This window comes from Misgurnus anguillicaudatus, chromosome 20, assembly GCF_027580225.2.
Source record: "Misgurnus anguillicaudatus chromosome 20, ASM2758022v2, whole genome shotgun sequence".
NCBI classification, from domain to species: domain Eukaryota; kingdom Metazoa; phylum Chordata; class Actinopteri; order Cypriniformes; family Cobitidae; genus Misgurnus; species Misgurnus anguillicaudatus.
In genome coordinates this window covers 31,013,554-31,157,732 of record NC_073356.2, presented here as the reverse complement: position 1 = coordinate 31,157,732, position 144,179 = coordinate 31,013,554, and the positions used below count along the sequence as shown (strand labels likewise).

Sequence of the window (144,179 nt, the reverse complement as noted above, 5' to 3'; positions counted from 1 at the left end):
ATTTGGTGTTTTTAACAATTAAAGACAAGCCATGTGCAAATTCATTATTCAACAACTTTATCTTTAATTATATGGAGAAAATATTCCGCAGTCTAATTCCCGTTTAAAATCACCTGCGTTTCCAACGTCACAAACATAATATAACCAATCACATCAACACAGTTGAACGCGTGCATCAGTAGTATGTATGCATGTATGTGTGTGTGTATGTATGTGTGTGTGTGTGTGTGTATGTATGTGTGTGTGTATGTATGTGTGTATGTATGTATGTATGTATGTATGTATGTATGTATGTGTATATATAGTCTAAGCTCAGCAGTTATGCGTCTAGACAGTGGTCACCAATCCTGGTCCTTCTGGTGTGTTTGATTAGGGTTGGAGCTAAAATCTGCAGAGACACCGTCCCTTCAGGACCAGGATTGGTGACCACTGGTCTTAGACCATATACATGTAAGTAGATGCTACATACAGATGTTTTAGCTGTGCAACTGAGTAGATTAGCATATTCATAGATCTGCGCATACAATGTGACAATCAAAACTTTTTTTATATTATTATATTATATTATTATTTTTATTATGATGTTCAAAGATGCATTTTAACTGATACAATTCTTGACTAGAATGAGACTTTAAAGGGATACTTCACCGATTTAGCATTCAGCTTTGTATCTGTAGAAACCCGGCAGTATTACTGAATGACCATGTTTCCCTCCCTCATTTCCCCCTGAGAGGAGAGATATCTGCATTTTGGTTCTGCAAAAAAGTCCTCCGATGATGTAATATGACGATTTTTGCATCATCGGAGGACTTTTTGCAGAACCAAAATGCAGATATCTCTCCTCTCAGGGGGAAATGATGGAGGGAAACATGGTCATTCAGTAATACTGCCGGGTTTCTACAGATACAAAGCTGAATGCTAAATCGGTGAAGTATCCCTTTAAAGAAAAGCACATGAGCAAGGTAACAGGGAAATCTATATAAATACCTAGAGACAAGGAAAGCTCATTTTGCAATGATGCCAAAATCTTAAATTTTGTCTCGACCTAATCTTCTACAAGGAGTTTAATGGGTTGACAAATCCTCAGAACTATGACTTCACGCAGGCCATTTAGTTTGGGCATACTACCTTAATTTCATTATTTGCCTAAATTGTTTTGCATGTTAATTGTGGACAGTAGGTGTTAGTGGCAATTAGATATACTGACAACAGATTAAAATTAACAGTGAACATGCCACTTCTCATTGGCATGACTGAGACGTTGTACATACCAAAGTTTGCACGGCTCCCACTCCACCTGCTTCCATTTCTGGCCCTAAAAAACAGTGGGACTTTTTTAGTTTCAAATATTTACTGTGTTTACCAATAAGTTTAAGACCATTACATCAATAACAAAACAAAAAAAAACTATATCATCCCTTTTCAACTGGAACATTATATAACCCGTGTATTGTTTGAGTTGTATTACATTTAACCTTAATAACTCTGGATTTGGCAACCCTCTTCACAGGGTAAAAATTCCTGTCACATTGTGTGGGCATTCAGAATTTCTGAATAATAAATTTTAGAAAATGGAATGGGAGTAATAGTCTGAATTTTTTTTTATATACACTCCTTAAATCAAATCCGTACTTTCCCATAGAGTGCAAGAACCACCATGTACAACCGTTTCCACACTGCAAATAAGTACTGTTCATTAATTCACAACAGACTGTAGTACACTACATACTAGTGCTGCACAATTAATCGCATGTGATTGTAATGCGCATCTCGTCAGTAAATCTCGTCCTTGTTTAGTAGTAAATGGCCATCAGCTGCTTTCAGATGGAGCGCATTCTACACAGAGCTGTAGTTCACTGACAAGAGGGGAAATATTGCATTAATAATCGCACGCGATTCATCCTACTACATAAATATCCCCTCCTGAATTTAAAGGCCATTGCTGATTCATCTAGTTAGATTGTGATCTTTTTCCCCATCAACCAATTCAAATTTAGCTTAAAACTCATTTAACTGTCCGTTGTCAACACACCTTTCCTTTGATCTGGCCGCACTGTAGTCAGAGCTGGAAAGCCTTCTTTCACACCATCTGTTAACAACAGAGAAACATTTCAAATGTAGAAATTATTATGAAAATTAGTCCAGTTTATAATAAAAACTTATTTTCATAAAGGCTGCACACGGTGAGCACTGGACGCAAAAGGTCTTGTACAGTCAGTAAGAAATAACGCCATCACAGTAAAGTAATCACAACAAAAAATAGCCTATTATTCCACAGCATTATTATCTCAAATAGACAGTTTATACTTGCATGGACACTTGCACGTGACTGGGCAACTGGCCAATGAAACATGATCATTAGCAGTTCCAAGTGGGCTCTAAATCTAACGCAACTAAGCCACACAGTCAACAGAAAGTATGCAGTTTTTCTTTATGATATTATGCAATGAAATATTGTGATAAAGGTACAGAGTCAATATATATTGCACCCCTAATTGGAGCCCACCAAAACGATGTCTTAGATATAGGCAAACACAGGCATGATTTAAGTTATGACAACAGCATTTCATGGAATTTGCCAAACACACACAAAACTGTTATTTGATTGATGGTACGTCTCGTCAAAATTCATGAAATGCTGTTTTCATTACTTAAAGTGGTGGCCAAAATGATTAGAACACCTGACAGATTATTAAACCCACTTGGGCTATGAGATAACATTACCGATAAAGTTCTGAGTAAATATATTGACACTATGCCAGAGAGATGTGCTGCTGTATTTGCTGCAAAAGGTGAACATACCAAATAATAAAGTTAAAAGTGGATAAAAACAGTACGACTCACCTCATCTGATATTTGTTGTGCTCAAAGCAACCATTGTTATGAAAACTAATCATGTTTTGGAAACAAAAAAAAAATCAATATTTCAGATCTGTCAGGTGTTCGAATAATTTTGACCACCACTGTATATAAATATCAATTTCTGCAACTCCTATTCCAAATGCTTTGAATGCAGGGATCCCAGGACTCTTAATTTGATTACAGTTTCACATGACACAAAGTAAGAGTATGGTTTCTTTATAAAGCTTAGAATTTATTTTCAATGCACTTCATAAAGCTCCTTTTTTGCTTACCTTTTCCAAGAGAAACTGGGGAGGCTCTTGGGGGTCCATCTGGGTAATGGGTTTCTTTTCCCAGATTGCTGCAGTGGGGTTGCATGGTGTCCTGAGGGTCCTAAAAGGGATACTGGCTGTCAAATTGGGGAGTTTGGTGGTCCAATAAGGGCTGCTGGTGGTACAGTTGGAGCTGCTCTGGTATGAGGCAGGGCCACTGGTACCTGGAGATCAGGTTGGTCCATTTGGATTCAACTCGGGCTGATGAGGTTTTATTGACTTGTTCTGCAACACCTTGTGAGGTCCCGCCTACATTTTCGAAATACAGAATTATTTAGAAAACACTGATCAACCGTTTTAACAATTTTATAGACCAAACACCTAAACAATTATTTTAAGAGAAAAACGACAATAAAAATAATCATAATAAATTGCAGCCACAGTAGTAACAAGAGATGTAGACCTTACAAATGTAAAAAGTGCTTATTGTTCTACCAAACAGTAATAATTTAAAATAGAAATGTGATGGATGTTTGATAGTCTGGATGTTGACCAATTGTGCCACTTGTTCTACTGGTATACTGAAATTGTATAACTACAATATTCATATTTACTATTTACAGTGTCTACCAATTCAATGTGATAGTTAATGTTATAAACAAATGATAAAAAATATGCAATTGTAAAGTTACTCTGATAGGACCAGTGTTATCACCTTTAGGGGTAGTTTCCTGGTCAGAGTTGATACTAGTCCCAAAGTAAAATGCATGTTTGAGCGTTTTAATTAGAAAAACACCTTGTACTGACATATCTGACATACATCAGTGCCAATGTTTGGTCTCTAGATGCAGACACTGGTTCCTTGATTAGTAGTAAATCACCATCACCTGCTTTCAGATGGAGCAACATTTACCACACAAAGCGAAGTACACTGACAAGCTACGCAATATTGCATTTATCATCGTTGACAAATTGCCTGTGACAATGAACTGGATATTGCCTAGCTTTTCAGAGAAACACAGCTTTGTGTAGTAAATGCTGCTCCATCTGAAAACAGGTGATGGTGATTTACTGCTAATCAAAGAACTGACTTCACTGATGAGATGTGCAGGACAATTTCATGCAATTTATCCTGCAGCCCTATTTGCAAGCATTTGTATAATAAAATGTCAACCCTTTAATCCACATTAGAGTTCAAGCTTAGTTCAAGCTTAGTTTAATATCGTCTGTCGTCCTGTGTCTGGACTGGATCATCTGGTGTGTGCATTTAATTTTATTTTAGATTAAACTGACAACCAAGCAGATGGAGTTATTAATGTTATTTTATTGATACTTAAACATGATCAGCTACATAAAGCTAGCTAGCTTTTAACCTCTCCCAACACTGGAGAGCAGTTGTAGCTGCAGTGATAGCTGCCCACTGTTCAGTGTGTATGTGTTTACTACTCACTAAGAGGCTGTTTACACTTGGTATTAACATGTGTTTTCGTTGATCGGATCACAAGTGGACGACGTTAATGCCAGGTGTAAACGGTGTTCAAAACGTTTTGAGCTCGTCCACTTTCGACCACTTTCAACCACATCCAGAGGTGGTCGAAACCACTTTCGATCGGATCGCTTTGGAGTTGTGGAACGCACATGTTGTTGAATGCGTTCGAACAGCCACACGCGACCGCCTTCTCTCCGCCCATTTATCTAATCTGAGGTATTAAGCACAAGTTTTACGTCTTTTGTTGACTTCTGGCATGAACATTCGGTGAACAGCGCTATTTTTAGCCTTTCATTGATAAAACTAAGCGGCTGATCTCCGTAGTTTCGTTTTGAAAGCGTGTGAAAGTTGCGCGATCCTATTTTATCAATTGCGCTGAAAATTCAAACGAAGCTCTTACATCCTCATGTACAAAACACTGTGCAGCATGTTTACTTGCTAAACAAGCAGTGCAGTCCGACATAATATTAGTTTGCATCCATATAAACTCATAATTACTCTCGCTCGGGTTTGAATGACATCAGAGAGACTTGCCCACCGTCTCACAGACCACCCCCTCATAGTATTTAGCACAGAAGCGGTCGAAAGTGGACAAAAGAGACGGATTTAAATACCAGGTGTAAACGTAACGTGTCTCTCTCGTCCACTTGTGATCCGATCGATGAAAACACATGTTAATACCAAGTGTAAACAGCCCCTAAGATGGGTTAAAAGAATAGTTCACACTGTCATCATTTACTCACTCATTATTTTAAACCTATATGAGTATCTTTAGTCCTTTGAATGCTAAAGATGATAATTTGATGAGCAAGGATGGCAAGGATGCAGTTGACAGTACTCAGTGACTTTCATAGTATTTGTTTTAAATACTATGGAAGTCAATGAGCAACATCATCATACATTATCAAAATATCTTTTGTATTCAATAGACAAAGGAAATTCATGCTGGTTTAGAACAATGTCAGAATGAGAAAATAATGACAATGTTACTTATTTGGGTGAACTATCCCTTTAAATTGCATGGGTCACTTTCGAGCATGCATTCAACACGTGGTGTGTGTGTGTGACACATTTGTCAAAAGTCAGTTGTAAACTAAAAACATCAATCACAAGCTGAGTACTACATTAGTTGAAAGAAGGCACCACATATTTACCTGTAATTTTTAATACATAAAAAAATAATCTTACCTTGAATAGATTCTTTAATCTTTCCAAGCATGTAATGGATGTCTCAGTCAAGTGACAACGGGGTGTCAGAACCTCAGACCCCCAAGCATTTGGTTTTCTTCCAGGCCTTGACAAATACAAAACATAACAAACACGCAAAATAACATATATATGTTGTATGTATGTATTTATGTATATAAAACAATAATCGCAATTTCATACCAGCATATCTTCATCATGCACCCAGCTCTCCCGCTTCTGATCACATTTCTTCAGTTCTTTTTTACCCGAAGCTTATGTGGCTGCTCTACCTTGCACGTGTTGCAGGTTTTGCAAGCTACATTAAGTTGTGTATGGCAGACCACACACTTTCTAGTTGTTGACCCCTGGCCTGGCATTTCTAATAAAGATAAGAGTAAACGGGAGAGAGTGAAAGAGACTTTGAGAAGTACAAAGCAGGGCAAGATTATAAAATTAAAAAGCAATACTTACTTGAGGAGAGTGAGTGAGTGAGTTGATTATTGAAGTGGCTCTTAAAAGAGCCGTTGGTTTTCTAAGAAAAAGTATAAACTGTGGGTGAACAGGGAAGGGTGGTGGGTACTGAGAAAAGAAAACAAAAACATGATTAATTCTCTTACAGCAAAGTCTCCTAGGTTTGTCATATTATATATGCAGAACTGTAAACAAAAAGGTAACAGTTATGCTACCTATAAATAAAGCATAAACTGCATAAATGAACAGTTGATCTGATGAGAAATAAATGAAATAATTATCTTGGTACTTGAAGCTTGGTTAGATATGGTTACTGTAGTCAAACTTTTACACACTTTCTTCTGACAGATTTATTAACAACAATTACAGAACATAACACAATCAATTTTAATCCCTTCTAACGATCAATTGACATAGATGTAACTGCACAAACTAGCCTTATTATATAAATAATATTAAATAATTAAATAAATCTATTCTGCTCACCAAGGCTGCATTTATTTGATATAAAAACACTTATAATGTGAAATATTATTGTAATCTGAATGTAATAATGTGAAATATTATTGTAATCTGAATGTAAGTGCTGCTGACGGTGTCAGCAGCGATCGCTCTCTGTGATCGATTGGTTCCGCCTTGTATGTTTAGATGAGCAGATTTACAATGAACACAATTATTTACTTAAATCGGTTATTTTTTCATTTAGAGCTTATTTCACGAACTGCATTCCGCGCGAAATTAATAAAACTACTGGTTTAAAAACGCCAGAACAACTGTTTAGCAACATAATATAATGCAGTCACTGCAGCTTTCTGTGATTAATACATTAACGTTAGCTGATTATCAAACAGTCATCCAATAATGTTTCTGACCTTAGTAACGTAAAAACCACTATAGATAACTCCATAGTCCACACACGCAAATTAAATGTTATGCTGCACCAACTTTAGGATTTCTTAAATGACCGCACCTGAACAAACAATTATGTCCTAAATATGAGCCAATTGGATTCTGACCAAACGCGTGCACTGACTTGTCTGTTGCCTTAGCGGTGATATTATATTGCTAACGTTGCAACAAAGACTTAACATAAACACAGGATTTACTCAATTTTAGTAACATTAATCACCAAATTTCCAAGAAAGCCTTACCCATGGAGCTCCAGAGAACGCAATATCACTGCGTCGCTTCTCTTGTTGAAGTTGTTGGCAATAAGAAATTATCGCCCCCTATTGGTTATCATCCTCATAAATGCGTGTCATTTTCACGCCTAGAGGAGGCAAAGCGTGACATTGACACGCATCCTCTAGTGGACCAGCGTGTCTATTACACGCTTCAGCGTGATACTGGGTTGCATTATTAACATGTTTGGTGGAATAAAATATTTGGAAATAATGGCAGCAGAGAAAATATCTTCTCTTAAAATTTGCATTTTACATTATACAATGATAACAATGATTAACTTTTTACAAGAACATTTTTAAAATAACACTATTTCAAGAAACAAGTCATTTTATGACTGCTAGTCATCCTAGTCATACAGTAGTTCCTGCTGTTTATGTAGTGTCCTAAAACTAGTGAACTAAATATTTCATTTTTGAAAGAACAGTATATCACATACATGTGATGATTTTCTCAGCAACAATGCAATTTAATTAACTGGGTGAGGATGTAGTTTGTCTTACCTCCCTTAACTCAGTGCTTTAAGTGGCCCAAAAGAGGTGCCGGTACTTTTTTTTTTTGCTGACTCGACTCCTCCTATATTGAAGGGGTTTTATATTCAGCAGTCAACAGACGACCTTGTAAAAAATAATAAATCCTTTTATAAGTTTGTGGATTTGCTTGAGCTAGAAATAGCTACTGAACATAAATAAAATGTGCAAAAGGATTTTGAAAAAAAAAAATACCATTAGAAAGCGCTACTGTAGAAAGAGCTATTTTACTTAAATAAATTGTGCAAAAGGAAGATATGTGAGTAAAATTTACAACATGGTTAAATGCTAAAACTAGTTGTTCAGATAGAAAGAAAACAAACTTTAAAATGACACCAATATCATGTCTATGGGTTCAGGAATAACAAAATACTGGCCATTTGAAACTAGAAAGGCTTCACTTTACTTTGTCCCATTGTTTTCCATTTTGCGGGTGGTAAAACTGTGCGCGACGTTCAAATTCATTGAAATTTTGTTTGCTTGTAGATTATCAAAGAAATTAAATGTATATTACAATTTCAATAATGTTTTTTTCTCAGCACTTTTTTTACTCGCCTAAGGAAATCCGAAGTTGCGTCCAGGGGAACCAAACTGACAGCCGCGACAGCGGAGATTGTCACGTACCTACAAAAGGGTATTGGAAAAAGCTTGCGCCTGACCTGCAGTTATCATTCTGGCTTGGTGGGATGTCAGCCAGAGAGTCCTCTGATTCTGACCTTGTTCTTTTACTACTCAGAGTCTAAAACAAGAAGGGCATATTAAGTGTTCATTGTATTTTCATTTTAACCGAGCAAATAGGTTGCGCGTTTCACACGCAAACACACACCTGAGTTATGTGTCAAAAGCAACGCATGTGCTTTTAACTTGTAAAGTCTCTGTAGTCTCTGCTCTCGGTGGGACAAATTAGGAAGCGTACATTGTGAAGGGCGCTTTGAAAAGCGGCAGAGCAGCCAAAGGATTTAAAGGAGCATTTCACCCATAGAAACATTAATCTTTATTGAAAGTGCGTCATATTTGTAGTCGAAATGTAACATTTAAAATTTGGTGCCTATTTGACAAAGAAAATGGGTGTTTGTAGTCTCACCACCTCAACAAAGATATTGCACTTCCTGCTTTCAATGATGCAAAATGATGATTTTTACATCATTGAAAGAAGGAAGTGCAACACTGAAATCTGTATTTCTCCTGTCTCAGTGGCAACTGAGGAAATGATGCACGACCATTCAAAAACATGAATGGGGTTCTAACTATACAAAGCTTAATGAAAATGGGTGAAGTGTCCCTTTAATGAAACTTCTGATTTAAATAGATGTGCAAATGAGTGTTCCGGTACACTAAAAGCACGTTCTGGGCGCACCTGTATATGGTGGTAAAACATTCATGTCCATTTACAGGAGCCAGCCAATAGTGATTGAGTCAAAATAAGATTATAATTATTATATAGAAATTACTTTAGTTTTGTCATGTTTTTATAAGCTAACTCAATCGCGTGGTGCCACCTGGACTTTTGTATGCGGCTGTGCGTGCATAACTAAAATAACTGCATAAAAAAACTACATTGCATATAGATCTGTTTTTGCCACAAAAGATTTACACTGGGGCACGTGCCCCAGTAAAAGGGCTCTAGCGACGCCCCTGCGTTAATTGATCTCTCACTGTCTTCGCTGGTGTTTGGGGCAGATAAATACCTGCATGCAGTCAGTGGTGGTCTCCTTTAAGCCAGCACGCACGAGTATGTTAATTTTTTTTTACTTTTTACACAAAGTTATGCTATCTGGCTATCTCTCTCTACCAGCCTATCTGTCTGTCTATATATCTAGTCTATCTATATCTATGTATTTATCTATAATCTGTGCTATCTGAATACTGTAGTCTACTCATCTTTCTAGTCACTCTCAATGCTCTCAAGGCGGGCTTTGGCAAAATCTCCCCAAGGTGACGTAATGCAATGCATTGTGGGGCAAAGGAGAATCATTGCAAATCGCTGTAAATATTACCTACTTTTTCGTATTATATTCCGTTTTGTGATACCCAACAACATAAAATACAATGGATAACAGTTTAAATGTTTATTACCAACAAGCAAATTGCACAAATTTGTTGAAAAATTAACCCTGCAACCTGGCCTTTAAACACATTCCATTTACAGTTTTTCTCAGTAGCTTTGGTACATTTCTCAGATCAGAATTGAAATTCTCAAAACTACTTGTTCATTTCTCACATCATTGTGTCATTTGTGCACATCAAAAAAGCAGTTTCTCATTTCTTTGAACAAGTTGCAAATGCTTTGGTACATCCATACAAATTATTATGTACAATTCTCTGTTGTTCCCTTTCAGTCGGTCACTACGACGTCACGTCAGGACCGACGAATTGGGAACTCGCTTAGAGAGACCAATCTGCTTCGTATACTACTAAAACGCCAAAGAACTTGGCATTGAGATATTTGCATAATGCTGGCGCCGCCCCGCCAGGTGCCTTTATAAGCAGCAGGTGCAAATAGGGAAACCAGCCCTTCTGCTTCGAAAGCCGGCTTTATCTACTACTGAGAAGCTACTCTCTGCTCTTCTGGGAACGGTTGCTGAAGTTGATTGACAAGCAGTACTAACACAGCGGACGCTCGCAGTATTCCACTGCTCTGCATATTTTTTGTTTTAAGTTTAGTGTGTGCGTTGCCTTTCCCTGTGCATATCATCAGCTGAGCACCTAAAGAGTGATTTCCCTAAAGAGTGATACGTGAGAGCTCTGTGTCTTTTTAATAACAGCCACTCTCTCGTATATTCGGAGATCAGCGTCCTTTTCAGGATTGCTTTTCGTCCGTGCGATCTTGGATGCGAGAGGTATAAGGGTTCCAGTGAAGGTCACGAGCGCTGTCTTCGTGCTTTGGCATCAAGCACTCCGAGGCTGCGTTCGTGGAGAGTTTTTGTTCTCTCTGTGAGAGCATAACCCTCTTGGATTGTGGGGACGACTGACGTTTCTACGGGAATGCTGTCCGCGCCTTTGCAGTGCTGACGCCGCCATGGTACGGCTGTCTAGCGCTCGCAGGACGCTCTTCGCATCACTACGCTGAGTAGGACGGAGGATGCGTCCTCCACCTACCGGCCTCTTATCCTCAGCCGGTTGAGGCTCCGGTGGAGACTGCAGAGTCGTGTTCTACGATTTCTGCCGAATCCATTGGACCTCCTTCTGGTCCCGTTCACTTCTGCAGCATCAGAGGGGTGTCCATTTTTTCCTCCGAGGCAGAGTCGTTCCGGAGATGGCGGCCGTGCCCGCTCGAGTGGCGGAAACGGTAGAGTTGGAGAGGTTAACCCCTCTCCGCCCGAACCGTACCGCCCACGTGATTGGTATTTCGGAGCTGCTCGGGCCTCTCGGTCCTCTTCTCCTGTGCCTTTCTTTCCCGACGGCACGAAGAGCTGACGTGATTTGCGGCCATCTCGGCCATTCAGCGTTCAGCTTCAGCTAGTCACGGCTTAAAAATATCAGAGAGAGAGCGTTGTTCGCATTTTGCTTTTATTTACGTCGACTTATAATAGCCCGTTCTTGGCAGACGTGCGCAAACACAGAGAGTTAATGCTTCGGCATCTCGCTCGTTTTTAGTCATCAGGTCGACTGGGAAAGAGCAACTTTGCCCCGTGCAGAGGATCCTTTTTCTCAGTATGGAATTAGACTCGATCGACTAATTGGCGTGTTTTACAAGAGCGCGCAACTAGTCAGTTCTGACTTGCCTCGGTTTAATTCGAGGGAAGTATGCGGTCTCTCTGAAACAATTTCAGAAGCTCCTGGACATATGACAGCATGCTGCGGCTGTGACACTGCTCAGCTGCGTCATATGAGACCGCTTCAGCGTTGGCTTTATGATCGAGTCTCGAGGAGAGCGTGGCGCTCTGGCACACATTGTGTAAACACTACACCTGCGTGTCATTTTAATTTTCCCCGTAGTAGACCCAGCATTTCTGATAGCAAGATAGGCCTCTGAGGGGTCTCCTGGCATTCTGTAGCATGCGATGCCCTAAGCACGGGATGATCAGCCACGTATGATTGGCTTGCAGTCTCTGTGGTGTGCATAGCACCCCAACTGCCGCGAGCGGTGCGCTGTATATCTGGGACTTGTACGCTCGGTTATGGAGATGCGAGGGAAGGATGTATTAGTCGACACCGATAACATTGCGACTGTTGCGTTATTTACTGTTAAGGCGGTTTTGCACTCTCGTCACCTGTCGCATCTCGCTCGTCATCTCCTCCTTTGGAGTCAGAAGCATCTGAGGTCCCTTCGTGCCATTTACATCCCGGGTTCGCTCAATACAGCATCAGACGCGTTCCCGAGCTGCGCGCCCTGCCGAATGGCGACTCCACCCCCAGACGGTTCAGCTAATTTGGAAGAAGTTCGGTTGTGCGTAGATAGATCTGTTTGCGTCGCCGGACGATACCCACTGTCGCCTATTTTATTCACTAACCGAGGGCAGCCTCGGCGTGGATACGTTGGCACACAGCTGGCCGCGGGGGGTGCGTAAATACGCATTCCTTCCAGTGAGCTTTATTGCGCAGACACTGTGCAAAGTCAGGCAGGACGGGGAGAGCCTTTTATTAATCGTCCGTACTGGACGACCAGGAATTGGTTTTCATAGTTAATGCTCCTCGCGACAGCCCTCCCTGGCGGATTCCCTTGAGGAAGGACTTTTCTTTCTCAAGGAAGGGGCACATTTGGCACTCGCGCCCCGACCTGTGGATCTCCATGTATGGTCGTTGAGCGCGCGCAAGGTTTAGGTGATTTATCGCAAACGGTATCTAACACCATCGACGCGGTTCGAGCACCGTCCACAAGACGGGCTTATGCGCTTAATGAAACCTTTTCGTCACCCGGTGCTCTTCGCAACGCGAGGACCCCAGAGAATGCCCTTTAACATTGTGCTTTTATATCTTTAACATAGGTTAGATGGTAGGCTGTCCCTATGCCATTAAAGTTAATATTGCCGCTATTTCTGCTCATCACTCACTTATCTACGGCAGATCAGTTGGCCAGCATGATTTAGTTATTACATTTTAAGAGGCGCTCGCAGGCTAAACCCCTCGCGCCCTCCCTCTTTCCTCCTGAGACCTGTCCATGGTGCTGAAGCCTTCAGGTCTCCCATTTGAGCCTTTGCAGTCTGCGAGTCTGAAGTTTTTATCAATAAAAACTCTGACCCTGCTAGCATTTGCCTCCATGAAGAGAGTAGGGGATTTACATGCATTCTCTGTTGACGATTTTGTGCTTTTAGTTTGGTCCTGCTGTCTCACTGAAGACCCAGACCAGGCTACGTGCCCAAAGTTCCCACCACTCCCTTCAGAGATAAGGTGGTGAGCTTGCAAGCGCTGCCCCGGGGGACGCAGACCCAACCATGGCTTTGTTGTGCCCCGTACGCGCACTGCGACTCTACGTGGTTCGCACGCAAAGCCTCAGGACCTCAGACCAGCTCTTTGTTTGTTATGGTGGCCAGCAGAAAGGGAAAGCTGTCACTAAGCAGAGGATGTCTCATTGGATAGTTGATACTATCGCCCTGGCTTATAATCTTCAGGGTATTCCTTGCCCCCCTTTAATTTGAGAGCGCACTCCACACGGACTGTTGCCTCATTTTGGGCTATCGCTCGTGGTTCCTCGCTAACAGACATCTGTAGAGCTGCTGGTTGGGCGACACCTAATACGTTCATTAGATTTTCGTATCGAGCCTGTATCCTCTCGTGTTCTTTCCTAACCAGGGAGGGCACGGAGAGCAGACTCGCAAGTCAGCTTGCAGCCTCCGACTGAGGCTCCAAATTGAGTTTCAGTATGGAAGGCCATCAGAGCAAAAATGCGTAATGGTTTGAATTGCTCTTCCTCCGCTGCCTTGGCAGCCTTTGTTGCGGAGCATTGGCTGTCAGCCTTTCACTAGCTGTATTCTTACGAACCTACGTGTTTGGCTTGGGCTCCACATTGTGTCCCAACGGGTTCCTTTGTGAGTATTTTTCCTTGGGGTTAATCCTACCAGCCCACGTTTCCCTTAGCAGAGCACTGCTTTGCTTACACAGCCACGGCTGTCATTTATACCTCAACTACGGTTGACTTTCGCCCACCATTAGCCCTTAACGGGGCGGTGGCTTCTGCAGCGTCCCTATACCGCTCGGATAGGGCGCTTCCCAGTCGCTGGCACTACTGTGGGGTTAAAGGAACATCTAGTGCCCGGCCTTCTGCCTTAAAACCTAATTCTCCTTCTCCTTAAGGGGAACCGGAGGGCTTTAGGCAGACACTGGAAGAGGTCAGCCCTCAGTGGCGTTTTGGTAGGGATTCCCAATTCGTCGGTCACAACGTGACGTCGTAGTGACCGACTGAAAGGGAACGTCTCGGTTACGGATGTAACCCTCGTTCCCTGAAGGAGGGAACGGAGACGTCACGTCCCATCGCCACAGGGCTGCTCCCTGCTGTTTATCGACCGGTCACATTCTCCCGGCTTTCTCAGCGAAAAGAAGCTAATTTCCCTATTTGCACCTGCTGCTTATAAAGGCACCTGGCGGGGCGGCGCCAGCATTATGCAAATATCTCAATGCCAAGTTCTTTGGCGTTTTAGTAGTATACGAAGCAGATTGGTCTCTCTAAGCGAGTTCCCAATTCGTCGGTCACGACGTGATGTCTCCGTTCCCTCCTTCAGGGAACGAGGGTTACATCCGTAACCGAGACGTTTCCTACATTACCGATGGCTTATGTCATGTTGATCAAAATGTATTATAGGTTTCTGTTGAATAGTCTCACCGCTCACAACATTTAGGCATTAGTTCATAGTATAAGTCTTTACATGCAAAATGATTGAACAAGATGTCATACTACAGGGTTTGGTCAAACATATTTCAATACATTTCCATTAGACTTTTTTTCTATCCTGAATTTGCCCTGAATTGGTAAATTGCTCCCAGGTGAATCTTGACTTTCTCTAACAGACAGGAACGTCCCCAGCAAGCAAAAACTGAGATGTTGAAATGACAGTTAACTATAAACCCAATATAGTCTGGCTATGAGTAACCCACTTCTACCCTAAATAATCTTGAATTTGATTACATGCCATCTTTGCCAAAATAACTTGAGATGTATGATATTCCAACATGTAAGCAAAGTCAACAGGTGTTCAAGGTGTTTGCTTTCCTTTCTTTTACATCTTCTAAAAGTATATGCATTGTCTATTTTTGGGCTATGGTTGGATGTCTATTACACTTTCACTGGCAGCCCAAATTTAGCCTTGTTTTAGCCAAACATGCTTGCTTTGTCATGAGGTATAGGAAGACTTCAGTGTAATTCCTACAACACTGCATGTACAGCTTTCCCTAAGGAGATTGTTTTAGGTTCACATTTCTACTTTCGTTTTTTTTTTATTTGTGCTATGCACTGCTGTCTTTTCCTCTCTGTAATCGCAATGACATGATCTGTCAACGAATTACAGTACAAACAGTAAAAGCGTAAATGTAAATTTTGTCCAGTCTCTTGCAATCAAACTTCCACATAACTTAGACTAAGGTGTAACCTACAATTTACAATAACTGTCATCAAAACTTTAGCCATAGTTTCCATCAGACAGAGTAAACTGTTATATTGACAACATGACTAAACAATTTGACTATCTTATGACTTGTCATTCTGATGGCACTGACATGTTCATTGACACAGATATTTACTTTTGAGAGATGAACTAAGGATTTTGAGTAAGAGACTGGCTTACGTGTTCGCATTGTTAGCTTAGGAACATTGTGTTTTAGACATTAATGAAATATTAAATTACATTTAATAATGACGCTATCAAATGACATTTTATGACCAATTAACATAGAAAATAACTTGCATACCCCTCATCAAATGTACAGTTGCGCCCCTGAGTGGAAACAAGGTTATCTGAAGTCGGTTTTTAAAGGGCGAAACACACAATAAATAACATGCTATAGAATCTATTATACAAATTTTTCGGTATTGGGTCACAACCTGGTGGGTTGGGGATCTGTGCCTTCCAGAATACTGGCATTGTTGATATGTTATTTTGAAATTATTGATATTTTGTTAATACTATGCATGATAATGTTGTATATAATTTAGTGCCAGTATCTGATCAAGACTTAACAGGTAGCTGTTTTGCACCCATTGAACAGTGTAGAGCCACAATGGTTCCAAACTCTCCCTGCCTTCCTGTAGTACTTTGGGTGTAATTCAATAAAAAAATTGAAAATGCATTAAAAAAATTAAAGATAAAAATGACTGACAGCATTATTTTTTATTATTATTATTTTTTTATTTTAAATAAATACCACAGTAATATTTTGTTTTACAATTCCTGTGTTTACTATACCCTCCACTCAAAATTTTATACTGTAGTTCTTGATAATATAGATGTGGGGGACGGCTATTTATAGACACTTCTTAACGCTGATTGGTTGGATTACATGACCATGCTCCTTCCGAACTTAGCTAAATAAACTTCATTTGATCTTACAGCTGTTTTATGGGATGTGGAACAGTTTGTGTGTTACCTGGATTTTTGTTCGTCATGTTTTGGAAGGAGAAGAATGTGTTTTTGACATTTTTGTTTGGATTTGTCCTGGGATATTGAAAGAATTTGTGTGTACGTTTTAGAAGTACTTATAGTTTTAAATAAATGATATAATTTGTATTTTATAAATATTTTACATGCAGGAATCAAAGGAAAGATTCATCACTGAGGTTTTTACTGTAAGCTCCACAGCATACTTTGATGAAAAATCCCACCTGAAGCCTTCTGATACGGGTAAAGTATCATTCATTGATAAGTATGCTGTTTTATCTTTATTCTGAAATATTTTCAGTAATGAAAGTTTTTAAATGGTCTGTAGAGATACCAAACCTGAGGGAACTCCTCAAGAGTCTTAACAAAAGCATGGAAAAAAAACTGACCACAGAATATGTCAATGAAGCAAAGGGAGTTTTGTCCTTGATCCAAAGTGTCCAGCTAGGTACAGATGAAAACAAGGTATGAGTTACAATTGCTGGTATAGATATGCAGATGTCTTTACAAAGCTATAGTAGGTTTGGTAATTCACATTCATTGTATTGTTGTGTTTAAACGAGACAAAAGCCAGAGTCCTCGAAGATCTGCAGAGTAGCCTAAAGAAGGAACTGAAGACACTGGATGATCGTCTAAATTCCCTTTGTTGTAATTTGGAGGAATGTCTCTCAAGGGGTGTAGAGAAATCAGAGAAGTTGTGTGTCAAGACCACACATGATATGTTAGCATCTGTAAGTATGACTTAATTGTGGCAGTTGTGCTTTTGTCAAGTGTTCTGCTTTTTAACTGCAGTCATGTTTTTTTTGTTCAGGTTCGTCCAAAAACTAACAAAGGATTCCACAAAATTTATCGAGCTATCTGTGAGAGAGAAGGGTGCTACTGGCCAAGAAAATGGAATGAACCTATAGATTTAAACAAGTTTTTGACCAAACACATGTATGACAACATTAATCAAGAGTTTGATTTGATGTTTCCGTAAGTTTTTCTTGTTCATATCATATGCAGTAGTTAAGAAATTATCAATACTGTTAACCAATGATGGCTCAACAATTTGTCTTAATACCCAAAACATGACTTTTATTTATTGTGACTGTTTGTGAAGTTTCGCAGGTCTAAGTTAAATGTTCTGACTATTAGTGGCATTTTCTTTTAAAAATAATATAATTTTCCTAAATAGTTAACGCTGAGGCAGCATGTAAGTAAATGCATCATAGACATCAGTTACTGTACAATTAAATATTTTTATTAAAAATGTTTTGAAAACATTAAAGAAATTTGGTTGTCTTGTGGAGTAGACAACACAAAAAATCAAATAACAAAGAATAAAAAAAAAAACATATAAAGTTTGAAAACATTGGCTGTATTAGCCCTTGATGCACAAATGCCTTAAAAAAGGAAAATGTTTTAGACTGAACTGTCCTGAATAGACAATGTTATGAGCTTATTTGAAATGTTTTTATTCAGATTCGACTTTTGTTTTATTTTCTTGATTCCAGTGTTGATGATAATGACAAGACAGAGAAATCTGTGCAAGCACAGGTTGACAAGTTTAACGTCAGCCAACGTGTCTTAGTATCGTCAATTGAAATCTTCATCAAAACTCAGGTGAGTTCAGCTGTCCAGTGCAATTTTCTTTGTCTAAAAATCTGAACAATATGTACCTCTTATAAATTTATCTTATTCTTTCCCTGCCAATGATGAGTTTTTAGGGCAAACCATATTCCGCTATTATCCACTAGGTGGCGCTCTTACTCAACTTATAAAACACAAACTTTAGTGAAAATCATAAAAAATGCTGGAGCTGGCTGGCAACTTTTTTCAAAATTGCTGGCAGGGAAAGACCTAATAACTCTTTTATTTGGATTGTTCAAACATGACGACATTGGATCCTCTAAATAGGAAACTAAACTGAGAGCATCACTCGCCAGAGACATCATAAAAAAGAAGAAGAAAATATACTCATCAATCAAAACAACAATTCAGCAGAAAATGGCTCCTGGCTACAAGAGTAAACCACCACATAAACACAAACTGCTTTTATAAATTGTTCATATGCTTGTTTTAAGATCATTATTTTAGTTCTTAACTCTCTTTAATATATTTCTCCCAGTTATATCTTTATTCATTCATTATTGTATTTCTCACATTTTCCAATTAACACATTTTATGTTAGATGTTTAATTCAATTAAAGTGCAAGTAAACCTGGATGATACAAGTAAATTTTTATTGTGTTATTTAGTGTGAATGTCCTGATGTTTATCTGTGTGAAAAGATGAACTAATTTTAAATGTTGCTTACTACAGGAGCTGCAGAAGAGAGAGGAGATGGATGTATGGAGAGGATGGAGGGCATAATAACAGAAACGATTGAGCAGTTAAAATATCATATGTTCAGTGAGGCAAAATCGGAAGCACTTAAGATGTTTAATGACTTGAAGGTATTTTTTTGCACTCATGGATTGGAGTCACAAATACTAGTTGAAGAGTTTGTAGCATATTATTTAAATTAATATTTGTGATCATATAAACTCCTTTAAATGTACTTGTGTATTAACTTCCTAACTATTTTCTACACACAGCTGTATATAATAAAGACCCTTGAATCAGAGCTAATGAAATCAGTGGAGCGTTTCCTTTCCCAAACCAGCAACATCTCCCTGATGGGTACGAGACACTTTTAACATGTTAAATCAAAAAAGTAATGATAAAATATATTTAAATAAATTATCTTATGTAAAGTCAGTACTTTACATAAGATAATTTATTAAAATAGATTTTCTTATAAATTGTTTTTTTTATTATTATAAATCTTTTAAAATCTGATATTTTTTTAGCTAAAATTCATTACGTTCAGCTAACATGCAGTGATATATAACATCAATGAGCATTATATGTAATGTGTTTTTTCTAGATGTCTCCAGAGAGATTGAAGAGCTGGAAAGATTATCACAGCAACTTTCTGACTGAGGTCAAGCAGAAATGCTCAGCTATTTATGGCCATATAGATGGTTTCATCAGCAACAACATAAACAAACGTCTTTCTTAACTTCTGGTAGTCTCTAGAGTAGATTATTTCTGATAACAGGCAAAAAAACCCCCAGTTAATTACATTCAAATCATAGCTAATAGTGTATAACCTACTATAGTACACTGAGCGTTATTGTGTAAAATTAATGTGTCTCATAAAAAAGAATTGAACGTTGTCTTAATTGTTATATTCAATATTTGCCTTTTACACTGTAAAACATTTCAAGCTGGTTAAACGTAGCAACAAAAGTTCATATGCTGCCTTAAAAATGTGATAAATATACTTGAAGATATGCTTTGTTTCAACTCACAAGTAGTTAATAAGACAATGTGTAACTTTACTTTTAACTTTTTGGAAACTTACAAACATGAGTTCAATAGCAAAAACTTTCATGATTATTTGAATTAAATAGAGTAAGTACACATAACTTAATGAGGCTTTCATGTTTTACAGTGTAGCTAGGATATTAACAATGTTTTAAAGTGATAGTTCACCCCAAAAAAAAAAGATTTCTTCAAGATTTCTTTAAAAGGTTTTTGTTTCATTTTTTGCATATTGCTTGCAGGTATTTTTCATTTTCTTGAATTGTATCTTTTGAATAAGACTTGTATTTTGCATAGTTTCATATTTGTTCAAATTTTGTTTTTGGTTGATTAGCTTTCATTACATTTTTTATTATTATTATTATATCGTTGGTGTAGTATGCCATGCGATCTGTAATGACCAGGAGGTTTAAATGGTGTTCCCCAGGAGTTTAATTGACAGGCGACCTGACCCATCCTGTCACTTTCACATCCTAAATTTGTACTTGGATGCATACTGCAGATCTTCTGTCTGCTTTTATCTGAAATGTCATTTCCCCCAGTAATGAATATTTCACGATAATCATTTCTAGTTCGGTCAGTGGGAGTGCTTTGCTGATGTCGGACATAACAAAAGGGGGCGGGTCTTTGCGAAGGGTCAATTGTCTGATGATGAGCCGGTGTGCTTGAATCATCACACATCAAGCAAAGTCTTTTTAATAGATTTTTGATGTTTGAAGCTGTGGGGTGCCGACTTTACATTTAGGCTTCTGTACGGTTCAAATTTGTATGTTATGTTTAGGGGTTTTAAAGTCATTTTGATGTGTTTTTAATAGATTTTAGTAGTAAGCTATTCTAGGGTATTAAGTGTATATGGGCAGGGTGCATTTTAAAAATTAGTAGAAGGCAAATAAGCAAAATGAACTGTCTATTTTTGTGTTGTTTCAGAATGTGTTTTTGTTGTTTGGTGTGAACTTTTTGGTATATTAACCTTTGATTTTGCATATATGCAGATTAGCCTCTTTTTGTGCCTCTAGTTGTAGCAATGTCCAAGAATATTAATAAACTAGTTTCTCCATAAACTGTGTACAATATGATGATTTTACAGTGTTTTACAGTGCATCATGTTCCCACTTTACATTAGGAATGATCCTATTTGCATCCACATATGTCTTTTGGCCAATTTAATTTTACAATGGACTTACTACATTTATAATAAATATGTTAAAGTTCATAATACATTTTTTTGTGTCTAATTTTAAAGATTTTTAACATGTTTTATATAATTTTCAATTTTCAAATGAAGCAAATGACACTAATCAATACAAAACTAATGAGCTAGAAAAATAAAGCTTTAAAATAAAATATGAAACTCAACACAAATATATACTATAAAGAATGTTTAGTTGTTTAAACTCAAACATTATAGATTGCATTATAGATTGCATTATAGCCAATGGTTGGGTTTGTACATATTTGTCGCAACGTTGAATGTATTAAAAAAGACAAATGAAGATAAAAAAACAAAAGCTTTCAAAGCACAACTGCAAAAAATACATGCAAAACATATGCAAACTGTAATATACACAAGTGTCTACTGTACTTTTACTTAAGCAGAAACACAGTGAAAGCACAGGAGGTGAATGTATAAAGTGTTGAGGACAATTTTGTCATCTAAAACACAAATTTGCTCAAGGGCAGACATGACTTGCTGTTTCTTGTCTTGCAATTCTCAAAAGACAAATTTTAATTTACAGAACCATGTATTTATATCACATGTATTTTACACGATTGCACATCAAGTTGATCTACAAACAGAATTGAGTGCAACTTCTTCCAACCTGCTTTACAACAGCTGATCTAATGTCAGAAAATAAACCTCAGAATCCAGAATGCTTGGCAGCTGAATAAAGTTAAGAAAGTTGCAAACTTGATTTAGCGGGAGGAAGGGAATAACAATATTTAAAACACTATTGCCTGATTTAGCTCAAAGGAACTAATAAGTATAATTAACTGGATTAACTATACAAACTGATAAGGTTTTACTGGATTTAGCATAATTAATAATAACAATTAATTAATGCATTCGTCCAGCGAATATACTCATAATTGTACATTAATTTCTAAGAACATTAAATTCTGTGGCCTTTAGAAAATAAACGTCTTACTGCTATACAGTACTATATTCAGCATGCAACTAGAACCAAGCAGATTAAGTGACATTGATTTGCTGAGCATTGTTCACAAAACAATTCAATCGGTTTATTAAACTAACGTTACACTACAAAAAACACACAATACTAACTACACAAAAGTCTTGTCGCTTGTGTACAAACTGACCTGAAGTGCTGCTAAAATATATTTCTAATATAGATTTGTTTTCAAGAAATGGCTCATTTTAATCCCAACAGCTTTTGTAATAATGTTTCAGTGCAAAACAAAACTGTCAAAAAGTATTTTAATATTCACAGCTTGGTAAAGCCCATTGAGTGAATTTTTGAAAAGACATAAGTGTTGTCGCCGTGTCATATGAGCTTCATCTGTGACTAATAATGGATCAATTAGGTCTCAGGTGTGTATAAAAAGAACCCCAGTTCACTAGACCTTCACATTAACTGCAACTAGACCTCTGCAAATATGCCTAAGATTTACCCTGAGATAAAGTTTTGATTATCAAGAGGCTGAAGACCAGATCAACTGCTGATGTGGCAGACTCCTTCAATGTGTCTCAGAGTCAACTACAGAGGATTAATAAAAGATTTGAAGAGACTGGAGACGTTTTTGACAAGCACAGGTCAAGCAGACCCCGCAAGACAACTGTTCGAGGGGACTGTTTGTTGGCTTAAAAATCCAAGGTCAGCCCATTTTCCATTTCAGCAGAGATCCACAAGACCTGGTAACCTGAAGTCCCTGTGTCAATCAGAACAGTTTGTCGGATTTTGTCTCGAAATGGCCTCTATGGTTGAATCAGTGCCCAGAAGCCATCATTTCAGTGCATTAAACATCACTTGGGAGGGGTTTAGCTTTTCATATAAGCTATTTCTAACATTTATTCCAAATGATAAATTAAAAGTCAAGTTAATAGCAGGTGTTTCTACAAAATAGATAAGTGACAATACTTTTGTCAGGGAGTGTACAGTCTTGTTCAAAATAATAGCAGTACAATGTGACTAACCAGAATAATCAAGGTTTTTAGTATATTTTTATTGCTAGGTGGCAAACAAGTTACCAGTAGGTTCAGAAGATTCTCAGAATACAAACAAGACCCAGTATTCACGATATGCACGCTCTTAAGGCTGTGCAATTGGGCAATTAGTTGAAAGGGGTGTGTTAAAAAAATAGCAGTGTCTACCTTTGACTGTACAAACTCAAAACTATTTTGTACAAAAAATTTTTTTCTGGGATTTAGCAATCCTGTGAATCACTAAACTAATATTTAGTTGTATGACCACAGTTTTTTAAAACTGCTTGCCATCTGTGTGGCATGGAGTCAACCAACTTGTGGCACCTCTCAGCTGTTATTCCACTCCATGATTCTTTAACAACATTCCACAATTCATTCACATTTCTTGGTTTTGCTTCAGAAACAGCATTTTTGATATCACCCCACAAGTTCTCAATTGGATTAAGGTCTGGAGATTGGGCTGGCCACTCCATAACATTAATTTTGTTGGTTTGGAACCAAGACTTTGCCCGTTTACTAGTGTGTTTTGGGTCATTGTCTTGTTGAAACAACCATTTCAAGGGCATGTCCTCTTCAGCATAGGGCAACATGACCTCTTCAAGTATTTTAACATATGCAAACTGATCCATGATCCCTGGTATGCGATAAATAGGCCCAACACCATAGTAGGAGAAACATGCCCATATCATGATGCTTGCACCTCCATGCTTCACTGTCTTCACTGTGTACTGTGGCTTGAATTCAGAGTTTGGGGGTCGTCTCACAAACTGCCTGTGGCCCTTGGACCCAAAAAGAACAATTTTACTCTCATCAGTCCACAAAATGTTCCTCCATTTCTCTTTAGGCCAGTTGATGTGTTCTTTGGCAAATTGTAACCTCTTCTGCACATGCCTTTTTTTTAACAGAGGGACTTTGCGGGGGATTCTTGAAAATAGATTAGCTTCACACAGACGTCTTCTAACTGTCACAGTACTTACAGGTAACTCCAGACTGTCTTTGATCATCCTGGAGGTGATCATTGGCTGAGCCTTTGCCATTCTGGTTATTCTTCTATCCATTTTGATGGTTGTCGTCCGTTTCTTTCCACGTCTCTCTGGTGTTGCTCTCCATTTTAAGGCATTGGAGATCATTTTAGCTGAACAGCCTATCATTTTTTGCACCTCTTTATAGGTTTTCCCCCTCTCCAATCAACTTTTTAATCAAAGTACGCTGTTCTTCTGAACAATGTCTTGAATGACCCATTTTCCTCAGCTTTCAAATGCATGTTCAACAAGTGTTGGCTTCATCCTTAAATAGAGGTCACCTGATTCACACCTGTTTCTTCACAAAATTGATGACCTCAGTGTTTGAATGCCACACTGCTATTTTTTTGAACACACCCGTTTCAACTAATTCAACTAATTGCCCAATTGCACAGCCTTTAGAGCGTGCATATCATGAATGCTGGGTCTCATTTGTTTTCTGAGAATCTACTGAACCTACTGTTAACTTGTTTGCCACGTAGAAATAAAAAAATATACTAAGAACCTTGATTATTCTGGTTAGTCACATTGTACTGCTATTATTTTGAACAAGACTGTACAAACAAACAATAAACATAAAACATATATGACAAAGAAAGGAAAATTAAGAGAGAGTAAAAGAAATCTATATCACTATAGACTTTACTTCTACACAAACCATCAGAACCTCTAAGAATCGCCTTAATTAAAAGGGGTAACAATTTGCACAGCAAAATGAATAAGCGATACTTGTGTTGGATTTTGTGATGCACATGTGCGCCTCCAGAGATGAGTGTGCCCGTAAGAGAATGAGGAAGAGTGTTCCGTGGACTTAAAGTTGTCCATTGCGCAACCGAATAACACTCGCTGTGTAGACGTTTGTAGCACGGCAAGAGACGCAATGCTTCGTTCCCGTTATTTCAGGGAACCGGGGTTACGTGAGTAACCTAAGCGTTCCCTTTCAATACAGTTCACTTCGCATTGCGTCAGTTAGCTGATGCTATGGGGGAACGTAATCCCATCACACCGTGCATACACAACGTACTGAAGTGCCTTACCAGAGAGACACTGCATGTGGCCCTATACCCGGCATATTCACAGCTTTAAAGCAAATGTGTAAGCACCATATAAAATGTTGACGCGCATAAGGTGGGGTTTTAAATGCACTGGGGGCACATAACATAGCACAAGACGACGAGATACCGAGCGCGCCGCGGGTGTGCGAGATAAGTAAATTCAGTGTCACGTTGGTGAGCTCGCTGAGCGCACCGTGGTGTACACATAAAACGCATGAGCGTGCATGATTGAGCCGAGAGAACCTGTGCTCGTAGGGCAGGGACGTCTAAGCTGTACAATCTGACAACGTAGACGGCGAAGACCAGCCGGCCGCGTAGCAGATATCAAATATAGATACCCCTGTAGACCAAGTCCATGATAAAGCCAAACTCGCACAGAGTGGGCTCTATATAGGACATAGCTCATAGAGGGGTGTGAGCCAGTACGATGGTTTCAACGATCCATCTAAATAACCACTGTTAGCAACAGACATACGTAGTGAGTGATCTGCAAAGCTCACGAACGGCCGATCTGACTATAATATGCGGCAGAACGGTTCGTAGCGCGGGATTATACAGATACCACAATAGTGTGAACCCAGGTGCGCCCTCGAGCATAGGTAGTATTATAGTGCACAGATCGGTGAGCTTTCCAAGCGCGCCGTAAATGTGTATTGACTATAAATTGCATGGGCACAGGTGAACACTTGAGTACATTGTGAATGCATATAGATGAATCAGAGTGTTATAATGCACAGGCTGGCAAGATTCTCGAGCGCGCCGTCATGTGTTCTGATAATAAGTTGTGCGCACACGGGTGAACCCTTCAGTGCACCGTGAATGCGTATAGATAAATCAGTGCACAGAACGCGCCGTGAATGTGTACAGATATGATTGATGAACGTAACGGTGGGCACCCAACGCACCGTGAACGTACACAGATGAACAACAATGTATGTATGTGTCACAGCCGCATACAGATGAGCTTTTCCGAGCGCATCTTTAGTGTATACCGAAATGTTATAGCGTGCATATGTGAGCTTTTCTAAGCGCAAGGTAGACGCATATAATTAAAAACCATTTCGTGCATACAGGTGAGCTTACGGTCGCACCTTTAATGCAACCTCAGTAGTGCGCGAAGCAGGGATGTCGAAGCTGTAAACTGACAACGTGGACGGGGGGACCAGCCGGCCGTGTCACAAATGTCAAATGAGAAACCTGTAAGACCATGCCCGAGGAGCTAATCCATACATGGAGAAGACTAACCACGAGTGAGCATCATTGTCACGGGAGGTGATAACGTCAACAATCACCATAAATAACCTGAATTGACAGGTGCGCCAGTGAGTGATCTGTGACGCAGATGAACAGCTGATCGTCTGAGGTACGTCAGACGTATCTGTCATACAGGAACTTGGACAGTTCCAGAGCACTGCGCCTCGGGCACCGTCCGCATCTGAGAAATGACAGGCTTATGAATAAAGTGAATGGTGGGTCGTAAGAGCGTGGTTCGCTGTTTTCACCCCCACATAGATAGGTAGGGGGAGATAGCCGCCGTGCATGAGCCTCTGTAGTGAGGAGAAAAGTGTTCCACCCACAATTCGCGGGGGGCTTATACTTTTCGCTGTCACTAGACAGAATAGATCAGACTTTGCATAAGGACGCCTCGCAAAGGGGTCCTAGCAGCTCGTGTCAACGTGTTATAAGGCACGTAATGTAGGTCGTGTCCCACGGATGCAATCTCCGCACGCCCATCGTAACGGGTTAATATGTCTGCATCTTGGTAGTTTAAGCACGAGATGCATATCACTCTGATTGAACATAGCTTATAAAGCGATGCAATGAGTTTATAAAGGAGATGACTCGTCAACTTGTACAGGGGCGAGATCTCAGTCTGGTCCGGTGAATAATGAAACCACCGTAGTTTGCCCGATCGCATTAACATGGTCAAGAGTGCTGCAGTGCTAAAATCATCCCCTTAATGGACCGTATGTACAGTACAAGGTGATTGATATGAGACAAACGGGCATTCCACGTGCCGAAGGCTGATTGCCGTCGTAAAGCGTGTTCAACCCACAGCAGATGCTGGCGATGTCGTAATGATAGCACTTCATGCAGCCGTGTGTAACTTAAGCATAAGCTTCCCGGCCGTCAGCTCGGGGCGGGACCTTTGCTTTGTCAAACTGAAGTGGTCTTATGACCAGAATGCCACGATATTCAGCTTTCTGAGGCTCGTTAGAGGGGTACGTGAGCCCGTCTTAAATGAGATGCCACGCGTCTGACTGTGCGCGCGCTTTGAGCTCGCTTTGCGAGCGTCATAAACGAAACTGTTTGTGGCAGGTAGCAAGCTCACTTGAGGTTGATATTACCCTTAATATCTCCGAGTATTGGAGCGGAGTGGAGGTGTGAGCGTCTTCGTAACTGCTGATATAAATCAGCTATACGGCCGAAAAACGTCATAAACCACTTGGCTGTAAGCCTTTGAGTGGCCAGCCGGAGAGGGCGCAATGCAAAAGTCTGAGGCTGCCATCTCTCTAGAGAGAATAACAGCCGTAAGACCGTGCTCGTTTGCGCCGTCAGCATCGTAGCGGAGAAACTGAGGTGGTCTGAGAGCGAATTTGGCAGAAATGTGTTAGAGACACCGTACAGCCGTGGGGTGTCAATACACAATATATGGCAAAACCGGGTTTTTTTCGGCAAGCGAACAAATTTGTTCTTCCTCTGATTCCGTCTAAACCAGAGAGAAATGACCGGGCAGACGAATAGTGAGCTCTCCCGAAGTGAGATAGACTCAGGCCGGTTAAGCTCTATAATAAGTGTTTTAGGGCTCCAATAGAGGCGTGTCCGCCTTATCGAGCAGACAAATGAGATTGCGCCACTCCAGGGGGGGAGGAGCATGAAGCTCTGTATAGACGAATAGTGAGCTCTACTGGAGTGAAACAGACTTCAGGCCGGTTAAGCTCTTATAATGAGTGTTCTTGGTGCTCCAATGGCGGCGAATCCGCCCTATCGAACAGACGAATGAGATCGCGCCGCTCCAGGAGGGGAGGGGCATGAAGCTCTGTAATCGTTGAACACTAGACAGCTGCATTTAGAGGCAGCGAGCCGTAAGACTGCGTGCTAACTCTAAGAAGCCATTAAGAGACCTCACCACTGCTGGGAAAGGAGCGAGGGACTCCGCGAGCGTGGAGCACGAGTGGCTGTGCTATGACAGGGAACAGGGGCAGACCCGCCCCTGTTTGCTTGTCGTATGCATCTATCTAGTTCTATGGTTCCCCCGCTTGTTCAGCTCAACAAGAGAGGAACGGCAGAGGGGAGCAGCAACACAGACAGAACAGCCATGCGTCGTATGAACAGTATCACCAGATGCACTTGGGGGATTCGTATATGTGCCAGAGATCTCGCCACTGAATGTGAGAGGAGCGAAGAGACTCTGTGAGTGTAAGCATGAACGGTTGCGATGTGACAGAACACAGGTGTTAGTCCATGTGTACTTGTCTATGCATCCATCTAGTCTCATGGCTCGCCGTGTGTTCATCCCGGCGAGAGAGGAACAGCAGGGGGAGCATGAAACATGGATAGGGCAACCAATGCATATAAGCGCGATCCCGGCGTGGGAGGTGCCAGACCGGTGACGCGCTCGGGGGAATTTCATAGCAGAGAGGCTCACTCAAGCCGCTGTGCTGGACGCTATTACAACAGTGCCTGCTCTTTTAGCTTATAGCTTTATATTAAAAATATTGATCTTACCGGGCAGCTGCAGGGGAGACATCGTCAGGCATGTGTCCGCTGCACAGGGCTCGTACCACGGCAAGCGAAGGCTATCTTCAGTTCTCAGCCGGAAAGCGGCAGGGGAAGACGCTAGACCTGGACTCTGCTATCTTCGGTTCTCAGCCGGAAAACGGCAGGGGAAGACGCTAGGTTTTCTTTTGTTCAACACAATTAATCCAATAGAGTTTGGAATCTTTCTGTGAGATCTGTGGTAACTGGTTTGACAAAGAAAGTATATATTTGCAAAAAATATGTGTTAAGATTGTGATGATGAAAATTGAGAAAATCCCAGTTTCATAGTGTGTCTTAGCAAATAAGAATAACTGTATAAATAATCTGTTAAATGTCTGTTTTAGAATACTGATACTTCCACAACTCTTTACAAAATAAATCAGAAAATATTGCAGGCCGATGTATAAAATGAATGGCCAATATCAATGTATTCTAAAGTTCTCCGGTTTGATTAATAACCAGTAAAGAGTGCGGTTGTGTATCATTCAAATTCTCCCTGACTTTGCACAATGTCTGTGCGAGAAGGCTCACTGGGGCAAACACATACTTGCCAATTGTCCCCTCGGTCAGTTGGCAGTAAGCAGTCTCTGGAGATGTAAGCAGGCCTACCTGTGCGCCTCCGAACTGTCTCCAAATCAGCTTGACCATCCGGGGATGGAGTCACCACTCGCATGGGAGTGATGCTTGTGAGAGATCATCGGCTGCGCGATTTAGCGTGCCAGGGATATGAATGCCTCGAAGTAATCTCAGATGCTTCGGACTCCACAGGAGATGGTAGGCGAGTTACGAAACGCAGCGGGAGCATAGACCACCTTGGCAATTTTATACTGCCCTACAAAGGCAAAAGAGCTTAACTCCCTAAAGTGTGAACTGAGAAAAGGGACTCTTTTAGTGACTTTTAGTTCTTTGACAAAATGATTCTTCTATGGCATGACAGTGACCATGTCAACAACCTGGACCACGTGTCCCAAGACAACCGTGCACCTTATCTAACATTGACAACATTTGAATTGGATTCATATGTAGACTTGCACCTGTCTTGCACATCCACAGACCCCCCCCCAAAAAAACCCAACTGTAGGCAAGACATTCAAATATATAAGAGGTATCATAGTCAACCATCCTTTATCTGATTTTGACTATGGATAAAAAAGTTGATTACAATGTGTAGACATGGTCCTGGATTGGCTGTTACAATTTAGACATGATCTACATGCCTGGCAGATTTTTTGTTTGCTAGGAAGTAAAGACCTTCAAACACCAATACCAAAAACTATTTATACATTTCAGATCAAAAGGTGGAGCTGTAACTGTCAATGCTGGGATGGAAAAGCCACGCCTCTGCATACAAAAACTTGGCGTGGCTTGTGAAAACAAGGAACTTGTTAGTTTGGCAGCAGAATCAACAGCAGCATCCTTTCCTGCAGAGATTAAGGTAACTCTTACTTTATCATTGTTCTTACTTGCAGTTAAAAAGTAAGATTAGATAATATAAAACATGTATTTCATTGTATCCATAAAGGTGAAATCCTAAATATCTTTTAATGAAAAGGTAGTAATAACTTTTTACACTGGATTGTTTTAAGATTGATATTCTAACACGGTCTCACACCCATGGCGTCAATGTTTGACGACACTTGACCATGCATCAATATGTTGACGCGGAGGGTATACCTTTCGCGTCATTTTTTGACGAACTGGGGACTTCAATACTATTAGGTACGCGAAATTAAACAGTTGTCGCCTGGCATTGGGGTTAGGGAAAGGTTTGGGTAGGGATGTCATTATGTAAATCTAACCCTAAACCGACGCGAAAATGGTAGAAAATGGTAAGAAAATAGGAAAGAGAATGCAACGGACTTAATAGTATAGAAGTCCCCAGTTCGTCAAAAAATTACGCGAAAGGTATACCCTCCGCGTCAACATATTGACGCATGGTCAAGTGTCGTCATATTCACTAAATGTGATTTTTTTATTAAACTTTTTTAAAAGTGGTCAGCCAAGATATCTTTAAAACCAAGCTGTTTTGAAGCATGAAACAATTACTGTCACAGGAAAAACATTTACATATGCTATTATGATGCTCAAAGATGAGTTTTAAGTGATAAGATTATAGACTAAAGGGGGACTTTAATATGACTATGTGGTACGGATAATTGACTATCAATAGAAAACAAAAATGGTCTTGTATATTTAAACTGGCAAGTGTAAATGTGGGATAGCAACAAAGACGATTTGCAAAGAGAGGTTGGGGAAATAAAAAAGAGTATCAAATGTAATTTGTGCCTACTGCTAGAATATACTTTAAGTAGGAGTGATTCTGTTTTATTATGTATACATGTACAATACGATGGGTTGTTTTTATATAAATGTTGTTGCTGGATTGTTATGTGTGCTGAAGCCAAAGACAAAAAAGGAAGATGGCATGCTCCATTCATACAGGCTTTGTGCTAAGGAAAAGATATTTCTCGGCCAAACAGGGAACAAAAGAGTGCTTGTGGAATAAAGGTTTCATTTCCTCCATCAGGGAACATACCTTACAGTCGTAACCAATGTTCCCTTTCTGTTGTTTACTCGACATTATGTTGGTAATTTGAAACTATAGTACCTGTAAGAAACGCCCTGACCATTGATCCATGTCACGAGGTTTGGGTGGAGCAAGCCTGGGTGTAGACACTTACCCCTACACTGTAAAAAGTAATAGTTGGATTTACTCAAGAGTGTAATTTGGCTTCAGAAGTGTGTGTGTGTGTGTGTGTGTGTGTGTGTGTGTGTGTTGGGCACAAAATGGGGGACAATGTTTTCGACTTTAATCCCATTTCCTGCATTTACATTTGTTTAGGAACTATGGTGTTACACAAACCAATTAAATTTTAACATTTAAAAGTGGCAAACAACAATGCATCTTTCTAGAAATGTACACAGCAAAATCACCAGTGTTAAATCTACACTGCTGGTGTTTATATGGGTACCACCAGATCTGGTGAATAACAGGTTCCCAATTCGTCAGTCACAATGTGACGTCGTTGTGACCGACTGAAAGGGAACCTGTTATTCTTTCTTTCTTCTTTTATGCCATTCCAGCATCTATGGCTATATTCATGTGGGACACACACAAACGCACATGCACGCACACACACACACACACACACACACACACACACGCACGCACGCACGCACGCACACACTTAAACTGCTTGAATTAAATGAATCTGAATTCTGAAACACAGAATGACAGTACATGAAGCTATATTCTGCAGTTGCATGTGAATAATTTTCCTTAATTTTAAATGAACACTGTTAACAACAGTTTAAAAACAGCGGTAGAACTTAATCCAAACTCAAACTGTGAAAATGTGGCCTATTTAGCTAAATATATGTGCAGTGCCAGCACATTTTAATGTAATACACACTATATACACACACACAGAAAATCGGACTGTTGTTTATTTAAGCAAACGTAGCAGGTTTCTTTTAAAACGATGCTTAGCTTTTTGGCTGGAAAGGCGGTTCTTCTTCTCATTAAAAACTTGATAAGCTGCCCTTATGGTCTCTCACTGTCTTTGCTGATGTTTGGGGCAGATAAATATCTGCATGCAATCCGTGCAAGTAGTGGTGCGTGCAGCAGGGTTACGTAAATGTCACATGAGTTGCACCCCCGACAGCTCAAGTAATATTCATCTTTCGACACTAATGTGCGTACTGTGACAACTGTACGTACCTCCTCGTTCAGCGCGCTCATGATGCCAGTGCCCTCGCCAGGTGCGCCCGCTCACAAAATTCCATTGTTATCCAAAATTCTCTTATGGAGTCTTATGAGGGCGCCTACTCTAGCCTGCTTGTTCTTCTAAAATGTTATATAATGTTGAGGAAATACAGAAATGATTTAGAAACGCACAACAGCAGCTACATATAGAAAATACCACCAAAAAGTGCTTTTTAAATACTATCGTTTTGGCGCCCCTATGCACCACATGTAGCGCATGCCCACTTTTGCGGCACTGCCTATCTACTTCGAGAAACTAACAAAACGCCAATGAACTTGGCAGGTATTTGCATAATGCTGGTGCCGCCACACCAGGAGCGCATATAAGCATCAGCTTTATTTGCTTCAAAAGCCGGCAGGATCTTTGCTCACGAGAATTTTTTTAAACACTCCAGGAAGTACACTGCTGCTCGAGTTGGTTGGACTTCAGCACCACAGCGGAAGCATTCACAAATTTTCACCTCTTTATTTTTTCAGTTTTGAATTTGAGTTGAGTGTGTGCGTTGCCTCTCCCCTGCGTGTTTCATCAACTCAGCGCTAGAAGAGTGATTTCCTCTAAAAGAGTTGCACGTTCAAGCTTTGTGTTTTTTAGAAGACAGACACTCGTTCGTGTCACGGTTGGGTGTGTCTTTTTCAAGATGTCATTCCAGCCATGCTCCGTTTCTGAATGTGGTGCGTATATTGCTCCCAAGGATGGCCACAATCGTTGCGTCACGTGTCTGGAACTCCAGCACGTTTCGTGATGGCTCATGCTCCATTTGTGAGGGCATGACCATGGCAGATTTGCGGAGGCGGGTGTCGTTTCTCCGGGAACGGCTCTAGGCTTCCAAACCTGGTACTGCTAAGGGTGCAGTTAGCAAGCTTGCGAAGGGAGACCTCTGTATAACGGTAAATCGGTAAACTGGTTCCTCCAGCGGCTCTCAGCGCCCTGATCTGTGGTCAGGAGACGAGCGGCCCGTGTTCTACGGTATCCTCGGCCTCTGGGTCTGAGAAAAGTGGGCTGTATATCTTGCGCTTGTCCGTTTCAGCAATGAGTTACGGGGCAAAGACGTATTAGTTCGTACAGACAACACTGTGACTGTTGCGTATATCAATCACCAAGGCGGTTTACGCTCTCGTCACCTGTCGCATCTTGCCCGTCATCTCCTCCTTTGGAGTCAAAAGACTTTAAGGTTTCTTTGTGCCATTCACATCCCGGGCTTGCTCAACACAGTGGCAGATGTGCTCTCATGAGCTGAACGTCCCGGCAAATGGCAACTTCATCCCCTGTCGGTTCAGCTGATTTGGAAAAGTTTTGGCAAAGCGAAGTAGATCTGTTGCTTCCCCAGAGACAACCATTGTCGCCTGTTTTATTCATTAGCAGACAATTCACTTGGAGTGGATGCATTGGCACACAGCTGGCCGCAGGGTCTGCGTAAATATGCATTTCCCCTAGTGAGCCTCATCGCACAAACTCTGTGCAAAGTCAGGGAGGACGAGCAGAGCATTCTATTAGTTGCGCCAGATTGAACAACCAGGAGTTGGTTTCCAGAACTCTTTCTCCTCACGACAGCCCTCCCTGGAAGATTCTCCTGAGGAAGGACCTGCATTGAGATTCTAAGTGATTTACCCCAGCGGGTATCTAACACTATTGCTGTAGCTCGAGGGCCATCTACGAGACAGGCTTATGGACCTAAATGGAATCTGTTCGTCATCTGGTGTTCTTCCCAACGTGAAGACCCCTGAGAATACCCGATCGGTGTCGTGTTTTCTTATCTCCAGCACCGTTTGGAGAATAGACTGTCACCATCTACTATAAAAGTCGCTGCGATATCCGCCCACCACTCGTGTGTAAAAGGCAGAACTGTGGGTCAGCACGACCTGGTCATTAGATTTCATAGAGGCGCTCGCAGGGTAAATTCTTTGCGCCCTCCCTCTATTTCTCCTTTGGACCTGTCTGTGGTGCTGAAAGCCTTACAGGACGTTCCCTTCGAGCCTCTGCATACTGTGAGTGTTAGGTTTCATACAATGAAAACTTTAACGCTCCTTGCATTACCTTCCGTTTAGAGGATAGGGGATCTCCATACATTTTTGGTCGACAATTTGTGTCCACAGTTCGGCCTGCTGAATCCAGTGTAATATTGAGACCCAGGCCCGGCTTTGTGCCTAAAGTTCCCTCCACTCCCTTCAGAGATCAGCTTGCAAGTGCTACCTTTGGAGGAGGCAGACCCAGCCATGATTTTGTTGTTCCCTGTTTGTGCACTACGTGTGTATATAGACAGAATGTAAAGCTTTAAAACCTCAGACCAGCTCTTTGCCTGTTACGTTGGCCAGCAGAAAGGGAAAGCTGTCACCAAACAGAGAATGTCCCATTGGATTGTGGATACTATAGCCCTCACCAAAAAGGGCTATAGTATCCACTATATAATAGTATCCAGGGCTATAATACCAAGAGATATTCCTTGCCTATTTAATTTACGTGCTAACTCTACACGTAGTGTGGCATCATCTTGGGCATTGGCTTGTGGTTCCTTGCTAACAGACATTTGTAGAGCTGCAAGCTGGGTGACACCTAATACGTTCACCAGGTTTTGTAGAGTTTGTATCGAGCTGGTATCCTCTCGGGTTCTCTTCTCAAAATGGTGAGAACACCTAGGAGCTTGCAGCCTCTATTTTTTGGCACCACTATGGAAGGCAATTAGCGCAAAAACATCACAAAGATGTTTTTTGGGGCTCCTCCACTGCCTTGATAGCTGATGGTGTGGAGCATCGGCTGTCAGCCTTACCAGATGTATTCCTTGTAATCCTGTGTTGGCTAGGCATCCTCAGTGGGTCCCCATACGTGTGGTTCCTATGTGTGTATAATCCGTGGGCTTAAAATCCTCCACGTTAGCCTGCTCTGCGTACTGTTCAGAGATCTCTATGTGAGCAACCTGTCGGTTGTTTCATATTTTTATGTCATCCAGTTAAACCTCCTTAGGGGATGGCTTCTAGACTAAGTCGTGGGTTTAGGAACAAGTAGTTACCGGCCTTTTGCATTCAGTCTCTATCCGTCTCTCCAGTGGAGTTGGAAGGCTCATGCAGGCACTGGAAGGGTCTAGCTGCAGTGGCGTTTTGGTAGGGATTCACAATTCGTCGGTCACGATGTGACGTCGTAGTGACTGACTGAAAGGGAACGTCTCGGTTACTTATGTAACACTCGTTCCCCGAAGGAAGGGAATGGAGACGTCATGTCCCGTCCCAAAGTTTGCTGTTCAGTTGTTGATACCAGGCAGCCACTGATGCTCGGCTTTCTCAGCAAATAATATAGCTGATTTGGTATTATGCACCTGCTGCTTATATACACACCTGGCAGGGCCGCGCCAGAAGTATGCAAATACCTGCATGCCAAGTTCAGTGGTGTTTTGTTAGCTTCTCAAAGTGGATGGGTCCCCATGGAGCGGTTTCCAATTCATCGGTCACGACTTGATGTCTCCATTCCCTTCCTTCAGGGAACGAGGGTTACATCCGTAAAGGAGACATTTCACACATCAGTAGCTTCAGTAAAACAAAATAACGACAGATCATTGAAACAGTGAATTCGAAAAACAGCTATACTCTTAAATGATTCTTCAGCGGGATTCTAAAATCTCTAAAATGAAACGAAGAGGACAACTATAGCAAATTACAGAATACACTTTGAATGATTTCTTAAAGCTGTTGCGAGGAAAGAAGCTTTAATATACATTGCCGCACAGTTTAGTCTTTGTTGCGTTTCTGTCACATCACAATCAACTTGTTTCTTGGATGCATAAAAATACTTCCTTGGCATATTGTGTTAAGAAACATTGGGGTGTGTAACTGTGAACCGCCGCCAACTTGTGGTGAACAGAGCGAAAGCTTTACAATGGAAAGGAAATGGTATTGTACTTCTCCAGCATCACATTATGCAGCACAGTCCATGGCTGGGGCCTTCAAAAGTTCATGGGCCGTTAGAAGATGCAACATAGGCATCTTTGTTCTGCTTGGTCCTGCTGTGGCAATGACAATGTGCGGTTAAAAAATCCAAACAAACGACTTTGAAAGTCAAGGGGACACAATCAGGATTTTGAAAAGTGGGGGGACATGTCTATCTGTGACTGGAAAAAGCTGCCAACAGAGCGTCACATCAGATTCCTTTCAAAGAGTATCAATATCGCTACTCAGGTGATATTGTTTAACCCTCTGGGGTCTAAGGGTTTTTTAGAACCCTGCACTGACATTTGTGCTTTTTCAGTTGCTTCAAAACATAATTATGGCTAATGTCTCATAACACTGTGTTCACCACAAACTGGGCTACAAAATTATATATTAGCAAAATTCATGTACATGTTTGTATTTTTGAGAGAAAAATGTTTATGCATGGTTTTTGAAAAAGCTAAATTTTTAAGTCACTGATATAAGTCCACAAAACCCATACTAAACATGTTTTCACAATACTTTTCAAAACATGATCTAGTAGTCTAGAGTTTTTTTTTTCAAAATGATGTGGAAAATCTTTCTGCCTCATTCACATAAAACAATATATTGATTTAGAAATTGTAAGAACCTTTTTTGTTTAGAGAGGATGTATGCGAGAAGGATTAATTGACACCTAAGAAAACAAAAGACTTGCATAATGAGCTGCATAATGAGCCTTCAGGCAGGAATGTGAGAGGGAACTTCATTAAAGAATGGGAGGACAAAAGAAATATATACATGTTTGTTTCTGGTTTATTAAGAAGTTAACAATATAATCAAAATAGAAATGAAGGTCAGTGAGACATGTTAAATTTATTTGGAAACAAACCCTATTCAAAAACTTAACTTGTATAATTGAATTCAATTCAATTCAATTCAATTTTATTTATATAGCGCTTTTCACAATAGTTATTGTTTCAAAACAGCTTTACATTAATAGAAGCAGTGAAAAGCACAGAAAAACGACAGATAGCACAACAACATACATAACAAAAACACAACAATCGATATATAAAATATAAAACAATCGAAAATAGTGCAAACTGGAAAAGCACAATATAAAGCCCACTCATAGTGCAAGTAAAATGGATTGAAATGAGGCAAGATGATACCTATGCAGATATCTCTAAACACAATCGATGTTGATAATTGTAAATTTTTGTACATATACATTTAGCAGACAAATTTGTGTCAGACTGTAAAACTGTCCCTGTAGCTTCACATGACTGTCAAAGCCTTTATCTAAGCAATGCTAAGAAACTGATACACAACATAGCTCTACTATGAGCTGTAAATGTCATGTGGCTCATGTAACAATATAACACTAAGTCCAAAAAGTGTGAATATGTCTTTCCACTTCATAGTTTTTTACTGATGAGAGGGATGCAGACCTGTAAGAGAGTTTTAACCAGCTGTTAGCATATATTGTCCACTAAACTACCACACTACATTCTACTATTTTCGTTTGGTTGTTACATTGTGCCAGTATCAAAGATGAATTTCTGTTCCTAGGAACAGACAATAAAGTGAAGTGAAGTAATGAGAATTCACAATGTTTACATGTTTTATGTATATAAAATTGTAACATGTATCAGAGTTATATTAAATTGTCCATCTTACTATAGTTCGTTGGTTAGTTAACTTAGTGACGTATTGAAGGTTTCTTAAAGTGAAACATATAATGGGGCATTGGAAGCTTACTGAAAGTAGAAAAGAGTTTTTCTCAAATAAATCCACATCATTATGTTATTAATCATTGTTTTACATATGCTTTAGTATATGTATGATATAATTTTAGTGCGATTAAAATGAATGCAGATTGTCACTCTTTGACAGTGTTTTTCCCTATATTTCTATTTTAAAAAATGGTGGGTCTTGAGATTACCTGTTGGGTTGAAAAGTTCAATACACAAGCAAGATTTATTACTGTGTTAGTACGGCCCTTCGTCACCAAATATTGAACCATCAGTGCTCTTCAAAAAAAAAAAAATCATATTGACACAATGTAAAAAAGCAACAAAAAACCCACTAATGTTTTAGGTAAATTAACCCTTTGGCCCCAAAATGTGCCCTTGGGACCCCTTAAAATACTTGGGACTCAAAAACAACATAAACATTGCTCACTGTAGATGGTCTTAATACTGATCATCATTCAAACTTTGCCCAACAGTTTTCTGAAGAACTTACAATGCATCCACAGCCAAACTCATTAAAAGTCCTTTCACGTTTGCTTTGATTTATCTCTGTGCCATACGTGAACTTGCACCGTGGTAGTACATTTTCTACTTAAAATCCTGCCATATATCACATAGTTTATTAAACAATAACAAACAACGTAAAATAACATGGTATTTGTCCCAAATTATTGTTACATATTGTCTGTCTTTGTCAGTAAAATACATAGCTTTTCGTGGCATTTCGAGTCAAAACTCCAAAAGGAAAAATGGAAAATACATCAACAAACTTCATAATGCTAATACTATATCAGATTCATTTTAAGCAGTGATTAAAGATAATAGCTGTTGAAATGTAAAGAAGCTTCAAAGTTTCTGTGTAATTATCTTTTCTTGTGAGACAATATGCTTGCGACCTCCTTTAAGCTGAAATGTGTTTCTTTTTTATCAAGGTTTAAGCCTTCGCCTCCACCATGGCTAGCAACGGTATGAAATGTCTTTTATTAAAAATGTTTGTGTAATTCCTTCACAATATTTTTTTGCTAACATCTATTTTGAATTTTCTAACAGCTAAAAGAATGTGCTATTCTGGTGAATCATCTTACAGTACAGAATCACTGCTGACAACAGGCAAGTCAATCCTAAATGTGTCTATGTGTCAAATAAACTGCCACTTATTGTATAAAGGCATACCAAAATCTTTGATACAGTTTAACACATTGAATACCCACACTTGTTAGATGGACACGTGGAAAAAGTTCTTGTGCACAGTGGTGTATCTAGGTTCAAGTGTGTTAAACAGCCCTAAAAGATTTAGAAGCAGTTTCCCGGAAAGGGCTTATCCTAGTCCCAGACTAAAATGCATGTTTGAGCTGCTATTGTAATACCCTCACCAACTGATGAGGGGAGATATTAATGTTAGAAAACACAAACATGGACATGAAGCTACTGCTTCACAACGAGTCTGTGTACACTCCACCTACAGGTCAACACTCCCAAGGAAAAGTAATCAAACACTGTTATCATTGTTCCAGACAGAACAAAGCAAACTAATAATAGCTTTCTACAAAGCAATCAGTATTTTTTTTACATACTTTCTCTTTTGTTGTGCTCCCAGCTATTTTCCATTCATCCATGTCTCATAAAATTAATAATTGGTCTCATCAAATTAATAACCACACATCAATCTCATCACATTACTATTTTTGTAACCACCACACTATAGTTCAAAAATATCTTTATACGTAGGGGAGAGCGGGGTAAGTTGTCACACGGGTAAGTTGTCACACTGTTAATAACTCCAACACTAGAGGCTCTATCTCAAAAATCAAATAGCCACTTTATGTGACTTCTTCTTCTATAGTGAACTTCCTGTTCACATGTGGTCAAGATCACTGTAATCTGAGGTTAGCACAATTTTCTTATTTTTCTGCTTAAAAAGTAAAAAAAAATCACTTAACATTTTATGCAATACAACTTTGTTAGGTGTGAATGTTTAAAATGATTATTTTGCACAAAATAGAGGAGACCGTAAAGTGTCTTTTGATACTTTAGCTAAAGTGATATGATGAGCTAAACTTGAGATTTAGACAACATTAGCACACAAGTAAGTATGGGGCAAGTTGTCTCAATGACTTTGGGGCAAGTCGTCACATCTGACAACTTGCCCCTGTACAAACAAACACATCGAACATGCTCAGAAAACATGATATAGAAAAGAATAAGCCTCAATCTAGCAAAAAGCTGTTTCAAAAGAAAGGGAAGCAGAAATCTGGACCTATGAAAAACAAGGCAGCTAAAAGAAGAAAAATCATGCAAGAGTCATCATCAGATGATGAAGAGTGCTTCTGCCTCGTCTGTGTAGAGCCATTTTCAAAGAGTCGTCCAAAGGAGACCTGGGTAAAATGTGTAAAATGCAACAATTGGGCCCATGCACCTCAGGCCAGGCAATTTATGTGTGTCAGAATTGTGATTCTGGAGATGAGTCCTATTAGTCATACAGGGCATCTGTTTTGTTCAGAGGTTCAACATGTTAAGTTAAGCAAGTTATCTGCAGCGTTCCATTCAGTTATCTGGTTTTATGTGAAAGCCATAGAACATTTGAACCAAAGTTCAAAGTAAAGTGGTCTTGCCACTTAATTGAAATGTGCATTATTTGGATTGAAATAATTGTTTTTCCAGATTCTCCAGGCACGGATGTTTATATTTCCAGTTTGGTTTGAGTTTAAAAATTAAAATCAATATTCACAATTAAGTAGTTGTGTTCTTATTTTTAGATAATCTAGTGTGACAACTTACCCGCCCTAGTGTGACAACTTACCCTCCGATGGGGCAAATTGTCACAAGTGCACAGTCACTATTCAACAGTCTACAACTCTGTAATGAGATAAGATATAAAGATGTTATGAATACAACATATGTGCCCAAGACTTCCTTCTTCCATTTGGTATGAGATTTATACCATTTTGATGTATGGTGCTCAGTAAATGTTAGACAGTGTGAAAAGTGTGACAACATACCCCGCTCTCCCCTACAATATGGGTGAGGTATTTTAAATTTATCAGTGCCATCGTTTTCTCTCAAAATGCACACCAGCAGTAGATTGAAATCTTCTTAAGCTTAAAAAAGAACTTAAAAAAATATTTCATGCTACTTCTGCTGTATATTGAAAATGTTGTAAAGACATTCAAATGGGTTAGAAGAAAAACAAGCTTTATTATAAACCATTAAATCTTGACCTATGTTTACTTTACAGTAATATTGTATTTGTTATTAATTCATTAATGCATTAGCTTACATGAACTAACAATGAACAATACTTCTTCAGCCTTTATTAATATTTGTTCATGTTAATTTTGGCATTAACCATAATCAAGCATAACTGTTAAAGCCATAATATGTACTGTAATAGCCTATTTTAGTAATAAAAATATAAAAACCACTAGCACAGTGTGATATATTTAATGCAGTTGTGTACTTACATTATCCCAAAAGTTCCCAAGGATTTGATAAATTCCTGTTTTAAATAATGGCTTGTCCCTCGTCTCCCTTGTAATTGTCACCTGTATTGACTGTATATATTACCTATATTGACATTAACTAATAACATAAACAAGAATTAATATATGCTGAACACTTTATTGTTTGTTCATGTTAGATAATGCATTTAATAAAAACCTTATTGTAAAGTGTTACCATTAAATAGAGAGCACATGAACAATAGCATGAGAACATTATGGTGTCTTGAATCTTATTTATTTATGTACTAATGCACTTTTTTTGAACACAGATATGACCGTCATGATGAAAACAAAGCAGATAATGAAACATGTCAATGCTAGCATTGAAGCAACAGAGTTCACTGACCAATCTATGGTTACAATAAAATCCTACATCGTGTAAGTACTTGAGTAAGTGAAATATACTTCTTCATATGACTTGCTTTTAGAGAACCATCTAATTATCTCTCTCATTATGCACAGAGAGGCCATTTCAAATATGGATAAGATATGTATTGAAAACAGGAAAAAAACAACTGTTGGGATTTTTGGGAAATCAGGAGAAGGAAAGAGCACTTTAATAAGTGCAATCCTGGATAAAGAGGATCTACTTCCCTCTGGTAGTGCCGGTGCATGTACAGCTGTTCTATCTCAAGTGGAAGCAAATCTGAGTGACTCCAACTACATAGCAGAGATTGAACTCATTTCTCAAGAGGTTTTGTTGTTCAGTATTCTATCAGTGGTGTTCTTGGTTTCTCTTTTAATAAAACTGCTACATAGAAGAAAAGCATCATGTTTTGGTGCTTTGTTTATTTGCAGGAATGGGAGGAAGAACTTCAAGATCTTGTCAGTGTTTTATCAGAAGACAGTGAGTACAGGGATGATGAGATTATGAAAAGTGCTGTAGAAAGTATCACTGCACTGTATGGAGAAGATGCACATATGAAAACATTAGAAGAGCTCAAGGATCATGACATATATGCTAAAATTGATAATCTTTCTCCCAACAATAGTATAACCATCTCAAAATGTAATGTAAGTTTTAGAAAGCTATATGCAAATGTTTTCATTTCTGAATTTACAAAATGTATAAAAAATGTAAACATATTCCACACTTTAATAAAGCCATGTTTAAATCAGTATTGTTTATTCAACAGGCCTCTGAATTTGCCCATGAAATTGAATGCTACATACAACATAGTGAATTACATCCTGGTGGTTGGTACTGGCCGCTTGTGAAAAGTGTGAAAATTAAGATTCCAAACTTTCATGAACTCTTGGAGAACATTGTCCTAATTGATCTTCCTGGTACTGGAGACTGCAACAAGATAAGAGATGACCTCTGGAGATCTGTAAATACCGCAAAAATTTCCTTCAATATTTTTTAACTGTGATTTAAAAGATTGTTTATGTTACTTAGATACAACAGTATGGCTTTGTTGTGTTTATTTCTGTTGTGTTATCTGCATTATAATTAACAAAGATTAATCAAATATGTTGCTCATATAGTTCATGTTAGCTAATGCTCTAAACTAATATCATATTTGCTTTTTTACTTCATGACCCCATGGTATACAATTATGTGTAGGCCTATTATGTCCATTTAACGTGATATGATTTGAATGAAGATTAATTTTACTTGCCAAATTCAATTCATCCAATTTAAGATAACACATTTTATTTGTAATAAAATACGACAACAAAAAGATGTTAGGTGGGAGCTTGAGGAATGAGTGTTTTCATCTGAAATGTTTTTATGTTTAATCTTGTAGAAACTAAGAGATTGCTCTTCTGTGTGGGTTGTAAGTGCCATCAAACGAGCCACTACTGACAAAGGTCCATGGGAGATGTTAAAGCACTGCATTGAAGAGCTGGGACCTGGAGGAGAATGCAAAAGCATAAACTTCATCTGTACCATGAGTGATGACATTAATCCAACAGCCTATTGCAGGTTAGTACTATTAAATCACTACAAATAATAATAGAAAATGAAATGACATGGGACAAAATCTACAAACACAAAATCTACAATATCCTACATAAATTAGAAAAATTAAAATGTTTCAGATTTTTAACCATTTTTCTTTTTTTTAAGATCGGCACGGCTTCCTGACACGGTATAGTATATGTAGAACCATAATATATATATTATATATATATATATATATATATATATATATATATATATATATATATATATATATATATATATATATATATATATATATATATATATATATATATATATATATATTTTTTATATACATTTTAATTCTTGTTTGTAATTTATTTGACATTTGTATTTTTATAATAAAATGCTAACAATAAGGTTGTATTTGTCAAAATTTGTAAATGCATCAGCATGAATGCAACACTCTTAAAATAGCCCATTTGGGTAAATATTGAACAGAACGCATGCTGGGTTAAATGTTGGGTCGTTGTTATGCAACCATTGGGTACTATAACCCAGCAGTTGGGTTAAAACAACCCAGGATTAGGTCAAAACAACCCAGGATTGGGTCAATTTTAACCCAGTGGTGCGCGTTCTGTCCAAAATTTAACCCAAAACTAACCCAGTCATTTTTATGTCATGAATAAACACTATAGTTTTTTTTTTTAGTTTAATTTATTAATCTTTGTTACAGTTTTTCTCAGTTGCTTTGGTACATTTCTCAGATCAGAATTGATATTCTCAAAACTGCTTGTTCAATTCTCACATCGTGTCACTTGTGCACATCAAAAAAGCAGTTTCTCATTTCTTTGAACAAGTTGCAAATGCTTTGGTACATCCATGCAAATGATTATGTACAATTCTCTGCTTTTTTCTACATTATCAATTGGTTATGTCATGTTGATCAAAATGTATTATAATGGGTCTCTGTTGAATAGTCTCACCCCCTACAACATTTAAGCATTAGTTCATAGTATAAGTCTTTACATGCAAAATGATTGAACAAGTTGTAATAATACAGGGTTTGGTCAAAGCATATTTCTGTACATTTCCATTAGACGTTTTTTTATAAATCTGTCCTGAATTGGTAAATTGCTCCCAGATGAATCTTGACTTTCTACAACAGACAGGAATGTCCCCAGCAAGCAAAAACCGAGACGTTGAAATGACGACTAACTATAGACCCAATATAGTCCGGCTATGAGTAACCCACTTCTACCCTAAATAACCTTGAATTTGGTTACATGTCATTTTTGCCACAATAACTTGAAGATTGTATGATATTCCAACATGTAAGCAAAGTCAACAGGTGTTCAAGGTGTTTGCTTTCATTTCTTTTACATGTTCTAAAGGTATATGTATTGTCTATTTTTGGGCTATGGTTAGACGTCTATAGACCCTCACTGGCCGCCCAAATTTAGCCTTGTTTTAGCCAAACATGCTTGCTGGGTCAGGAGGTATAGGAAGACTTCAGTGTAATCCCTACAGCACTGCATGTACAGTTTTCCCTGAAGATATTGTCCTATGTTATAGTTTTTCTCAATTGCTTTGGCTCAATTCTCAAATGAAAATTTTATTTTCCAAAACAATAAGATCAGATCTCTAAACAATTAGCTTATTGTTCACATCAGATTGGAATTTCTTATTGATTTGAGCAAATTGCAAATGCTTTGGCACATGTGTGCAAACAATAAGTACAATCGTCTGCAGTTTGCCCAACAACTAATTGCATTTGGCTTGTTGATCAAAACTGATGAGTTAATTCTCACTTAAACTGTCAAACTCTTCACAACTTCTCAATCATTTGTCATCGTGTACGCCATCACATTCAAAACGATCCATTCACTTATCAAAAACTACTAAACATGCATGTACATTCCATAAATATCTGACATTGATATTGTTTGTAATGTCTGCTTCATTGGAGATTTTTTCCTTGGTGCATGGCAATGGAAAACATAAGATGTGATGTGGATGAAAATCTTTGGCCTGACCAACAAGAGCGACAGGATGTCCAACAAGAGCGACAGGATGTCCAACAAGAATAATTAGTTTTTCATTGAGGTTATTTTGTAGTTATTTTCTATTATATTTTTTTGTAACATAGGAAATATGAAATGAACAGCAATTGGACAAGCAACTAAAACAAAACAACAAAACTAAAACAAACAACTAAACATTTTGACCAGTGTTGCTCACACGATGACAAAAATACTTTATATTTTGGTGCCCTTGGCCAAATTACTGACAAGATAACCAGGTTTTGAAGCAAGAATAAAATGTTTTGGGTGTGTAACTTCATTTTGCAGACATGCAATTAAGTTCTGAAGTTCCAGCAAACAGTTGTGACATTTGCACTCACAGTTTAGAGAATAATAAGACTTTGAGAAAGTTTTTTTGAGAAAAACTGTAACATTTCTATTTAGTTTTTTCTTTGTGCTATGCATTGCTGTCTTTTCTTTTCTGTATGGCAATGAAATGGCCTGTCAACAAATTAAAGAACAAACAGTAAAAGTGTAAATGTAAATTTTGCCCAGTCTCTTGCAATCAAACTCCCGCATAACTTATACTAAGGTGTAACCTACAATTTACAATAACTATCATCAAAACTTTAGCCATAGTTTACATCAGAACATCCCTCCAGAGTAAACTTCTATTGACAACATGACTAAACAATTTCACTGTCTTATCCGCAATGACACAAGGACTTGTCATTCTGATGGCACTGACATGTTCATTGACACAGATACTTACTTTTGAGAGATGAACTAAGGATTTTGAGTAAGAGAGTGGCTTTTGCAGGCTATCCATGATGTTTTGCCATTTGTACAAATTGTTTTGAGAAATGCACTTTGTGAGTATGCTTCGAGAAATATACCAAAGCGACTGAGAAAAACTGTAATGTGAGTTAATGCCAATACAGTTGTTTATGTTAGCTTATTATGCATTAACTAATGTTTACAGTGACTTGACTTAAAAAAAAATGAATGCTGAAATTAACTTTAATTACGATTAATACAATATTTTTTTGATTGATTGTTCCTGCTAATGCATTAACTCATGTCAACAAATATTTTTAAAGTGTTACCAAAGCAGCAATTGTTCAGAACAAAATTAGTAAAAAGTGTAATGAGTCTACTGTAGGTGGTTTATTGTTGTGTCAGTTGTTACCATGTTTGACCACAGCTAGACACAATACCACATTGTTACTTATAGAACCATGATGGTGTATGTTTTGACAAACCCTACATTTTACTAGTTTTTCTTGTTTCATTATAATTCTTGTTTGGCTTAGTTAATCGTTTGTGGATTATCTTTTCAGACTCCGATAGCAGATTGCATACTTGACAGAAATGACCGTACCAAGAAAAAAATGAAAGAAAAGTTAAAAAATTTGAATCCTGGAATCAAAGTAATACTTCTGTTACCATCATCTGATAATATTTCTGTTAACTGTGATCACATTTACCATTTAAATATTATTTTTGAAGAAATTGATGGAGAGATTCAGCATTGATGTATTTACTGTAAGCTCCAAGGCTTTCTTCAAGCAGAGTCCAGTTGTGGAAAAAACTGACACAGGTAAAGCATTATTATACAAGTAGACTGCTAGGGTAAAATACTTCAAAAATACATAATATTTAAATGTTGGAAATGAATTGCAGAAATTCCAAAGCTGCAGGTAGTTCTGTAGAATCATAACAGGAGCATCAACCGAGAACTGGCCAGAGATTATGTCAATGAAGCCATGGGAGTTTTGTACTTGATCCAAAGTTTCCTACCAAGTACAGATGATGCATTGGTATCTGGAGTCTGAATTATTGCACAAAAGAAAGATGCTTACATGTATTTTACTGTGTTTTTAATTTACTGAGGATATTTGTGCTTTTTAGGTTCAGGTAAAAGCCAGATTCCACGATGACCTGAAGAAGAATTTAAATGAGGCACTGAATGAGTTGGATTGTCAGTTTGCTAAGATTCAAAATAATCTGGATCAATGTCTTTCAAAAGGTGTATTGGAGTCAGTGCAACAATCTCTTGAGAATGCAAAGACAGAACTGATTAAACCTGTAAGTGTAATTGATATATCATTTTCGACATTTCAATTTACATTGTCTTTATAGTTTTGTAACTGCAATTTGTATTTTGTGTGTTGTAATTCAAAAGAAAAAAGATAATAGAGGATATCATACAATCCTTAAATTTTTGTGCAAGAATAATGGCCGCTATAAGCCATTATCAAAAAACTGGGAAAAGACCCTAGATCTCAACAAGTGTTTGGCCCGTCACATGAAGAAAAACATAAACGAAGAGTTCCCTATTATATTTTCGTAAGTGTTTTTGTGCTATGGAAATGTTACTAATATGTTTTATCTTACTAAAAAACTTTACATTTAAACATACTGAGTACTCAACCCAACTTTTTCTGTCTTTAGTGAGAATGAAAAAACTGGAAAATCAATCCAAGAACATCTTGATAAATTCAGTATAATCCAAAGAGAAAACCCATACTCCAGATCTTCACTGTTTCATCACATTCAGAACTTCATCAAAACTCAGGTAAATCCATGACATCTGTCCTTATAGTATTATTTCAATTAAATAGATTAAACAGCAAAATACATATAGGCTGCACATAACAAAACTCAAGGTCAAGCAGAATTAATGTTTAAGTTACATACTCAATTTCTCAAAGAAAAATAATCTAAACTTAACCTAGTGTGATAAAAAGTGATATGAGATGTGTTTAGTCTTTGTAAAGCTGCTAACGTAATGCTTATTTAAGTGAAAAGAGATATATTTGAGGAAAGGTACCTTACAGCTGCACAACACACACACTGACTGCAACACGCTAAATGCAATTCAAGTTAAAGGTCATGTTCTTTACCCACCTCAACCCTCTGATAGGAAATCAAACTGAGGGCATCATGCAACAGAAAAATCCTTAGGAAGAAAAAGAAAATGTACAACTTAATTGAAAAAACTATCCAGAAAAAAATGTCTCCTTGCTATGAAAGTAAGTCAGCATCAAAATGAATTAATAAAGGAGTCTTTTCATTCACTTTTAACCAAATAAATGCATAAAAGTAGATTCATTTTATGAAGTTCATTTATGCAAGTAATAATCCGTTTTAAAAATGTAAAAGTTCCTAATGTTCCTTTTGTTTATTCATTTTAATTTAATATGTGAACCTACCTGTAAAAAACAGCTAAGTATTTTTTTAACGATTTACTGTTTATTTTTGCACAAAACAATTCTACCTAATGTAAAGAACATTCTGTAAATAACCTTATTATCTTTAATATTGAGTATGGTAATATCAAAGATGTAAATTAAATTGAAATCATTGAGTGAAATTAAACGTTGATGGTCCTAATCTAATTAGATAATGAGACTATAGCCTGGATTTCATAGACAGGGTCATATATAATTTTTAATACTATAGTAAAGCAGCATAGTATATTAGACCTTTATCTTAGTCTTTGTATTGTTTTCATATTGGTGTTATATTTTTTTAGAAGCGGCAAAAGTAACAGGAAAAGGATCATTCATAAAAATGCAGAAGATTCTTACAGAAACTATTGAGTCATTAAAAGATGAAATGTTCAGTGAGGTTAAAGATGAAGTGCTTGAAGGATTCAGAACCTTGAAGGTATTTAATCTCTCTTAATCTCATATCTTATATTTATATATTTGTGTGTGTTGTATAAAGAGAGCAGTGGCAGCTCGTGACTTCCGAGGTGGCACAAATGCGAAACTCGTCAAACATTGTCAGGTGCGTGCATCATCATATCAAAATATGTGTTCCTTGCGTCAAGTGAACCTATGTGCGTCATGTAAAAGTACGTGCCTGCTACAGACGCTTCATAAGTGTTTATGATAAAAGAGACACTCGCTTTGCTAGATACTTGCTTAATCCAACGTGATCTCATGAGAATACGTGTGTATTTTTACGTTTCAGTGTGGTTTTACGTATAATATCGTCGTTTTGACAGGACTAATATGTAAATTATTTACGTATTTACAGCTTTACAAATGTACAAATTTGTACATAAATTATTCCTATTCATAAATATTAAAATCGCGGGCATTGGCGTTTCTTACTCATATTAATGACATGTTTTCAGTCATATTTTCTGACTTATTTATTTAAGACAGTTTACCCATTTACCTAATAAAATGATTATGATATTGAAAGAATTCACACTATTGAACATTTTAAAACTTTAAAATGAATAACATTTCTGTATTTGTTTAACAATTTTTTAATATTTAGTTTGTTTGCAATGACACACAAAAACACGTTTTCTCCTATGCTGTCTTCTATGCAATACATTGTTATTACTATTAAGCAATAATTACACTAAAATACAACATAAATTCAAAAAAGATGTTACTTTTATTCATGTGCTGTAATCCACATTTTTTTAAATCATACGATTGCGAAGAACAGATCCAAATTCAGCCCTTTATCCAGCGATCTTGATCCGAGTTCTCATCGGCAACCAGCAATAGATTGCGTGTTTGTTATAGACCGTTTTACAACGCATGTGATCAAATAGACTGCGCGCGCATCTTGGCAACAGAAGTGGTGTCGTTCCCCAGTGGTTCTAACGTGTAAGCAACTCAGAAAGTTTATTAAAACGGTTTCCCAGCATCAAAATGTCATGTTGTTGCGTTTGGTTGCACTTATATAATATACTAATGGTAGCTGTGTTGAAAAAGTTGATAAAATTAACTTTTTAAAATAACTTTCTCTGTCTGTGTTTCTTCACTGCTGATTCTTGCCATACTCCTGTTGCCAAAATGTGCACACATACATTGCCACGTCATCATTGTGTACAAACAGTAAAAGGGTCTATAGGCTAAAATAAATTTGAATTCAAATATTGCGCCTCAAGAAGCTTTATGACACATTGCTTTACGGCAGTGATATCAAAAGCTAATTTGCTCTTTGCGTGCCACATGACATATTTGCGTCATTTCCATTGGTGTACGTTTGAAATGTAAACAAATGCGCCATGACAGATGGAAACTGGATCAACGTTCTCTTGGATTAATAACTTTAATGCTGCGTTCACACCAGCCACGGTAGAGACGTCAAGCGCAAGTAATTTCAATGTTAAGTCAATGTGAAGACATGTTGACGCACGTCTGGAGGTCTCAAACGTGTGGTTGAGCATTGCTGCGGTGTGCAGTGTTGTATAAAGTACTAGAAAGCAATACTTGAGTAAAAGTACAAGTATTGTACTAGAAAAAGACTTTGGTAGAAGTGAAAGCTGTCTTTTAAAATATTACTCAAGTAAAAGTCTTAAAGTAATTTTCTGATATTTAATGTACTTAAGTATTTGAAGTAAAAGTAAAAAGTTTTTTTTTAAAGCAAGCTGTTAGAACTTTGATTGTGAACTTTATTGTGGCTTTCTTATAGTAAAGCATATTCAGGGTTCCCATTATCTTTTAATCTCAATCATCAGATGAAAATCTGTCTTTTCCAGGACTTTTCAGGCACAATTCTCTTAAGTTCAAAGAGCAAACAGCATATTTTTAGAGCTGACATCAAATAAAAAAGCAAAAATTTCACTTTTGTATGAACTACAGGTAAAAAAGAAAAATAAATAATAACTTATTTATTTCAAAACATGAGCATATTTTTGAAAAAAGTGGAGTATCCCTTTAAGTTAGCTGCTCTACTAAGAAAAAAATGCCAACTCGTTGTGTGGCAATGAAAGCACTGTGACTTTGATCAACAATGCAAGCGTACATTCACAATGTATAGCATTAGCACAACATTATCCTATAACCACTGAGTTTTGAGTTAATTAACATAAAAGGAAATCTCAAGTTTGACAAAACGTATGATGCTTTTGAAGATGTGAATACAGTCCTTAACACTTTCTTTCTAACCTGCCACTGATTAACTAGCAGTTTTTAAAAAAAATATTTCTCAATCTAACATTAGCCTACCGGAGGGAATATTCGGCCGGCAGTTATGCTATAATGTTACCATAAACAGTTAAGCGTGTTTCATTTGAGAGTTCTGAATTAAATAAATCCATGGGAAAATCAGCGGTGTAACGTTGACGTTGACGTTTATTACCCCTGGGGTCCAAAAACGCGGGGCCGCGTTTTGACGTGTTTTTTCCTTATCATGGCAGAATCAACTTAAAATACTCCATCATTAATAATCATACACTTACGTGTTTGACATCATTTGAAACGATAAAGGGTCTTCTTTAATATGTGTTCATTCACAATAACAACAGATCTTTGTGTTTTTGTCAAATAAAGAAAATAAACAGGGTGTGCATCCAGACATTTCTGTCTCCGCCAGCTGTCTCTCAAAACACGTTACAAAAATCAATTGAAACTCCGCGATTACTCGTCACACGAGCATGATACACACATCCAAAGAAAGCCTGAAATGTCTACTTTTAAACAAGCTAAATGTAATCGAAAACAAATATTGCCAGTTTATGTAATCTGCATTGAAGTAAAGAGAGTACCGTTTTTCCTGGCTGACTTCATTATCTTTAATTTGGTCACACCCACAGCTGTTGACATGGTAATGAAGACACGAGCTGTTCAACCATAACAAGCAAAGCGTAAAGTTTGATCAGATTTAAAGACTTTTTACCGCATGTTTGGATTATAAACTTTATTCACACACGTGAGGAATATCTTCATTTGTGTCTGGACATTGAGGAAGAGAAGCATTTATCTTTAACGTTACCTAAGAAGAACAATGGAGAACGCACTGCTGGATTAGAAGTAAGTAACGTTAACAGTTAATTTATACCATTTATATTTGCTATCAAGTAACTTAATATGCTCATGGCTTGTGCAGTTCAGCCTACATACAGTAACGTTAGGCAACCTTAGCAGACTACACGCTTCGGTTTGAAAAAGTTTCGCATTGTTTACAAACGGACGCGATCTCACGTAATGGCGGATTTCACTGTTGCATGCTGTAACAGTGTTAAACACAGTTATTCACTTTTATACAACAGTTCTTTCTGGTTCTCGAATCTGATTGGCTAAGAGCTATACATTATTGTGCTGATAACGGCACTGTAACCGCTTCACCTTTCGTATTATTCCGCCACCTAGTGAATGGAGGTCCTAAGCAGGCTCATCTCTGAATGGAAAAACACAGACGCGCCGTTTGAATCACTCTCCGTGTGTCTTATTAGTTTACTAGCTCATAAATCAGTCTGATCAGTCAAAGATCAGCACTCTTGGATGTTACGTTAAAGTTAATGGGAGAAATGTCTTGTCACATCGTGTGGACGATTAACACTTGGAAAGAGGAATATAAACACTCGTTTTTTTCTGGAGCTATATCTTTTATCAGAACGCGAAAACACCGTGGAACTGCAGGTAAGCACCGCAGCTTTTAAATGTGGACATTGATCATTTACTTTATCGTGACGTGACTATTAAAACATGTTATGAGATATCGCCACTGGTATATTTATAAGCAGCATGCAAAAAACATCTCTCTGACACTTATAAAAAAACAGTTTTGTATAGTACTGACAAGAACAAAGTTTAATAATAATAATCGAGTGCTCGTATCGCGTTAAGAATAAATGAGAAAGCAATAGTAACGTTACACAAGTATAGTTTTATTAACTTTTACCTCGCGCCAAAACAATAACAACACAAAAGACACTAAATATGAATAAAAAACCAAGTACTAGTTTGATCATGACACCAAATACTGCTGATTTGATCTCATTTTGACGATCATAAACAAACAAGGCCAACATGAGAGCCAGGAAATCCCTTTCAGAGATGTAGCCCAGAGAGGGCGGTGGTCAGCGGGGCGAGTGAACACTGATGTCCGCTCATGCTTTGGTTCTCATTCGTACCGAATCTCACTAAGTAAACGTTTAAACAGGCGCTATCTTTACTAATCGACTGCAGATTTAAATATAATACAGATACATTCTCGACTGAACTAATCTTAAAACTACACTTTGTGACCAAGAAACGGTAATATAAAGAAACGGCTTTTCCGTCCATTGAGTTGTTATGAGCTTCAAAGCAGCCGAAAGTTTTACCTGTCATTCTGGCCGCCCTCAAATCCGTGGCGGAAGAAGTAGTTCTCAAACAAAGAGGCTTTTAAAATAACTCCGTTGTTGTTTTCTAGTTTTCGTTTTTCAAACGTGTGCCATCGAACTGTTGTATAAAAGCAATATCGCTCTCGGAGTCGTGTGATATAGCTCTATATCATCACGGCTGTGATTAGGCCAGAGGCACGATATAGAGCTATATCACACTCCTACTCGAGCGATATTGCTTAAATATCCTTCGTGGAAACTTTCAGTAAGCCTGAACTGCTGTATCTTTTAAGTGTGTGCTGTAATATGATTCCATGTTTACATGCTTATTTACAAACGAGTACGCGTGACCTCTCATAATGGCGGATATCTGTTACATGTTGTACAGTGTTAAGACACAGTTATTCACTTTCGTATCTGTCATGGCAACTTTGAGTAAATGCTGCACTGCGAGATTTGCTGTAAAATGATTCCATATTGTTTACATGCAAGGTAATTCCATACATTGCGCTTTACACGCGATACCGTTTTTATGAGCGCTGCGTTACACAGAGACGCGAGCTCGCGCACATGCGATGTGTTTTTAAAGTTCATACGCGCTTACAGAAACACGTTTAAAACAGAAGCTAGACGATAAGGGGATGGGCATCTATATTAATTGCTGCAGATGTTTATCTGAGATTAAGTTTATGTACAAGTTAGTATATGAATGTAACTTAGTATCAGTGACATTTACCCATCAGTTATATAAGTAGGTATTTCTGTGGACAATTTATGCTAACAGTTGTTTATAACTCTCTTAGAGGTATGCATCTCTCTCATCAGTACAAAACTATGAAGTGGAAAAACACTTTTTGGACATAAAGTTATATGGTAACATGAGCCACACGAAGTTTACAGCTTTGTTGTGTATCAGTTTCTTAGTTTATACAAAGTTTTAGGAATAGGGTATGTTTCCAAATAAACTTAAAATGTCCTACTAACCATCATTTCTATTTTGATTATATTGTTAACTTAATAAACCTCAAACAAACATGTTTGTCCTCACATTCTTCACTGTAGTTCATTCTCACATTCCTGCCTCATTATGCAGCTCATTATGCGAGCCTTTGTTTGCTTGCTGTCAATCAATCCTTCTTGCATACAGCCCGTCTAAACAAAAAGTGTCTTACAATTTCTAAATGAATACATTGTTTTATGTGAATAAGTAGGCATGGTGATTGTCACAACATTTTAAAGAAAAAACTCTAGACTACTAGATTATGTTTAGGAAAGTCTTGGTAAAACATGTTTAGTATGGGTTTTGTGGATTTATATCAGTGACTTAAAAATTTTGCTTTTTTAAAAACCACGCATAAACATTTTTCTCTCAAAAATACAAACATGTACATACATGTAGCTCATATAATATTTTAGCCCAGTTTGTGCTGAACGCAGTGGTATGAGACACTTCCCATTATTATGTTTTAAAGCAACTGAAAAAAGACCAAATGTAAGAGCATGTCAGAACCTCTGAGAGTGTCCCAAAATGGTCGGACCCCAGAGGGTTAAACATGTGCGCCTGGCCATCACATTAGACAGATAATTATCTAATACGGCTTATGATAACTAATGTTTAATCACATTGACATTGTGGCTTTACTTAATAACTATTATTTTAAAGTACCTTGATGTGATTCTTCAGGTTGGACGGGAAGTTTTTAAATGACAAAATGTAAGTGATTTTCGGTAGGCATAAGAGGCACTTTATTCGGTAATCGGGAATCTTTAATTCCAATGTACAAAAACATTTCTTACAAATACGGCCACGGATGTATAACGTTAGCTTTCTCACCGTGTTCATCGTCGGGGTGGTCGATTACGATAACGGGAGGTAGGTCATTGCAGTTACAGTTGTGCTTCCTCATCCTTTGGCAACACTACGCTAAAATAGAGTGTGCGTGAAATAGTGTGCGGAGCGTGCGTAAATCAATCTAGAAGCACTGATTCGCCAAAACCTCCCTTATTGAGTCCAATAGCATCCAGCTGCAGCCCCGCAGACTCACCTCCGGCTAGACACCAGTGGCTGGACACCAGTGGATAGACAGCCTACGTCATTTCCGTTTCGCCGCTAATTTACGTTTTCACCGCTGGATGAACAGCAATTTTACTTCATATTTTCACCTCTGGATAGACAGCTTATTTATTTTATATTTTCAGCTCTGGATAGACAGCATATTTATTTTATATTTTCACCTCTGGATAGACAGCATATTTATTTTATATTTTCATCTCTGGATAGACAGCATATTTATTTTCGGTTTTCACCAGTGGATAGACATTTTTTGTAGGCTTAATTGCACACGTCTTTTCCGTATTGTCATTTTACTTTAATGACTTAAAATATATAATATAAAATCGGTGTGCAAATTGAAATATGATCTTTATAATATCTCTTTACATAAAACAATTCTCAATAATATGCTTAATATTATCACATCAATAATTCATGCAAACTGCATTCACAAGAACCACCTTGAAAATATATATTGTTCAGATCATTTCACTATTTTTTTGTGACTTAAATTCAGCCTAGATCAATGGACTTTGATCGTTTTGTCATTACAACATACTTGTACATGTTAATTGGCCACAGGTGTTTTTTTTTGTAAATGTAACCACTTCTGTTTTTAAGATATACGTAGACTCACATGATCAGACAATTTACCAAACAATCCAGATCAAATTAACACTTCGTGGTTTTGCAATATTTATTGGAAATTACACACAGACAAATCTGACCATCAGAATGAAGATGCAACAGTCCGGCCCGTAAGGTTGTGGGGGAAGTGCCGATTTCAAGAGAAAATAAAACATGAACTGTTCCAAATAAACTATTGTACACTGTGCACACCACACCTCATTCCTGCCCCCTAAAACTGTTTAGCTAGTTTGTGCATTTGAAGACATGACCTATAAATCATCGACCGTTTATTATTTTTTCTTACCGCTGACATGTGCATGGCGCGTCAAATTTGAAAAGTGAATGACGATACGGAAATGACGTCAGCTAGCCAGAAGTGAGTCTGCGGGGCTGCAGCTGGATGCCTCTCATTGAGTGTGCGGAGCGTGCGTAAATCAATCTAGAAGCACTGATTCGCCAAAACCTCCTTTTTTGAGGTCGCACACATTTCTTGATTTTATTTTGTAGTAACGAGTAACGAATATGCTTAGTGGAAATATATCAGAGTAAAAGTATACATTTTATCTAGAAAATGTAGTGGAGTAAAAGTGAAAGTTGACATAAATTTAAATAGCGAAGTAAAGTACAGATACGTGAAATTTCTACTTAAGTACAGTAACGAAGTATTTTTACTTCGTTACATTACAACACTGGCGGTGTGTATGTTTTTTGTTTTTTAAAGTTACGTGTAAATACTACGTATTATCAGTGAGACCAGGCTCTTTAATCTCATGTGTAATCATGTTTTGCTAGACCCAAGCGTCACTTTTATCATGAACACTTTCGACGCCTATACAGCAGGCATGTATTTTGACATGAAACGTGATGCACATACGTTTCCATGATGCACCAACCACATATTTTGACATGACGAGCCACACACATGACACTCCAAACACCTAGTGAAAGAGACTGAAAGAGAGAGATCACTATCTAATAAAAATAGACTACTGAAAAGTAAAGGTGCTTAAAAGGTTCTTTATTAATGCCATAAAATAACCATTTTTGGTTCCTCAAAGAACCTTAGGGAAAGATTATTTGAAAAAAATGTTTGTTTGAACTATGGTTTTGGGAAAACAGCAAGTTGTTGAACTTTGTCAGTAATGAAGAAACTAACGACAGTAGTTGGCTAACGATGCTTTTGGGAAACACACCCCTGGTCAGCTTATCTATAAATAACATCTTTTTTTTTCTTTCTGAAGCTGTACATAAAGGATTACCTGGAATCTGAGCTGAACAAATCAATTGAGCTCTTTCTTCTCACAACCAACACAACTCTTTTAGGTAAGAAGCTTTTCTGAACCATACAAAAAGATATGCAGAAATAGGCAAGGACAATTCTTGGATAGGAGACTTTTCTGGGAAAACTAAGGTGTTAGTAAGGCTAGCAGGTGACGCTCACCCTGTTGTCTGGGAGGGTCCTAATGCATCACCACAGTAATAGGATCCTATAAAGGCATTGTTATTTAGATGAAATAAGGTCTGACTCTTTGTGGTTATTATAAAATTGCAGAGTGTTTCTCATGAAGGGTTATTGGGTAACCACCACAGTGACTTGGTCAAATTTGCCTTCTGGCCTCTGCCAGCCATGGCCTTGTTTCAATTCACATCAAATAAACTGTTACTCTACTACTATAGTGTGTAGGGAATGATCTGGTATGCTATGGCTGATGCTGTAGGCTACCATCCAAGTGGAGACTGCCCAGTGGTAGTTGAGAGAAATCCTCCAAAAAGTGTAGACTGTGACAAAAGTGCTATATAGAGAATTATAAAAAATCCACAATGTATTCAGATATGTTCATGCAGTAATATATAATATGTCCTTTTTAGATGTTTCCAGAGAGATTGAAGTTCTTGAGAAACTTTCATTAGCTGTCTAAATGAGGTCATTGAGAGAAGAACTGCACTCTTTTCAAGGGATGTGGGACAGATTTTTTAAATAATTTTTCTGTTTTGTAATTTTTTAGCTAAACTAAAGCATGCATTCTTAATAGGTAATTTCATATTGTTTCATATGTTTTATGGTCTTGGTTTGTCTTTTTGGTAGCTATTTTTTACATTAAGTTTTTAAGCATGCTGTAAAAATGTAACATTTCAGCATACATTTTGTATGTTACTTTAACTTAACAAATTAAATTAAACAATTTCAGCTTGTTTTTCTAAGTTGTGTCAACTTATCTCAAGTCAAAACGTAAAAAAATAGGTTCAATTGAATTGCATGATTTTTTTTACAGTAATGTACAACCCATTGTTTTAAATTCTGGAAGATGTGTTCTTGTGAAGATCTTTTTACCTCCAAATGACCATATTCCTTATTACTTGGTTAAATTAATAAAATATCCAGTTAGCAGGTAATCTAGTGATGTCATTTTTTGTTACTGTGTAAAGCCGGAGTCAATTTTACATAGAGGCTCATAAAGGCCTATAGGAGTTAAACCATTGAAAGTGTTTATAGAATTTTCTGTTTAGCCTTGCAATAATTTTTTATATTTGGTGTATATTTTATATTTCTGAATGTTAAAGATAATCAATTGTTTGTTTTTGAACTTTCCACAAAAGAAATGTGAAAAAATTTGATGTATGAAAGGTTTTCTGAATAGCCAATTTTATAATTGTCATGTTTGATTAATAAGCAGTGTGAAGTGGGACTGGGTATCATTTGAATTTTGTTTAATTTTTTATATTTAATTATTATTTAATATTAAAGTTTTATCAATAAGATTCCTATTTTGCTTCTTTATTCCATTTTTATGGATTCTCACTTTTGATTTCATTGTGGAAAATATTGAAGCACTTTCCATGGCCCATTGAGACTGATGTGTACATGACTTTAGCAGGGAAGGTCCTGTCAGAATGCAGGTCGTATCTTCACAGATGACATGGAAACAATCACAACAGGTGAATGTATGATAAATAGTACTCAATGTTATGACATTGAGCTCAGTTTTGTCATCTAACATTTGCGTTCAGTTAATTTGGTAAAGTTGATGTTTCTCTGGCCAGTAGGTCAAATTCTGCAATTTCTAATTAAAAATTTAGAGTATCCTATATCTATAAATAATAATACAAATATAGAGTACTGCATTTTCTATTACAGATGAATGCATCTGGAGAGACTCAGACAGTGATTGTAAAAGTCATATGAGGTTATTACTTTTAAGGACTTCAAGCACCAACCAGCGCTACTGGGTGTAATTTCCAGACATAGCGTGTTATTGTTTGTTGAACAAGATTAAACTCTCTGTGGGTTTCTACCGAAAGCACACACTGGATTGACAGCAGAATCATTGTTGACATCTATTTTGGTATATTTATCTTCAGACATATAAGGTAAGTGTAAATAATGCTAAAGATTTTTTTTAGTACATATGAAGTATAATATCACGTGTTAATTTTAGGTAAATTCAAAACAAACATCAAATTGTTTTTTTTATTTTTATAACACTATAGATTTAAATAGAAAATTTATTTTTTTTCTTAGTAGTCTGTTTCATCCAAAGTGGACATTTGGACATTTTTCATTTTAGCTATTTGTTTACACTCTTATAATTAAGAAATCCATGGCACATATACTGTTGGGTTAAAATAGTCTTTTAGTCAATAGTTTATAAAAGAGCCGTTTCTTTCTTACTTTGTTATAAGTCTGCAGAATCTTCTGATTGCAGTACATCTTCTGATTGCAGTACAATTTTAGAGTTTAAATCAAACTTCAAATGTTATTGGACCTGAACTCATGCACTCTTATTTCCCACAGCACTTAAAATTGAAATTCAGGAAATAAGTTCACACATTCATCTCTCTTTAATTGCATACTTATCAAGAACACTAAGTTTTGACTCGCTAAGCTTAAACCGGTTGAGCAAGTATAAAATCATAATACATATAGTTTAGGCTTATAGCAGAATCAATAATGAAAACGGTACACATTCCAGAGCCTTACCGCAAGCATAACTCTTCTGCAAACACAACAAACTGGAGATATGCCCTTATAGTTATAGGACTATATTGGTGTTTTAAAGAAAAGTAAATTTGCTTACAACATGACAAATTAGCGAAACAGGCTAATATCCAGAACAGATAATATGTACACAATGCGCTATATTCTCATCTGAAATTAGGTCATATGTCCCATCTAATTGTTTCCTGAAGTTCTTTGTCCTGTGGAAATTTGATGGCTGAATGAACCAGAATCCTAGTACAAAACAATAAGTTTAAAACACACGCTCTGGACGTCCATCCCTCACAGCCTCGTTTTGGAATCAACATGGCGGAGGACTTAACAAGGCGTATTATGGATCATTATAAAACGGCTAGTTCCAATCATTGATTCTGATTGGTCAATAGGTGTGCTTTATTCACGATAAAACACTGCTATGACCGCTTCACCCAACGGTTCTATTTAATATCACTGCGCCCTTAGCAACACCCTTAGCAACACATAAACATATAATGCGACAAAGTCTGAGAACAGTTTGTTGTTTTTATTTGAGCTTTCATGTTGTTGTTCGCAGTCAGGGACTATTTTTTCTAGTGGAAGGAATGCTTTTATTGATTTAACTTCATGAAAGTTGCACTAATTTTTTTTTACTTTAATATTGTGTGGTAACCGTTTTATAAAAGCTATAAGGTACTCGAGGCAAGTGCTGTATCGTGAATAAGTAACGGCTGAAGGGGTTGCAGGCACTCCGCTTCGCGTCGTGCCTAACAACGCCCTTCAGCCGTTACTTATTCATGATACAGCACAGCCTCTCGTACCTTATTGCTTACATACATACAGATGTATACATTCAGATGTTTATACTTGAGGCTCCCTTGTTTGTTACAATTGATTTTAATTTAGGCCATACTCATCTCCCTGTTTGTTGCCATAGTGATTCTGTGGTTCAGTAGTTTTCACTGAGTGTTTATAGCCCTGCGTGTCTTTAGTTGTCAGTTGTTGTTTATGTGTAACATGTTTGATCATGCCCTGGATTACCTGGTACTCGGTTTTGTCATTTGTGGTTTTCTACTGGTTTTCTTGTGTAATTTACCCTGTAGATTATTAAAATAAACCAATATTGCGTGTGGATCTGTTTCACATCATGCTCCTTTGCTTGCCGTCTGTGCCCCAATCATTACAAAACGACTGACCACAACACATCCAGCAGTTAAACTGATTTGCCTGCATTATGATAATTGCCCCCTTAAGGACAACACCTGAGACTTTTAGGACATTGCTTACCTCACTGATTTTTCCAATTTTTGAATGATTTTCATGCTTTGTTTATAGTCTGTTCCCCGTTCACAGTGGGGGAGGTCAAGGAGGACATTACTCCTAAAAGTTTTTTGGATGGGGTGGCAATAAGTAGGCAATGTCCGAGCTTGGCTGATCATAGACTTCAGCATGCCTGACATTGAGGATCGCGAGCCCAGTGTTTGTGGCAACGTCCATGCGGTCTTGGCCACCACGCCAAAGCCCCCAAGTCCAATGTTTCACCACTGTAATCGGTGCTGCCTGTGTTTGTTTGGGCTTCTCACTGCACTTCTACCTCTTCCAAGGCAGATGCAACAGCTTTTAAAAATGAGTCCACTCCAGAGGCTGCTTCGGTCCATGAGTCTGCTCCAGAGCTTTCCGCTCATGAGTTTCCTGTGCTCCCTGCCACAGCCAAGATGGCTACCTCTGAGTTCCCCGTGCTTGCCTGTCTGGCCCCAATCATTACACTTACTTTAACTCAGAAATTGAATAAGCATATGATAAAGAAATTTACATTCAAGCTTCTTAAACACTCTTTGTCTAGTTTTAACGAAAACACATCAACCTTTTTCCCAAATTTGCAAGAGATCAGTTTCTGACAGTGAGAGAAAAAGACCAAAAGCAAAAATTGGTCGACCCTGTGTAACTATGTAAAAGGTTCATGTTACAATTAACCCCGTGTTTGCATTTGCATTTGCATTTTTTTTCTTTACTTGCAGTAGACAGGTTGTTGCAGTTGTTGTCTTGCAAGATTCAAATGAAGTGATGGTGGCAGCATTAAACTGGTTGACCCTAGACAAGACCCGATGTTTTTGGCCACCATTCAAATCACAAGAGAAATGTACAGAAGCTGTTAAGAACAGAATTGTGCCTTCAACAGCCGGAAAACCATGGGAGATGTTAAACATTCACTTTCGAGGAGAACATGGTATTACTATTGTAACATTACTGTTCCCTTTCAGTCACGTCACGTCGTGACCGACGAATTGGTACTTCGTTCCCTTTCTTCGCGGAATGGGGGTTACATACGTAACCGAGACGTTTAAATCCTACAAGTTCACTCATTGCTGCTGGGTAGTTTACAACCCATGGTTGGGTAAAATATGGACAGAGCCAGTGGTTTGTAAATCAATTGGGTAAAACACCCCCAGCATTTTTTGAGTTTAATGTATAATGTATTAAGAGCAACATTATTAATTCATGCAACAAATTAATCTAAAAGTTAAATCTAAAAGTGCTTTGTTTGGTCAATAAGGGACAAAACCAGTTGTAGTTAAAGGATAATTCCGGTATTTAACACTTTGAGTCTCATTTCTGGTTTGTTTTGGATGAACTACAGTGATGGACACATAAATTTTGACAATGGGTTGTGTCTTGAGTTTTTGACTCGTTTAGAAGCGTCTCTTGACTGCTTCAGAATGGAAGTCAATGGCCATGCACAAACATGTCATTAAAACAACACTTAACGTTCATTTTCAAAACTGTGCTACTCATCGAGTGGTTCGTGGTGTTCGTTGATGATGATTAAAAACAAGTTGTGTAGCGAAATACAGTTTCTGTCGTGTTTTATTTGGCATTTTGTAAAATTCCATTGACTTCTCTTGGAAGACTGTTTGCTCGCTGATATATCACTCCGCCGCCGGGAAACAGAAAAGGGCCTGTTTGTTTACATGAGGTTGTAGTTTTTTCGCTCGGTTTCTCTCAGAAGAATTTTTTCCCATATTTGTAGGGCTGGACCAGAATATTCGAATATTAGTTCCGTGGGTTGACATTCGATTTTCAGTTTTGAGATTCGAAAATATATATAAATATTTTACAGCGTTAATGCAGAGCTTTTGCCAAGCAGGAAGTGCGCTTCACGCTCCCGCTCTATAGGTGGCGCAGACAGACCAACATCCATAGCCAACAGCCACCAAACAGCACCAGTGTGGAAGAGATCGCCTTGAACGTAAAGCGCGCTTCCTGCTTTGGCATTTACGCTAATAGTGTTGTAAATAACGTTCAGTTTCTTGCAAAAACTGATTGATTTGCTTCACAAGATGTCAATATGTCACACGGAGTTATGGGGGATTACTGTTGTATTGGATATATATGCTATAGCTCTTAAAGTGTGCGGATCTGTTGACTTGCATGGCGGAGCACCGGGGTTTCTGCAAAATATCATCTTTATTGTTCTGCTGATGAAAAAAACATATTGGATGGTGTAAGTGTTAAAAATAAACTTGATTTTGAAAGTATGCTACCGTTTTATTACAGTTTGTTGGACTACGTTCATTCATGCTTCAGACTCAAATATAGAGCGGAAGTATATACGCGGTTGTGAGGTATCTGAAAAAATAGTTCCACTATAGCAAATAACACGGATTGAAATCGTATATTGCGCCAATATATTTGTTTTTAATCATCAACGAACACCACAAACCACTCGGTGAGTAGTACAGTTTTGAAAAAGAACGTTAAGTGTTGTTTTAATGACATGTTTGTGCATGACCATTGACTTCCATTCTGAAGCAGCCAAGAGATGCTTCTAAATGAGTCGAAAAGTCAAGACTCGACCCATTGTCAAAATTTCTGTGTCCATCACTGTAGTTCATCCAAAACAAACCAGAAATGAGACTCAAAGTGTTAAATACCGGAATTATCCTTTAACCCCCAAATGTTTATTTTTGACCCACCAATGGGTTGAAACTACCCATATGTTAAATTACAACACAACAAGTTGGATTTGTTCTTTTTTGACCCAACTTTGGGTTGAAAATAATCCAGCATTTTCAATAACTCATGAAAATGGTGACCTATCTTAATTAATACTGAAAAACTTACTGAACATCACAACTCTGAACTGACAAAATAACAATTTGTGGTTATCACTGATTGTTTAACTATATTCATAATTACTCGTCTTAATTTTTTTTTAAAGTCACCTTATCTGCTTTTTTGGCATTGAAATAATAAAATCTTTCTGTTGTTGTAGGCACTTGGGAAGAGGCTCAGAAGGCGAGAGATGCAATTATACAAGCATACCAGTATGTAATAAACATACACATCCAATAAATAATTCCTTTAAAAGATTTCACCTAGGCTATTAAAAAATTTAATATTTTTATGATTAAAAAAAAACAAAAAAACAAATGTCGTTCTATTTGAATGCTTCTTTCCAGCATCACTGGAATCATAAAAAGACCAAAACTTGAAAATCCTCAGGAAATGACCAGAAATATGTTTAATTCACCATTAGTACCATCCATATCCAGAATGCCAGCTGATGGTCAGTCCAGTCATTTTATTGTGAGTAATAAGATAAAAATATCAATTTTTTAAATAATTTCAATTTATTTTACACAGACAATAAAGAGATTCTTCAAATGCTGAAAGAAATCAAGAGCAAAGTTAATGAAAACTCTACCATATTAAAGCAACTATTAAAAAAAGAGAGTCCAGTTTCTGATCCAGCACCCACCAGCACAAGCACGCAACCTAAAATTAAATGCAACCTAAATCTACCTCTTAAAACCCTTGAAGATGTGGAGAGGACTGAACAAGAGCTTCGCAATGCAGCAATGCGCAAAAAATATGTGAGTCCACAATGTATAAAGAAAATTCTTGCAATAGTGTGGCATAATCTTAATACAACCATACAATCACCTATATCACCTTAAATAGGTTTATTACCAGATTATTGTACAGTCTTTGTTATTACCCAACTCCATACCAAATAAATAAATAAATGGTCAAAATATTTGTTTTTTATTATTGAACATTCTGCCATCAATAACACAACTTCATGTTGGTCCAACCCATGACTTAAAACACAATATATGTTTGGTACAGTGTAAGTGATTGATGCTTCAGTTTCATTGTACAGAAAACAATGCCAGCAAAGCTTTCTTGTGTTGTAAATCTTACAGATTTTGGAACAATGTTATATTAAGTAAATGACGACACAATTTGCATTTGGGGTAAACTATGTTTTTTTGAGACTCAGACTTTTTCTTACTCAGACAAAATAGTCCATTAAAATGTAGAAAACAATCCACCTAAACAGTGCATCTGAATAAATATAACTCCTCAATAAAGCTTTGAAATAATAATAAATAATATTTTCTTTTCTTCACAGATTAAATATCTGTCAGGGCTTGGAGGGTTTGGGCCAAAAGATGTGGTTAAGAATATAATGCAGGGCGTCCTAATAGATGATTTGGCTGTAAAGTTCAACTGGCAGGGGAGATGTGATAAAAGACCCCTCTATAGTCTTGCTTTAGCAGATGTAATACAAGGTAAAATCATTGCAGAAACACTATACTTAAAACGTTAGGATTAATTCATATTTTCCTTCACTTTCCATTCAGTCTCTTTAACTGTGACTTGACACTTTCAGATGCTGCTTTCAATCGAAATATAACAAGAGAAAACAGTCAAGCTGAAATAAAGAAGTATTTGGGTAACATAGCTGATCGAATCAATCGAAAGAGACTAAGAGAGGCGGGTGAGTTATAGCTGTTATGTACAATTTATGTAATAAACATTTATGGATTTAAATGCAGATACAATCAATTGTTGTAATTTCTTTTCTTCCATTTGTTTGAAAGGAAAACAAAAAGTTTCATAATATTGTCTCTGTTAAGTCAGTTGTAAACATGCACTCTTAATGGTCATCGTGTACTTAATATACAATTTCTTCTGTAGGTCTTGGAGCTGAAAACCCAAACTAGTTTCAGAATTAAGTGCCTGGAATTCAGTGCCTCCCAGACACATCTGTTAGATGACTTCTTATATAGATTTCAATTGCATTACACATCACATCACTTTCTCATGTCGCATGTCTTTACAGAATGTGTGAATAGTCTCGCATTCAGTCAAACACCCAAAAGAGAAATGCACAGAAAATGTAAATGTTTTGCTTTCATATTTCATGCCCTATAAATCTAGAACATCAAACTGCTTAGGATGTTTTGCTGGTTGTTTTTTAAATATTTTAATAAATTGTGAAAGGGCAAGAATCCATTCATTATAATAGTGCTTTCACTTAAAGGTTCTCTAAGCGAATTCACGCGTTTTAGACCATAATTTTTTTTTGTTACATACAGCAAACATCTCCTCACTATCTGCTTCCTACCTGACCGCTGATCAAACTGTAAAAAAACGCGATCTCTGTAGACAGCTCAGGCTCCACAAACGGCAATAACAACACAGTGGCCAAACCTAGCACCACGAAACATAACAAAGTGTTCCAGCCAAAAGACAAGAAGGATTTGGGGGTGGGGGTTGGGCGCATTCATGAAAGCACAGACGGGAGAGGGAGGGGGAGGCGTTATGCTGCGTTCCAGGCAGGTTTTTAAACCCGTGAGTTACGACTTCAAAACCACGACTCACGACCCTATGCGTTCCAGGCAGCCTGTAACTCTTGTTTTTACAACCTTCTACCGGTGAAAGTGCACTGGAACGGCAGTCAAACCCGTGACTTCCCAGCCATGAACTCGTACTAGATCAATGTACTCCCAGTTCAGAGTCGTGGTTTTGAAGTCGTGAGTTAGGGGTTACAGGTTGCCTGGAACGCAGCATTAGCTACGCTCCGTTTGTTTGAAAACAGTTCAAACATCAACAAGAAGTGACGTCGCACATTATTCGCTTAGAGCGCCTTTAAACAGAAACCAAAGTAAAAGCACAACTTGACATAATGTAAATAGTGTTGTGCTGGTTAACAAGATCAAGCCTCTGTATGCCATGTCACTGAGTTAATATCTAGATTGACTTTTTGGGTGTTTGATTTATCTTCTGTATTTTTTTTACCTTTTTAGCTTGCATTCAAAACAATAGAGATGTTTCTGTTCAAGCCAATAATCTACCGTAGAAGGACTTTTGTCATTGATTCTTTGCTAAACGTCTACTGGAAGTTAAGTTTGTACCACAAAAGTTTGCTTGTGTTGTTCTGCTGAAACAAAATACATAAACCTATAGAGTTCTGTACAGTAGTTTCTATCACAGATTAATGCATCTTGAGAGACTCAGACAGTGATTGTAAGTCATATAAGGGTATAGCCTAATTTAAACGAATCTGAAAACAAGTTTTGTTTAAGTTTTTGTTCAACCAGCTGAACAGGGTGTAATTGCCAAATAACCTCAGAAGTCATATTGTTTATTGAACATGATTAAACTATCAAAGGGTTTCCACAGAAAGCACATGCTGGCTTGACAGCAGAATTGTTATTAAAATCCATTCTTACAGATTCATCTTCAGACCTTAAAATTAAGTTTAAACAATACCTTTTTGAAAAATTATTCAAAATCTTCTAAAGTGATGCCATAGAAGAACCATTTCTGGTTCCTTAAAGAACCTTTTAGTTAAGGGTTCTTAAAATAACAATTTCTTTCATACATTCTTTCATAATCGAAATAATCTTTCATCACTAAATAACTTTTAAAACAAAAAGGTTATTAGGATGTTATGGCTTTGTCAAGCATCTTTATTTGTATGAGTGCATGTGAAGAATAATATCAGGTGTTTTATTCACACTTTGTGCTTTAACAATATTTTCAATTTTTATTTCGATTATATAAAAATGTATTTCTTGATGTGTTTTAGTCTATTTCATCCAAAGTGGACTTTTGACTCTCTTATACTGAGAAATCCATGGCACTGTATGTTGGGAATAAATTATCTTTTTTATTGCATCCTAATCAAGAACACAATGTTTGACTTATCTATCTTAAACCGGTTGAGCAGGTACAAAATAAATAGCATATAGCAGAATCAACACAGTTATTGCTCAATAATTAAAATGGTACACATTCAGCCTAACCATAAGCATCACTCTTGTGCACAACGGTAACCACAAACACAAGTATAACAAAAATCTACAAACTAACTCCTAAATAAACATTAAACACTATTAGTCTTTATCTTTAACTGACAAAGTTTGAGCACATGCTTAAAAAGGACACATATGAATTGCTTCTGTATGCTTTTTTAAATCAATTTTTCCTAAAAGAATCACATGAACATGAAAGCCACCTCTCTGTACAGAAACTGTAACTATAACTAGGACAAACCCTAACACATTGCCTATTTCACCTACTGCATGCATCAAATTATCAACATATTGCAACAATGCTATTCCATTTATCAATTTCAATTATTCAAAACTTTTGTTGTAAGGACTCTTAGTTGAAACTTACAGTAACCCTAATATGTAATTTTTCCAACTAAAATTTAAAACAAACAATAACTGTAGCAGTACACTGAAAAAAGCATTAGCTAAATCCATTACAAATCCATTGATTTATTTTTATGGGGTAAACAAATAAACTCAGGTTGAATTCATCACTCTCTTCTGTTGAACTTTGCCAGTCAGAGATCAGCATGCATGCTTTTACAAATAGACCCCAATTTTCCTAATTGTCACTATCCCTGTTGTATAGGGAAACATGAGAAAATGAATTTCATACATCAAAACCCTCACTCTGTTCTTTTTTCAAATGAACTGAAGCTGTACATTGATTTATAAAGCATTACATCCATTTACAGACCACACTGTAAAAGAAAAAAATAAGGTGCTTCACAATTCTATATAATTACCTTTTTAGTCTAAATGGTTCTACAAAGAATCTTGAACATCCAAAGAACCCTTTTATTTCAAAAATGGTTCTTCAGATTGCAAAAAGGTAAGAAAAAAATGCTTCTTCTCTGGCATCACTGTGACGATATCATCGACCTTATCCACATCCTCAAACGACCATGCACCTTAACTGACACTGAGAGGATTTGAATTAAGCCACACCTCTGCACACAAAGCTTGGCGTGGCTTGTGAAAACCAGGAACTTGTTAGTTTAACAGCAGAATCAACAGCAGCGTCCTTTCCTGAAGAGATTACCCTGACACATAAAAGGTAACTCTTACTTTATTATTGATCTTACTTATAGTTAAAAAGTAAGTGTAAATTATATAAAAATGAATTTTATTGTATCCATAGGGTATATGTAGAAGTGAAATCCTAAATATTTTTTAAATGAAAAGGTAGTAATAACTGTTTACACTGGAGTGCCTAAACCCTAAACCTTAAAATACATTTACACTTGAATGTGATTTTGTATTACGGGGGACTTTCATATGACTATGTGGTACGGATAATTGTCTATAGCATATTTTAACTAGCAAGTGCAAATGTAGGACAACCAAAAATATGATTGCAAAAAGACATTTAAGGCATTTTGTTGTTGGGTTGTTACTGTAAAGCCAAAGACAAAAAAGAAAGATGACATGTACCATAGGCTTTGTGCTGAGGAAAAGATGGTTCCCGGCCAAACAGCTGACAAATGAGTGCTTGTGGCATAACGTCTCATTCCCTCCATCAGGGAAAATACCTTACGGTCGTAACCAGAGATCCCTTTCTGTTGCTCATTCGACATTGTGTTGATGACGTGACACTATAGACCATTTTGTAAACAACACTGGTCCAGAAGCACTTCCTGTAATATAATATTAAAATATTTATATTATTATTAGAACACAATACAACCAACAGAAAATTGAGCACTGAATTAAAATGTTAAATAAATGTGAACTAAAAAACTTGAGGAAGTGCTTCTGGACCAGTGTTGTTTAAATCCTGCACATGGTCTATAGTACCTGTAAGAAACACCATGACCACTGATTTATGTCACGAGATTTGGGTGGAGCAAGCCTGAGTGTAGACACTTACTGTACCCTACACTGTTATAAGTGAAAATTGGATCTACTCAAGGGTGTAACTTTAGTTTGAGAAGTGTGTGGGGTCACAAAATGGGGAAAATTTTTCAACTTGAATCCCATTTCCTGCATTTACATATGTTTAGGGACTATGGTGATGCAAATTAAAGGAAATAATTAAGTTATTTATATTGATAGATTCTGCCAAGAAGAATATGTAACTAAAACCAGCAATGCAAGCTTGAGAGAACCGCCCCTGACAAATCTCGCGAGAATCACGACTTGCTTTACAGCAACGACGTCACACACGTTAGGCTTGTTCGACTTCGTGTGGCCCTGCAAGAACCGACCGCCGGATGACGTCAAAATACCACGAGAATGATCCGAGACGGCACTTTGACGTCATCCTGCTGTCGTTTCTTGCAGCGCTGCAAAGGCTGCAAGAAGTCGATCAAGCCTATAACAACAACTGCACGCGAAATTTGAGACGTGAGGCTAAACCAAGGTTATTTTCGTAAACGAAAACTGAAACTAAGACTAAAACTATCAGCTAAAAAACATTTTCGTTAACTGAAATAAAATTAAAAATTCATAAGAAATGAAAAACTAAAACTAAACGAAACGAGCAAATGTTATTGAAAAACTAACTGAAATAAAATAATAATTATCAAAAATAATTATTAGTTTTCGTAATTAATAAGCTCTCATCCCATGGCGGAAAATCTGAACAGGCTTTATAATAGACCCCTTAATCGCCGACGTCACTGTGACGTCACCGCTCTAGCTGGAGGCAAAACATAAGGAAGAACTCATAACAGGAGCGCTAAAAGTTGAGGTTTTGACTTTAAAATGTCGTCTTCTTGTGTTTTTGGCAACCAAAATAGAAGGAACAGCACTTTTGGTTCAAAGCAAAAGTTTAACCGGGTCCCGGCAGACATTCCTTCACAGTAATAAAAAGGACAATTGTGGTTGAATGGACGGAGACGATCGCAAATAATGCTCGTGTTTGCAGTGCACACTTCATATCAGGTAAATTAATCTATGCATCTGTGTTGGTCTTATCTAGTACAAATCAGCAAGTTTCTGTTTTATAGGTGATGATAAGTCAACCGTCAGTGCACTAGCTAGCTTAAATGTTAAACAAACATACAGCGATAGATGTGTGTGCCATCCTTTGAATGATCTCTTAAAATAATCCCCATTGCTAATCATAGTTAGCCCAGCGATAGGTTACATTAGACAATAAGCCTTGACAAAATTCCACAAACCAGCCGAAAATACTTCGTAGGGAGGAAATATCCAAAACCTGGTTAAAATGTTTCCAATGAGAACAAGATACAAGAACTAATTGTTACAGCGTTAATTTACAAAAATAGCTGTTACGCAGAGTAAGTAACGTTAACTTTACATATTCAGACAGTTCCGAACCTTCTTATGCATCTATGTTTAATAAATCCCTTCTAAAATGTCCTAGCTTACGCTTGTCAGCATTGCGTCCGCGCCTCTTTTTGGCTCCAACTAATCCCGGCCCACCCGGAGACGTTGCAATGTTTACAAACTTTTAAGGAGTCTTTACTTGTAGATGGTGCTTTATGCATATGAGATTAGCTGAGGCTGACAGCAACCTCAGTTAACTGATAAATATGTCAGACAGTCTAGCTGCTGTTAACTGCTAAACTATAATTACTAAAACTATAACTGAAACTAAATAAAATAAAAACTAAATTGAAATGTGTTTGCAAAATAAAAACTAAACGTGAACTAACAAAACCATTCATGAAACTACCTTAAACTAAACTTAAATTTAAAGCAAAATTGAAAACGATACTAAAATAAAAACTAATTTAAAAAAGCAAAACTATAATAACCTTGGGCTAAACGATTTAAAAGTTAAGAAAGCGCGTTCGGAAGAGAGTAAGAAAAGGAAAAGAGAATCTGACTGCGTTAGGAAGCGGACAAGAGTCCCACTCGGTCAGGTTTTTACTCGTTGGCGTGAGCTAAAAGACAGCACTGGATGGGATGCTGATCTGGCGATCTTGTTGATTGACTAGTAAGTAAATCTCTTATATGTAAACTTGTTTGCGGTCTATGTTGTATGTTGTTGCGCTTGCTTGTAGTATGTCATGCGATTATCATGACAACAGTTGTCAATATCTCACATAATTATCAGGACACAAATAAGCCTAGAGGTTGTAAATAGTGTAAACATGCACAATTTGCAAACTATTATGATAAATAGCAATTCATGTATAGTGACATTATAACGACCAATGTTATGAAATAATGCAACGTAAACAATTAACCTTGTAATGGCATTTTGTAATGTTTACAAGAACACAAATGAAATTATACAGTTGACATAGACTATAGACTGTTTACTTTTGATTTAGCTGCAATCATGTAAAAATGATGTTATAAGCCAGCAAACGCGGTACTTTATTATTATATGCACTCTACACTTGGAATAAACTTCTTATTATCCTATTACCATCATCTGTAGTTTAGTAGACTATGCAGTAGCCTAATATATGTATGAAATTGTGAAACATTACCTGATTATCTTCGGAGGTGTACTAGAGTGGGAAATTATGACAGTTGCAAGTATTCTACAGCGACTCTAGGGGGCAAACGTGTTGTTGCGGTTATGAGTCTGGACCGAGGGGCAACTTTCCAATCTCTCTGATGAAGCCAATACCGAAGTGACTTAAACTGCAATTCATCAACTGGCCGCTAGAGAAAGTTCTGCATAATTAAGGGCGTGGCCACTTGAGTGAGGGGTAAACAGCCACTGCGGTCACTAGAATCGAGCTAGGCGGGTATGGTTTCAGCAACCAGCCACCTCAGCTTCACCCACATCCCGCCTCTTTACCCATTTTCGGATATTGGCGAGTGATGCACGATGACGACGGCAGGCAACGCCTACTTTAAGCTTCAAAAACGATCTTCAGAAACCAATAGGTGACGTCATGGACACTAAGTCCATATTTTTTTACAGTCTATGGTCTGGACGGAACTTAACTTCCGGTCTCTGTTTAATGGTCTGGTTAGTGGCTAAACTGAACTTTGGAACTTTGGAAAACAACACGTTTTGGTTTACTAAAGATTTTGCACAGTAACGTTAGCTCAATGTAGTTTTTGATAACGCTTTAGCTATGATTTAGACTAGGGTAATCTAAGTGTTGTTAATTTGATTTGTTATCAGAAATAAACTACTCTAAAAGGACTCTGTTGTTATTGATTATTTGTGAGAGATCTGAAGGTTGCCACTCGGCTAAAACGCGAGGCGGAGCAATGGAGAGAGGGCCCAGCTAAGGGGGTTGCGTATGCGGCACAGTCCATGGCTGGGGTATTAAAAAGTTCATGGGCCTTAAGAATCATTCTAAGCCTCCCTCCCTTATGGCGTCCCTGTCAACACAGGCATATTTGTCCTGCTCAGTCTCGCTCTTCAGTGGCGATGACAACGTGTGTTTAAAAAAACTGAACAAGCGACTTTAAAAGTGGGGGACATATCCCCCGTCCCCCGGATACTTAAAAAATGACTTCAGTTGGTAACTTAAAAATTATAGTTTTTTCAACTTAAATTTTTCTTAATTTTTTTTCACTTTAAGTAAAAATGTATGGTGATAAACCTTTTAGAACATCACTTTAATTGTTAACACCTAACAATTAAAGCTTTTTCAACTTAAAAAAGTTTTTTGAGACAATGAAGTACAGGCTGTAATGGACTTGCTCTATTGCGTAGCTGAGATGGATCATCCTGATTAGCCACCATGACTGGGAAGTGGTTACCATGCTTCATTAGGTCGTGCTAGTGGAACTAAGGGAGCGATCTACTTCACTGCCTCAGACAGGGATGGTTTGTGGCTTGGCAGGGTGGTCAACCAGCTATGAATAAAGCCATGGGGGTAAAGTATCCTTGCACACCTAAAGAGGTGCATGGTGGACAGGGAAGAGAAGCTTCCCCAAACCAGCAGACTTACCCTCTTGTCTAATGACTGACAGAAAGGGAAAAACTAGGTTCTGTAATGGTACAGTTTTATAGTAGATTTGGTGCAGGTGTTCAATCCAACAATAAGCTAATTGAAATAAGCTCCAGCATGTGTTAGATGGAAATATTTCCAGCACTTTCAATGTTTTGTGAAAGTCTCAACAATTATATCAGATATAAAATATATCGTTTTTTAAGTTCAGTTCCTACCCTTCCTCCATCTTTGTTTTGACAGAACTAATGTAGATATGGATCTGCAGTCTACTAGAGTGGAAGAGACAATGGGTAAAGGAAGCATACATTTCATCACTTGGAATGTTAATGGATTAAAAGAACGAAGATATCAGAAATTGACAGAACTACAGGATGCTGATGTTGTTTTCCTACAAGAGACGCACATTGGGGAAGGAGATGATCAAATTGTTGAATGCTTTACAAATGAGTGGAATTGTTTTTTCACAAAGCATAACTCATCTGAAAGAGGAACGGCTATACTTGTTAGGAAGACATTAGACTTTGAATACATCAGTGTTGAAAAGGATAATTGTGGAGGTTATGTTGTGTTGAAATGTAGGCTGCAAGATCAGCTGTACACACTGGTTAACATTTATAACCACCAAACTGACACTAAAACCCTTGATAAACTTTCAAGCTACCTGCAGTCGATGACCACCGGGTTACTGGTGATCGGTGGAGATTTCAACACTGTTTTCAATCCCTTTATTGACAAGAAATGCAAAACCAACAAGGTGTTAAAAAACCAAACTCATAATAAACTGCTTCCCTTTGTGGAAAACTTTATGAAGTCTCTTCAGCTGGTCGACATCTGGAGAAGAAAAAACCCTGTGGAGCAGAATTATACATTCTGTAGAGGCGACGCTTCATCAAGACTGGATAACTTCTTTATTAAATCAAGACTGGATTACTTCTTTATTCCAGAAGAATGTATGTGGCGTGTTAGAAGTTGTGACATCAGAGCACCTGAGAGACCGGACCATCAGCCTTTGTATTTAGAGATCAACAATGTTTTTATAGACCGTTTATATAAAGATCTCCAAATAGCATCACTCTCTCAACTGCTTAGTCATGAAGAAAGCCTCAGTGAGGTCGACATCGTCTCCGCAGTAAATTCTCTTCAAGTGTCAGATACACCAAGACCAGATGGCATTCCAGTTTCCTCCTATAAAGAGAAAATTCAAAATGTAATTCCATACATAAAGGTGCTCTATTACCGTATCTTAAATGGTACATATAACCTCTCAGAGACTTACTTTAATAAATCCGTGAGAAGTCCACATGACAACAGTCAACACTTTTTCAACGTTGAATATCTCATCATTGCAACGATTCTAGCAAGGCGTCTAGAGGAGTTCCTGGAGTCTCAGTCAAGGGGACGGATACCAAAAGACTCAAATACAGTCCTGATCACTCCCAAAACACTCACGGCACAAACAATACTGTCTTGTCTCGAGGAAGAGTTGCAGAAGAATAAAAAATCAAACCCAAACTTGTCTCAGTACTTCTTTGCTGCTGAAAGCCTTGTTAAAGGAGCACATGACAATGTGCCACGTCAGGGCTGCCCTTTGACTCCAGTACTCATAACTTTAGCACTAAAATGCTACGCCTCAAGGCTCTTAAAGGATGTAGAAAAGCATGCATTGTATGTTTTCAAACAAAGTGTGATTGTTTGCATTCTACCTGAGAACCTGGATGAAGTACGTGCTACTGTGCAAAACAGTCCTGATGAAGAATATGACATTTTGATATTACCTAGAGAAAATGGACTGGACCAGGACAGTGAGTTTGAGGTTGAGGATTGGGATAAAGCAGAAGAAAACCGCCCGATAAGAGAAAAAAGTACTGAAGAGAGCCAAGTCTCGTGTTACCACCTTTGGTCACCACCTACATGCAAAATGTTATTATTGTCATTTTACTCTACTGTATAGAACAGTTTTAAAGGTTTCACTTCTATGTTATTATTGTCCTTTTATACAGCGTGCACACTGCCATTGACTTTGTCATTAGATCATTAAGCTCTCTACATTTTCCACTAGGTCAACCATGTATGCCGTCGTAACCTTCCTTGATACAGATGAAATGATGGTAACAGCATCAAATTGGTTGAACACAGACAAGACACAATGTCACTGGCCTCCATTCAAATCATCAGAGAAGTTACTGCAAGGTGTTAGAAACAGAATTGAGCCTTCAACAGCCGGAAGACAATGGGAGATGTTAAACATTCGCTTTCATGCAGAATATGGTAACAATGTCTGTTTAAAAGTTATATAGAGAGAGCTTTCATGTTTTCTGTAACAAAATATTATAAAATCTTTCTGCAGACACTTATGATGAAGCTAAAAAGCAACAAAAGGAGCTTGAAAGAGCCCAGGCAGATGGGTAAGCATTGTTGTATACAAGGACACTGATTTGACAATAAATAAATAAATAAATGTTAAAGGTTAAAGCAATGCCATTGAAAAAAACCATACTTGATTTTTTTGTCAAAGGTTCTAAAAAAAAACATTTCTTAAGCAACAGAAAGCTTCTATGCATGTTCTTCTATGGCATCGTGTGGAATATGTATACTTATATGCTTTTGTAAAAATGAAATGTCCACTGATGCAAATCTAGAAATCAATTCAAATAAAATATTCTGTCTGTGTCACACACAGTATTTATGCGGTCATTACCCTGAAAGAATCAGATGAGCTGACTGTAATACCAACAAACTGGCTTAATGAACAAAAGACACAATGTTACTGGCCTCCATTCAAGTCACCTAAGATGTGCACAGAAGCCGTAAAGAACAGACTTGAACCTGCCAGAGGAGAAAACCCATGGGAGATGCTAAATATTGACTTTCATGAAGTACACGGTAAAGATAAAAATTTTACATATTGTTTCAGTGGCAAGTCAATAAATATAGACATCTTTTCATTGCAAAGTTAACTCTTAAAGGAATAGTCTACCCTTCTGCCATATTAAACTATGATATTACCTCAACCCACGAATCAATACATATCTATCTTTTTTCAATGCGTGCACTGTACAGCGCATTGTGAATGTGTTAGCATTTAGCCTAGCCCCATTCATTCTTATGGTACCAAAAAAAAAGTTTTATTTTGTGGCACCATACTTACTGGTATAACTCCTCATGTAACAATCTTTAAATAGGGAAAACACTGAAGTGTTTGGTTTCTTCCCTGTTTGGTACCATAGGAATGAATGGGGCTAGGCTAAATGCTAACACATTCACGACGCGCTGTACAGTCAGGGGCGAAAATCTCATCTAAATGTTGGGGGGGACAAAAAACATAAAATTTTTCAAGAACATTTTTTGAAGGGGACACCAATAATACAGGCAAAATTGTACTTGCAAGGAAATGGGTACAGATAGAAAACGTTTCTCTTTCTCTATGAACGGACGCAAATTTAATTTTAATACATATGAATGCAGAGGTGAAAAGAGTAGGCTAATAAAATTTTCTACTTAAGTAAAAGTAAAGTTACTTTATAATATTTTACTTAAGTAAAAGTAAAGTTACTTTAATAATATTTTACTTAAGTAAAAGTAAAGTTACTGGTCTAAAAATCTACTCAAGTAAAAAGTCATTTTAATTTTAAGAGTTACTTTTTTACAGCGGGGAGAGGTTTCTAGTATAGTTCACAAAGGAAGGATATATACATCTCAAACTATGTTTTTAATTGTAAACATCTCTACAATTAAAGTGCAATAACAAATGTTAATAAAATAAAAAGCTTTTTTATAACTAAGAAACATTTATGGAATTATTTAATGATTTTTACAGGTGAGTTATGCACTTTTGAAGCAAAAATAATATGAGGTCAGCAGCTAGTAAATACAATCATTATATGAAGGTTGTAATTGATGTATTGCTGGTAACATACATTGTTATTAAACTATGTACATAAATGAGCATATAATGAGATGAGTGCCATGGCTATACACTATACATCCTTTACACGTTTATTAGCTCCCAGACCTGTGTACCTGATGTCTTTCAATCTCTCTCTCTCGCGCGCTCGCTCGCTCTCTCTCTCTCTCTGCAATGTCTAATGATCTGCGCATTCTCGAGGACGTTCTTAAGTTGTTTGACTTGACGCGAAGCTGCTAGACCTTGGAAGATAATGTGCATGTATTAAAAACGCGTCGTGCAAATTAGCGGTTAAAACCCGGTCGGCAATTCACAAACTCCGTACTCAAGAGCACGAACCCTACCTGAATGAAACAATCGCTTTGCGTCAAAGGCCAGGGGTTTCTTTCATAAGAATTGAATTGAGGGTCTGCATTAGCCCGCGCCTGTCTCGTCCCTCTCCATGGTTCTTTTTGCGTGTTCCCCCGCCCATCAATCAATCATCCGACCGTGGCACGTCTTTATCACCTTACTTTTTTATTTATTTTTACTCAGTAACGGATATGATTTAACATGTAGCGAAGTAACCTACAATACTTTAAACATACTTAAGTAAAAGTAAAGTATAGATTTTAAAAACTACTCAAAGTAAAAGTACACAAAAAACTCAGTTACAGCAAGGTGAGTAAATGTAATTTGTTACTTTCAGCTCTGCCTCACCTCTGCATGAATGCATAAAAATGTTTTCTTGATCGTTTATCTGCTTCTGTTCTCAGAAAACAAAATATGTTCATGTTTAGATGTCAAAATAGTCCAGTTTTAAAACATATGAGGATAAACTGATAAGTGATGGGAAACGTTGTATAGCTGATTAACGCGTCGGCTCCGTACACTTCTCTACCACCGGAATGTGTGGTGGTGAGGTAAAAGCGGCGCGGGCAGTGGACCAAACCACTGTGAGGCAAGGGAGGGGGAATCAAAATGTTTAAAACGTTTTTTTGTTGTTGCTCCGTTTGAATTTGTATTGTTTCACTTCTTACACAACTATTTTAAGTATTATAAATCATTAAATTATTTTTAATACACATATTCTAATGATATTTTAGGGGGGACAACCCTCAGATGGGGGGTCCTGTCCCCCCCGACCCCCCCGGGATTTCCGCCCATGTGTACAGTGCACGCATTGAAAAAAGATAGATATGTATTAATTCGTCTAAGTTGAGGTAATAACATAGTTTAATATGGCAAAAGGGTAGACTATTCCTTTAAGGCAGATGTTCATCCCACATAGACAAGAGGAAGCATTTAATCATAACAATAGTAACTTATCTCAAGGAAACCTTGGTAAACATGGTTTCAAGATCTAATTGGGGGAAATTAAAACATTCATTTGTATGTTCAACAATCTATAATTTCTTATGACTTCTATATCTACTTAAATTTAAAAAAAGAAGTACTTCTATATAAATGCATATCTTGTTATAGCCACGTATGAGAAGGCTAAAGAGAGAGAGGAAGCACTTAGAGAGCAAACTGAACAGTAAGTAGCCTAATAGTCATTTTGATTAATTATCAACATTTCATTCATTGCATAAAACTGCTTCAAATAAAATAATAAATTGTTCATACTGAATAATAAAGTATCCTATCTTTTTATTTAGCATTGAGATTTCATACTATTCAAAATTAAATTATTGTAAAAACTGTCATTATTTTGATTTCTTTAGACCCTCTACATCTTTTCAATCTCCCGAAAACCAAATCTCTCCAATGTCACTGTCATGGCCCAGTTTATCAGGTACGACATCTGATGTAACATTTTATAATAATCAGATAAATAGAAAAATAGGCCCAGAATCTGTTTGAGCTCAGATTGTTTAAGACTAAGGGCCCTATCTTGCACCCAGCGCAATTGACTTTGTCAGTGACGCATGTATCATTCGTATTTTGCACCGGCGCACAGTGGGTTTTTCCCTCCACAGACGCACGTCGGCAAACTAGGGAATGAACTTGCGCTCCCTGGAGGCGTGTTCCGGCGCCAACCATCCCTGATGCTATTTTGCAGCTTCAAAAAACTATTGCGCCACTGACCAAAAAAAAAACTAGTCTAAAGTCAGTGGCGCGTTGTGCGTGGTTCATTATGCTATTTTAAGGGCGCATGCTTGACCATAATGTATAGCGTGCACAACGCGCACACACTTTGCTTATCTAATCTACACAGATGCAAGAGTTATTTTTGCAAATCATAAATTGTTACAATAAAAAATATTAACACATGAGATAAGGGAAATCATAGTGGTGAGCATTGTGGTGATAATTTTTAATTATTGTGTGGCTGCGTTAAAAAATTCTCATGCAAATAACGATGAAAATATTTTCATAAGTTTGTTGTGTGGCTGTATTACGTTTATTTTATGCAAATAATAATTAAAATGTTTTCATAAGAAACCTTAATGTATATGAACTTGATTTGTAAGTGTACTTTGGGGTTGGACCTTGCTTGCGTTTCTTGGGTCCGATTTCAAAGCCCCCAAACCTTTCAGCGGGAAAATAGCAACAGCGCCCAAGATCCGCCCACAAACTCACTTGCGCTTTGCGCTTCGCACTTGCGTTTCAGATCGTTAAAATAGGGCCCTAAGAGTTTAAAGCTCATTTTACAATGTTACATTGTTTTAAAGCCTCTCAACATAAAAGAAGAATAAAATAAACCACAGAACAGGAGAATTATTAAATATGTAAAATATATGGTATGATTGTATGACTGCAGATAATATTTTCCTTAAAGGGACACTTTTGTTTAAAAAATATTCTCCTTTTCAACATTTGATTTTTACCTTTAGGAATCCATTCAGCTGATCTCCGGGTCTGGCGCTACAACTTTTAGCATAGCTTAGCACAATCCATTGAATCTGATTAGACCATTAGCATCGCGCTTAAAAATAACCAAAGAGTTTTGATATTTTTCCTATTTAAAAGTTGACTCTTCTGTACATTATGTACTAAGACTGACAGAAAATAAAAGTTGTGATTTTCTAGGCAGATATGGCTATGAACTATACTCTCATTCTGGCATAATAATCAAGGACTTTGCTGCCGTGACATGGCTGCAGGAGTCGCAATATTACGCAGCAGCCGAAAATAGTCCCCTTAGTAACTTTCAATAGCAGGGGGCTATTTTCGGGAACTGCGTAATATCATTGCTCCTGCAGTCTTAGTACACGATGTAACTACAGAAGTAGTCAAGTTTTAAATAGGGAAAATATCGAAACTCTTTGGTTATTATTTGGTTATATTTAAGCTTGATGCTAATGGTCTAATCAGATTCAATGGATTGTGCTAAGCTATGCTAAAAGTGGTACCGCCAGACCCGGAGATCAGCTGAATGGATTCCAAAACGGTTAAAATGAAATGTTTAACTCTATGGGAGCTGGAAATTGTGCATATTTTCAAAAAAGTGGAGTGTCCCTTTAAGGGTTGTTTCAAGGATAAAACAAAAGATATTTCCAGATGATATGATTTTTGTGTTATTGCAATAGTCAGTTTGAATTACATTGTGATTTACAACCCCAAAACAGAAAAAGTTGGGACATAGTAGAAATTGTGAGTAAAAAAAGAATGGAATAATTTACAAATCTCATAAACTTATATTTTATTCACAGTAGAATATAGGTAACATATCAAATGTTGAAAGTAAGATATTTTGAAATGTCATGCCAAATATTGGCTCATTTTGGATTTCATGAGAGCTACACATTCCAAAAAAAGTTGGGACAGGTAGCAATAAGAGGCCAGAAAAGTTAAATGTGCATATAAGGAACAGCTGAAGGAGGACCAATGTTTAGGAATAGGAATGTTGTCCTATTCACGCTAATACAGACTTCTAGTTGCTCAACTGTCTTAGGTCTTCTTTGTCGCATCTTCCGCTTTATGATGCACCAAATCTTTTCTTTGGGTGAAAGATCTGGACTGCAGGCTGGCCATTTCAGTACTCAGATCCTTCTTCTACGCAGTCTTGATGTTGTAATTGATGCAGTATGTGGTCTGACATTGTCATGTTGGAAAATGCAAGGTCTTCCCTTAAAGAGACGACGTCTGAATGGGATCATATGTATCTAGAACTTGGATAAACCTTTCAGCATTGATGGTGCCTTTCCAGATGTGTAAGCTGCCCATGCCACACGCACTCATGCAACCCCAAACCATCAGAGATGCAAGTTTCTGAAATGAGCGCTAATAACAACTTGGGTTGTCCTTGTCCTCTTTAGTCCGGATGAAATGGCGTCCCAGTTTTCTAAAAAGAACTTCAAATTTTGATTCGTTGGACCACAGAACAGTTTTCCACTTTGCCAAAGTCCATTTTAAATGAGCCTTGCCCAGGGAAAACGCTGTGCTTCTGGATCATATTTAGATATGGCTTCTTTTTTTACCTACAGAGTTTTAGCTGGCAACAGCGAATGACAAGGTGGATTGTGTTCACTGACAATGTTTTCTGGAAGTATTCCTGAGCCCATGTTATGATTTCCATTACAGTAGCATTCCTGTATATGATGCAGTGCCGTGTAAGGGACCGAAGATCACGGGCATCCAGTATGGTTTTTCCAGCCTTGACCCTTACGCACAGAGATTGTTCCAGATTCTCTGAATCTTTGAATGGTATTATGCACTGTAGATGATGATAACTTCAATCTCATTGCAATTTTTCTCAGAGAAACTCAGAAAACTATTTTTCGCTCAGCATTGGTTGAATTGGTGATTCTCTGTCCATCTTGACCTTTGAGAGACACTGCCACTCTGAGAGGCTCTTTTTATACCCAATCATGTTGCCAATTGACCTAATAAGTTGCAAATTGGTCTTTAGACTGTTCCTTGTATGTACGTTGGAGTTTTCTGGCCTCTTGTTGCTGCCTGTCCCAACTTTTTTTGGAATGTGTGGCTCTCATGAGATCCAAAATGTGCCAATATTTGGCATGACATTTCAAAATATCTTACTTTCAACATTTGATATGTTATCTATATTCTACTGTGAATAAAATATAAGCTTATGAGATTTGTAAATTATTCCATTCCTTTTTTACTCACAATTTCTACTCTGTCCCAACTTTTTCTGTTTTGGGGTTGTACATGTGTAGTAGCTTTTTATAAACCTATTGCAGTGCTAAAATGCCCATAATCAAAAATCAGTTCTCATGGAGTTCAGTTCTCTTCTGTCTATATACATAAAAGTGTGCATACATTGTGCGGGGCATACTGTATGTGAAAAAGATTAAATCCTTTTATAAACATTAGGGCTGTCAATAGATTAAAAAAATTAATCTAGATTAATCGCATCATGAGTTAACTCGCGATTAATCGCAAATTAATCGCACATTTTTATCCGTTCTAAATTTACCCTAATTTAACACTTTTCAGGTTTTTAATACTCTGATCATATATACATATATCATATATAGATGCTTTATGCAAATGTATGTTAACAACAGCCTGTTTACACTTTTAACAGAACCATCAAGCCATTGCTTTGTATATGCATTTTCCTTTAAGAAGAATTTTCTTTCTCTATTTTTATTTGATGCTGCATCATTTGTGACATGTGCTGTCAAATTTAGTCGAAATTAGCAAATTTTCAAAAAAATAGTTGTTCATATTTTGACATTCTCTATTAAAACATAGAACAATGCATGATTTGGTGGAATATAACAAAATGGGACAGAACTACACCTGTTTGAAGTTGAAAGAGTCAGCAAAGTTAAATTACCAGAAAAATTTCCACATCCATACATTAAATTACCACATCAATACCTTAAAATCACTGATAAAACTATAAGATTTAGCACACACAAAGCAAAAACATCATCAATATATGTTAAACTTTTTTTCTTTTGTTTGATTGACATTGTGACAGACTGCTTAAAATCTAAGTGATCTAATATAATGTTACACATCAGATATTTTTACCCAACAGTTAACCAAACATTTACTTAAAAAGGATTAGTCCATTTACATAAAACATTTTTCCACATAATGTACTTACCCCCATGTCATCCAAGATCTGTTTGCCTTTCTTTCTTCAGTCGAAAAGAAATTAGGTTTTTTGAGAAAAATATTCCAAGAATTTGATCCATATAGTGGACTTGATTGGACCCCAATGATTTTAAGTTTAAAATTGCAGTTTAAGTGCAGCTTTAAAGGGCTTTAAACGATCTTAACTGAGGCATTAGGGTCTTATCTAGAGAAACATCCACATTTACGAAAATAAAATAAAATTAATGTGTACTTTATAACGGCAACTCTGCGTCTCGCCGCTGCCGAGCGACGCGCGCCCACGACCCCACGCACCACGCAATGACGTCCAAAGGTTACGCTTGACGTATGCGCGAACTACCGCTAACGTTAGTGTTTACAATCGTTGAGAGGTACCGTTCAGAAGTTGAGTAACAGAAAAGTACAACAACGATGTCGGAGGATTTATTTGAAGTAAGAGATGAAAATGACATGGAGTTTTTCGCCGTACCATACCTTTTTGAGCCAGAGTACACAGACGATGAAATCAGACAGATGGACGAGACTGCAACGGCGACACGATTATCTCAAGCCATAGTCAGACGAAGATCAAACGAGACGTGGTGGTTTACTTGTACTAAGTGTCAACCACTGCCAACGGAGCAAGAATGCCAATGCTGTCACGAATGGACCGTATCCATGCCACCGAATCAGCGAGTCAGCCGGTGCGACGTCTGTTTCAAGCTGCATCACGGAACACAATGGTTTTTCGGCGTTACTGAACAACACTGTTTTGGAAGTGTTTTTCCGTTTGCCCCGAATAAACTGGAGACGCCGTCCGAGGCCACAAGGACCTGGCGGCACCCTAACAGCAGAGTAAGTATCCCGTTTTGTGTGATTACTACATGTTTGACTGAACTTACACATCAACTGGACACATTTCTTTTAATCTAGTCAATACAGGCTGGTGGCGTACAGGTTGGTTCTTGAGTGGATGCTGAAAGATGAGAGATTAGGAAGAGGAAACAGGAAGATTCTTCCATCTTGTGTTGTTAGTGCCATTAGGCATTCTTACCCATCTCCATCAGGACAGTATGTGGGCTTCAGGGAAGCAGAAGATGCTTTTGATCTTTTGTAAGCATCTAACTGTAGTTTTATCATTATCATATTCTGTAATTTACTGTTGTATATACACTGTGAACTTTTTTGTTGTCTTACATGTACATTTACATAGTAGAATAAAAAAACATTGAGAGAACTTCAGTCGTTGTGGATCTGTAAATGCATTTAATAGTACTTTTGTAGTTTGTTGTTGGTATGGACTGAATATTTACACTAAAACAAAATATTTTTACCAAAGGTACATTTCATTTTCCCTCAATAACAAAAACCCTGTAACAAAACACATAAAAACAGTAACAATAACATTTTACATTGGACCCCTTCCAAATCTTGATAATCGCTTAGCAATTACGTCCTGCTTGTCAGGCCTTGGTTTTAGGGCTATGTTCTGTGGCAATGCAGCTTGACTTAAATGAGAAGAACTGTCCTTAAAAACAATGCTGGAGTTCTGTCGTCGCAGAAGAACTTTCTCAAGCAGAGTCTCTCTGAAGTTTTGAGTGGTGGGTTTGTAAATCACTTTGGCAATCCATTCTTTGGTATGTTTTGGGTAGACAATGTTGTACCGAGGTACTCCTATAAAGTAACAAATCAAACAAAGCATAATCCATTATACTACCTGTAATAATCATATCAGAACTACTGAACTTTTCATTTTGTTTCTAGTGTTTATGTACTCAAATCTATTGTCATGATCTAACATTGCGAGTAATTTTTTAAATAATTATGCACAGTATGTTGTTTCCTGCTCACCAGTAATTGTTGCGGCTTGCTGACGACCTACATTTTCATTATGGTCAAGGACAGCTAGCTGTGTTCTTGCAACCATGGAAGTGTAGTGAAAGTGGAGGCTCTTTGAGCAGTACTTCAGCAAGGCAGAATGGAACACCTCAAGTTCTCCTATAAACACAAGGAAAACATGATGATCAGGTGTACCTACACTGACAATAGTCATCATTGTGTACAGACAGTAAAAGTGTGTGTGTGTGTGTGTGTGTGTGTGTGTGTGTGTATGTATGCATATATATATATATATATATATATATATATATATATATATATATATATATATATATATATATATATATATATATATATATATATATATATATATATACACACATATACATACGCACACACACACACACACACACACACACACACACACACACACACACACACACACACACATAATATATATACATACCTGTATATACACAGATATATACATAGACCCTTTTACTGTTTGTACACAACAACGACGTGGCAGCGTATGCGTGCATTTAGCCAACGGAAGTATTGCAAGAATCAGCAGTGAAGCAACACAGAAAGTTATTTTAAAAGGTTGACTTTATCAACTTTTTCAACACAGCTACCAGATCCGTGTCCTATAGGGAAGTGGATAGAAGACGTTAGCAGATGGCTAAAAATAAAGTTGCCAGATACATATATACGTATATTAGTATATTATATTAGTGCAAACAAACGCAACAAGCAGACATTTTGATGCTCGGAAACCGTTTTAATAAACTTTCTGAGTTGCTAACAAATTAGAACCAATGGGGAATAAAACCACCTCACCTTGCCTAAATGTGCGTAGGCTATTTGATCACGTGACCTGTAAAAGGGTCTATATGACTGACTTACCAGTGTGTTTAAAAAGAGCCATCTGCCTCAAATCATTTAGAAGCCTTTTATCAAGGACAAGGCGTTCTAGTGTGCGGTATGCATGTGATTCTTTCTGAAGCCATTTCTTTCTCCATTGCTGTTCAGGATTGAGATCGTTGTGGTCACATTTTTTCGTATTTCCTTCTTCAATCCAACTGTGCACACCTACTATGTGATAAAGAATGGACTTCCACTTCACGAGCAACTCCTGTATCGTTACATAAATACAGATACCAAGAAAATTATAATAATAATAATAGAACTACAAACATTGGTAAATAGTTCATAGTAAATGGTTCATCAACCTCACTATTTTAAACATTTTCAAGAACAACATGTAGGTGCTAAAATATACACTAAATGTATGTGCCAAAGATAAGTTTGCATAGAAATGAATCTATAAAATAAACAATGTGTGTATATAAAAAATTATGTTATGTTTTTTCCCTACAATCTTATGTTAAATGTGAAGTACTTTAGCATGTATTAAACAATCAAATGTCACAATCAAACATTATCAATTTGACCCCAAACATTAAAAGTGTTGCTAAAATTTAAACAGGAGGGTTAACAACAAAAAAATAAACATGCTAATTGTATCTAGTAATGGTTCAGGGACTGAAATGATTGGGGACTCGAATATAACATGACTACAATATGAAAGCTAAACAATTACAGCTATATAGTAGTATAACATTGAAGAACTTACATTTGGATCACCTCCACAAGTGGCACAGGAATACCATAAATGATTGCAGATACTACGTATCCATGGCTGCAGCTCCTGATTTTCTTTGTGTCTTGAAATGGACAGCAACTTTTTGAAAAATCCTAAAGAAAGGTATTTGTAATTTTAAAACTCTGATCATGCAGGGAGAATAGACACCAAACCTAACCCTTTCCCCACCATTGACAAGTTATCTTGTTAATTAAGAGAAAATGCTTCAGTGCCAATGACGAGTTAATACTGCAATGCATATTTCAGCTACCATCCACTAGATGGCACTTCTATTCAACTTATAAAACACTACTTATACATCTATGAATCCAAAAGCAAGAAATACTCGATGTATGTTTTGATCCCAACTCTGGATCTGATCTCTAACTAAAGTCCTTGACAAAAATGCAATGATCTCAGCTTTTCTTCAAAATTGGTATTTGTTTTAAGAAACCTACCCATATGTGATATGGAAGGCATTAAACTTTTGTGAAAATCAAAAAAAAAAAAAAAAAAAAATGCTGGTGCTTGCTGGCAACTGTGTAAAAAATGCTGGCGGGGACAGAGTAAATTTTAATAATTCACAGATTATTGTAGCAATTTGATGGCACATGCAAACAAAATATTTTCATCTAGCTTAATAAATTTTGTACTATGCAGCTTTTTCAACAAACTATGATACATTCATATTTAGAAATTTTAGGCTATTAATTTGTTGTAAGACAGTTACCTTTGACTACATGCCAGACGTCAAATTCGTGGTGAATGTTCGGATATTCCACACGCATAATCTTTCTAATAGATGGCGATCTGTCTGTTGTCAGCACATCTATTTGGATTCCTTGCTCAAGTAGTTTGTCAACACCTCTCCTGAAGCCTATAGGCTCCATGGCCACAGAACTGGATGCTTCAGAAACCTGACAATGAAAACCATGAAAGACAACCAAGGTGAAAATGACATATTTTGCTATGTGCCCTCTGCATTTAACTGTGCATGAACATAAGCACTACAAGTCATGAACACACATCCAAAGCACTGAGCAATGAGAATCAATGGGGTGCATGTGGCTTGCTCAAGGGCATCTAAATTACAATCTGCCAGCCGTGAGACTTAAACCAGGAACTCAGGTTACAAGACGACTCTCTTACCTCAACACTATGACTGCCTAGTGGTTAAGTAAGGAATAATTGACAAAAGCGGTTGAATTAAAAGAAAATAATGCACACACAAGTTGCATCGTGCCGTTACACCGCACATGTCTATTATTTTCAAATAATTCAAAGGACCCGAGTCAATTATTACGTTATACGTTATGGTTACCACAAACATTGATCTGGTGGTTATTTTAAAGGGGTCATTTTATAATTTTTTAAGATGTAAAATAAGTATTTGGTGTCCCTAGGGTACATATGTGAAGTTTTAGCTCAAGATAACAAACTTAAAATTTCCACTTTGTAGGTGCAAGCAAAAATGTGTCGTTTTGGGGTATGTCCTTTAAAATGCAAATGAGCTATTGAAACGCAAACACTGATCACAATGTTGATCTTAAAACTTAATTGTGCTGTCAATTATCTGTTCTCTCTCTCTTTCTCTTTGCATGACATGGCAGTAATGTGGTTGGATAGTGCAAATTAAGGGGCAGTATTATTGTAATTGTTCTTGCTACCTATGTCACACAAACTGGCAAAATCTGAACTACCCAACTTCTCACATGCTTGCAGAGATTGATTTACCAAAAGAACGTTACTGGGTTGTTCTTTTTCACATATTCTAGATTGATAGAAGCAGTGGGGACCCAATTATAGCACTTAAACATGGAAAAAGTCAGATTTTCATGCTATGACCCCCAAGACATTTGACAAATCAGGTGTGCGGTTTACAGAAAAATAATCAACACCCATGAAACATTCAATCAGAATAACGCACTCAACAGACCTGTGGTATAAGGTGTGAATTATCATTATTGTTATACACACTATTAAGTGGTTAGAATGTCGGACTCGTAACCCAAAGTTCGCCAGTCTCACAGCAGGTGGGTTATGACTGTGGTGCCCTTGAGCAAAGCACCTTAACCCCAGTTGCTCTTCGTGTGCTGTAGTGATAGTTGTCCACTGTTCTGGGTGTGTATGTGTGTTCACTACCCACTGGGTTAAAGGCAGAGGTCACATTTCAAGTATGCATTACCATACATTGACAATTACTTTCAATTCTGCACTTCACTTGAAAATACTAAAGACTTACTATGATTACTTTTAATTTATTACATATGACATAAAAATGTGTGTCATGTAAACTGACCTGCACCAACTCAAAGTGCACAATCTTGTCTGTTTTGTCATCCATTAAAGAGTAAGTGTTATATTTGGCCGAAAAACCAGGGCTGAAAGAAACACAAATACAAAACATTTCATAAGTGTTACTTGCAATTGTCCCAAAATATAATAAAATAAAATACTTTGTTAATTTACTTGCCTGTCTGACCTCCCATCCCCTGACAAATGAACTGGATTACAGAGTTCATTTTGCACATGCAAGTCATTAACTATGGCTTTCTGTTGTTCTTCATATTCTTCATTAATAACTGGTATAAGGTAAGAAGACTGAATTTCATAGAAAGTAGATTTCTTTGGTAATTGCAGGTGGAGTATAGAGGCCCAATCGTTGATGTCAGTATATGTTGCTCCAGTGACTAGTGTGCTTGCAGAAACAAGAAGGTTATTAACAGGCATTCCTCTAACATCAGCGCAAGAACTCCACTGTCCCTTGTGTTTATTTTCACATTCCCAGTGAACACGGAGTAGACTTCCTACTGTTGCTTTTCTGATTTTTGTTATTAGTGAGCCACATTCTTGACATCTTTTGAAAAGCTCCATGACATTAGGCTCGTTGACAATCCATTTTGTTGCTTTCCAATTAATTTCATATTCATCATCATCATCTGAGCTTGGGGATGAAGTTGATGTTGAACTCAGGGGCTGAAAGCTAATATCTTCTTCGTCTGATGGTGGATCAATCGACTGCATGCTTACACTTAGCTCCAAACTGTCTTCATATTGCTCTGTAGTCTGTTCTGGTTGAATATACATAGGCTGTGAAATCAAATGGATTAATGTCAGTAACTGAATATAAAATAGTTATGTTAAAACACCTAGGGGAGGTTTCCCAGACAGGGCTTAGGCCTAGTCTTAAATGTTAGCGTTGTCTTGATCGCAAACATGATTTGCTTTGACATATCTTACAATTTATTAGTGCGAGTGTTGTGTCTCAAGATGCACACCAGTAATGTTAATTTATAAATGCTTTAAAAATGACTTAAATATCCCAATTTAACTAAGGCCTAGTCCTGTTTTAAGATAAGCACTGCCCGGAAAACACTAGTCCTAAACTAAAATAAATGTAGCTGTCCAAACTGAAAACAACTTGCATTGACATATCTTAAATGCCCTTTGTTTTGCCTCAAAATGCACACAAGTAATGTCTTATGTAAGGCATGTTTGTTAAAACTAGTTATAATTCATAATTAAACTAAAGCCTAATCCTGGCATAGGCTAATCCATGTCCAGGAACCACGTCTTATAGTATATGTAACCCATTATACATGTGCATTTTTAAGGATAAAACACATCAAAATATTTAAATACTTGTAATTGTAATTCACAAACGTTGGTACTTACAGAAAGTTGGGAGCGTATTGGAGGCAGAGCATAATATGTACCAGATGTTGACGTATTTGTCTGCTTTCGAGCAGATTCTGGACTTGTGAGCACTAAAAGTTTCAAATGAGCGTCTGAAAACTGTGTGGTCGTAGTTTCTGGACCAGGGTTGTGTTGTTTTACTGGTGTTGACTGTGGAACATCAGCAAAAAAAAGTCCTGCTTCCTCGCAAATAAGCTCCGCTTTATTCTGTGTTGCAAGGGACTCTTGACTTTCATGAGACGGATACTAAGGAGTTAAAGAAACATAATTTAATACGTTTTTAATAACAGGAAGACATTTCTAATAAATAAAAATGGCCACGTTTTGAAGCACATTGACGAAAAGCACGCATAATAAATCGAAACATTAAAAACATGCATACCTCTGCTGCTTGCGGTAAAAACTGAAGGGGCACAGCCGACGCTTTCAGAAAACGACGCCGTCCTTGCTCGTTGTGGTGGAAATCATCCTCACAAAAATGATCGCTGCACACTCTCTTCTCAGTCAGAAAATCTACAGGTGTGTTGATATCCATGTGCAGCGCGAGAAACCACAGCATCAGTCGCTCAGGGTTGCGTGTTGGAAATCTGTGAGAACTCCGGTTGTTACTTTGTAGCGAAAGTAATCTTTTCTTTTTCAATATATTGCCACATCTAGGGTACGCACACGTACGAACCATTTTAAACAATGAATTGACAACACAACCAACTGAATTTGTGTCCCTCCACAGCTAAAAACGTATGAACGGTACTTCTCAACAATTGCAAACACTAACCTAAACTCTAACCTAGGATGCGATTACGTAATGCCTATGGTCGTGAACGCGCATCGCCCGGCAACGGCAAGACGCAAAGTTGCCGTTATAAAGTACACATTAATTTTATTTTATTTTCGTAAATGTGGATGTTTCGCTAGATAAGACCCTAATGCCTCAGTTAAGATCGTTTAAAGCCCTTTAAAGCTGCACTTAAACTGCAATTTTAAACTTAAAATCATTGGGGTCCAATCAAGTCCACTATATGGATCAAATTCTTGGAATATTTTTCTCAAAAAACCTAATTTCTTTTCGACTGAAGAAAGAAAGGCATACAGATCTTGGATGACATGGGGGTAAGTACATTATGTGGAAAAATGTTTTATGAAAATGGACTAATCCTTTAAGACATAACAGATTATAGATCCTACCTGCGTGAATTCTTATCAAAGCAGATATTTGTAAAACTTTAATTTTGTGTAGATGTCTATATATCCGGGTCGCGCACTCGCGCGTCTGTGTGCACGCGCTTCAGATATCAGTCAGTCAGCGTGAGAAGATCACTTTTGAGTCTTGTCGCTCTTAATAACTCTTTAACATTAATCAGGTACCGAACTTTATCTCTCTTAATGACTCTTTTAACATCAAGCAAGTCCTGCAGTCTATTTTCTAAGTCATGCATAAAAGCGAAACCAAAATGAATGGAGACGCATCTTTGCATTAGATTAAGCATTAGGAGGACGGTAACGCTACACCTCAGACGTATAAATATAGATCATTTCAGATGTCCAACGAGCATTTAGAGCATTGTATTTGCTAGACGATTTGGTTAATGTTCTTATTTCTATGAAAACCTTTGAATCATTTAGACAGGATCCCATTTGTCTGCGTCTCTGTTCATTCAACTATGGGCTGGACCAAGGGCAGGGTTGCCAGGTCCAAGAAAAATTTCCAGCCCAATGACAACTTAAAACCCGCCCAAAAGAAATGAAAACTAGCCCAATTTTTACATTTGTCCAATCACAGTTGAAACCTCCGGGATAACAACAAAGGCTCTAAAATAAACTCTTACTATTGCTTTTAATGTACTTTACATGCAGAAGAAAATTTTCTTAATGCACTTACGGTGCTCTATTTTCACAAAAAAATCTACTTTAGTACTTCTTAAGATTATCTTAAGTACATCTTAGTGTACCCAACCGTGCTATATTGAGACAGTATGAACTCTGCCCTTTTAACATACTATCTACATATTTAAAATGTTCTATTTAACTTGAAAAGATCATACAAAGATGGGTTCACATGGTCTGTAAATATCCTCTCAGTATAGACGTATCTCCTTACGTAAGGTAATTTCTTGTTCCTGACGTGATATTAAGAGCAAAAAGCGCCCCTCCACTCACTTTTCCACTGACTTCCTGACGCTGCAGATGTCCTTGGGTTGACATGTATTGCTTATGGCATTAATGCACATTAGGAAAATAAAGAACGTTCATTTTATAAGTCTACAGATAAACATTTTCGTGGCCGCGGCACATTATAAAACTAGCCCAAAAAACCGCAACCCGCAGCTCCGAATTTTTTCCCGCAACTGTATTTTCAAAATAGCCCAATTGTGCGGGAAAACCGCAAACCTGGCAACACTGACCAAGGGTCAAACAGAAATTGCGCGTTGCGTTAATCGGCGTTAATTAAATTAGTTGCGTTAAAATGAATTTGCGTTAACGCGTTATTAACGCGTTAATTTTGACAGCCCTAATAAACATACAATTATTAAAATCAGTTTGTACTGTTTTGCTCTTCCAGGCTTTTCCACCAACACCACAGTCATGAGTTATGGTATTAAATCACAATTTAATCAATACGTCAATATGTGTTTCATCTGTACAGCTTACAATATAAGACAATTATTGATTATTGAGTTCTCTGTCAGGTATTAAAAGAAAACGTGATGAGTCATCAGATGACAGAGCTCCGTCACAATTGATCACAGGCAAGTTTATTCTGAATCAGACAAAAAGAGTTCATTGAGTATGAATACATTTCTCAGACAATAAAAATCCCTTTAAGTGCTTTCAGAATAAAGAGAGCACTTTACCAAAGTTTTGTGGTTTACATAAAATGTAGAATTTAAGAAAGTAATAATAGTGTACATACAGTACTTGCTATTATGAATTGTATTTTATTCATGGAACACAGATATGGACATAAAGAAGAAAGCAGAGCAGATCATTGAGAGAGTTAACATGAAAATTCAAGCCATAAAGAGCACAGACCACACAATGACTACATTAAAAACCTACATTTTGTAAGTGTTTAACATTTTTTTTACATTTAATTTGCATTTCATTTTGAAGACTGTGTTCAATGACGTCCACTCTGAATACAGGGATGCCATTTCAAAGATAAAGAGGATGGATAAAAACATAAGAAAGGAAACTATAGGAATATTTGGAAGAACAGGAGAAGGAAAAAGCTCCTTATTAAACGCAGTACTAGATGTAAATATGTTACTGCCAGCTGGTGGTTTTGGTGCATGTACCTCTGTTATAACTCAGGTGGAAGCAAACCTGAATGACTCAAACTACATAGCAGAGATTGAATTCATTTCTGAAGAGGTTTGCTAAGACTTTGACTCAATAAATTAAATAACACAGACTAAAATAATGCTGTATAACGTGTGCTTTCTTGTATGCTATGTACTTTTGTAGGAATGGGAAAATGAGGTTGCTTCAGATGAAATTGAGGATGGGGAAAATCAAATGACAGAAACTATTAAAGATAAAATCACTGCGCTGTATGGAGCCGATGCAAAAGGAAAAACATCGGAAGAGCTTAAGAGAGATGACAAATATACTCAAATTGATCAGGTTTTGTCTACTAGGAAGAAGACAATCTCAAATCAAACTGTAAGTTGTGAATGTTTTTGTAAAACTTATGTACACTGTAAAAATATGCAGGATTTTTGTCAAATCAACATTTTATGTTACTTTAACTTAAAAAATTAAGTGAGACTATTTCCACTTGTTTTTTATAAGTTTTAACCAAAACTTAAGTTGATTGGGTGCTTGTCCGGGATAATCCTGGGAAGGGATAGTAAAGAGAGAGAAAGAGAGAGAGAGAGAGAGAGAGAGAGAGAGAGAGAGAGAGAGAGAGAGAGAGAGAGAGAGAAACAAAATGGAGACACCCACACAGATGTAACCCAGACAGCAGATGATTCCGGGCCGGAACTGGCCCGGACTCGTCTGCTAAAAATGTGTATTAATCAGCACTAAAAGCTCGTAATCATAGTGGAACCATTTTTAGTGCTACACAGCACCTATGAAGAACTATAAGTGGTGATATAGAACCATATGGTTATATACAGGTGCTGCATACTGTATGTGCTTCAACACTAAAAATGGTTCCCCTATGCAGTGACCCACTTTTAGATCTACAGTAGCCTATTTAAAAAAAATTTTTAGAGGATAATATAATTGTAATTTTCACTCTTCCTTACTGACTTTTTCTGACAGCTGTTAAAATTTAGCCACGAGGTTGCTCAATACATAAAAAATAATGAAGCAAAACCTGGTGGTTGGTACTGGCCACTTGTGAAGAGCGTGACAATCAAGATCCCAAACCGTCTTGAACTCTTGGAGCACATTGTCCTTGTTGATATCCCTGGGACTGGAGACTCCAACAAGATCAGAGATGACCTCTGGAAATCTGTAAATAATTATTTTAAACACTTTTTTAAAGTATTTGTTAATGTCTGTGTTAAATGAAACACATACTGTACAATCTACTATTAATTTCAGCTTATAAAAAAGTTTAAACAGTATTTTACTCTGTTTTTATGCTTATACTTAATTATAGAAACTAAAAGACTGCTCATCTATGTGGATTGTAAGTAACATCAACCGAGCAGTCTCAGATAAAGACCCATGGGAAATAATAGAGCACTGCATTCAAGACTTACAAGGAGGAGGAGAGTGCAAGCGTATAAACTTCATCTGTACCAAAACTGATGATATTAATCCAGATGAATATAATGAGTTAGAACATTTCTACAATATAAATATCCTTAAAATAAAACAAATAAATAATTGGACAAGCAATTTATTTGTTTTATGTGTATTTTTAGAGATGATTGGGGTACCAGTGAACAAATAATTGGATCAAAGGTTTGCTTTATTTATATTATCAAGTTAAATTTAACGACTTCTTGTTTTCAAGTACTCTATTTTCAAGAAATTACCAAAGTGTTATTTAAAATGTCTGATATTTAATTTCAGGCTAAATGTTTAAAATATTTGTTTAATTTTACCATATAAGTTACTGAACTACTTAGCATAACAGCAAAGGACAAAGTCAATACTGCTCTTATATTTATTTGTCATATTAGATAATATTTTCTGCAGTCTCTTATATGGTGATTATTTTTCAGAAGAAAAAATGCCTAATTTTAAGAAACAACTATGCAAAGGAGAAACTTCATGGAAAATTAACTGAAGCTAAAAACAAGGTATGACATCAAAACAGATACACTGTCAGAAAAAATGTACTACGAGGAACAAAACATTTAACTGTAAAGTTACACAATAGGTCCAAATTATAAAGATACTGTAGAGGTATGAAAATCTGTACCCTAATGTCATGTTCACACCAGATGCGGAAGAGGTGGCAAAAACGAGCTATTCACGCGGGGTTGGACGCTTGAACATTTTGAGTTTACTCGCTTCATTCGCGCGTGAAATTCTCACGTCACTACTATAGCAAGCTCCTGATTGGATATCGCGGTGCGATTCTCCGCCAAAGTTCATATTTTTCAACTCGTGTGTTTCCCGCGGCAACGCTCAATTCGCGCAGAACGCCGCCATCCGCGCCTTCTGCGTCATTTGCGCGTACTGTGCCCGCAGGATGCCTATTCGCGTCTTTGTATTGACGCGAATTGTAAATCACTCGCGCTTGCCGCCTCTTTGCGGCTGGTGTGAACTCCACATTGGCGTACCATCTGCAGTGATAGCCATTGTACATATAAATGTACAGTTTTATGTCTTTTTAGTGTTTTTATAAACCCCAGAATGTTACAGACATGATTATGAATATTTTGCAGGATTCAAAAAAGAGATTCATCACTGATGTTTTTACTGTAAGTTCTAAGGCATTCCTTAATGAATCAGTTCTGGAAGCAACAGAAACAGGTATCATGATTTTTATGTGAGTTGTCATTAATCTGAAATCGCTTTAACAATGAAATAATTGACTACATTTGAATATACATAAGAGATCCCAAAGCTGCAGAATGTCCTCAGGAGTCTTAACAAAAACATCAACCAAAGACTGACTAGGGATTATGTCAATGAAGCCAAAGGAGTTTTGTATTTGATCCAGCAGGATGCAAATAAAAATATGGTATGAATCACAATTGCAAATAATTTTTCAAACTCCCCTAAACATCTATCATTTACACTATTGTAATTATTGTATTTTAATAAGACAAGGGCAAAAATCCACAATGATCTGCAGAAGAACCTAGAGAAGGCACTGAAGGAGTTGGATTGTAGTATTGACTACAAGAAGCTGGAACAATGTCTATCAAAGGGTGAAGAAGAATCAGTGAGATTATGTGTTCAGACTACACGTGACATGATATCAAAAGTAAGTGGGATTAAGTTGTTTTGAACGTTTCTAAATTATTTTTATCGCACAATGTAAAAAAATACTCCAGCAGCTGGGGTGCCCAAAAATCTGTGGAATTACAAAATAAAACAGCTTATACCTTTATTTAAAAAAAGTTTTTATGTTTAACAAAGAATGTTTACGTGAATAAATCTGTAAAATTACCTATAAATACAGGTATGGTAAAAGACTATATAATACAAATAATTGGCATTGAAAGTGCAATAATGTATCATTATTAATTGGGTTTAACAAAATCTTAAATTAATACTTAATAACATCATATTTTACAGATCATTAATGTTAAACTTATGCCCAATTTTTTATTTGTCTTTTTAAAAATAACACAAATATTACAATATACAATAACAGCTCTTAAACAGCCCATATTTTCATATTCTCTTAGTCAACAGACCAAAGCATAATTATGTAAAAATAAACCCCAAAAAAACATTTGTTTGTTTTTTAATGGGTCACAGACACAAGTTTAATCTAATATAATAAAATTTACTTTAACAAAAAAACAATTCAGTTAATGATTAATTGTTGAGTGGTGCTTAAACATATTAGCATCCCTTAATGGAATAGTCTACTCATTTTCAATATTAAAATATGTTATTACCTTAACTAAGAATTGTTGATACATCCCTCTATCATCTGTGTGCGTGCACGTAAGCGCTGGAGCGCGCTGCGACGCTTCGATAGCATTTAGCTTAGCCCCATTCATTCAATGGTACCATTTAGAGATAAAGTTAGAAGTGACCAAACACATCAACGTTTTTCCTATTTAAGACGAGTAGTTATACGAGCAAGTTTGGTGGTACAAAATAAAACGTAGCGCTTTTCTAAGCGGATTTAAAAGAGGAGCTACATTTTATGGCGTAATAGCACTTTTGGGAGTACTTCGACTCGGCGCAGTAACACCCTCCCTCTCCTGAGAGGGAGAAGGGGAGCGGACTTTTCAGGCGAGTCAAAGTACTCCCAAAAGTGCTATTACGCCATAAAATATAGTTCCTCTTTTAAATCTGCTTAGAAAAGCGCTACGTTTTATTTTGTACCACCAAACTTGCTCGTATAACTACTCGTCTTAAATAGGAAAAACGTTTATGTGTTTGGTCACTTCTAACTTTATCTCTAAATGGTACCATTGAATGAATGGGGCTAAGCTAAATGCTATCGAAGCGTCGCAGCGCGCTCCAGCGCTTACGTGCACACACACAGATGATAGAGGGATGTATCAACAATTCTTAGTTAAGGTCATAACATATTTTAATATTGAAAATGAGTAGACTATTCCTTTAAACAAAAAAAAAAACCTTTGAAAAAATTAGGCGACAATTTGCTAAAAACCGGGTAGTCCTCAAACGACTGGTGTAGTAATTAACAGCTGGAATGGTGAAGAATTGTTTAATAGATCAAGAACACTCGTGAGAATGTACGTATGTATATAAATATTCACAGTTACATGTTTTCCTGTTATTTTTGTTAGATATGTAAATATACAGTATTTTTGTTCCCTTATAAAATTCTGGATTTCAAAATAAGTCAAATCAGTAAAATTAAACAGAGTTTACAGAGTTTTTTTTCTTTCAGGTTCGACCAAAAGATAACAGAGGATTCCATAAAATTTATAAAGCTTTGTGTGTGAAAGGAGGATGCTACTGGCCAAGAAACTTTGACAAACCTATAGATTTAAACAAGTGTTTGACAAAACACATGTATGACAACATTGATGAGGAGTTTAATTTGATTTTTCCGTGAGTTTTGGTATTTCCAATCTGCTTTCATTATTTTAAATAAATGAATGAACTATAAATAAACATTTTGTGGTATTTCTAAATACAGTAGAATTTATATTCAATAAACAAAATACATATTTTAAAGAATGGCTGAATAAGGTGATGATACAGAAAGATCTTGAAAAAAATTATCAACAGCACTGGATTGACTTGATTATGAATTTATTTTGTTTTCAATCCAGTCTTGCTTTTGTTTTGTTTTAAGTGTCCTTGAAATTGTTAAAAGGAGCTATAAAGGTATAAGATAAACGTATTATTCTTATTTTATTATTCTCGGCTTCAGAGTTGAGGACACGGACAAGTCGAACAAATCAATGAAAGCCCAGCTTGATAAGTTCACCATTATCTATGATGTCTCCCAAATACCACCATGGCAACAACACATCATTAAAACACAGGTGAGTTCAGATGTCCTGAGTTTCTCTGCTTTCTTTAATTTATCCTAACATTTACTGTACCTGTGCATGTTACTCTTAAATTGATGATATTCAAGAGACAAAAGCTGAATTGTGAAATAAAATGTTTAAGATCAATCCTGGATAATGATGTGTGACCTCTGTAATAGAGGACATAGCATGCAACGACTGCTCAAAAAGCAGGCCAAATGCATTAGAACAGGCTTGAGCACTATATTAGTGTCACAGTTGGTTTAATAAGACAAATGAAAGAGGTAGGATCCAAACCCATAACAGGGTAAAGCACAAGAAACAATGAAGAAAACTAGAAAAACACCAAACACAGAATAAAGGGTTAGGTGCTGCATGTTATTTACTTACAGTTATTGAGGCATTTAGATTACTAAACATTTAGATAATGTACTGTAGCTGAATTTAATTCTTAGGGAAACAGGGTTACTCATACATAAACTGCTGGACAATTTTTCACAAAAAAAGAATGGCAATTTGGCCATACCTGATGGAGAGTCCTGACATAAACATGTAGAAATTAAAGATAAGCTATATTATTTTTAAAAACACAATCCATGTGTTTGTCACAGAAACGTAAAAAGCAGAAATCTTTTGCAACATTGTTCAAACATTACCGTATGTTATTTGTTTATTTGTCTAATTCAACACTCTGAATAGGAAAACAAACTGAAGGCATCACTCAGCAGATATATTGTTGAGAAAAAGAAGGACATCTACACATCAATCTATGCAACCATTTCCAGCAAAATGGCTCCTGGCTACAAAAGTAACAATCGTTATGCACATAAGCAAGATATTTTTTTATGTCTAAATATGGTTGCACAAATTAACAATCTATTAATTATTTTTAGTATTTAAAAATTCTCTTCCCTATATTTTATCCCCAATATCATTTTCTAATGTACACATTTAATATTACTTGTGTAAGACAATTAAATTGTCATAAAGATGGAATGAATATTAAATGTTGTGTGTTACAGAGGCTGCAGAGGTGAAAGGTAAAGGAGCCTTACAGATGATGGAGGACATCATATCAGAAACAACCGAGCAGTTAAAACATCAAATGTTTAATGAGGCTAAAGTGAAAGTACTTCAGATGTTCAATGACTTGAAGGTATTTTATTGCCAGACTCATGAATAATCAATGTTTGAATTAATTGCTACATTTTTTTGTACATAATATTTAAATACATTTTGCACACACAGTTGAATATAAAGAAAACCCTTGAATCTGAGCTAAAGAGATCACTGGAGCTCTCGCTTTCAGCCAAAATCACCCTGTTGGGTAAGAAATAAATTAATTAATATCAACAACCTGCAACCCACTTCCTGTACACATCAAAATAAATGTAAAATCATAAAAGTGATTTTGAATAAATGCATCAAATGCAAACATTTAAAATTATTGTCTTTAAAGAGCCCATATTTTCCTTTTACCCAAATAGTCCATTAAAGGTTTTTATCGGTGTGTGTGCCCTGGAAATTGAACCCCCAAGCTTTTTAACTGCTATAATAATTACACATATTTTGATGTGTTCCAGCTGACTTCATTAAGCCAATCTAAAACTGACCTAGAGCATTATTTTATGTGTTTTCTCTAGATGTCTCCAGAGAGATTCAAGAGTTGGATACACTGTCACAGCATCTGTCTGTCTGAGGTTTTTGATGCTGATTTTGTGCTCATTCAGGAGTATTCTGTTTTTTTAGGGGCCAAGCACCGAAGGTGTTGAGTCACCTATTGGAAATGAACTTTCTTCTTCTTCTTAGCTATTGGTGTCAATGGCAGCCCTATGTATGTAGGAAAATGATGAAATTTGGCACAGTTGTAGTGGTGGTCATAAATATTCATGTGGCCAAAAATGGGGTCTCTAGCAGTAACTCTATAGTGCCACAAGCAGCTCAAAAATTCAATGTTCAAATGATTATAACTGGTGATCCGGTTAATCTATGAAAATTCTACTTACTACACGTGATTGCTCTCCTCATGCTTATTGTTTTTAATGCCATACAATAAGACTCCACCCATTACGGTAGTGGCCATTTTGAAATGTACAGTATTTCGCTTATTCGCTCCTCCTCCTCAAATTTGGTTCAATTGTTATGAATTTTGGCACAGATGATCTTTGGAGTGAGCCGCATAGAAATGACTGAACAGAATTTTGATTTTTATCTTTGTTCAAACATAATAAATGCGAAAACTTAACGAGGTTGACGCAAAAATGTTTCAAAAGCTGTATCTCAGTCATACCTTCATCAATTGAAATGGAATTTGGTACACGTCATGTCGACCATGAACTAGGTGTCCATGCCAAATTTGCTGACTGTGCCACCTATGGGTCATGAGATATAAAAAAAGGCTATTGTTGCCCATAACTTCTGAATTGTTTGTCAGAAAAATATGACCGTGGTGTCTATGGATTCCTTGGCTCATGCCACATCTGTGGATGTGTATTATGCTGGGTTTGACCGAACCGCCTGTCCGCCATTTTGAAATTTGTCATAAATTGCTATAACTTTTGAAATATTGGACAAATCTGCGCAAAAATCGGTAGGAAGCTTCGGAATGATGTCCTGAAGGTACCTGGGAAGTCAGAGTACACCGCCACCTAGGGGTTATAAACTAACAGTTCTTATAGAACTGCTTATAACTTCTGAATACTTTGTCTGATATTAATTTTCTTTGTGAAAGTGTATTTACTGGTTTATGCCGATTGCAACGATACCTCATTTGTCATTTTCCATCATTCTGTTCATATGTTATTGTAAGGCATATGGTAAATGATTTTTTCGCTACTCCTTTTACAAATTTTGTTTATTTTATGCCAGGTTCTGCTTGTATAATGTTTGGAGCAATCCGCACAGAAATGACTGAACAGATTTTTCTGGCACCTAGGATTTTTTTTGAGAAATACCTCTGTAAAGTTGACCGTGCCTGTGACGTTGTCTATTTGACTTAGTTAATTACTGTATATTACATTTTATAGCCTTACTCTACAGAATGTTCTTCTTGTCTTCAATCTCACTTGAGCTTTTTGATTCTCATATACATTGTATTTCTGTTATTTCTGCTCTGCGGTGTCATTTCTGCATCTTTGTTGATTGGCATATGTCAATCCTTGCATCTCTGTAAGCTTTATTCTGCTGCCCCATGAACCGTGTCAATGGGTGGTGCATCTAGTAAGGCACGTGCTAAGAGATTCTGAGTTCTTGATTTGAATCTCGCCTGAGGCAAGTGTTTATTTCTTCCATTAAAGTTTTGTTCTTTCTCACCTATTCTTCTCAATCTGTCTTAGTTCACATATGTTCTATTTTTGCCATGTTTTCGGTTGCTTCTCTGCACTGCAGTGGTTCTGCTCTGTAATTGCTATTCCTTGGGTTCTTTGTTGTGCCTTGTATTCTTGATGCACCTTGGGTGCTCAATGCGCCCTTGGTGATTGATACGTTGTATGTTTCTTTCTGTGCTTTGGGTGCTCATTGAGCTGAAGGTGCTTGGCCCCGTATCGCTGCTTGCAGCTATATTTTTTACTATTTCTCATTATTGTTTTGCATGTTTCAGTTTTTTTATTTTGTGTTTATTTAATTGATAGCCTGTTAACTTAAAGGTATAGCAGTGGAAGTTTATTATGTGTCCATATTAAAAATTCTGCTTTCCATTTTAGCTTTTTCTAAACATAGCAATATATGATTTGTTATTATACAGTAGTTTGTTATTCAGCTTTATTAGTGAAAACCATGTGTACAGTGTGCAACACTGATTTTTAGGATTTCTTGCTTCCCTAACATTTGAGTTGAATAAAGGCATACAGTCATGATAAATGCATATGAATGTACAGTCGGTCTGTTGTTTTACAATATACTTTTAAAAGCTGTGATTTTGCAAATTATCCGTCAAATTATTATCCGTCATTTTATGTTTTAATGATATAATTGTTTTGTTCACGTTTTCATTTCTAATCATGAACTTACAAGACGAGCATTCAAGTTCAAATGTGTTTATGAACAAATCAAATCATCAACAAACGCGTACAAATCTGAATTGTACTAAATTCATGAAACTGTGTATCTGAAACCATTTTGTGTAATACAGTGGTTCTCAAACTGGGGTCCGGGGCCCCCAGAGGGGGCCGCGAGATGGTGCCAGGGGGGCCCCAGTTTTATGGCATTTTTTAAAATACATTCATTTATCATGAATTCTGTGTAATTAAACCTAATAAAAATAAGGTTACTTACCAACAGCACTACTTTGTATAACCTAAAATGTTTTCTTTGATTAAAAAATTAATTTTAGAACAGTTTTTGTCATAAATTTTCTTTGGGGGGCCACGAAGGAATGCACCGTACACAAGGGGGGCCTCATTCGGAAAAAGTTTGAGAACCACTGGTGTAATAAACACATGAAGGCAGATTAAAGCAGACTATTGTCATATAAATGTGATACTTGAATGGTAGCCAGTGCAGTGTTACTAGATTTGGGCTTTTGTGATTGTACTTCGTACTATCTCGTAAGCACTCTTGCAGCTGCGTTTAGAACCAGCTGAACCAGTTTACTAAAGCGTATTTATATTTTTAGGTGTACACAGCTAAACCATCTAACCGACAGTGGTGTTCCAAAACAAACGTTTTAGTCCTGCATTACAGCATTCGTTTTATTTTGATTTTAACCCATATTTCATTTAGTTCCTTCAGAGTATTAAGATTGCACAACAATCATATTATTTTATGTTAAATAGATGGATTAGATAATATCTACATGCTCACATTTCTATTTTACAAAATAAACAATATCATTAGAAACATGGCATGGCAGTAGGCATCAGATGTTTTACAGCACTCATGCAAAATGTGAGTTCAGGAAAAAACACCTATTACAAACATTTTAGTAGTTTTTGTTGGGTATATTTCTGATCATATACTGTATTACTATTACACTGGATTATTGTCTCTATATAAGATCATGATGACACTCAGTTAACTTTCGTTTTCTCAGTAAATTTTTGGTTTCTTAGTTGACTTTCATTTTCTCAGTTAACTTTCGTTTCGTAATAAAAAGGGCCCAGCTGCAATCTTGTCACTGTGCCACGATTGTTTTCACCACGATTATTGAGGAAATCAAGCAGACCAACAAACACTGCTTGTTGTTAAGACAAAACACGCAGAGTTCGTCATTTTAGATTAGGGGTTCAGCTGTACTTAACAATCAAAAAAGGGGTTTGGCATCCTTTTTTGGCACCTGGAACCTTTGCATCTGAGTTTTTCTTATGAAGATTCAAGTTAAGACTTTTTGCCACTACATAACACCAGTTGCTAGGCTATGCACTTCACAGTTTATTTTTTAATTTCTTAAATTCATGTGAAATTATTGTTAAACAAAGCGAGACATGTTCAAAATATCACCACAATTTTAGACCTGACAGACTGTTCAAATGATTCATGCCTTAAGGCTTTTTTACCACAATATACAATATAGCCATTGAAACTATGAACAATATAAGGTAATACATGGAACAATAAATGAGAAAAACATGAAGCCTTAAAATAAATCATGACACGAAATAAGACAAACAAATGAACAAAAAAGGCATTTAAATAATGAATGCAAACTTATGAAGATAAAACAGGGTAATGATGTCAAACCGAAAGCAGTTGTGTTGTTACTTGACTTTCATGCACGTAATCTAAACCTGAAAGCAAACACAAAGCTTTTAAAGGTAAAATGCAAATACAGAGTTCCAAGATATATGCAAATACTTCTCTCTTTTTACATGAAGATTAACATAATACTGACAATAAACAGAGAGATGATTTGCTGAAGTAAATATATATACTGAATTAATGTATAAACATATTTATTAGTAAATATATTTCAATAAAAAAATCTATATGTGCAAATGTACATTCATTTACATTCATCTTTTACATATATCCACGTTGTGAAAAATACCAACATCTGCACTTACATTTTAGAAAATTTAAAACTAGAGAAACTTTTTTCAAGCTGTAGCTTTTGACTTTTCAAAAATACACAAAGGCAATTTCAGAACAACAACTATTTTCAAATCACTCTTTGCGTCAACAGCCCTACCCTCATGAAAAACATTTCTTAAAGGAGACGTGTCAAACATCCATGTGTCTGTCGGTGATGTGTAAATTATGTCAGTATATATAAGTGTTATTTTAGCTTGCTTCTATCTATCTATCTATCTATCTATCTATCTATCTATCTATCTATCTATCTATCTATCTATCTATCTATCTATCTATCTATCTATCTATCTATCTATCTATCTATCTATCTATCTATCTATCTATCTATCTATCTATCTAATATGGATAGGAATTGCTTATTATTTTTTATAGAGTAGTGGATGAGCTGTGACTTTAATGGGTTGGCAAATTCTTTTTCACCAGCTTTCACCTGTTCTTCATGTCACACCCCTGCAGACAAAGCTTCCTGGTGTAGCTTTTTACTTTTACATAGCACTGTTAGCTTAACAGTTGAATCAATAGCAAACATTTTCCCACAGACATTACTAGAACACAGACAAGGTAACTATTTCATCAAATTATTATTGTGCTTGTAGTTAAATTAAAAGTGAGTTGATGTTGTATTAAAATGTACTACTTCTTTTTTAAGCAAGTTGACCACACCATGTCTGTAGTAAAATTTTAAGCCTTAAAAGCGTGCATTGTGGTCATTTTACAAGATGTAATATACAGTAAGTCTCATGTGCCAACTAGAATGTGTCTATGAAGTTTCAGTTCAAAATACCCCACAGATTATTTGTTATAGCATGTCCAAAATGCCTCTATTTGGGCGGGAGCCTTGAGCTGTACAGTCACATATAAATGATAAAAGACAGTCACACACTTACAAACGCTCTTTTAGTCAAATTGTGTGTTTATTCAGTTCAAAACAAGCATCTGAAAGAGTTCCTGGGCTATGAATCCGTGGTGAAAGGAATTAGATTCACACAAAAGAGGCTTTTTTACTTCAAAAAGTACACAGTTGCACCAATATAGTTATTAGTTAATAAACATTCATTAGGGACTTATTTCCACTGTTTGAATATTATCTTCATTTGCATTGAATATAAATGCCTTTTTGATGTGCTATGTGATGGTAAAAAGGGAAAAGTGCGAGGGCGGTAAAAGGTGAATTTTAATTAGGGAGATGTGTTCTACAAGCCTTATAGCCACTACAAGCCACTATACTGCAGACACCAAAGACATTGATTTTTTGTGTCTCTTGTAAACTTCAGTGGTGCAACCAGACATCGGTGGGCGGAGCTATAATGAGCTATATCACAATGAGCGCTATTGCTTTAATATATTACAAATATTCAAATATATAATGAAAGTTTTGACTAAATGCAATTTATTTATTATTTTTATACAGGCCATGTATGCCGTTGTTGTCTTGAAAGATTCGAATGAAGTGATGGTGGCAGCATCAAACTGGTTGACCCCAGACAAGACTCGATGTTATTGGCCACCATTCAAATCACCAGATAAATGTTCAGACGCTCTTATGAACAGAATTCAGCCTTTAACAGCAGGAAAACCATGGGAAATGCTAAACATTCAATTTATTGGAGAACATGGTAACATAACTATTCTAACAAATAGTTATCTTATAAATAATGTGTATGATATAGTTAGAGTGACATCATATTTCTGAATAGAGACCGGTGGAAATATGATAATGTGATTTTATGCTATTTCTTAAATAATGCTCAACAAAATTTTTAACAGAACTGACACAATTAAAACTTGTTGTTATTACTAATGTTAGAATATATTCAAATTTACATGTTAAACATACAATATTTATCAGCTTATATCTATAGAAGAGCCCCTTTTATTGTTTTTAAGTTCTCAATTAATGAAATATTTGTGTTATGTTAGTCACACTGGAACAGGCTCAGAAGGCAAAAGATGTAATTAAACAAACATACCGGTATGCTATAAATGTACCAACCCAGTATCACGCTGAAGCGTGTAATAGACACGCTGGTCCACTAGAGGATGCGTGTCAATGTCACGCTTTGCCTCCTCTAGGCGTGAAAATGACACGCATTTATGAGGATGATAACCAATAGGGGGCGATAATTTCTTATTGCCAACAACTTCAACAAGAGAAGCGACGCAGTGATATTGCGTTCTCTGGAGCTCCATGGGTAAGGCTTTCTTGGAAATTTGGTGATTAATGTTACTAAAATTGAGTAAATCCTGTGTTTATGTTAAGTCTTTGTTGCAACGTTAGCAATATAATATCACCGCTAAGGCAACAGACAAGTCAGTGCACGCGTTTGGTCAGAATCCAATTGGCTCATATTTAGGACATAATTGTTTGTTCAGGTGCGGTCATTTAAGAAATCCTAAAGTTGGTGCAGCATAACATTTAATTTGCGTGTGTGGACTATGGAGTTATCTATAGTGGTTTTTACGTTACTAAGGTCAGAAACATTATTGGATGACTGTTTGATAATCAGCTAACGTTAATGTATTAATCACAGAAAGCTGCAGTGACTGCATTATATTATGTTGCTAAACAGTTGTTCTGGCGTTTTTAAACCAGTAGTTTTATTAATTTCGCGCGGAATGCAGTTCGTGAAATAAGCTCTAAATGAAAAAATAACCGATTTAAGTAAATAATTGTGTTCATTGTAAATCTGCTCATCTAAACATACAAGGCGGAACCAATCGATCACAGAGAGCGATCGCTGCTGACACCGTCAGCAGCACTTACATTCAGATTACAATAATATTTCACATTATTACATTCAGATTACAATAATATTTCACATTATAAGTGTTTTTATATCAAATAAATGCAGCCTTGGTGAGCAGAATAGATTTATTTAATTATTTAATATTATTTATATAATAAGGCTAGTTTGTGCAGTTACATCTATGTCAATTGATCGTTAGAAGGGATTAAAATTGATTGTGTTATGTTCTGTAATTGTTGTTAATAAATCTGTCAGAAGAAAGTGTGTAAAAGTTTGACTACAGTAACCATATCTAACCAAGCTTCAAGTACCAAGATAATTATTTCATTTATTTCTCATCAGATCAACTGTTCATTTATGCAGTTTATGCTTTATTTATAGGTAGCATAACTGTTACCTTTTTGTTTACAGTTCTGCATATATAATATGACAAACCTAGGAGACTTTGCTGTAAGAGAATTAATCATGTTTTTGTTTTCTTTTCTCAGTACCCACCACCCTTCCCTGTTCACCCACAGTTTATACTTTTTCTTAGAAAACCAACGGCTCTTTTAAGAGCCACTTCAATAATCAACTCACTCACTCACTCTCCTCAAGTAAGTATTGCTTTTTAATTTTATAATCTTGCCCTGCTTTGTACTTCTCAAAGTCTCTTTCACTCTCTCCCGTTTACTCTTATCTTTATTAGAAATGCCAGGCCAGGGGTCAACAACTAGAAAGTGTGTGGTCTGCCATACACAACTTAATGTAGCTTGCAAAACCTGCAACACGTGCAAGGTAGAGCAGCCACATAAGCTTCGGGTAAAAAAGAACTGAAGAAATGTGATCAGAAGCGGGAGAGCTGGGTGCATGATGAAGATATGCTGGTATGAAATTGCGATTATTGTTTTATATACATAAATACATACATACAACATATATATGTTATTTTGCGTGTTTGTTATGTTTTGTATTTGTCAAGGCCTGGAAGAAAACCAAATGCTTGGGGGTCTGAGGTTCTGACACCCCGTTGTCACTTGACTGAGACATCCATTACATGCTTGGAAAGATTAAAGAATCTATTCAAGGTAAGATTATTTTTTTATGTATTAAAAATTACAGGTAAATATGTGGTGCCTTCTTTCAACTAATGTAGTACTCAGCTTGTGATTGATGTTTTTAGTTTACAACTGACTTTTGACAAATGTGTCACACACACACACCACGTGTTGAATGCATGCTCGAAAGTGACCCATGCAATTTAAAGGGATAGTTCACCCAAATAAGTAACATTGTCATTATTTTCTCATTCTGACATTGTTCTAAACCAGCATGAATTTCCTTTGTCTATTGAATACAAAAGATATTTTGATAATGTATGATGATGTTGCTCATTGACTTCCATAGTATTTAAAACAAATACTATGAAAGTCACTGAGTACTGTCAACTGCATCCTTGCCATCCTTGCTCATCAAATTATCATCTTTAGCATTCAAAGGACTAAAGATACTCATATAGGTTTAAAATAATGAGTGAGTAAATGATGACAGTGTGAACTATTCTTTTAACCCATCTTAGGGGCTGTTTACACTTGGTATTAACATGTGTTTTCATCGATCGGATCACAAGTGGACGAGAGAGACACATTACGTTTACACCTGGTATTTAAATCCGTCTCTTTTGTCCACTTTCGACCGCTTCTGTGCTCAATACTATGAGGGGGTGGTCTGTGAGACGGTGGGCAAGTCTCTCTGATGTCATTCAAACCCGAGCGAGAGTAATTATGAGTTTATATGGATGCAAACTAATATTATGTCGGAGTGCACTGCTTGTTTAGCAAGTAAACATGCTGCACAGTGTTTTGTACATGAGTATGTAAGAGCTTCGTTTGAATTTTCAGCGCAATTGATAAAATAGGATCGCGCAACTTTCACACGCTTTCAAAACGAAACTACGGAGATCAGCCGCTTAGTTTTATCAATGAAAGGCTAAAAATAGCGCTGTTCACCGAATGTTCATGCCAGAAGTCAACAAAAGACGTAAAACTTGTGCTTAATACCTCAGATTAGATAAATAGGCGGAGAGAAGGCGGTCGCGTGTGGCTGTTCGAACGCATTCAACAACATGTGCGTTCCACAACTCCAAAGCGATCCGATCGAAAGTGGTTTCGACCACCTCTGGATGTGGTTGAAAGTGGTCGAAAGTGGACGAGCTCAAAACGTTTTGAACACCGTTTACACCTGGCATTAACGTCGTCCACTTGTGATCCGATCGACGAAAACACATGTTAATGCCAAGTGTAAACAGCCTCTTAGTGAGTAGTAAACACATACACACTGAACAGTGGGCAGCTATCACTGCAGCTACAACTGCTCTCCAGTGTTGGGAGAGGTTAAAAGCTAGCTAGCTTTATGTAGCTGATCATGTTTAAGTATCAATAAAATAACATTAATAACTCCATCTGCTTGGTTGTCAGTTTAATCTAAAATAAAATTAAATGCACACACCAGATGATCCAGTCCAGACACAGGACGACAGACGATATTAAACTAAGCTTGAACTAAGCTTGAACTCTAATGTGGATTAAAGGGTTGACATTTTATTATACAAATGCTTGCAAATAGGGCTGCAGGATAAATTGCATGAAATTGTCCTGCACATCTCATCAGTGAAGTCAGTTCTTTGATTAGCAGTAAATCACCATCACCTGTTTTCAGATGGAGCAGCATTTACTACACAAAGCTGTGTTTCTCTGAAAAGCTAGGCAATATCCAGTTCATTGTCACAGGCAATTTGTCAACGATGATAAATGCAATATTGCGTAGCTTGTCAGTGTACTTCGCTTTGTGTGGTAAATGTTGCTCCATCTGAAAGCAGGTGATGGTGATTTACTACTAATCAAGGAACCAGTGTCTGCATCTAGAGACCAAACATTGGCACTGATGTATGTCAGATATGTCAGTACAAGGTGTTTTTCTAATTAAAACGCTCAAACATGCATTTTACTTTGGGACTAGTATCAACTCTGACCAGGAAACTACCCCTAAAGGTGATAACACTGGTCCTATCAGAGTAACTTTACAATTGCATATTTTTTATCATTTGTTTATAACATTAACTATCACATTGAATTGGTAGACACTGTAAATAGTAAATATGAATATTGTAGTTATACAATTTCAGTATACCAGTAGAACAAGTGGCACAATTGGTCAACATCCAGACTATCAAACATCCATCACATTTCTATTTTAAATTATTACTGTTTGGTAGAACAATAAGCACTTTTTACATTTGTAAGGTCTACATCTCTTGTTACTACTGTGGCTGCAATTTATTATGATTATTTTTATTGTCGTTTTTCTCTTAAAATAATTGTTTAGGTGTTTGGTCTATAAAATTGTTAAAACGGTTGATCAGTGTTTTCTAAATAATTCTGTATTTCGAAAATGTAGGCGGGACCTCACAAGGTGTTGCAGAACAAGTCAATAAAACCTCATCAGCCCGAGTTGAATCCAAATGGACCAACCTGATCTCCAGGTACCAGTGGCCCTGCCTCATACCAGAGCAGCTCCAACTGTACCACCAGCAGCCCTTATTGGACCACCAAACTCCCCAATTTGACAGCCAGTATCCCTTTTAGGACCCTCAGGACACCATGCAACCCCACTGCAGCAATCTGGGAAAAGAAACCCATTACCCAGATGGACCCCCAAGAGCCTCCCCAGTTTCTCTTGGAAAAGGTAAGCAAAAAAGGAGCTTTATGAAGTGCATTGAAAATAAATTCTAAGCTTTATAAAGAAACCATACTCTTACTTTGTGTCATGTGAAACTGTAATCAAATTAAGAGTCCTGGGATCCCTGCATTCAAAGCATTTGGAATAGGAGTTGCAGAAATTGATATTTATATACAGTGGTGGTCAAAATTATTCGAACACCTGACAGATCTGAAATATTGATTTTTTTTTTGTTTCCAAAACATGATTAGTTTTCATAACAATGGTTGCTTTGAGCACAACAAATATCAGATGAGGTGAGTCGTACTGTTTTTATCCACTTTTAACTTTATTATTTGGTATGTTCACCTTTTGCAGCAAATACAGCAGCACATCTCTCTGGCATAGTGTCAATATATTTACTCAGAACTTTATCGGTAATGTTATCTCATAGCCCAAGTGGGTTTAATAATCTGTCAGGTGTTCTAATCATTTTGGCCACCACTTTAAGTAATGAAAACAGCATTTCATGAATTTTGACGAGACGTACCATCAATCAAATAACAGTTTTGTGTGTGTTTGGCAAATTCCATGAAATGCTGTTGTCATAACTTAAATCATGCCTGTGTTTGCCTATATCTAAGACATCGTTTTGGTGGGCTCCAATTAGGGGTGCAATATATATTGACTCTGTACCTTTATCACAATATTTCATTGCATAATATCATAAAGAAAAACTGCATACTTTCTGTTGACTGTGTGGCTTAGTTGCGTTAGATTTAGAGCCCACTTGGAACTGCTAATGATCATGTTTCATTGGCCAGTTGCCCAGTCACGTGCAAGTGTCCATGCAAGTATAAACTGTCTATTTGAGATAATAATGCTGTGGAATAATAGGCTATTTTTTGTTGTGATTACTTTACTGTGATGGCGTTATTTCTTACTGACTGTACAAGACCTTTTGCGTCCAGTGCTCACCGTGTGCAGCCTTTATGAAAATAAGTTTTTATTATAAACTGGACTAATTTTCATAATAATTTCTACATTTGAAATGTTTCTCTGTTGTTAACAGATGGTGTGAAAGAAGGCTTTCCAGCTCTGACTACAGTGCGGCCAGATCAAAGGAAAGGTGTGTTGACAACGGACAGTTAAATGAGTTTTAAGCTAAATTTGAATTGGTTGATGGGGAAAAAGATCACAATCTAACTAGATGAATCAGCAATGGCCTTTAAATTCAGGAGGGGATATTTATGTAGTAGGATGAATCGCGTGCGATTATTAATGCAATATTTCCCCTCTTGTCAGTGAACTACAGCTCTGTGTAGAATGCGCTCCATCTGAAAGCAGCTGATGGCCATTTACTACTAAACAAGGACGAGATTTACTGACGAGATGCGCATTACAATCACATGCGATTAATTGTGCAGCACTAGTATGTAGTGTACTACAGTCTGTTGTGAATTAATGAACAGTACTTATTTGCAGTGTGGAAACGGTTGTACATGGTGGTTCTTGCACTCTATGGGAAAGTACGGATTTGATTTAAGGAGTGTATATAAAAAAAAATTCAGACTATTACTCCCATTCCATTTTCTAAAATTTATTATTCAGAAATTCTGAATGCCCACACAATGTGACAGGAATTTTTACCCTGTGAAGAGGGTTGCCAAATCCAGAGTTATTAAGGTTAAATGTAATACAACTCAAACAATACACGGGTTATATAATGTTCCAGTTGAAAAGGGATGATATAGTTTTTTTTTGTTTTGTTATTGATGTAATGGTCTTAAACTTATTGGTAAACACAGTAAATATTTGAAACTAAAAAAGTCCCACTGTTTTTTAGGGCCAGAAATGGAAGCAGGTGGAGTGGGAGCCGTGCAAACTTTGGTATGTACAACGTCTCAGTCATGCCAATGAGAAGTGGCATGTTCACTGTTAATTTTAATCTGTTGTCAGTATATCTAATTGCCACTAACACCTACTGTCCACAATTAACATGCAAAACAATTTAGGCAAATAATGAAATTAAGGTAGTATGCCCAAACTAAATGGCCTGCGTGAAGTCATAGTTCTGAGGATTTGTCAACCCATTAAACTCCTTGTAGAAGATTAGGTCGAGACAAAATTTAAGATTTTGGCATCATTGCAAAATGAGCTTTCCTTGTCTCTAGGTATTTATATAGATTTCCCTGTTACCTTGCTCATGTGCTTTTCTTTAAAGGGATACTTCACCGATTTAGCATTCAGCTTTGTATCTGTAGAAACCCGGCAGTATTACTGAATGACCATGTTTCCCTCCATCATTTCCCCCTGAGAGGAGAGATATCTGCATTTTGGTTCTGCAAAAAGTCCTCCGATGATGCAAAAATCGTCATATTACATCATCGGAGGACTTTTTTGCAGAACCAAAATGCAGATATCTCTCCTCTCAGGGGGAAATGAGGGAGGGAAACATGGTCATTCAGTAATACTGCCGGGTTTCTACAGATACAAAGCTGAATGCTAAATCGGTGAAGTATCCCTTTAAAGTCTCATTCTAGTCAAGAATTGTATCAGTTAAAATGCATCTTTGAACATCATAATAAAAATAATAATATAATATAATAATATAAAAAAAGTTTTGATTGTCACATTGTATGCGCAGATCTATGAATATGCTAATCTACTCAGTTGCACAGCTAAAACATCTGTATGTAGCATCTACTTACATGTATATGGTCTAAGACCAGTGGTCACCAATCCTGGTCCTGAAGGGACGGTGTCTCTGCAGATTTTAGCTCCAACCCTAATCAAACACACCAGAAGGACCAGGATTGGTGACCACTGTCTAGACGCATAACTGCTGAGCTTAGACTATATATACACATACATACATACATACATACATACATACATACATACACACATACATACACACACACATACATACACACACACACACACACATACATACACACACACATACATGCATACATACTACTGATGCACGCGTTCAACTGTGTTGATGTGATTGGTTATATTATGTTTGTGACGTTGGAAACGCAGGTGATTTTAAACGGGAATTAGACTGCGGAATATTTTCTCCATATAATTAAAGATAAAGTTGTTGAATAATGAATTTGCACATGGCTTGTCTTTAATTGTTAAAAACACCAAATTGAGACATAAACAATGTTAACATTGTGATTCATTTATCACATATGTTGTCTTAAAGTTAAATGTGAACTTCACATTCCTCTCTTTGGAGTTACCAGAACAAAATGCAATAAGTCAAGTGATGCTTTAACACAAAATTGATGTAAAAGAACAATGAAGGCTTTCTTTTGCATTGTTGACTTGCATATCCTACTGTGATTTAATAAAACTCCACCAAAACACAGCTTTAGGAAAACAGCTGAAGTTTTAATGTGTGTCTTAAAGGAAAACACCACCATTTTCAATATTTACTATGTAATTTAGACAAATGAATACATATCTTTTTTCAATGCGTGCACCTAATCTTTGTACAGTGCTTCTTGAATGCTTTAGCATTTAGCCTAGCGCCATTCATTCCTTAGGATCCAAACAGGGATGAATTTAGAAGCCACCAAACACTTCCATGTTTTCCATATTTAAAGACTCTTACATGAGTAGTTACACGAGTAAGTATGGTGGCACAAAACAAAACATGGAAAGTGTGGAAACCATGGAAGTGTTTGGTGGCTCCTAAATTGAACCCTGTTTGGATCTTAAGGAATGAATGGGGCGAGGCTAAATGCTAACACATTCAAGAAGCATTGTACAAAGATTAAGTGCACGCGTTGAAAAAAGATATGTATGTATTCATCTAAGTTGAGGTAAGAACATAGTAAATATTGAAAAACTGTGGTGTTCTCCTTTAATGTGTCTACAGTTTATTTGCCCAACCAAACATGTAATTGCATTTTTTCTTTTTGTGTTACAGATAAAAGAAGTGGCCATTGGAGTGGGTGGCGGATGGGGACACTTGTTAGTGCTTCGGCATCTTCTTGGGGACCTGATACAATAAGAAGCACTATTATTTTCTCTGTGTAACTTGTTTTTCTTTTATGTTTTAAACAAACCATTGTTTCCTGGACCCTTTTATTGCTCCTCCTTTCACTTGCTTTTTTGCACTTTTTTGGATATTAATACTGAATACTGTTAAAACTGTTTTGCAACCAAATTATTGTCAATTTAACTGTTTTAATTGATGTTATATCCTACTGTGATGTAATGATGTTAAGTACAGTGAGTCTATTTACTTTACTTTTTTCAATAAACATTGAGGAATTCATTGGTTTCTTTATTTTCACACACACACTATTTATTAAAAAGTCTACTTGGTGAACATTCAAGACAACATAAAATGTATTTGCTCAGAGAATAAAAAACATCCATAGCTGCTGATCCTTGTATTATTTATAGTAAAACTGTTTAGTTTCTAGAAACAAGATATTTTGTTCTGCCTGTCTTGTGTTGTAAAAAACAAATCAATCATCCATTCTAATTGATCACATATTTTACCTACACATTTTATCTATCAAGCAATGGAAATGATGTGGTTTAGAGCACCTTAATTTTTAATGTTGATAGACAACTCTATACAAAGCTTTTTTTACTTGAAGATTGATGGTGGGAAATAAGTAATTGTTTATACATTTAATAATTTTGCAGATGCTTTTGTCCAAAGCGACTTACAAAGGTAGCATTAAGAGCAACACAAGAACAACAATACATAAGTGCACCAGAAATAGTCTCAGTATATAAACCAACAATACATAAGGTGTTGAGTAATCACAATGCATGCCAAATGCATTGTGAACTTCTGAGCAATAGAAAAGTTTTAAAACATCAGTGTGTCATATAATAACTCTTTAAATTAGATGATGATTCTGAAAATAACCACTTACCCATACTATGTGCACAGCCCAAACAGACAGACATAAAATTAAGAAGATGGACACTGTAGTTCTGCAGTACATTACTTGAAGCTAAATGAGATGTGATCAGCCCCCCTCAACTGTTGCTGCTTTGAGGGCCATCTATAATGACACTGTTATGAGGCCCACAGTAGTGTTTGATTCAAATAAGAAAAAAATTCATTAAGGAATTGAATACTATGTCTGACAAATGCACTGGGCCATTTCATGTCTTTGAAATGTGTGATACAAGGGCTGAGTGGGCAGAGTGAAATTAAAAATGTTGTCATAGGACTAAACCAAATATACAGTTGCTTTGCTTTGATATATTGACCTCTGAACTATAAAAATGATGCATATATGTGAGTCTCATCATTCAGAAAAGGAAAGGGACTACAATGATGAGACGAACTGTTTTACAAAGCCCTTGAACTCTTCCATCATGAGGAGTACTGGTGTGATCACTAGATAGCATCACAAAATGTGATACAAATTAAATTTCACTTTGCTGTCATGTATAATTATTAATTCTGACAACACTATTGTGCTTCACTTCTGCATAACCCTAAATGCATACTCATGCTGGTATGCTGTTTTTTTCCAGCAGGGAATTGTTTTGGTGCTGGTTTGCTGATGACCAGCATAATTCCCATGCTGGGTTGGTGCTGGTGGTCATCGCATACCAGCACCAATCCCATGCAGGTCATACCAGCAAGAACAGCATGTTATATGTTGTGTTTTGGTGCTGGTATGCTGATGACCAGCTAAACAAGCACCAAACCAGCATGGGAATTATGCTGGTCTATGCTGTTTTTTCCATTAGGGTTTAATATTCCAGACATGAAAAACACTATACAAATAATTTCCCTGTTGCAGTGTAATATAGACTGTTAAATATGTAGTTCTTAGGTTTGCAAACTAGGGTTGTAAATAGACCATTTCAAAAGATGTAAACAACACTGGTCCAGAAGCACTTCCTGTTTCAGTTTTTTAACACTAGATAAATGTTGGGATAAATTACAACCAACAGAACATATAGAACTGAGTCAAAAAGTTAAACAAACATCTTAAAGATAATGATATAGCCTATGTGTAAAATAACAGTCACAAACTGAAACAGGAAGTGCCTCTGGACCAGTAGCCTATATTGTTTACATCTTTTCAAAAGAACTATAGTATAAAGTGACTTTCTAACAGACATGCTATTGCCAAACAATAAAACATATTGTAAGAATTCAAACGAGTTCATGCTAGTTGCTAAGCTAACAGCCTGACCACAGACACATATAGGCCTAAGTAAGGTAAACGTATTGGGGGGAAAAGATACTGATATTGCTAAGAAATCATTTAAAATGTCATTATTTATAATTGTGTTTCAGATTGAAATTTAAGCACTAAATGTTAGGGGCTGGCTATTTATTTCTATCCATCCATTGCTTATCCGTTTGGCTGGGCTACGGGGTGTTTGCTAAACCCTCAAGTCGGACTGGTCACCATCACTGATTTACTAATAGAAACAACACTCCAGAGAAATTTTAGGGTCTAATTATCCTATTGTATTCATTTTCTTTGGGTTAAGTTTAGTACGTCTAACTTTTAGGTTTTAATACAGAAAACACAGCAAATAATAAAAATAACTTTATTTACAAAGCATTTTCCCGTGCTGACAAGCATTTAATCAAAGACCAAAAGCATTCACACATACTATATGTAAATATATGTATTTATAGTATACATAACTTAAAAGTTAATCATCTTTGAACTGTCTAATGTTAATACCCTACTATTATCTAGAGCAAAGTTATGCAGCAGTGTAATGAAAAACTTGTATTAATTATAACAACTATGCCATAAATAATACAACACAACTGTATACTAACTAATTAACACGTTTTTATTAATATTTACCCTGTATTAAACTATCATATATTTTTAAGGCATAAATAAATAAAGCAGTTTTACATCTCTTTTTCAAAACAGGGAAAAGTAAACAATTTTGCAGGTACATATATGAAACAGTTTAATAATTACCTCAAGAAAATGGCATTGTAAAACATTTCCTTTCATTGAAAAGGTAACAACAGTATTAACTCATGCATCAAATATGGGTAGGTTATTGATCAGTCATTTATGTAAAGTGTTTCATCTAATGACATACAGTTAGTTCACTCCAAAAGTATCCACAATCACTGTGAAAAAAACTTGATACAGTATAAAACTATATAACAATAATAGTAACATATGTAACACAGGCAAAATAGATTTGCACATTTTTCTACAGTAAATGTCATTATGTTGACAAGATGATATGGGCACAGTTTGGTGAAGTAACCACTGCAAGAGGATTGTGGCATTTGCAAGTTGTAGCAACACAGTTGACTGTAGGAGTAGTCTGTGAAACATCGGAGGTGGAGGGGAAACCTAATAGCTAACCTGCTGCTTGTAAACGGAGATATGGATTATCATACAAAAACTTATTTAACAGTAGTTTCCCATCAATCTATGAGGCTTATGTTGCTTACACACTGCAGGAAACGGTTGTCTAAAATAAAAGCACTGTATCAGACATCCATTACATTTCCAAATAGTTTTATGTTTTCCATGAAACACACCTGCAGTTCAGTGTGACACACAGTCTAAATGCATACACCAGTTCAGAGTTCCAAATCCAAAATGTCATCTGAACTCTCATAATCCAGCTCTTTGTGGTCCTCCAGTATCTCCTCAGGCTCATCCTCCAGCAGAGAAACAGCATTTGGTCCTAAAGCAGTGTTCTTCACCCTCTATCCTGGAGCTTAGCTCCAACCTTAATCAAACACACGTACCTGTGATTTTCTAGAGATCATGAAGACATTGATTAGCTTTCAGATGTGTTTGATTAAGGTTGGAGCCAAAGTCTGCAGGACACCGGCCCTCCAGGGCCGGGAGCGAAGAACACCGTCCCAAAGCCTGGCTGTAACTTGAGCAAACTTGGAACTTCTCTACATCTGCAAGCCTTTTCTGAAGACGACACAGTAGCCAGCGATGATACACTTCACTTAAACTGCCTAAAAGGAAAAAATTGAAGGGATGCATGAAAATACTTAGAGGTTTTACTTGAGGCTTATTTTGTACATTATGTTAATACTGCTTTCATTATGAAGGTCCAATTATATTCCTAAAGATTTCACATTAGTATTACTAATTACATTATACTATTAGGAAATAAATTTAAATACCTCCATGTACTCCTTTCTAAACTATATACAACAATTGCCATGATTTCATTGTGTCTTGATTTTCTTTGTTTCTATTCTATGTAAAGAACTACAGATCATTAAGATCCAACCACAAGAAAACTATAACATAACACTTCAGGATCTAAAAATGAGTGGGGTTTTATTGTCGTATTTGCTATTCAGTGTGTCTAATCATCTAGATTAGCTGTGATTTTTATCACCAAATGACAAAGGAACTTGATTTCAAAATGTAAAACTAACATGTGTCTTGAGACTTTTGTAAACCTTATTTATAGAAACCAATGGCATGTATCATTGCAAGATGGTAATAAAAGTTAACCTCTTACCACTGTTTTTGCCTGAAGACATTTCTGATATCATTTTCCTGATGTTCCTAGCCAGGCTTCTGAGATAGGTGCGGTGCAGTGGTGTCTCATCTCCCTCATCACAATGATCTTTGCTTCTTGAAGGCGCACTTTTGAAATCTTCTTGGTGAGGGTGTTGCTGGATTCTGAAGTCACACAAATAACAACATCTTAAACACAATTTTGACTGGTATATTCTGAAAAGCAAGCAAAACAAAAGCAGTGCATGTACAGCCCATAATCTGGTGCAGGGTGCAAAATATTTGATTCAGAAAGTCGGCTATGAGAGGTTAAAAAGAAACACTCACATAGTAAAGATTGTCTCCCTTTATCTTTATATCTATATAAGAAACATTTATTTGCTGCTTATGAGCCTTTAAATAATTCTCCTTATATCACATGTGGTGTAAGCCTGCTGAAGACCTAGTTTCAACATCACCCTAATGAAAAATAATGGACTAAATCTTTAGAGTAGCAGTAAAATTAAAATGAATATTGTAATTGTGTCATTCAATAATTTAAAAGTACAGACAAAAAATATTATGTTTGTTCTTTATCTGTTGTTTCTCTCAAAAGCACTTTTGGTGCAAAAGCACATTTGGTGCAATGAGGCACGACGCCAACTGGATGCCCCGCAGGTGTGCATTATTTTCAAATAATTCAAAGGACTGGAGTCAATTATTCCTCTTATACCACAGTTACCACAAACATTGCTCTGGTGCCTATTTTTAAGACATTTGACAAGTTAGGTGTGCAGTTATGAGAAATTAATGCATACCCACAGAACATTTCTCAGCCAATCAGAATACAGCATTCAACATACCCCTGGTATAACTGCAATCAACAAAAATGACTAAATGTTTTAGATGAGTTATCAACATTCCAGTGTGATTATAAAGGCTGGCTTTTCGATGAAGACTAAGAAACATTTGTTCAATTCATTTCTGAAGGTTGTGTAGGTCATCACATCTGGTACCTACCAAATCCTAAAGCAAAAAAAATAATACAAGTAAATGATTATGATGTCTTTTAGGCTGTACATGTCCCAAATCAAATTAATGTCTCAAAGTTGTTTACAAGGACACAAGTTTATTGCGATTAAAACAGGACATACCTTTACTTAAATACTTATACATCGCAAAGATTCTCAGTTACAAAATTGATTATCACACTGCAATATTGTAAACCAATTTCAATAATGTCCATAAAATACATTACCATCAGTAGCCTTTTGTCTGACATCTTGTACCCACTGATTCACAATGTTCTCAGGACACCCCAGTTCACTGCTCAAATCTTCCCGTCTCTGAAAGAATGCCATAAAAATATGTTTGTCCTTGCAATCTTTAAAAGTGAGAAAAATCTTTGTGTCTATATAACTCAGTCATAATATAAGACCTTGATGTATCTGCTGGATAATGCTGAAGGCCTTCTTGCTTCCGTTGGTTCCACCCAATAGCATGGACAGTTAGCATGTCATTCCTGGCTATTAACAAGACATGTATGTAATGAAGGAAGAAAGGTCCCATTAATGCTTGTGTTATTTCAATTAATCCAGAAACTGACAATTGAGTTTAAAATTTAAGAGAGAACTACATGCCAATTTTTTATGTACTTTGAACAGTTACAGCTTACTCTTATGCAATCTCAAAGTACTAGACAGAAAGAATAAAAAAGTGAAAAAATAAAGACAGGTTTCCTAAAATATTATAAATAGGCATCAATTAGATACTTGGTTGTGAGGCCACAACGAGACAGGTAGCTGTTGACCATTTCGACCTCCTCAACTGCAGTTGTACCAGCACCTTCCTGATTTTTGCCAGATTATCTAACAAATGTGTGACACCTATATTACAACCATAAACAGTTACAGTGTATTAATAAGTAATACAAATACAGTTTCAGATGGTACGATAAAGAATATGCATTACCTGACACTTGGTTGAATGAGCCTTGGCATGCATGACAGAAAGGAAAGGTCTCATCTGCAGTAAAGGTCTGAGTTCCAACATGGAGACTGACGCCTTCTCAAGGTATGGCCAATACTTGCAAGCAATATCTGTTCAAAAGAACTCTCCGTTTGTGGCTGCTTGAAGCTCCTTCTGCAGGTATAGGTGGATAAGAAAATATTACTCCCCGGCACATTAAGAGCTTTGAGTAGCACTCCGTGTCTGCAAACAACCACCTCAAGGCCCTCTTCATCAAGTTTGCTTACTTTTCTGTTAGTTTCAAATTACATCACACCAACAGGCATCTTTATAATGATTGTAGACAATAAAGGTTTACTTTTAAACTAAAGGTTTTTCAAGATTCATGGAGCATTAAAAAGTTAATCTTCTGCTTTCTCTACTCCAGTCAGGTACACAAACTAGTTGAAAGTCAGGGGGACAAATTGATATGTAATAATGAATGACCAAGCTATTAAACTAGCCACTTTGGGTGCCAGCACACATTCCCATATCCAAATGATTATTTTTGTAAAACGCACACCTAACCTGCCAAATGTCTTAAAATACCCAAAGCAATGTTTGTGGTAACTGTGGTATAAGCAGAATAATTGACTCCAGTCCTTTAAATTATTTGAAAATAATGCACACCTGCTGCGTAGCAGCCCACTGTCAAATATTCCTTACGTATTATATAAGCTCACAACAGCTGGGATACATTAACTATTTAATAAAGCAAAAATTACACATTTCAAATGATGGATTTAAATCAAAAAGTTTATTTTTCCTTAAAACTACAAGAGTAAAAGAACTTACTCTTTTGACTGACGGAATCTGTAGGTTTTTCTGTTGCCATCTGCACAAAGAGCAAGCATTGTTGGGTGTACATGCCGGGCAGGTGAAGTGCTCTACACTGGATGTTTGCATGATCACAAGTGCAGAAATGTGGAGTTCTCACTGTAGGCAATAAACAGACTGAAAACAGAAGTTCAATAATTTGTGAGAAAGCATTAACAATGGGCACAGTAATATAGCTTAGAAAAAATGAGGCTGACAAATCACAAATAATCTGGTAGAACATGGATACCTGTAGCTGAAGCTTTGTATCTCTTCACTTCTGCTTCTTTTTAGTAGTCGACCTCCTTCAGCATTTTCTCCACCTATCTGACATTAAATGTACTCCCTTTAATGGCTGTTGCTTTGCCCTTGGGTTCCTCTGCCTTGCATAAAAGAAAGTGTGCCTTGTATGGTAATACTGAAATACAGTTAACTCTTGAGCAGTTCACACAATTATTGCACTCTAAATCGCACACTTTAGAATTATCACAATACTGCAAGAACACAATCTCAACAAATATACTCACCTTGATTTGAGCAAGAAGCATGTCTGCTATGAAAATAACACCCTTTGCTCTCCCTCTGTCTTGCTCAGCAGCCATTTCAACAATACTACATTGGTCAGACAAAGAGGCATAGGCTAAGTGTTTTGGACAGTGAGAGAGAGAGTAATGAATAAAATTACAATACTTGAAAACAGAGAAGCTTGCGAAAGAGTGAGTGAGTGAGTGACCCTTTTACTGTTTGTACACAATGATGACGTGGCAATGTATGCGCACGCAGTTTGGCAACGGAAGCATGGCAAGAATCAGCAGTGAAGCAACACAGACAGAGAAAGTTAGTTTAAAAAGTTGACTTATCTTCTACACAGTTACCAGATCCGTGTACTATAGTGGAGTGGATAGAAGACGTTAGAAGATGGCCAAATACTAAACGTATATTATATTAGTGCAACCAAATGCTACAACCAGACGTTTTGATGTGGGGAAATCGTTTTAATAAACTTTCTGAGTTGCTTACACGTTAGAACCACTGGGAGATAACATCACTTCCGTTGCCAAAATGCGCACGCAGGCTATTTGATCACGTGGGCTGTAAAAGGGTCTATTGAAGTGGCTCTTAAAAGAGCCGTTGGTTTTCTAAGAAAAAGTATAAACTGTGGGTGAACAGGGAAGGGTGGTGGGTCCTGACCGGACCTGAGAAAAGAAAACAAAAACATGATTAATTCTCTTACAGCAAAGTCTCCTAGGTTTGTCATATTATATATGCAGAACTGTAAAAAAAAAGGTAACAGTTATGCTACCTATAAATAAAGCATAAACTGCTTACTGTAGTCAAACTTTTACACACTTTCTTCTGAAAGATTTATTAACAACAATTACAGAACATAACACAATCAATTTTAATCCCTTCTAACGATCAATTGACATAAATGTAACTGCACAAACTAGCCTTATTATATAAATAATATTAAATAATTAAATAAATGTATTCTGCTCACCAAGGCTGCATTTATTTGATATAAAAACACTTATAATGTGAAATATTATTGTAATCTGAATGTAATAATGTGAAATATTATTGTAATCTGAATGTAAGTGCTGCTGACGGTGTCAGCAGCGATCGCTCTCTGTGATCGATTGGTTCCGCCTTGTATGTTTAGATGAGCAGATTTACAATGAACACAATTATTTACTTAAAACGGTTATTTTTTTCATTTAGAGCTTATTTCATGAACTGCATTCCGCGCGAAATTAATAAAACTACTGGTTTAAAAACGCTAGAACAACTGTTTAGCAACATAATATAATGCAGTCACTGCAGCTTTCTGTGATTAATACATTAGCTGATTATCAAACAGTCATCCAATAATGTTTCTGACCTTAGTAACGTAAAAACCACTATAGATAACTCCATAGTTCACACACGCAAATTAAATGTTATGCTGCACCAACTTTAGGATTTCTTAAATGACCGCACCTGAACAAACAATTATGTCCTAAATATGAGCCAATTGGATTCTGACCAAACGCGTGCACTGACTTGTCTGTTGCCTTAGCGGTGATATTATATTGCTAACGTTGCAACAAAGACTTAACATAAACACAGGATTTACTCAATTTTAGTAACATTAATCACCAAATTTCCAAGAAAGCCTTACCCATGGAGCTCCAGAGAACGCATATCACTGCGTCGCTTCTCTTGTTGAAGTTGTTGGCAATAAGAAATTATCGCCCCCTATTGGTTATCATCCTCATAAATGCGTGTCATTTTCACGCCTTGAGGAGGCAAAGCGTGACATTGACACGCATCCTCTAGTGGACCAGCGTGTCTATTACACGCTTTAGCGTGATACTGGGTTGAAATGTACACATCCAATAAATAATTTATTGAAAATTTGACCTATTTAAAAGTTTTAACATTTTTTATGGGTTCTTCCTAGTATCACTGGGATCGTAAAAAAACCAAGACTTGAAGATCCTCAAGAAATGTCAAAAAATCTGTTTAATCCACCATCAGTACCATCCACATCTACATCTACAACACCAGCTGATGGTCAGTTCACTTAATTTAGCATAATAAATGAAATGAAAATTGTCTTTTTGTTTGCTCTTTTTTGTCATTTCCATTTTTTTCATAGACAAGGAAGAGATCCTCCAAATGCTGAGAGAAATCAAGAGCAAGGTTCAGGAAAACTCTACCATGTTAAAGAAACTAGTAAAAAAAGAGAAACCGGTTTCTGATCCAGCACCCAGCAGCACAAGCACGCCCTCTAAAGACACTACATTAAACCTAAATCTACCCCTTAAAACATTTGAAGATGTGGAGAGAACTAAACAGGAGCTGAAAAAGGCAAAAATGCGCACCAAATATGTGAGTCCATACAACATTTGTAATTCAGTAGTGAATGATAAAGTACAGTTAGCTGCTGACTTATATTGTACAATGTCCAATTCAATTTAATTTATTGTTAATTGTTTCAAAGCAGCTTTACATTAATAGAAGCAGGGGAAAACACAGAAAAATGGACAAAGAACATAAGTAGCAAAATACAGCAGCTATGAATAAACTTTACAAGCGAGCGTATTAATAATGTAACATATAGAAGAGGGTGCTAAGTTAAGCCAATGTCGGCTGACGCCCTGGGGTTGAAAAACCCCCTAGGAGGAAAAAAAACCCTTGGGAGATCACATTGATGGATGGCCAGTAGATCAGTGGTGTGTTGACCTTCAAGGCAGCCAGAATCTCCTCGGGATCGAGGACGAGACAGGGAGAGAGAAACAAAATCCTATTAGCGTAGGGGCCGTTTGCATGTTATGTAAGTGTCACACAGTGTTGTGTTTTAATATATGCCCAGTTCCAGACAGGCTAGCTATTGCGGCATTAGTATATTACCTAGACGAGTTATGTGAATGCTTTGTTCCGTACAGGCTAACTATTGCGAGATAAGTACATTTATTAGACAAATTATGTGAATGCTTTGTTGAAGAGAAAAATCTTAAGTTGAGACTTAACGTGATCGACTGTGTCTGATTTTCGGACATCAGTTAGCAAATCATTCCGGAGCTTGGGGGTAAGTAGGAAAAGGATCTACCACCTTTAGACACTTTTGATAGTCTAGGGATAGTTAAGAGACCAGAATTTTGCGACTGCAAATGTCCTTATTATTACTACTTAAAAAAAAAAAAAATGCTCAAAACAATCTGCTGTTATTTACTACAAATAACTTCATGCCGATCGTATGTTGTATTTACTCTCAATGTATAGATAAATGTGTCAGCATTTTTTGCTTGCATTGAATATCATACAGATTTTACAAAAACATAATACTACATTATTTTCATTCAGAATTTTAATTTGGGTAAAAATTCAAAATGGTCGATTAAAATGTAGAAAACAATCAGCCTAAGCAACACTGTATCTGAATAAAGTATTACTCGATAGAGCTGTGAAATAATAATAAATAACATTTTTATTTAAATTTAATTCTTCACAGATTAAAAATCTGTCAGGACTTGGAGGGGTTGGACCGAAGGAAGTGACTAAGAATATAATGAAGTGCGTCCTAACAGATGATCTGGCTAAAGAGTTCAACTGGCAGGGGAGAGGTGAAAAAAGACCCTTCTCTCGTCTTGCTTTAGCAGATATAATAAAAGGTAACACTACAGAAACACTACATACTGTACATACTTAATGTTTGTATTTATTTATATATTTTGTCTGCTTTTGCATTTAGTATCTTTATCAGTGATTTTCCACTTTCAGAGGCTGCAACTTTCAAACGAAATATCATAAAAAAAGAAGACTGTGAAGCTGAAATCAAGAAGTATTTGAATTACACGGCTGATCGAATCAATAGGAAGAGACAAAGACAAGTGGGTGAGTGATAGCTGTTATACTTTATAAATGTTTATAAATTCCAATAAACAATTGTGAATTCCATTCTTTTGTTAAAATAAATCATGCAATGTTAAATGCTTAGATATGCCAAAAGCTCAGTCATATCTAATTTCAGTTGAAAAATATTTTTTTATACTTACAGTAATTGACTTGTAAACATGCACTCTTAATGATCTTTGTGTACTTCACATCCTTTCCTCTGTAGGTCCTGGACCCGAGAATCCAGATAGGATGTTTTTTATTGCCTCCCAGTCTGAAACAGCTGTTATTACTGAGTTTGGATTATGCAGCCCTACAGTTAAACACTAAAGATCATTAAACATTGTTTTTTGTGGAGAACTGTAAAGTTTAGATTAAGAAGAAATTATGAAATATTGAAAAAATGGGTTTGACTGTGAATTAATATTGGACACCGATGGCCAATTATCTTATTTTTCTGTCATTATTTTCTTATTATTGATATAAATAGCCACACTGTGTGCAAGATCAGGCAGAAAAAAAAAACAGAGAATGGGAAACAGGAATTCATGTTCAGAATTTTATTATAACAACCATGATAGTAATGCAACACAGCTGAAAGTGAGTGATGAGTCCAGCAAAGGGTTATGAGAAGTGTGCACTTCATGATAAAATTTCAACAAGCATAAATGGAGTGCCCTCAGGTGGAGCACTGGTGCACTAGGTGACGGATGTGACAAGAACAGCATTTGTTTATTTTAAGAAAATGCCCTAAAGAGAGCACAAAGAAAAGTAAAAGCATTAGTTCTGATAAAGCAGAAGAAAAGTTCAGGTCTACACCATTACAATAAAGTGCTGTGTTATTTTGGGTCAAAAAGGGACAAACTCAATCTGTTGGGTCTAATTTAGCATATTGTTTAGCGGGTGGGGGACGACCCTTTTTTAGATTAACTAATCTCCTTCATGTACAGTGTCAAGTGCAGTAGACCTCTAAACAACACTAGTAGGCACTGTTTTTAAGCTTAATGATTTAGACTGTAACATATATTAATGTAAAAATGTGTTGTATTTGTTAAATAAAAGAATTTAAAAATATGTATTAAGAAAAAATGTGAAATTCAAGATGTCCACTATGCAAACAATAACTTTATTTAAGACTTTTATTTTATTTTTTAAAAGACTTTATAGTCATGTAAGTTTAAAAAGAAATCTTGAAGCTACACATGAGCAGTGTCTTGCCCTTAAAGGTGCAGTGTGTAATTTTTAGAAGGATCTTTTGACAGAAATGCAAAATAATTTACAAAACTATATTATCAGGGGTGTATAAAGACCTTTCATAATGACCCGTTATGTGTTTATTACCTTAGAATGAGATGTTTTTATCTTCATACACAGAGGGTCCCCTTACATGGAAGTCGCCATTTTGGGCCACAATGTTTCTACAGAAGACCTTAACGGACAAACTTGTTTTACTAAGTTGTCTCCGACGCTGACATGTTTGTCCGGTGGTGGCAACAGTAGCTTCTCTATGTGTTTCAATACACAACCTCTCCACTAAATTTACACACTGCAGCTTTAAAATAAAGCTATTCAGTCAGTAAATGTTCTGAAATAACTCTCTGTTTGCTGTGTACCATCATTACAATGTTATATTATTAACATAACACATATGCACAGACACATACAGCAGGAACCAATTGGATCAAAGTAATATAGGAAGTGATGTTGAGATCATTATGAACGAAGAGGGCCAACAGCCAACAACTATCATCTATAGTGTCACATTGTCAAGTTTTACACTGCATGTTCAGTTGGACGGACCTAGTCTCACCCCATGGCGTCAATATTTGACGACACTTGACCATGCGTCAATATGTTGACGCGGAGGGTATACCTTTCGCGTCATTTTTTGACGAACTGGGGACTTCAATACTATTAAGTCCGTTGCATTCTCTTTCCTATTTTCTTACCATTTTCTACCATTTTCGCGTCGGTTTAGGGTTAGATTTACATAATGACATCCCTACCCAAACCTTTACCTAACCCCAATGCCAGACGACAACTGTTTAATTTCGCGTACCTAATAGTATTGAAGTCCCCAGTTCGTCAAAAAATGACACGAAAGGTATACCCTGCGCGTCAACATATTGACGCATGGTCAAGTGTTGTCAAATATTGACGCCATGGGTGTGAGACCGTGTTAGATGTACAGTAGAATAGGACATCTCTGAAACAATCAAGAGCAGATGTCATGGGAGTAATCTGACTGCATAGTGTGGAGTCTTAGAAAAGCAAAAAAGCATCTGCAAATCATTACTGTAAATGTAATTATGCCATTTACTGTAGATCTTACTGTTGTAGTCAAGATCGACCACCTACCAGGGGCAAAGTGGTCCCAAAAGATCTACCGGGAAATTTCGTATACCACTGGCCCTTCGTGGTAAAAAAAGGTTTGTATTTGTAGTAAAACTAGGGTAATACAAATCGTAATCAATCTGTCAAAAAAAATCATAATAATAGAATCATTAAATCATGGCTAATTTTCCTAAATGACTAACTATACAAAATGATACCTGTTTGAAAGACGGAGATGCGCACCTGTCAATCAGCTATTACATAAGAGCGAGGCCAGAGACGAACACGCTCATAAATGGGAGTAATATGGAATAATGTGTGCATCTTTGAATAACTGTAAGAATTTTACATTTAAATATAATTTTTGTCATATAAAGTTTTGAGAGATAATAATGTTTTTTCCACTGTTATTGCTTATTTTTGTTAGTGCAGTTAACAGCGTGTTTGGTGCATTTACCTCAGAGTTTATTTCAGTAATATTGCTGTTTTTCCGATAATAATAATACAATTTACATGTCAATCCTGCTTCCTTGTCTGTTTATTCATTTCATTATGCTGTTATGTTAAGTTATGTGTGGATATTTATTGCCATATGAAACGTTAATTGCCGGTATATACTCTCATCTAATATTCAAATTATATGCGGAATAATGTGTGCATCTTTGAATAACTGTAAAAATACAATTCATTTGAATTTTTTTGTCAAAGTTTTGAGAAATAATAATGTTGTGAGGATATTTATTGCCATATTGCAGTTGAATACTCTAATCTATAATATGGAAATCACATAGTAGGAAATATATACTGTAATGTGATACTGCAAAGTTACCCTTCTAATTTTTATTTATAATATAGCCATACGGAGATAAACCTTTGCAAATGTGCTGATTTCTATCCATGTCCTGACCACCAGGCTAGAGATTTTAAACATCCTTAATCCACATTTACTAGTCTATCAAACAATCTAAATCTGCTTGATGGAACCAATCGCATATGTACTGCAATAAACAGGCATTCGGCGGCTTTTTACATCAAAGGCCGACAGGCTATGCCATTTGGGGAGGGTCCGCTCACTGATTCCCCTATATTTAAAAAAATCCTAGACATGGTTGGACCTGCCGAACAGGTTAGGCACTTTGATATACTGTGTTGAGCAAAGAAGCTGCACAGTTTGACCAGCGGGAAGCGGACGCACATCAGGCCACCAGACAGGGTTGCTATTTAACTCACAATGTATAACTATTATCAGACTGGCCCTCAAAGCCTCAAAACACTACCAGCCCATCGTGAAATGTCCAGACTCTTCCGATTGCCACTCCGCTATTGCCACCTACTATAAATTAAGACCAAGACCACAGTTTGTCAAAAGCAAGAGAAAACCAAGACTTAGGACCAATACATTACCAAGACCAAGTCAAAGTTCCAAGTATATGAATATTAAAAAACAAATTAATAACCCAATCTAATTATTAAAGGGATACTTCACCGATTTAGCATTCAGCTTTGTATCTGTAGAAACCCGGCAGTATTACTGAATGACCATGTTTCCCTCCATCATTTCCCCCTGAGAGGAGAGATATCTGCATTTTGGTTCTGCAAAAAAGTCCTCCGATGATGCAAAAATCGTCATATTACATCATCGGAGGACTTTTTTGCAGAACCAAAATGCAGATATCTCTCCTCTCAGGGGGAAATGAGGGAGGGAAACATGGTCATTCAGTAATACTGCCGGGTTTCTACAGATACAAAGCTGAATGCTAAATCGGTGAAGTATCCCTTTAAATCCCATGGTTGAGTAACAATAACATAGCATTAGGTATCTTTAACCCAGCGTTGTGTCCTGTATCCCAGTTTTTTGGGGGTTAGAAAGGTTTGAACCCAGCTCGATGGGTTGTAAATAATTATATTCTGGTTTGTTTTAACCCATTGTTGGGTCAAATATACATATTTTCTGGGTTACTTTACTCACATCATACATCTGCTTTGACCAAACTGTTTGCACAATGTATGTATTTGTATGGTTGACTGAGTTTCATGCAGTTGAATCATCACTCTCCTCTATTGTACTCTGGCAGTCATAGCCAAATTTTCCCAAAAAATCTCCTTTGGACAGGGAAACATGTAAATTAACTGTGCATTAATTTATAAACCATAGCCAGTATCTTAGCTCTAACCAATAATTTCCTTTCTGAAACCATGTCTGTATCTGCTCCTCACGAGACATGAGAGGTGCAATGCAAATCTGCTGCAGGCATAAACTTCCTGCAGAAATATCACACTTTGCTTTGTACCAACTTTTTTTGTCGCCTGCATAAAAATTGTCGCCGTTTGGCCCGAATCCCTTATTGACCATGATTTCCATTTAATATATGGAAAGGTTGTAATTTATTTGTCCTAATAACAGGATTAGTTGTTTCTGAATCTACCAAAAAATCAATTTCAATACCATTTACCCACAACTTCATTTAAGGTCTTTGTTTATAAGCTTGATCAGTCAGATGTATTTTGTAAGCAATTTTTCATTGTAGTTAGCGATGATAGTATATAGTTAAAATTAATGTTTCAGTCCCAGTTTAACTCTCAAAGTGCAGGTGGCAACCACTTCCTCTTTCGCAGCCCACTGTCATCTCAGTCCTATTTTGTTATTTATGCAGTCTGCCTCATACTGTATGTGAGTTTTGAGAAAGTCCCCTTTTTCCACAGATAAAATTATTTGTCCTCTTTTATTCGACCACATTATCGGCCTCATCCGTCTCCTCTCATGGCCATTTGCTTTTTTGCTGCTCCTTGTACACGCATGTTCAGCATAACACACGTCCAAGCCTTATGCAATGGCTTATGCAATCTGTTTCATGTTTTTATTTGTTTCATTCTCTCAGCCTTTTAGTGCTTTCCCTATGCCATTTCTTTCATCAGTCTTTTATGCATTTACACTTTCTGTAAATGCCCTTTTCATGCCAATCACATTTGTGCCCTTTTATCCCCATTTACTTGATTAATTTATACAAACAGTCCCTTTCTATGGGAACCCAAAACCCTTCTGCAGAAGGAAGACCCTTATGCTGCAAAAGACAACCGTGCCTATCAGACATTAGTTGTCAACTTTTGAATTCAATATTTCCTGCACCAGTCTTGCACAACCACAGACACAAACCTGAAACCAAGTCATTCAAACATTGAAGAGGAAACGTAGTCAGACATCCAGATTTTGAATCTGATTCGCACAATCTGCAATGTGATTTGAGCAAATACCTTCAAACACCAAAACCAAAACTGTTCACATATTAGGTCAAAATGTGAGCTGTAACTATCAGTGATAGGATGGCAAAGCCACGCCTCTGCATACAAAAACTCGAAACTTGAAAACAGGGCACTTTGTTGGCTTGACAGCAGCATCAACAGCAGCGTCCTTTCCTCCAGAGATTATCTTGACATATACATGGTAAATATTTTTTATTGTGCTTACATACATTTAAAAGTATTTGTAAATAATATTAAAAAAAATTATGGTTCAGGTTTTCACTTGCTCTGCCGAAATTTTCACTGGCAGCAGAAAAACATTTCAGCATCACATATTTAAAGTAATAATTAAAAAATCGAATATAATTGTATAAATATAAATGATATTCATCGTATGTTACGACAAATGTAATTGTAAACGCAATCAATACTCTCATCAGGGTCAATAGTTCCAAGTATATCAGAATTAAAGGTGCACAAAAATAGAGAAATCATATCAAAGGAATCTTGTTGTAAGGAAGATAATAAACCGATAATAATAAAACATTGTTATTAATATGCTGTGTTGATATGTTTATCGATTGTTTTAAATGCTCTTCATTCATACGATTTGTCATTAAGTTCAGTGGACCAGATGAAGGGTTATCGGCAACCCATTTAGACACCACGCTATGTGCTCTCGGCTTTTCTTGTGAATTTCTTGTTTTCTCATTTTGCATCGTTTCTTTCGTTGGGTTTTGCCCGTGTAAATGTCTGCTTCCACAATGTTAAATAATTACATTTTCATTTGGACTCATAAGAGGGCGCGGCCGCCATCTTACGGTACATTCACATGGGACGGAAGTGTTAACGCTTGACGGAAGGCTTGTCTGAAGCGTGGCCAACAGCCATTCACAGTGGGCGCAACACATGCTCCGGTCTTCCATAAACGTAATTGTCTGACTCTGCCTAGGTTATTTGCATATGGCGATCTGTTTTGGCTGAAGCACAGGTTGCCCCTTGAAAAGTTAAGAAATGTTCAACTTCTGCCGCAAGCAACGACAGTGATGCAGCGCCGACAGATCCACAAAATTTAGTTTGGCAACGCATGACGTCACCCACTGAAAGTGAATGGGAAGCGTTAACGCTTATGCCCTGTGTGAATGTACACTGTAAAATAATTCTGTAGAAATGACAGTATTACTGGCAGCTGGTTGCCAGTAACTTACTGTAGATTTTACATTTATATTATTTACTGGCAACAGTTAGTTCAATGCTAAATGAACATGAAACATTTTCAGTCTTTATCTTCTACAGTAAGTTACTGGCAACCAGCTGCATAATTACAGCAAATTAGCAATTTTTTTACAGTGTACCATTAATTTCTCTACCAGCTAATGCAACACGCAACACACACAACAGTGTCCACAACAAACAATGAAATAGAAAAAATCTCATGACATTGCTGAGAAGTTAACACTAAAAACACTTAACTTAAAATGTGTCTCGATTGTAAGTTACTGTCAGGAATGGTGGTGGATGAACCCAAGTGCAGACAGCTCTCAACTCAAAAGACTTTTATTTTATAACAAAAACACCCTCGAGGGGGTAAACAAGGCAAGAATTAAATAACAAACAGGGCAAACCGAGACAGACTCCTGACCATGACACACGTACATACAATGATACCACAAAGACAAGAGACACAATGGCATTTAAATAGGGGAACTAATTAGGGGACAATAACCAACAGGTGAGGAAACTTATCATACATAATTAGGAAACAGGAGGGTAAGGTTACGACTAAAGACAGGAGAGCATGCGGTACACAAAACATAAACAGACCACATGACTCTCCACACAAAACAAGACAACAGTAGGTAGGTGTGTTCGACTTCATGCGGCGCTGCGCAGACCGATCGGCGGCTGACTTGAAGCAGTGCATTCCGGTTAGTTTTTTTGTCCGACTTAAGCTGGCGCTGCAGGCACGTGACTGTGTCATATGTTTTTTAAGTACCGCGAGAGCGGTTCGAGATCAGCCGCCTGAGTTAGCCAGCGCAGTTCGCGAAGAGGAGCTGCACGGGCTGTTATGACGACACAGCTGTTTCACGATTGGTCGGATTCACCACATGACAACAATCACGTGTGTTTCGTGTGTATTTTCACGCCCTCAGTTCCACAAATGCTCACAAATCTTTATATTTTCATGTAGTCGCGATGTTATATTGTGTCATCTTCATCAAAATAAAATGGATAAAAAACGTAGACCCCACTACATTGGTATTTAAATAATATATGCTTATCTTGAACTTTATTCTTGTAAAAACAGATGCTGTAAGCCTCTTCAGTTCCACTCATGCTCATACACGAACATTCAAAACAGTATAATTCACTTTTTATGTAGTTTACATCTTACAAATCACGTTTAATGCAATTAAGCAAGCAAACGGCACGTGATCAGCCATGCCTGACGTAAATGCAGCAAACTACGGGAACCACAGCGCGTCCGACTTCACGTCTCCGTTTTCAGCTCCTCCCCGCCTGCACGCGGCTAATCTCGCCGATCGGTTACATCCAGCCACAGCCGATGTCGAACACACCTGGTGTCCATTTTATTTTGATGAAGATGACACAACACAACACCGCGACCACATGAAAAGAGCTCCAACTGCTACAAAAATACAGACCCGTGAGCACCTGTGGAACCGAGGGCGCGAAAACACACACGAAACACACGTGATTGTTGTCATGTGGTGATCCGACCAATCTTGAAACAGCTGTGTCGTCATTACAGCCCGTGCAGCTCCTCTTCGGGAACTGCGCTGGCTAACTCAGGCGGCTGATCTCGAATCGCTCTCGCGGTACTTAAAAACCATATGACGCAGTCACGTGCCTGCAGCGCCAGCTTAAGTCGGACAAAATTACTAACCGGAATGCACTGCTTCAAGTCAGCCACCGATCGGTCTGCGCAGCGCCGCATGAAGTCGAACACACCTAGTGAGGGCTGCCATGACCCTGTCACATGAAACACATAAAAGACATACAGGGCTGACAGGACCATGACAGTTACCATTGGTAACACTGCAAAAGAATATATGAAGAGTTTGGATCCAAACACAATAAATCCATTTTGGCTAATCTGGGTAAAAAAAATTGTTTTCTATACCAAGAAAGCGACAAGATGATTAAAAAAAATAAACATTAATGGCATTAACACTTAATTTGTCATTTTAAGAACACTGCCATTGCCGCTGTTATAATTGGGATGTAGTTGCTGAATTTTTTTGACAGCAAACAGCTGTAAAATGTTTTGGTTCTGCTCAATTTTTGTTGACTTTGAGTAAAATAATGTAAAGTTTTTCATAAGATCCTCTGGGGTCAATGTGTTAGCATGACAGAAGTTTGATGCTGCCGGGAGATCAAGCATCAGCCAACTTTTTTCCATCTCTTGAGTGCCTCTCACGTAAATTATTAGATTTTGATGGCTCACATTTCTTTCCCGTCACAGAATACCACAGGTTCATCAATGCCATCCAAGTATTAATTTGTTTTTGTTTGTTTGTTGATCACGAAGTACAAAGTATTAAATTGGTATTAATTTACAAAGTTAATTAATTTAAAAGTACAAAGTATTAATTGAGGAAAACTAGGATTTTGTGTGTATTTAAAGCACCACCATTGTTGTTTACAATGGATTGATGCGCTGTGATTTGTTGAGAAGATTTATCGTAGAAACAGACGAGTGGCGTTTATCGTGTTTTTGGAAAAAGGGAGAAAAAATGACAGAACAACATGGCAGATATTGGATTTTACATAAAATGAAGAATTTACTTTTTAATACTGACCAGATACAATTCTGATTTTGGTGATAACTCTTCATATCGTATGCTGTTTACATTTTCCACTATAGGTCAAGCATGTATTCTGTCGTAACCTTGATAGATGGTAATAGTAGAAAATGGATGGTAATAGCATCAAATTGGTTGAACAAACTGAAGGACCAATGTCACTGGCCATCATTCGAATCAACAGAGATGTTAATGGAAGCTGTAAAAAACAGAATTAAGCCGTCAACAGCAGGGAAACCATGGAAGATGATAGAAATTATCCATCATGCAGATTATGGTAACAGCGTCTGCAATATATGTAATATATGGAATATTTTAATGTTTAATTGATCATATAACAAAATACCATATCTTTCTGCAGTATGTTTTGAGAAGGCTATGAAGAAAAAAGAGGGGCGTGAGGAAACAGAGACAGACGAGTAAGCCATGTATTATAACTCACGAGGAACAGTGTTATAATAAATAAGTAATAAATAGTCATTTCTTTCTTTTTTTCTATTTTAATATTTTCTTAAAATTAAAAGTTAATCTTCACCCAAAACAAATTCCAGATATTTCAAAATTAACAAAAAGGAATACATTTTAATGCAAATAGATATTTAATGTTAAATATTGTTTAAACTATTGTGATTTGTTTTATTTTTTTAGAGTCTGTACATATTCTCAATCGCTTGAAAGCCAAATCCTTCCACCTTCACAGTTCGCTTTATCAGGTATGTTCACTGATGGTAACCTTTTGTATTAATCAGGTCCATAATAGGCCCAATATAATTTTGAGCTCTAACAGTTAGAGACTAAAAACAAATGTTTATTAGAGTACAGATGTTATGATTTGTGTTATTTTAAAGTGAGGTCACACTAAAAAATGTATTGTCATAATCATATAAGGAACCACTTTTTTGGTGGTGATATAACACCACTATGGTTATTGGTGTACTTAGTTGATCCTTGATCCGTACGGATCAAGACCCACAGTTTGGCTTGCATGCGATTTGCGGATTAATACGCAAATTTAATTGGAAGGTTTAGCATTTGCACGTGTTTCAAAGGCTTGCAAATGTTAACACTCAAGTGATTGTATAAATTAATGTTTGTATAAATATTTCATCACTTATTAGAAATACAAATAATGGTCCTTTTTATTTACTTTTAACTATGTTACAATTACAAAAATTGAAATACATTATCATGTTATCTAACATTCAGGGCCCGGTTCCCCGATGACGCTCACTCTTAGCACGCTAAGAAGGCTCAAAAAGATATATCTTAGCAAAGTTGTTTATGTTCCTAAGTGTGTTCCCCGAAGTGTCTCTTAGGAAGCTTCTTAACACGCTGCCTCTAAGTACGACGTAACAATGTCGCTGTCCCAAGTGAAGGTGCTGAATTATTTGCGATCGATCGCTCAGGGATCGATTCTCCACTTCACGCGAAGGTGCATTACGGCGTTAAGAAAGACAACACGCTCTATACAAATGGAACATTACTCAAATTATTCCAGTAACATTTATTTTAACATAGTTTAAGTTATCCGTCAAATATAGACTATTAATTAAATTATCAAATTGTCAGATATACGGGTAGACGAACCGGGTATTCCTCGCTAATCATCCACGTTAAACATGGGTTTAACGACTTTAAAAAAATATTTAATACCCTTTTATACTAATGGTAATGTACGATCAGAATTGATTGGCAAGCAGCTGCAGTTACTTCTGTTTAATGCGGTATTGCTGGCCATTGTTTAATGTTTTCAATAAAAAGCAATATCTACAATGAACAGAGAGAGAGAGAGAGAGAGAGAGAGAGAGAGAGAGAGAGAGAGAGAGAGAGAGAGAGAGAGAGAGAGAATGTGTTAGATACAGAATTATGGTCTGAGAAGATCCAGCAGCTCCATGGGGTGTCTTGGGAGGCATTTTTTTTTATTTAGCAACGTCAGGCAAAATGTCATAAGTGTTGCCGAATAATAAAATTGTCATGGACTAAACGGTTACGCGGCCGGTGTCGAAGTCTGTTCCCCCTGTGTTTCCCTTTAGTTTAGTCTTTTTATCGCGTTTTTATCACATTATATGTTTATTCTTTATATACATTGAAAGTTTTAATGGCTACTGAGATGTATATGTGTGCATTTATGTAATGTATCTTGACTGTTCTTGATTGTAAGTCAATTATTTTAACAGTATGAATCATATTATATGTATAATATATATTTATTATGTTTGGAAACATAACAGTTTTAAAACAAACAGTAGAGAAAAAAGAAAAGAAAATGACAGGCTATATGTTAAAAGACATAAAACTGTCAAATATGAAATATTTAATAAATTGTGTAATAGAATACATGATATTATTGCTTTTTAGTATAACCAATTGAATTCTAAATAAATTATAAATATAACGTGATGAAAACGCTATAAACATAGAGGGAACAGACTTCAATGAGGAACAAACACTGGCGCCGTCTTTGATTCATTAGTTCTGATACCAAATAAAGTCAACTGCATAAATAGTCCTCTATCCATTGCAAACATATTTTATTATAAGTCTTAAAATGTCCATAACATAAAATCATTGTCAACATACCATAGTTTGACTTGTACTGCGCTGCACTGATTTCTAAAGACTGCGGCGATAGCGTTTTGCGCTCAAACAACGCTAAGAGAGAGCTTACGAATGGTCCAGACCAACCTTACGAAAGTGTGACTTACAGAAGATATACTTAGCGTACGAACGTTTTGGGAACCGTGCCATAGAGTTAAGAGAGAGGTTAAGAAATAGGTTAAGAACTACTTAGCGATAAGAACGTTTTGGGGAACCGGGCCCAGGTTATTTTAATGTAGCCTAGTCAACAGAAATTTTTCATGAATTTTAATTATCTAGTTTAGAAATGATCTAATGTACTGTTTACTGCAAATAATTTTTCCATTTTGCTTATTTTAAATTTGGCATCGAATTGTGTTGTGTTTTAGAGGTGAAGAAAATGTCCAAAACTTTTTTTTGAGTTTTTTAGTTCTAAGACATTTCACCTCTAGGGGTGGTTTCCTGAACAGAGATTATCTTAAACCAGGACTAGGGCTTAGTTTAATTAGAAAATATAACTAGTTTAAACAAACATGCCTTGCTAAAAACATTACTTGCAGTGCTGGGCAAGCTACTTGGAAAATGTAGTGAGCTAAGCTACCAGTTACTTCACATTAAATGAAGCTTCACTACACTGAAGCTACCCCCCTGGGAAATGTAGCAAGCTAAGCTACATCAATAGTAGCTTGCTACATCCAAGCTACTTTTTTTATTTTTAACCAGTTTTATTATGTAATTCAGTTTCAATTTATTATTTTAGTAATTATAGGCAATACAAGCATAATGTAGGCCTAGGTACTTCACATTTTCTGGACTTATCCTACTCCCAGAATAAAATGCTTGTTTGAGCTGCCTTTATTTAAAAACCCCTGGCCCTGACATATCTTAACACAAGGGTCTCCAACGTGGGCCCGCGCAGGCAGCCTGCACAGAGTCTGTGAGGTGCACACCAAAGCACATTCTATTAATAATTTCAATTGTAATATTTATTACATGTTTTTATATTAGCTTGGCTTGATGACATAACCCAATCAGAGGTAGAGCATGAGTCTTCACAGAATGCGAGTGTTAATGTTTTGTATAAATGAAGGCTGCACAACTCGAAAATACGGAACAAACGACGTCCTGTGTCGATTCAAATGACGTGCTTATTCTCAAATTCAGGACGACTTCAGAAATGATTGGAAAATTGTAGCTTGTGTGGAAGCTACCTCACTACTTGGTCAAAAAAAGAGCTTAGCTACTGAAAAGCTATTTTATTTAGAAAGCAGCTAAGCTACCGCCAAGCTACTGAAAAATGTAGTTAAACTACTAGCTTCGCTACTTGTAGTGAAGCTACTGCCCAGCACTGATTACTTGTGTGCATTCTGAGGCAAAACAATGGGCACTGATGTATTTTAAGATATGGTTGTTTTCCGTTTGGATAGCTCTTACATTTATTTTAGGACTAGTCTAATCCCTGTCCGGGAAACCGCCCCCTAAACTTTAAGAGGAATTATTGTTTATATTTATTGTTTAACTTCATAATGATTTAGGATCCATAGCCTAATCAACTGATTTTTTCAATGAATTGTAATTATCTAGTTTAGAAAATAATGGGAAAAAAATAGTTTTTTCTTTACAGTCTGTGATTTAGTGCAAATGTTAAAGGTAATACATTTTCTGATAGGTACTAAAAGAAAACGTGACCATGGATCATCTGACTCTAATACAGAGACATTGTTGAAAACAGGCAAGTACATTTTGAATATGTCCTCCTCTAACACAGTACAGTATCTAGTCCTTTAGTTGCCCAACAAGTCTTCAGGATTTAGACAAAAAGCAGCTATAAGACAATTTAATGTTATACATGTCAGATTTTCTATTATAATCCAATTAATTGCATTTACAGTCTTGTTCAAAATAATAGCAGTACAATGTGACTAACCAGAATAATCAAGGTTTTTAATATATTTTTTTATTGCTACGTGGCAGACAAGTTACCAGTAGGTTCAGTAGATTCTCAGAAAACAAATGAGACCCTGTGACGACTGGTTTGGAAAATCAGGAAGCAAATGCAAGATAAATGAAAACAGGTTTATTGAACAGATGACTCAGATGATATGACAGATGGCACAGATGGTATTATGTTAAGTTGGACAGACAAAGGCTGCGGTGACGGATCCAAGTGCTCGTGAGTGTTTTCAGACTGACGGATGAAACCGGATACACAGACAGGTAGAACTCCACAGCGAAGACGAGACCACAGGAAACACACGACACGATAACACGGGTGACAACGTAGTACAATCATCTGGCAGTGAGAGGAGAGAATGAGTGAGTATATATGCCGTGTGGTAACTACCACCAGCTGGAGCAAAGCAATCACGCACACCTGCACTCACTCAGATCATTAGCGATCAGACACTCACACACACACCTCAATCATACAGACAGACACAACACAGAAAGTCACGATGGACTTATCCTACCGTGACAGTACCCCCTCCCCCACGGACGTCACCTGACGTTCCCGGGCTCCTTGACCTGCGATGGAAATCATCAATAAGGGAGTGATCCAATATGTCCCGAGCCAGAACCCAACTTCTCTCCTCCGGACCGTAACCTTCCCAATCCACCAAGTACTGAAATCCGCGTCCCCTCCGTCTAGAGTCCAGAATACGATTGATCGAATAGGTTGGTTCCCCATCTACGATACGAGGCGGGGGGGGAACCGGGACAGGCGGATTAAGACGAGATTTAAACACAGGTTTGATTTTGGAAATGTGGAACACCGGATGAATTCGTCTGTACACAGGAGGGAGGTTAAGGCGGACTGTTACTGGATTAATGATTTTAGCAACAGAAAATGGACCTATAAATTTGGGAGTCAACTTATTCGAGACGGAACGCATCGGAATATTCTGAGTAGAAAGCCACACTTTTTGACCCACGACGTAAACGGGAGGCTTTGACCGGTGGCGATCGGCCTTGGCCTTGGTGCGCTGTCTCACTTGGAGTATGACCTCACGTGCCCTACTCCAAGTGCGACGACACCTCTGGACGAAAGCGTGTGCGGAGGGGACCGCGACCTCGGACTCCAGACTGGGAAATAATGGTGGTTGGTACCCTAAACTACACTTAAACGGAGATAGGCCCGTGGCTGACACTGGTAACGAATTGTGCGTGTACTCCACCATAGAGAGTTGTTGGCTCCAGGAGGAAGGATTCTTGGAGACCAAACATCGCAACACTCTTTCCACATCCTGATTGGCTCGCTCGGTTTGACCATTGGTTTGAGGATGAAACCCCGAAGACAGACTAACCGTAGCCCCTAGCAACTTGCAAAACTCACGCCAAAATTTAGATATAAATTGGGGACCCCTATCGGAAACCACGTCTGTCGGAAGGCCATGTAACCGGAATACGTGGTCAACGATAGCGACCGCTGTCTCCTTGGCTGACGGTAATTTGGGCAAGGGAATAAAATGAGCCGCCTTCGAGAATCGGTCCACTACGGTTAAAATCACCGTATTACCCTGGGAGGGTGGGAGGGCGGTAATGAAATCGAGCGAAATATGGGACCAGGGTCTCGAAGGGACCGGCAGCGGTCTAAGGAGCCCGTCAGGAGGACGATTAGACGCCTTACCCACAGCACAAACCGAACAAGCCAATACAAAATCATGTGTGTCACGAGCCATCCCTGGCCACCAAAATCGTTGCTTAACCAAAAACTTGGTTCGACTGACCCCTGGATGACAAGCTATACTGGAATTATGGCTCCATTTAAGTACCTCTGATCTCAGTCCCTCTGGCACAAATAACCGGTTCGGTGGGCAACGGGCCGGAGGCGTTACCCCTTCTAAGGCTTTGGTCACCTTCGATTCGATCTCCCATGAGAGCGCGGAGATGAATATAGTCTCCGGTAAAATGGGCTCGGGAGATGAGGCACGATCGGAACGCTCAAAAATGCGGGATAAAGCATCAGGTTTGGTGTTTTTGGAAC

General features: G+C 37.1%; 6 protein-coding genes and 1 long non-coding RNA gene across 7 annotated transcripts; 6 read left to right on the top strand and 1 right to left on the bottom strand.

Moving 5' to 3' along the window:
• Positions 1–16,647: 16,647 nt before the first annotated feature.
• Positions 16,648–20,895, top strand: LOC129455424 (nuclear GTPase SLIP-GC-like). Its single transcript, XM_073858738.1, has 9 exons — positions 16,648–16,744; positions 16,830–16,966; positions 17,065–17,232; positions 17,313–17,476; positions 17,998–18,106; positions 18,401–18,509; positions 18,806–18,939; positions 19,081–19,165; positions 19,413–20,895. Exons 1-9 carry the CDS (start codon positions 16,648–16,650, stop codon positions 19,466–19,468), a joined length of 1,059 nt encoding a protein of 352 aa, XP_073714839.1. The 3' UTR covers positions 19,469–20,895.
• A 21,142-nt stretch (positions 20,896–42,037) lies between these two features.
• On the top strand, positions 42,038–43,862 carry LOC129454618 (nuclear GTPase SLIP-GC-like). Its single transcript, XM_073858515.1, has 5 exons — positions 42,038–42,149; positions 42,234–42,465; positions 42,570–42,785; positions 42,908–43,102; positions 43,523–43,862. Exons 1-5 carry the CDS (start codon positions 42,043–42,045, stop codon positions 43,727–43,729), a joined length of 957 nt encoding a protein of 318 aa, XP_073714616.1. The 5' UTR covers positions 42,038–42,042; the 3' UTR covers positions 43,730–43,862.
• On the top strand, positions 43,852–59,406 carry LOC129454617 (nuclear GTPase SLIP-GC-like). The gene is made up of 10 exons (XM_073858516.1): positions 43,852–43,867; positions 47,024–47,113; positions 47,193–47,283; positions 47,367–47,771; positions 47,869–48,032; positions 48,138–48,261; positions 48,610–48,718; positions 49,222–49,355; positions 57,691–57,772; positions 58,319–59,406. Exons 5-10 carry the CDS (start codon positions 47,992–47,994, stop codon positions 58,366–58,368), a joined length of 540 nt encoding a protein of 179 aa, XP_073714617.1. The 5' UTR covers positions 43,852–43,867; positions 47,024–47,113; positions 47,193–47,283; positions 47,367–47,771; positions 47,869–47,991; the 3' UTR covers positions 58,369–59,406.
• A 10,126-nt stretch (positions 59,407–69,532) lies between these two features.
• On the top strand, positions 69,533–101,861 carry LOC129455878 (uncharacterized). Its single transcript, XM_073858513.1, has 23 exons — positions 69,533–69,608; positions 74,632–76,311; positions 76,451–76,659; positions 76,739–76,796; positions 77,072–77,274; positions 79,760–79,814; positions 80,002–80,072; positions 94,429–94,537; positions 94,619–94,847; positions 94,941–95,138; positions 95,745–95,939; positions 96,088–96,266; positions 96,356–96,395; positions 96,659–96,736; positions 97,328–97,415; positions 97,499–97,626; positions 97,711–97,872; positions 99,487–99,650; positions 99,976–100,090; positions 100,778–100,886; positions 101,101–101,234; positions 101,327–101,405; positions 101,722–101,861. The coding sequence occupies exons 2-23, from the start codon at positions 74,645–74,647 to the stop codon at positions 101,775–101,777; spliced, it is 4,326 nt and encodes a 1,441-aa protein (XP_073714614.1). The 5' UTR covers positions 69,533–69,608; positions 74,632–74,644; the 3' UTR covers positions 101,778–101,861.
• LOC141351513 (uncharacterized) lies at positions 85,704–92,631 on the bottom strand. Its single transcript, XM_073858512.1, has 9 exons — positions 91,858–92,631; positions 91,455–91,721; positions 90,253–90,869; positions 90,079–90,160; positions 88,510–88,696; positions 87,771–87,892; positions 87,041–87,269; positions 86,147–86,293; positions 85,704–85,969 (listed from the first exon to the last, which is right to left on the bottom strand). The coding sequence occupies exons 1-9, from the start codon at positions 92,152–92,154 to the stop codon at positions 85,704–85,706; spliced, it is 2,214 nt and encodes a 737-aa protein (XP_073714613.1). The 5' UTR covers positions 92,155–92,631.
• Positions 101,862–106,480: 4,619 nt separating the features above from the next.
• Positions 106,481–128,562, top strand: LOC129456066 (uncharacterized). Its single transcript, XM_073858511.1, has 8 exons — positions 106,481–106,666; positions 107,517–107,721; positions 108,026–108,077; positions 126,280–126,392; positions 126,478–126,710; positions 127,834–127,993; positions 128,103–128,216; positions 128,443–128,562. The coding sequence occupies exons 2-8, from the start codon at positions 107,520–107,522 to the stop codon at positions 128,544–128,546; spliced, it is 978 nt and encodes a 325-aa protein (XP_073714612.1). The 5' UTR covers positions 106,481–106,666; positions 107,517–107,519; the 3' UTR covers positions 128,547–128,562.
• A 5,275-nt stretch (positions 128,563–133,837) lies between these two features.
• On the top strand, positions 133,838–138,377 carry LOC141351341 (uncharacterized). Its single transcript, XR_012359567.1, has 4 exons — positions 133,838–133,992; positions 137,680–137,894; positions 137,979–138,036; positions 138,266–138,377. It is a non-coding gene; the product is annotated as an uncharacterized lncRNA (long non-coding RNA).
• The last annotated feature ends 5,802 nt before the right edge of the window (positions 138,378–144,179 follow it).

Coding starts and splice junctions, on each gene's coding strand:
- LOC129456066 (XM_073858511.1), top strand. CDS start 107,520: ATGTATGCCGTTGTTGTCTTGAAAGATTCGAATGAAGTGATGGTGGCA. Junction 108,078..126,279: donor GTAATTAAACAAACATACCG/GTATGCTATAAA, acceptor GGTTCTTCCTAG/TATCACTGGGATCGTAAAAA. Junction 127,994..128,102: donor TTTAGCAGATATAATAAAAG/GTAACACTACAG, acceptor TTCCACTTTCAG/AGGCTGCAACTTTCAAACGA.
- LOC129454618 (XM_073858515.1), top strand. CDS start 42,043: ATGACCGTCATGATGAAAACAAAGCAGATAATGAAACATGTCAATGCT. Junction 42,466..42,569: donor TTGAACTCATTTCTCAAGAG/GTTTTGTTGTTC, acceptor GTTTATTTGCAG/GAATGGGAGGAAGAACTTCA. Junction 42,786..42,907: donor TAACCATCTCAAAATGTAAT/GTAAGTTTTAGA, acceptor TTTATTCAACAG/GCCTCTGAATTTGCCCATGA.
- LOC129455878 (XM_073858513.1), top strand. CDS start 74,645: ATGGATCTGCAGTCTACTAGAGTGGAAGAGACAATGGGTAAAGGAAGC. Junction 100,091..100,777: donor AACACATCATTAAAACACAG/GTGAGTTCAGAT, acceptor CACTCTGAATAG/GAAAACAAACTGAAGGCATC. Junction 101,235..101,326: donor AGATGTTCAATGACTTGAAG/GTATTTTATTGC, acceptor TTGCACACACAG/TTGAATATAAAGAAAACCCT.
- LOC141351513 (XM_073858512.1), bottom strand. CDS start 92,154: ATGGTTCGTACGTGTGCGTACCCTAGATGTGGCAATATATTGAAAAAG. Junction 91,722..91,857: donor TTTTACCGCAAGCAGCAGAG/GTATGCATGTTT, acceptor TTAACTCCTTAG/TATCCGTCTCATGAAAGTCA. Junction 87,893..88,509: donor CGTCTGGCATGTAGTCAAAG/GTAACTGTCTTA, acceptor ACCTTTCTTTAG/GATTTTTCAAAAAGTTGCTG.
- LOC129455424 (XM_073858738.1), top strand. CDS start 16,648: ATGCAGGAATCAAAGGAAAGATTCATCACTGAGGTTTTTACTGTAAGC. Junction 18,107..18,400: donor AAATCTTCATCAAAACTCAG/GTGAGTTCAGCT, acceptor TCCTCTAAATAG/GAAACTAAACTGAGAGCATC. Junction 19,166..19,412: donor CAGCAACATCTCCCTGATGG/GTACGAGACACT, acceptor TGTTTTTTCTAG/ATGTCTCCAGAGAGATTGAA.
- LOC129454617 (XM_073858516.1), top strand. CDS start 47,992: ATGAAGAAAAACATAAACGAAGAGTTCCCTATTATATTTTC. Junction 48,719..49,221: donor AATGTCTCCTTGCTATGAAA/GTAAGTCAGCAT, acceptor ATATTTTTTTAG/AAGCGGCAAAAGTAACAGGA. Junction 57,773..58,318: donor AACCAACACAACTCTTTTAG/GTAAGAAGCTTT, acceptor TGTCCTTTTTAG/ATGTTTCCAGAGAGATTGAA.